General features: G+C 42.2%; 3 protein-coding genes across 6 annotated transcripts; 1 reads left to right on the plus strand and 2 right to left on the minus strand.

Moving 5' to 3' along the window:
- The first annotated feature begins 49,890 nt into the window (after positions 1 to 49,890).
- Positions 49,891 to 65,265, plus strand: ATP6AP2 (ATPase H+ transporting accessory protein 2). Its single transcript, XM_083500542.1, has 9 exons — positions 49,891 to 50,051; positions 55,059 to 55,189; positions 55,592 to 55,720; positions 55,931 to 56,026; positions 56,206 to 56,343; positions 57,348 to 57,401; positions 58,550 to 58,699; positions 59,656 to 59,772; positions 60,879 to 65,265. The coding sequence occupies exons 1-9, from the start codon at positions 50,006 to 50,008 to the stop codon at positions 61,071 to 61,073; spliced, it is 1,056 nt and encodes a 351-aa protein (XP_083356668.1). The 5' UTR covers positions 49,891 to 50,005; the 3' UTR covers positions 61,074 to 65,265.
- A 1,177-nt stretch (positions 65,266 to 66,442) lies between these two features.
- On the minus strand, positions 66,443 to 79,323 carry LOC310705750 (uncharacterized protein CXorf38). The gene is made up of 7 exons (XM_083500543.1): positions 79,025 to 79,323; positions 74,085 to 74,219; positions 72,159 to 72,281; positions 71,382 to 71,531; positions 69,955 to 70,122; positions 66,892 to 67,060; positions 66,443 to 66,630 (listed from the first exon to the last, which is right to left on the minus strand). The coding sequence occupies exons 1-7, from the start codon at positions 79,238 to 79,240 to the stop codon at positions 66,596 to 66,598; spliced, it is 996 nt and encodes a 331-aa protein (XP_083356669.1). The 5' UTR covers positions 79,241 to 79,323; the 3' UTR covers positions 66,443 to 66,595.
- A 2,191-nt stretch (positions 79,324 to 81,514) lies between these two features.
- MED14 (mediator complex subunit 14) lies at positions 81,515 to 121,689 on the minus strand. Of its 4 annotated transcripts, none has more exons than XM_083500539.1 (31): positions 121,127 to 121,689; positions 119,099 to 119,125; positions 115,006 to 115,111; positions 113,103 to 113,276; positions 112,117 to 112,246; positions 111,643 to 111,771; positions 111,197 to 111,304; positions 107,864 to 107,996; positions 106,745 to 106,895; positions 105,603 to 105,714; positions 104,528 to 104,653; positions 103,637 to 103,715; positions 101,346 to 101,505; positions 99,599 to 99,793; positions 97,942 to 98,076; positions 94,220 to 94,296; positions 93,426 to 93,589; positions 93,168 to 93,314; positions 92,965 to 93,056; positions 92,427 to 92,579; positions 91,774 to 92,043; positions 90,769 to 90,903; positions 89,929 to 90,037; positions 89,585 to 89,716; positions 88,634 to 88,816; positions 87,831 to 88,066; positions 86,454 to 86,633; positions 85,912 to 86,019; positions 85,685 to 85,810; positions 84,102 to 84,291; positions 81,515 to 81,869 (listed from the first exon to the last, which is right to left on the minus strand). In XM_083500539.1, exons 1-31 carry the CDS (start codon positions 121,303 to 121,305, stop codon positions 81,796 to 81,798), a joined length of 4,320 nt encoding a protein of 1,439 aa, XP_083356665.1. In that variant the 5' UTR covers positions 121,306 to 121,689; the 3' UTR covers positions 81,515 to 81,795. The 4 variants fall into 4 exon arrangements, with proteins under 4 accessions (XP_083356665.1, XP_083356664.1, XP_083356667.1 ...); XM_083500538.1 differs by having other exon boundaries at positions 90,766 to 90,903; positions 121,127 to 121,632; XM_083500541.1 differs by lacking the exon at positions 89,585 to 89,716 and having other exon boundaries at positions 121,127 to 121,632.
- Positions 121,690 to 121,896: the final 207 nt, after the last annotated feature.

A 121,896-nucleotide genomic window follows, 5' to 3' on the forward strand; every position in this document is an offset into this window, starting at 1 on the left:
GGGGAGCGCACCGTCCCTGGCAGCGCGACCCCGGTGGGGAGCCATCATGGCTGCCACCCCCAGGATGCGCGCCAGCCCCGCCCCCGCCTGCTCTCAACCCCCCCAGTGCCGGAGCATGAAGCTCCGCCACTGCTTCCACAGAGAGATTGCTGTGTTGTTGTTTTTCACTGCAAAAATCAACAGCTAGATCAAAACCTAAATACCATATATGCAAAAAAGAGGGGACCAGGAACAGCGCTCTCCAGGGTTTCAGTCAAGCAGTAACTCCCAATCCCACCTGGGGAGGCCACCATAGATGGAACCTGGAAGATTCTATGTGCAAAGCAGGCCACGGCCTTTCCCCTAAAAAGGAAGTAAGACTCTAGTCCTCGTGATTCCAAACAGTGCCAGTTGTTTTAGGTGACATTGGGGGTGTTCATACCTGTGTACAAGTTTCTTACACATTGTCAGGGGTTCAGGAGCAGAGACGCAGAGAAGGGAGGAGACAGAGAGCGAGGGGGAGGAATACGAAGGAAGGATGAGTGGGGATGACGACCCGAGATCACCGAGCCTGTCTAGCGAGTCCGAGGATTCCCAGAAGGGAGCGCCAGCAGCCAGAGCAAGGGGGCAGAGCAGGGGGACACCCCAGGAAGAAGGGTCCAGAGAGGGATCAGAAAGCAGCAGTTGGAGAGCGGGACCCACGTTCCCAGCCGGGAGCAGCGGGGAGAAAGGGGACCAGATATCGGGCTCCGGAGACTTTCAGAAGGAGGGAGGGCATGAGTCAGGAGTAGTCACGCCCACCTCGGGGAGCGAGGAAACGATCAAGAGGAAAGTGGAGAGTTGGGCGCGCGCGCCAAGTTCAAATGTAGCGGAAGCTGGCGCAGTCAGCAGCCCAGAGAGTGAACCGGGTCCCAAAGCCCGCCGCAAGGAGGCGGAAGGGTCAGGGGGGTCCGCGTCAGAAGAGAGTAGGAAGGGAGAGACCCAGGGGGGCAGGAGGACCCAGAGACGGAAGGAAAGGCGCAGGAGGTGGAGCAAGGCTAGGGTATTAAGCTGGTGCGCTAGAGGCGGAGACTCAGACGGGTCTTCGTCGTTCTGACCTAGAAGAAGTAGGGCTGCACGTTGCAGTTTGGAAATGGAACCTGTAATCCAATAAAGACTCTTTGAAACTGAACGCTGGCTGACTTGGTCCTATGTGAGCTGGGACTGGGTGGCAGCCCTGACACACATGTTCAGCTGCTCATGAGAAAGTTTATATATGTTTATTTTGGTGTAGCTGTTCTCTGTAGAAAGTGGTGTTTTGCTCCTGCTTTGATTTGCCCCTGCATTCTGTCCATGTGGCTTTGATCATCTGCAATCTTCTGCCATAAGCCGTCTTCAGATTTTATATTGAAAGTCAGAAAGAAAGGTGATTTCATGAGAAAGAGAAGTCAGGTTGTGCGGTGCATATGGGTGAAAATTAGGGCTGTCAACTGGCTCAATAATTTCAGTTGATTAATCATCTATCTGCCTTTTAAGCAACTGATCAATCAATTAAATTGTAATATATTTGCATATTATTAAATCCTCATTATAAGTACCTATTTTGAATTATTGACGGTACTGTAGATAATGAACAGCCTCATAAACAAAAGCTAACACTAATTGTTAGAAAGTTAATATTTTCTTTCCCAATCCCTATTACAAAGCACTTCAATGCAGCCTCAAAAAATAAAGAAGCGTGCCCCTAACATTCTTATTAAAATTTGCACCACCAGATAAAATGAAATAAACTGACAGCTACAATGCAGTCCTAAACATTGTAGTCCTACTCAGAAATAAGTCCTGTTCAGATCAAATAGATTTGCAGCCTAAAGCTTGTAGTCTTAATTAAGACTAGAGCTGATGGAGAAATTTGATTCAGTTTGCAATTAAAGCTGAACATTCCTAACAATATATGAATTGAAACAAAGCCATCCTTCAAAAATTACACTTTTCTGAATTTTGAATGCATATCTTAAGCCAAGTAATATGTAAAAAAAGGAGAGCATATACTAGGGTATAGCATGCATTAAAATGCACATATTAGTAAAAATAACATACAAAAATTCATTATATTAGGGAAAGTTGCATCAGAAATGTACAAAGTAGGATAAATTTGCACTAAAAGCCAATGTATTTTCATGATGACTTTTATTTTTAAAATTGCACACTGATGTGGAAATGTGGAGATCTGAAGATCGGGGAAATGAGAAATTGAGAGGAACTGAAAGTGAGAATGTAGATACTATGAGAGAGCAACATGCTTCTTGAGGAAAGTACCAATGGGGGAGACAATAAAAACTGGTCCACAGTACACATGTGACAGATTCATGAAAAGTGCTGCCATTTTTCAATACCAACATAATTTTGGGGGAGTAGAATTCAGAGATTGCTAGAACCATAGATCTTGGCCAGAGTGCTGGTTTTTGTTTTTTGAGAATTTGATGGCAACAAGCCAGAATAACTGTATTGTTAACATTTCAAAAACTAGTGGATTTCCTTAGATATTTAGTTTAGTTTAGTAATGAGAAGAGATAATGTTGCTATGTATTTCCATACTGTCCCAGGCCAATAATACCTGGCTTTATTTTTCCTTTTCATTAGTCGTCAACCAATGACTATAGAAGATAAAATGCCACACTTGTTTCTGTGGTTTAACCTTGGATCCCTTCGCATCCTTTCCTTCTCCCCTTTAAAGACAAAACATTCACTTATGCATAGTTCCCAAGGTTTCATTGGCAACTACATGCTATTCTTCAGTAGGTGCTAAAGCAGAATAATTTGAAAGGAGGGAGAGAGCAGGAAGTGTGAAGACTGTAGTTCTGGGATTATTCACACATGTTAAGGGGGTTGGGGCAGGGAGAGGCAGCTTCACCTTTTGGTGCAATGGAGTGCATTGCAAAGCCAAAGTGTGTGCCTGTTATAAGCCAGGGAGAATATCTGTTCCCATCAGGGATGCTTTAGCAGAATTCAGAGGAGGAGAAATCTATCAGAGGTAGGGAAATCCCCACTCGGGGAATGTTCAGGGAGGCAGGAGAGGATATATTGTTTATTAATATCCTTCCTAACTTGCGTTATCAAGTTCTATAACTTAGTAGAGTTTACATTCTCCTTTTAAACGGACAGTAGATAGCTGGTTGCAGGCTGGTTTAAGCCTCTCAATACAGTGGTACCTCGGGTCAAGAACTTAATTTGTTCTGGAGGTCTGTTCTTAACATGAAATTGATCTTAACCTGAAGCACCACTTTAGCTAATGGGGCCTCCCACTGCTGCTGCGCCACTGCTGCACGATTTCTGTTCTCATCCTGAAGCAAAGTTCTTAACCCGAGGTACTATTTCTGGGTTAGCGGAGTTTGTAACCTGAAGCCTCTGTAACCTGAGGTACCACTGTATTAGATTCCTGGTAAGTTCCCTTATATCCCTCTTAAAATATAAACACGTCACAATCTTGTGTAAAGTATATAAAATAAGTTTACTCACATCATCAGTTCACAGTTGGATCCCTGAAGGCAGACTTAGTTACAAAGTATATACATGTGGAACTATCCCATATGGAGATATTCCCAGTGTCTTCTGTTGGCTGAGAGCCAACAGAGCAGTTCTAGCTTAGAGCTGCTGCTCCAGAGACGAGGAAGTCAAAGAGAGAGAGTGTGCTGCGTGCCTTGTCCTTTTTGTTACCTGGACAGGTAAGGTCATGTCCGCCTCTAGTCACATGCAAAAGGAAGTATGCACCAGCCAGGAGGAAACAGAAAGTTTTCAACTGGCTGGACCAAACATTCCCCCACATGTCCACTCTAGGAAAACAAGGAATGTTGTACTTGACTGCTACTTACAGTATGTATCACATCCCACATCCACACCTATTGTCTGTTACTGCCTTAGAGTGCTTTGTGTTCTAGGGGAATGAAGAGGAAATCTCACTGTGCATGCTGTGCACAGTTTTCAGGAGATGGGGAGTCAGTGGCGTGTACTAGGATCTGGGAGACCAGGATTCCAGTCCCCGCTCAGCCACAGAGCTCAGTTGGGTGACCTTGGGCCAGTCTCTCACTCTCAGCCTAACCTACGTCACAGGGTTATTATGGTGAGGATAAAATGAGGGGGAGGTAAACTGTGCACGCCACCTTGAGCTCCTTAGAAGAAAGGTGGGGTATAAATGAATAGATCAGATCAGATCACACCACACAGGAAGCCATCCTCTCACATTTCTTACTGTTATTATACCCAATGGGAGGAAAACAAAATACATTACAAACCAACCAGAAAAGGATGGAGGAATGCAAGAGCTCCACTCTCACTTCTGCCCTACTGAAGAGCCTGGCGGTGTGTTGGGTAAAGTGGATGAATTGCCTTTGGTTCCTCCCTGCCTGCTTTAGGATTTTGTCCTAAACCTCCATTTCCCAAATGGGAAGAAAGGGCTGTGCACATTAGGAACAGTATGGCAAGCTCCACCATAAAAGACCCCCCGTGGATGGTCATTTTTGATCCAACAGCACTGGGTGAATTAGCACTGGAAGATTAATTCCTTCCTGTCATCTCCCCAGGGGTATTAAATGATATCTGGTACGATTTTTCTTGCCTACAACGCTGTAATCTGGAAATACATTGCTAACAGCTTCAGCTTATAAGAGGTCTAATGAGACCAAACGATTGTCCAGCGTCTGAGAATGGATTATCAGCCCAAGGTATGTTTTCTTAATGAAATGGTGATTTCTTGCAAAGCGATTCCTCTCTAATATGAAAAGCCCAGCAAAGCAGTTAGGAGCATGAAGACAATGTTGGCAAAACACACACACACACAGGGTGCTAAGTCTCATTTTCACTATAAGGTACGTTTATTTCTATGTTGGTTTCCCCCATCTCTCAACCACAAGGTCTCCCAAGGTGTCCTCCACTCTTTGGGGAGCCTTCTTGTTGAAAGTGGCGAATGGATGTTGAAATAAATGAAGACAAATAACAAATGGTTTTAAAAAAGACAAATCGCAATAAAAAATACAATTAGTAACAGTATATAATAGCCTCTCTCAGTGCTGACCCAATAAGTTTTGAGATTTAAGGGAAACACTACGAATGACTCCCCTCCCCCTTCAAGTAAAAATGTAACAATTTAATGCGATATAATAAGTGACAATTGCCTGCTCTGGAATGATGCTCAAAATCTGCCACAGGAGGCAGTCATATCATTCCACCTAATGATATGGCTGGTCCTGGTCCCCGACACTATTTGTGCAAATGTCTTTAAATGTTGTTAACGTAGAAGAGGAACCAAAAGGTACATTCCACCCTTGGTAGCTTTTATATTTGCATCCGAGACTGATTTAAGCAAACCAATTTTAAGTCTCACATATTGAAAACTGCCCTTATTTCTTTATTACATTTGCCCAAGTGCATTTCAGTGCCATTGTACAAATTTAGTGGAAGATGCGCTACCAACAACCCCATCATGCGAGCTCTTTATTATCCTTACCTGTCTAGCGCCTTAGATGAGGGTTGGCCCCTGTCAGGTATTTCTTAGACCTTGCTGATAGATACCTTCTATCAAAACACTTATATCAATAAACAGTGTGTTGCATCTCCACAGTAAATTATGCAGCATCCTGTTAGCATGCTTTTAAAATGAACAATTGTCCTCATCCATCCACACATGCCCTGGTCTGGTTCTGATGACGAGGCCTTTGGGCACAGCAGGACAAAGCAGCACCTCAGTCTCCAGGTCTGGGTCTGTGTCACTGTTCACATACTGTCAAACATTTCTCCAATGAAAATAGGGACGTCCCATTCCATAATGATAATTTTACTACAGTGGTACCTCGGGTTAAGTACTTAATTCGTTCCGGAGGTCCGTTCTTAAGCTGAAACTGTTCTTAACCTGAAGCACCACTTTAGCTAATGGGGCCTCCTGCTGCTGCCGCACCGCCAGAGCACGATTTCTGTTCTCATCCTGAAGCAAAGTTCTTAACCCTAGGTACTATTTCTGGGTTAGCGGAGTCTGTAACCTGAAGTGTATGTAACCTGAAGCGTATGTAACCCGAGGTATCAATGTACTTATACCTCACGCATCTTACTAGGTTGCCCTAGCCACTCTGGGCAGCTCTCAACATATATAAAAACATAATAAACATTAAACATTAAAAAAACCTTCCCTACACAGGATTACCTTCAGTCTGCTTCCAACATTGGATACCCTCCAACATTTCTCCAATGAAAACAGAGACAGCCTAAGGAAAAGTGGGACCTTCTGGGATCAAATCAGAAACTGGGACGGCTTATCTAAACCAGGGACATCCCTGAAAAATGGGGACACTTGGAGGGGCTGTGTTCATCTCCAGGTTCATGACAACGTACAGCATTTAGTACCATTAAAAACCAGATGGAAAAGATGAAGGGAAGCTGAGGGTGCTGATGGCTCTTCTGATAGTAAACAGAGACAGACGCTTTGCTTCAGAGTTCTACAAGGAGCATAGAATAGTGAGCCAAAGACATCCTGTGTTCACCAGCATACATGCAGAGAGCAACAGCGCCATATGCAGTTCTGGATGATAGTAGACAGTGTCAGACTTATACATAGTTCCATCAGGATTCTATCCCTACAAATGTGTTCCACTCCATACTGTTAAAGAAACAAATGGATCTTAGGTCCAATTTCTGGCATATTATGAAAAAAGCAGGAAGCAGGCAGAACCTTATCCCTAGAAATGCATTCCAAGGCTCAAGAGTTATATATTCCTTCACGATGACCAAGTTCTGGCACATGGAGACCATTTCCAGTGTAATTCTGTATACATGGTTTTCCTGTTTTTCATGATATGATTTGCGCTTCCAAATGAACATCCAGAAGTCATTTTTAAATGCTATCTCTGTGTCTTTTCCTGTGTTTTCATTTCACTGTCCAAATTATCATATTCCAGCAGAACAATGCCAACATCTTTGAATTCAAAGATGATACATATATAAGGAATCCTTAAAAACCCTTGGGGAAGGGCCATAGAAGTTAGAGCTTTGCATGCAAAATGTTCCAGGTTCAGTTGCTGATGTATGCAGGTAGGACTGGGATGGATCCCTGCTTGAAATCAGAGTAGAACCAATGAAATTAATGAACTCAAGTCAGTAATATTAATTGGCTTCAGTGGGTCTGCTCTGAGTAGGACCAGCATGGGCTACAGCCCCTGGAGAATTACTGCCAGTTAGTATGGACAAGGGGCAGCCAATGTGGTGTTCTCCACATGTTGTGTACTGTAATTCCCGTCAGTCCCAGACAGCATGACCAATGGTTAGGGATGATGATAGCAGAGGACCTGCAGTTCAGGGAATGCTGCAGTGCAAGCCTATTCAGAGTTGTCTGAGGCCCGGGATGGGAGTCTTGTTAGAATAAAGTTATAAACACAAACAAAAAAGCAGCTGCTCTCTGGCAGGACCCCCTTGCCAGCTTAGCCCTCTGAGGTCAGAGGCAAGGGTCCTCACCTCTGCATGGGCTTGTTCCTGTGTCTAATTTAGTGATTTTGGGTTTGCAGCCCAAACTGGAGAAACCAAGGATGTTGGCCAAGCTAACATATTGCTGATAACAGTGACATCCAATGGGCCTCTCTGTGAACAGCATCTTATATTTCTGCCACATCTTCTTCACGACTTGTTCTCTCAAAATCTTACATAGATGTTGGAGGGCAAAGCAGGGGTCACCTCCAACATTTCACTGCCTGATCTAAGTGCTCCTTGCTCCCACCTCACTGCCCGATCTCCAATCTTCAGTCCACAAAAGCTTACAGAATAACAAATGCCTCAGTTTTTAAGGGGCCACAAGAGTCTTGGTCATTATTTTTTGCTGCAATACAGATTAACAGTGCTCAGTGGCGTAGCGTGGGTTGTCAGCACCCGGGGCAAGGCAAGTAATTTGCGCCCCCTAACCCGTGGATTTGCACCCCCTAACCCTAACCCCCAGATGTTGCGCCGGGTGCGGCCAGCCCCCCCTGCACCCCCCACGCTACGCCACTGACAGTGCTACCCCTATGGAAGTTATTGTCAGATAAATAAACCTGCATTTCTATGAACACTCTGATTTTGGAGTCCCACTAAAAGCAAAGAGACTTACACTTGAGTGAACGTGTGTTGGTCTGCTCATACAAATCACTTCTTTGCATATTCTGTGATGGTCAAGTTGCAAGACTTCAAGAAAGCTAGCAAACTACCGGTAATAGTGGCACCCAGTGGCTGGAAGGGTTAACTTAAACAAACCACCTTTGTCTTCACACAGCTACTCTCCTTCCAAAATAATACTGTTATGAGTTTTGAGGGGGGAGGAATTAGGCTGCATGCAACAGCCTTCTAACCTCTGCATTCAGTAAGTGTTAAAATATAAGCCAGGTTTGCTTCCTGTGTCGAGGCGATCGCCTGGGTGATGGGCCATTAAGGGAAACAAAGGAAAGGGGCTCTGTGTGAGATGGCAAATGGGTGGGGACTCTCCCCAGCTCACGTTTAGTTCAGAGGATGAAGGCAGAGTTTGGAGCAAAGCAGCAGTGATGTGACCTAGAAACAAAGCAGCTAGCTGGAGAGTCAGAGCAATGTTTGACAGCAATGTTTGATTTCTTCTGGAATCCAAGGCTGTGGTTAATCTATGCTTCTGTATCAGATAGTCATGTTTAGTCTTTGGATTTATTGACATTATAATTTATGAGCGTATAAGCCTAAGTGTGCTTACAGATAACCTCAATTGTTATTCTTTATGGTAGGGATGGGGATTTGGGGGTCAAATGCAGCCTTCCATTCCTCTCTCTCTGGTCCTCTGGACTCTTCCCAGCACATGCCTTCCCCCCAGGCTGATGACATTTGTAGTTTACATGCATCAGCAAAAGATGAATCTAACACTGAATCACTGTGGAAGGAGCACACTTTACCCTGGATTACAATGAAACTCTAAATTTAGGAAAACAAGAAAGCTTCTTTTATTGCAGGGAACACATGCTTGATAAGAAAGGTCCTATCTCTAAATAACTAAGGAAGAGATGCAACAACCTTGCTCTTGCCTCTTGGATGGAGAGAGATGCAAAATAGACGTCTCCTTTCCCAAAGTGAGAAGGAAGGAGAAGGAAGTAGGAAATTCATTCAAGTATCATGGAAGAAATCCTGCAATTCCAGACCTCTGCGATCTGCAAGATACAGCCACTTTGTCTAGTTGCATATGAAACAGGATAGCAGCTCAGTAACTTCCTGGTAGCTCTCTGTCTTGCCCTACATTTGCAGTGATCAGGGAAAACTTTGTTAAGAAACTTAGAATGTGTGTTCATGCACCGCATAGGAATCAGAATGTGAAATTTTCTGTGCAGTTTCATGATGTTCATACAGGGGTGCCAAATTGAATAAAATACCGGGGTGGGGGGCAGTTTAGCCCCACCCCACATAATTGATCACATGACATGGTTCACCCCCCATTTGAATAGCAAAGCCCAACAACTTTGGGGGGTCTGGCCCCCTCAAATAATTTATTGGGGAGGGGCGAAGTGACCTTGACCCCTAGGAGTTCGCTCCTATGTGTCCATAACTGAAACTATTGCTGTCTTTGACATAAATAATATATCTGTGCTTTATTTTTATTTTTATTATTATGCTTATGTTGTTCATCAGATGAAAGGCCCATTCAGAGGTTCTCTGTAAATGTATAACAGTCCTTCGGTCCTGTGCATGTGGAGCCCACGCTTCCCTGAGCAGTGTGTGAGGCTAAGGCTGCTCTAGGATGGACTTTGAATTGCTCCCTCCTGGCTGAAGAAAATTTAGGAGCGATACATTAGCTGAGGAATGTTCACCTAATCTTTGCTCGCATTCTGCTTATTCTGTGGCAAGAAGGCATCTGCTTGGAATTAAAAGGTTTGGGGGAAATGATCTTCAAGCAAATTATTGAGTTTGCTTACATTCTACCCTAGAATTTATATTTTTGTAAATCCCCTCTTATCAACATTCCCAACTAAGGATATTGTTCAAATTTGATGGCTTAAGATGTGAGTTTTGGGAAAGATAGAAAAGAACTGAGAACGTAGTGAATGTTCAAAATGAAAAGCTTCAAATTCTGGAGTATCACCAAATTTCATATTGGTGCAAAATTGCATTTTAGGTCACACATAAAAGAGAGAACAAAGACAGATATTAAATAGCAGCATCCTGTAAATCTGAGGCTACAATGAGCTTTGGATCATCTGATCTGCCGTATCCAGCAATCCAGCCTTTGGGTAAGATTGACCAGTAGATGAGAGCCAGCCCTCTTCCCCGGCAGCTATAGCATTCTTCATTTTCACTCCAAGGCTGAATGCACTTCATTTTCACTCCAAGGCCGTGATTACTGAGCACAAAGGCCAGTGCCATTTTGTTTTTTCTCACAGGAACAAGGAATCAAAGCTGTGTTCTGTCTCTCTGAGGAGACATCCTGCTGTTGTTTTCCTCTGGGAGAAACAAAGCATCAAACCCTATGACAAGGAAGTGTCCAAAAAACAGTCCAGTCTTCCGAATTAGATTAAGTTTTTAAATTTGGCTGAAAGGGCTGTAGATCAGGGGTAGAAATGATGTTCTGCATGCAGAAAGTCCTAGGTTCAGTCCAGTGGCGTAGCGTGGGGGGTGCCGGCCGCACCAGGCGCAACATCTGGGGGTTAGGGTTAGGGGGCGCAAATTACTTGCCTTGCCCCGGGTGCTGACAACCCACGCTACGCCACTGGTTCAGTCCTCAGCATCTCTAAGTAGGACTGATAAAGAGCCACTGCCAGAATATTGAGAAAGGACTTGGTAGGCAGCTTTCTATGCTAGTTGCTGGGTTTCCACATAAGAAATTTGCTTGGATCCTAAAATAGGTTTATATTAAGGGAAGTTTACAGAAGGGAAGTTTCTTGTCTCTTTCCCCAAATGCAACTCCCTCTCTGGGTAGCTGTCCTCCAGAACAATGTGGGCTGGGGCACAAGGAGCTGTTAGGCGAAGGGAAAAAAGTTCCCAGTTTTGTGCAATTCTCCCCTCCCACAACCCTCTCCACACCTATATTTATACACTTTACAGTATATGCTTTATATTTACTATGACACCAGATGGCGCTGTGGAGTCTGGTTTCCCCCCAACTGAACTTCCCTGTATGAAGTTTACAATGTGTTTATCGCTTCTTTGATGTGTCTAGATCCAACACTAATCTCCGATTGTTCCTGAGGGTCTCTGGCCCTGAAGAAAGAGGCTTTTCTGTGGGTCCAGTTGGCTGCAGTCAAGAGGAAGGACAAGAAACTTTGCTTCTGTGAGGGTAAATTAACTGAACCAACTTGGGTCATGTGGGGTAGGGGGATAGCAAACAAACTGAAAATGCTACTTGAGTGATTTAGATGGAAAATCAGTCAGCTTACCTTGTGTGAAATTTAAATTCTAGTAATGATTTACACACCCACACACCCCAACTTTATACAAATGTGTATCTATGGACCTACGCATCTAACAACATCCCAGCATGGTAAACCTCCTTAACTCATCTAGGATCCAGGCATTGTGTTGAAGGGGACTCATAATATACAAAGCAAAAACAGCAGAAGTAAGTCTGCCAATTTCCGTGGCACTTACTCCAGCCAGAGTAAGTGTGTGCATAAGATTTCAGCCTTAAATCTTGAAGGGTCATGGTGACAATGTTTGACAATCTTTGATTTAATGTTTAAACAGTCTGTAATATTCCTTTTAATCTTCACAGTGGGAAACATCAAAGATTTCCCATGTTCTAACAAAAAATATAGTGTTTCGTTTCTGAAAGGAGAGCTGCTGCACCTCAAGGCAGCCTGAATCTTACACCCTCTGATATATGGAAGTCCTCTACGAGGATACTATGGACGCTACTCAGAGGAGCATTTCAGGCACTCTGCAGATGCTCACAGGAACTCTGTTCTTCACACAATGTAGAGGAAAGCTGCATTTCCTTCTGGGAAGCCACCTGGGAAAGAGTCAAAGTGGGCAGAACAACAAACGTAAAATTTACTTTTGCACAGTGGGCTCATTCCCTCACATGCTCACATATCCCTCTTTTATCCTCCACCCCAGCAGAGTTCAAGGACGGATTCAAGCCTGGCATAAACACTCAAGGGAAGAGTGAAACAGAACCAGTGAAGGGTGAGGCTGAGTGAGGGCTGTGGATAGGGAGGAGGTGTGGCCTGCAGAGAGAGTCCCAGTGGGCCTATGGAGAGGGTTGGAGGGCTGCATTCAGCTCCTGGGCTGAAGTTCCCCACTCCTGACAGCGTTTAGGTATCATGTTGAGAGTCCCATGGGCTGCAAGAAGATCAAACCTATCCATTCTGAAGGAAATCAGCCCTGGAAGGACAGATCGTGAAGCTGAGGCTCCAATACTTTGGCCACCTCATGAGAAGACTCCCTGAAAAAGACCCTGATGTTGGGAAAGATGGAGGGCACAAGGAGAAGGGGACGACAGAGGACGAGATGGTTGGACAGTGTTCTCGAAGCTACCAACATGACTCTGACCAAACTGTGGGAGGCAGTGGAAGACAGGAGTGCCTGGCGTGCTCTGGTCCATGGGGTCACGAAGAGTCAGACACGACTAAGCGACTAAACAACAAAATCATGTTGAAACAAGTTTTAAGACCAAGCCCCCTTGAGCCCCAGTTAAGGTCTGAATTACCTTGGCAGTAGACGGCAATACTCATTGCCTTTAGAAGATAGTATTTATGACATATAGAAGCAGGGGTGGGAAATATAAAAGGCATTCCGTGGAGCAAAAGGTATTTGCTGCTCCAAAGAGGACAGCACAGAGCTCGTGTCCTTGAAAGCTATTTTAAGCCTGGGCTAAGTTGTTACATCTCTGGTGGGACAAAGGGGACAAACAGCAAAAAAAAAAAATACAAATGAAGGAGAACGAAACCTGTTTAAGGATGGTGTTTCAAAGAGCATTTTAGCACCGACATAAAAGTGATTTATCTTTAGCCCAACAATAACGCTGGATGCAAATGTTACCTTTAAAAAGAAAAGAAAAAGAAAAAAGAGACTGTTGAGCAAGGAACATTCACACCATGACTGCTTCCAGTGCCAAACAGAGATTTTCGGGGGCGCTGGGTGCACTGATTCAGCACTCTGCCCCCAGCACACACCCCTGCTGATTCCTGCCAGTCCAAACAGTAGGAGGCAAACAAGGTAAGTGGGGATTTCAGAGGCCAAAAGGGCAACTATGGGACTGAACTACCAAACCAGTGGGTACTGGTAACTCCTGCAACCATTACATCCCAGCTTCTTTGTCATTTAGTATAGCAATGGAGCCTGGATAAGGCCCAAGAGATAAAAGCCAAACCTCGTTAGACTAGCCACCTTTTTGTATTTGTTAACAGTCCCACTTCTGTGTCCTTAACCATAGCTGGCAACACAGATATTTTAGCAGCCGAAGTTTTTCTGTTGCTTATCTCCTTGCCAGGAGAAGCTTTGGCTCCCAAATGTCAGTGTGTCAGGCTGCTGCTAAAGGCAGGGGAGCAAGGTCATTAAAAAGATGGCAACCTTCCCTGCCAGACCAGCCAAGCCGGGGGGTGTGTGTGCTCATCTTCACCCCACTTGCAGGGCTGCCTGACTCTTTGCCTGCTTACTCAGAAGCAAGTCTCACTGTGTTCATAGCGCTTACTCGCAGCAAAGTTTTAAAGGAAAAAATTGCAAGCACTAGCAAATCTCTGTCACCTTCCCCCACGTACCTCTGATATTACAGGGACCTTCTCCTTTAACAGAAACAACAAGAATGTTTAGAAGACTATAACTTCCTGGCTCCGACACAAATCTTTGGTTTCTGTCAGCTTCACTTGCTTGCGAGGTAGGATGGCAAGGTGCAAAGGAAGAAAGGGCTTTGGTATCTTCAAACGCTTTGCAGAAGTGGGCGTTTTGGCAGAGGAAGAAAGCTATGTGTCTGCTCACGTTCCTTTGTGTATAGATTTACCAAACGTGCAGGAGCCCTGTTTCCTTTTGTATCTAGTAATCCTGATGAGAAAAGAGGGGTGGATGCTTTATGGAGGCACAGGGCAACACTTTCTTATTTCGCCTCAGGTGATGAAATGGGATGGGCCACCGCTGGACCCCACCCACCTCTGGCATGCAGACCCTCAGAAGGCTGTTCCTGAGGGAATTCAGCTCTCAGGCTGGAAAAACGTTCACTTGCCCCTGCTCTAAAGTGTTAGCAGAGCATTTGTTTATTTATTTATTTATCCATCCATCCATCCATCCATCCATCCATCCAGGGAGTTTCCAAATAATGTGACAGGCAGTTACAGTAAGCCAGCAAGAGTTGAGCTGCTAAATCGTCCCAGAGCACTTTGGATTTTCAGTCCCATAGTTGCCCTTTTGGCCTCTGAAATCCACACTTACCTTGTTTGCTCCATAGTTAGCATTAGCCTGAGTGACAAAAGTAGCAGATCTTTGCGATCCTATCAAAACTAACATACAGAATAGACGGAAAACAGGCTTTAATCCCGTCTCTCTTGCCTTAAGCGTGATAACATGAAGTGTCTCGCTTTTGTAGGTGTTTTTGACAAGCATTTTTTGCTTTTAACATACCTTGAGGAATGTGATTTGAATGAATCCAAATTTAAGAGTGGCTGACCTAGTTTTATTGGCCCAGGGGATGGGGGATATTAGGTCAGGGGACAGAACTAAAATGCTCCTCTTAAGCTTTTCAAAAGTTTATGATGATATCATAACAAAGAATCATGTGCATCTTAAAAAGCTGAACAAGTTTTATTATGGCAGTCAGAAGCTTTCATGGACCTAGGCCCACTTCATCAGGTACCTGAATTTATTAAACGCTGTCTGCAACACACTTTTTCAAGAGCATGATCTCGATAATTAGTTCTTGGCCTTTCCAGCACTTAACAGAGAACAATGGAGGGAGAGATACTTTTAAGAATGACTCAGACTACACTCAGATACTTTATAAAGCTAAAGAGCAGGGGGCCGGGGCGGTGGGGAGGATTAGGGGCTCAAACACCCCACTTGGTCTGCTAGTTCTCCTCGCTGATGCCACAACCACACACAAAGAGAAGAGAGTGGGGAGGGGAGAGGGAGGGAGGGAGTGGAGAGAGATTATATGTGTGAGAGAGAAGCCTGCCTGTCTTCACTGTGTGACAGACTGTGTGTGTGTGTGTGTGTGTGTGTGTGTGTGTGTGCACGCACACTAAGTGTACATGATTGTGTCTTGCCCAGTCTCGCATATCTGGTCTCCTTTGCACCCTTGGCAAAGAGCTGCACTGGTACCTCCCCGTCTTGCCTAGTTGCCCAGAGCAGTGGGGAGGGGCCAGGGGAGCATGCAGGTGGGTGGGTGAGCTCCTAGCCATGTTGAGCAAGAACGGAGAGGTTATATTTTTGCTCCCACCCACTCTGGGCCTGTGCCCTTTGGCAGGGTCTGACCTACCCAACCCCCAGGTATGCCCTTGCCATTCTCACCCACTTTGGGTCCTTGCTCACTATTGGATTGCAGCTCTCAACAGCTTTCCACCCAATAAAGGTGATTTTCAGCTCCAAAATAGGTTTCTCACCTCTGCAGGAAAATAAGAAGGAGGGAGGGAACCAATATTTTGAGGTGAACATTGAACATTTGATTCAGCGACAGAGTTCCCTTCTCTCAGACACTAACAGACATAGTTTTACTTCTGCATAAAGTTTTACTAGGCATAAATACATATTTGTTTGTTTTCCATCTTTGGGGTCTGAAGCAGATTCCCACCTCTTCCACCAATTGAACTGGAACTCACCACTGTCATCAATTCAAGCGGATCCCACTTCTGTATACTGTATAACCACCATGGGTTATCTTATGGTTTTTGTGTGAGCTAAAACTTTTTGGGGTGTGTGAGGTAAAACCTTGATACTTGGAGACACAGGCAGAAGCTGAACATATAAGAAATATTTATTTCACAGAACAAAGTTGGTAAAACGAAAATATGTGTCAGGTGAATTTTATCAGTTAACTTATTTATAATTATACTAAATTTAGTGGATGTTACAGTGCTATCTTTCGGGTCACAATGCAAAGCCTGCTTTAGGGTGGCTGTGTGGGGTTGTTTGTTTTAGGGAGAATGTTCTTCCTTTTGCCCCTCTGTGAAAGGGGCAGTACTGTATTTCACTGGAAATCTACATACACACTGAGCAACTTAGATAAGACACATCTTATAAACCAGATAGTAAGTACCGTAAATAGTCTGGGGAGAGCTACAGCAGTATTTTTTCAGCCCAGGAGGGAAGTGGCAGTGACTTCAGTTCAGAGCAAGGTCACAGTGCATGCCATAAATTTCTCACACTTAGGGTTTTCTTCATGCCCTTCAGTTAACTTTTTTAAATGGGAGGTTTGGCAGCAGTCAGATAAACATTAATGAATCTTTCTCTGCATAGCCCTTCCATTGTGCATAGTTCATGTGTTAATCCAAGTACACATCTATTTTAGAAAGGCTTTAGGCAGCTGACCAGGCCTTCCTACAGTGACCCAGAGTGGGAGATCAGTTTAGGACAGAACAAATGAACAAGGTCACCACCTCTTTCTTGGCAGGGCTCTGGGGCTGCTGGGGCAGACAGAAGTTCACCCAAGGCGGTTTCTCCAGGCATGAGAGTATACCTACTGAGGAAAGCACCATGGATTGGTTTTCTGCTTGCCACACAGCTGTTGAAGGCACACAAGTCCTGCCTGAGTTGCTTATCAGTGTTAGCGAATATTTCATGGGTAGGGATGGCAGGTTGCAACCTGAAGATCCATGATGTGCCTTTAAATCTCCCCATGCAGTGAGAGCTGTGTCTTCCCCTATCCATTTCTCATCTAGTCCTGTTGCCTCCCTTCTTTGTCAGCTGTGCAGCACACCTGGATTCCTGCTTGTTACAGCAGGCAAGGGAGGAATCAGACAGAGAAATGGACTGAGAGGGGGAAATGGACAGGAGCAGAAGCTATAGCTGCCTTGTCTTCCACTTTAAAACTACAGCATGAACCTCCAGGTTGTTACTGTTGGGAAATAACTGCTGAATACCAATTAATCCTGAAGGCCCACTTGTGCAGGAAACTAAGAAAGAAAAAAATGGCTGACTGCCTGATTTCAAAAAAGCGTGGGGCTTGATTCACTCTCTAGTCAAAAGAGCCCCAGCAGTTTCGAACAGATATACATGCAGTGTTTGCAAAGCATGGGAAAGATAGGTCTTAAGTGCTTACAATGTGCTCCTCTGCCTCTATTTCTCTTGGAATGAATAGAGTACAACCTTAAGTAAGCTTAAATGCTTTACTTACAGAGGTTTCACTCATGCATCGTTCAATGCTACAGCAGACACAACACAGGCAAGGTATTCTTGGTTACAAAATGCAGTTTCAAACACGCAGTCTGAGTCTGCAGCCCCAGCTTCAGACATCTGCTCAGTTACATGGTTCGAAGAGGAGATATGGACATGTACACCCTCCCTCCCTGAAGGTGAGGGGCGTGACCTAGCCTTGCCTTCTCTAACAATTTACAGCTCTGTAGTCCCTAACAGCTTAACCCCTTCATTTACTAACTAGCATAGATATACGTTGTTTGGTTTGACTGAAAATCTCCGACAACAACCTACCAATCCTACCCAAAGAACTTAGATTCTTAAGGTGGGAGAGCTATGCAGACCTAGGGTAAGATCTGCAAATTATATAAATGGCTCAGAGATCCATCTGTGAATGAAATACTGCTAATAAATGATCTTTCCCTGCCCCCTCACGTACACACACACACACACACACACACACACACACCACACATAAACAGAGCATAGTGAAGGTAGATTTTTACAGGAGTGTCCAAAACTGCTGACCTAGCCTCACACTCCCAGAGTGCAGTAGTGAGGACCCTCTGCTGCTCCCAGGCCAGCTAACCTCACAGTTCTCTCTCTTGCCTTCCAATTCAGTCTGCAAAACCACAATTATTTCTCTGCTCCTCCCACTAGCTGAAGGATGTTATTTTCCAAAGGGTTAGGGAAAGTGATTTCTACTCATTAACTTGCCTTCAGAGACCATCAACTGATTGTCTTTGATTATTATTATTATTTTTAATAATCAGTTTGTCTCCAATTATTAGCGAGCAATCAGCCTAACAATGAATGATCACACGGCACCCCTAAGATCATATCTATCTATAAGCTAGTTCAAAACACGTTATTCCACTCTCCCAGCAAGTATGACCAAGAAACAGAACTCAGAATATAACAGGGCAGAGAGCAGCTGCCTTTCTTCTTCACTGCTGAAGTCACCAAGGGCAGGAAGCAGATTTCACTTCTTTGTCAGTTGTGTCCCTCAGTAAACCCTTTTATTTCCTTCAGTATAAAGCAATGATTGTCATTCAGCCCAATGTGGGGGAAAGTCAAGCAATCAACTTTGAGCACATTGTTGCAGCTGCAGCCAAACCTACTCTCTGACGCTGGCAGCGAGGGACCAGACCCTCATTGACAGCGATTCCACAGTGGGGTGTGGGTGGGTGTGTGTACACCCACCCGCACCAGTGTAATATAGAAACCCTCTTTCCACACACCCTATCCATCATGATGCTGGGCATTTTACAAATATATGATATAAGAGGCCATGGAGGTACATGCAGCTGCAATCCTATACAGCAGGGGAGAGGAAATGCCAACTCATGGGCCTAATTAGGTCCACCAGGTCTCCCCATTTGGTCCACCAAGTCATTTTGGCCAAGCCACAGTCACCTGTCTATCACCAGGTGCCATATATATGTATTATGTGCAGGCTTCTGAAACTGATCAGCACAGAATTAGCTGGTTGCCAGGGCTTCAAAGGGTTTTTGCAGGGACCCTCAGAGACAACCAGCTGATCGTTAAGACTTCAAAGGACCACGCCACCTGACATCATTGTGATGGCAGGTGATTGGCATGTGGGTAGCCCCAGATGGCTCTCAAATTTGGCTCATAGAGATAAGGGTCTGGCCTACAGCTGGATCCAGTTCCACACCCCTACCTTTTGAGTTGACCTGCGTGTTGGACTTCAGTTCCCACCAACCAACATGACAATAGGGTTAGGAAGATGGGAGCTGTCACCCAACAATATCTGGAGGGCCTCAGCTTCCCTGTCCTTGAGTTATAGTTAATCTAGCCGACAGCAATACTAAAGGATGGGGGAAGAAAGATCAATGGTGGCATATTTCTGCTGCTCTTGGTCCATTCACTTCAATGAAACAAAATCAGTAAAAGCCACAGCATTGGCCCTGAAAGCTGGCATGTTTCTTGGCACATGGCTTTCAGATGCTTATTGACATAAGAGGAGGAAGAAAACTCTTCCAAATTGATTGCAATTAATGCAATTAGTGCTTTACAGTTTTTCCTAGCCTTGTCTTTTTGCCTTAGAGACCTTCATTCACTGAAACATTTACGTGCATTCTTAATTACTTTTAGTAAGCCAGCTGCAAATAGTAGATGCTACTCTTTGCTACTCTTCACACTCTCCTGGTCCTGGGCTGGTGGTTCCCTATCCCTGCTCTACAGGAAAATAGAGTCATAGAATACCAATACCAATAGCTGGCCATAAGGGCATGATGTTGTATGAAGATTGCAGGATTATTATTATTTTTGTCTCATCCCAGTATTGCAGCTAATTCATCATGTGACTTTGGGCACAAGATGCCCTTGATTATCTTTTGAGGGACTAGGAGAATGACAGTTTTCTAAGGAGGTTCTTTCTCAGAATATCCACGCTATTTCCACCTGTTCTTAACATCTGAAAAGTCCTTCAGTAGTGTAAGCACCATTGTGACTTAGAAGGCTGTGATTGAATCTCTTGTGCCTCAGCACTTCAAAGCAAAGTAGGTAACTAGTTTCTTCAACAACTTAAGCCATCTTTTTTTAAAAAAAGAATCTTTTGTCGAGCGGCAAACAAAACAAAATACTGTAATGAGTTTGTGGGGTGCCTGGACTCCCCTTTGAAATTCCTGTGCCCCCCTTTTCTAATTTATGGGTTCTACACACTGGATTTAGCATGTTAAAATACAAGCCAGGAGCTAGCCTGGTGATGGCCCTCTAAAGATGAATCATTAGGTGACAAAGAGCGTTTTGCCAGAGGGCAAATGAGAGGGGCCCTTCCCTCAATTTAGAATTGGCTGGAAATTTATAATTTTATTAATTTAGTCAATTTAGAAATTTGTTAGAAAGACAAAAGCCCTTGAAGTAGAGTTTTAGAGCTGGAAGAAGAACAGTTGTTTTTAGTATTGCAATTTAGGGATTATGTGGGCTGGATGAAAAATAGCTGCTGTCAGAGGGCCATGACTGATTTTTGCTGGCGTCCAAGAGTGTGGCCATGGAAGAAGCATGAATCTCTTGGAGTGTAATGCTGTAAGCCCCTGCATTGTAGGCTCAGGTTGCATATGTGTGTAAAGAAACCATTGATCATAAAGACACCACAGTCTCTGCTGTGCTTCATTGTCCAAAAAGAGACAGAGACCCGGGATAAATGTCTGGAACCCCTGGAATCTCTCACTGCTTAGAAAGGACTGCCATACGTCTGGATTTTCCCGATGAATTTCCGAAAGGTGGTACCTTGGCCTGGATCCTGGCAAGTCAGTTGAAAAATCACATGTTTTTGGTGTTTTTGTAAAAACAACAATTCCAGTCATTTCCTTAAAAGTAAAGCTCAACAACTTTCGGGGTGCCCGGGTTTTTACTTTTTGAAATATGGCAATCCTAGCTTAGAGATTGGGATGGCGTGTATCAATATATAGGGCAATGATCTAGCAAGTCCCATTGATTTCATGCCATTTCAAATCATGGAAATTCCAAGTCCTAAACAAAGAATGGATTGTGAATGTAACGTAGAAAAGATGTGTTTCTTTTTTCAAAGACAACACATTCTAATGTTAAAAGTGTTTGCTTCTGAACAGTTTGTCGCATTCAGAAAAAAACCCCAATTGTTTTGGAACTTCGTCCTGAGAGAAGGCTGAATGAACACTTTCCAGTTCCACTTTTATTCACTTATCCATCAGCTGTCATGGTTGCTGCCTTCCTTCTCCAACTCCAGGAGACTAGAGACATCTAATGGAAAAGTTGGGCATTGCAAGCTGCATGTTTCCAATGAAGCACCAGTGTTCTGTATGAAACATTGGTTCCAATGTTGCGCCTTTTAGAGCTTTTTTTGTTGTTGCAAAAGACACTAAAAGCAGAGTTTGCGTTTCCTGCATCTCTAAAGTGAAAGCAAACCTATGCTGACTGCAATGTACACTGCATTTAAATATGGCATTCATCTGCTTTCTATTATTCGCTAACAATATTGTGCAGCCGCATAGCGTGGTTGCTAAGAGACTGAACTACAAATGAGGAACCCCCAGTTAAGATCTTGCCTTTGCCATGAGCAAACTAGGTGGCCTTAGGGAAGCCACGATTCTCTGCATCTCACCCTTCCCCCAGTAATATGGGAATAAAAGCACTGGCTTCTTTTTATAGGGTTGCTATAAAGATTACAGTAAGATAATATATTTGAAGTAGCTCCCTGAACACTCTAAAAGTGCTATAAAATGTATATTTATTATTACTATTATTTAGTAGTAGCAATACAGTATTTGCAAACAATGTATTCCAGATTCAGAAGTGTTTTTAGTGTCACTTATGAAAAGCGCCCCCTCAGGACCTCCAACCCCCCAGCATGTGAGTCAGGAATAATCTATGGCTGCGGCTGCATCTGAAATCATTGTTTTCCATTGAAAGCAACCTGTTTTGTAAATTGTGCTACAGACCACATATTAATTACCTAATTCAGGGCACATACCCCACATTTCACTCTTTTGCCCCTATACATGCAGATATAAGAAATTCAGGAGGAGAGTGAAAGCCAGCAGGAGATTCCTGTTCTCATACAAGGTCCCTCAGAGTACTCTCATTTTAAGTCTTAGGGTTACATTGGTGTCAAAGCTGCATTCTTGACAGTTGACAAGCAGCAATTAGAGTTACTCTCAAGCTGTATAAATGTCAACATAGAAATAAAACCATGTCTGCTACCTGAGAACGGGGGGCGGGGGATGAGGATATCAAAGAAAAATTATGGGTTGAATCCAACGCTGGTCCTATTCAGATAAGTCCTCTTGAAATGGACATGGCTAATTTAGTCTAACTTAGGTGGATACAACCCATTATTTTTTTTAAGGGACCCCTGGCCATTAGGTCCAGTCGTGACCGACTCTGGGGTTGCGGCGCTCATCTCGCTTTATTGGCCGAGGGAGCCGGCGTACAGCTTCCGGGTCATGTGGCCAGCATGACTAAGCTGCTTCTGGCGAACCAGAGCAGTGCACGGAAATGCCGTTTACCTTCCCACGGGAGTGGTACCTATTTATCTACTTGCACTTTGATGTGCTTTCGAACTGGCAGGAGCAGCGACCAAGCAACGGGAGCTCACCCCATCGCGGGGATTCGAACCGCCAACCTTCTGATCGGCAAGTCCTAGGCTCTGTGGTTTAACCCACAGCATCACCCGCTTCCTGGATACAACCCATAGTCATATACAAACACAAATATCTCATTTTCTATTTTCACAGTTCTGTAAACTTCATTACTGAAGTCAAGTAAGGAACACATCTGCACAGACTGGGCTGTAGCCAACTAAATCAGGCTCAGAGTAGGCCCATTGAAGCTAATGGACAATGACTTAGTTCAGGGGTCTGCAACCCGCGCTCCGGAGCCGCATGTGGCTCTTTTACACCTTTGCCACGGCTCCGGGGCGGATACTCGCGAGGGGAGGAGGCGCATTGTGCGCCCCGACACTCCCCACTGTGGCGGGCGCTGTACTGGCTGTGATGTCGCATGGGGGCGGTGCGTGCGTTAGGCACGCACCGTCCCGACGTCACCTTCCCGCTCGCCCGCTACATTGTAAGGGGCATGTACGCTGGTCACTGTTTTGAAGGGGAGTGAAGAACACACACACACAAAAAGGTAACTTGTTAATTTAACATTTATTTCTATGAGGAGGAGTAATTCTGAGGAGTCAAACAAAGAAATAATAAAAAAGTGACAAAAAAGTTATTTTTATAATGACGAGTTTTGCGGCTCCCAGGTTTTTTTCCCTTCGGAAACGGGTCCAAGTGGCTCTTTTTGTCTTAAAGGTTGCAGACCCCTGACTTAGTTGAAGACAACCCACTCTACTCATAGACAATGAGCTACTGAAGCCTGTGGCATGCAGCGAGAGAGAGGTTTCGTCTCCACAGGCCATATTGAGCGAGCTGGATCAAACTGCTACAAAAACCGGTGCTACCACTGTGTTTACTGTCCTGACAGAGCCCCTGAGGATTTGCTCACCCAATGAGCTGAGAATAATAGCAGTTTTCAAGCTGGTTCTCCAAATTCTAGTGCCTCCTCAAGCCGCACAATATGAAGAGACTGAGCATGGGTGACACATTCTGAGGACTGACTGAAGCCTCTATAGGATCTCTGTTCAGGAAAACCAGGGAGATGCGGTTGCAGCCCTGCTCCCTGTGTGAGCAGAACAGAGCGCAGAGCTGCCTCGCATAAGGGACCGGTGTGCTCTCTGTGTCACTGCCATGTCAAGCGCCCTGCCTCTAGGTGGGCCCACCCCCCTAAACCAGGTGCAGGGAGTCTTTTCCAGTACATGGGCAGCCTCCCAGAGGCCACATACCAGTGATAAGTGGAGGCTGAAACAAAGGATGGGGATCTTACCTTTGCATAGTAGTAGAGACAGTGTGGTGTAGTGGCTATAGTGCTGCACTAAAACCTTGAAGACCAGAGTTCAAATCCCTTCTTGGCCATGAAGCTCACTGGGTGACCTTTGGCCTGTCACTGCCTCTCAGCCTAACTAAATGAGGAGTGGTAGAACTATGTATGCCACCTTGCACTCCTTGGGGGAAAAGGCAGGATAGCGCACCTTCCAAGTGCCCTGGAAAAATGGGGGATCTGGCTGGCCATTTTGGTGCCGTGATCTCATGCTCTTGGGCTGGGCTCTTGCCTGAGAAAAGTGCTTTTGGGGGTGAGAGCAAGACATGGATCACATGACTAACCTGGGAGCGCATCCCAGAAGGCACACATCACGGTTTTGGGTTGGAAAAAGTTGGATTATATGGGATAGAAATGCAGTAACAAATGACTAAACAAACAAATTTCAGTCCATTGATTCTATTCCAGAACCCCCATACACACACCTCTCCAGCCTTCAACAAGGAAAGCAAGAGGCATTGTCACCGTTGCAAAAGCACTTGAGGAGGGTGCTGACCAGGGCCTGGGAGGGTTTTGGCCTGGGACAGAGGGTGTGCCCCAAGTAGGAGAAGGAGGCAACTATTGTGGAGACATTTTAGGATAAATAGAGAGGTTCAGAGGGCCACATTCAATCCCCAGGGCTGAGGATCAGGGTGGGGGCCAAGAGAAGGAAACTGCAGACTGTGCTTTCCTTCTCACTTTTGCTACTGTCTCCTTTCCTTCATCAAGCATAACTCCAGGTAGGAGGAGAAGGCAGCAGGGACCGGTGTGCACACAACAGAAGAAGCTGTCAGGATGCTGTCAGAAGCTCCTGGCTAGTTGCCCAGGAGAGTATAAAGACAAGGAAAAGTTTCTTACCATGCTTTTTTATTTCAGTCTTTACACAGAGAGGCTATAGAACCCAGCCTCTTGTATAATCGTGTTGTCCACCCGCTGTCTCTCCCACTTCCTCATTCTCATCATCTCCTCTACGGGTGCTGCTATGTGCCCTCTGTCTTTGAGCTCTTTGCTCTTCTACTTTTAAGGCTCGCCGGGTTCTGGGAGATGAAGGGTCTGGAATAATAACATGTCAGCTGGGTGTTGTTCTGGCTCTCCCATGATTTCCCAGCTTTCTGCCTCATCTGCCTCTGAACTGCTACCTCCCTCAAACCCCTGTTGTAAATCTATATTCTCTTCCTCTTCCTCCTCCCTGGAAGGATCAGGATGGGGAGGCGGTCTCCACCATTCCTCCTCTGCCAAGTCCCTGCCAGAAGCAGTGCCAAAGCACATGGGAAACAGGGAATTGAAGACCCTTTATAATACAGTGGTGCCTCACAAGACGAAATTAATTCGTTCCGCAAGTCTCTTCGTCTTGCGAGTTTTTCGTCTTGCGATGCACGGTTTCCCATAGGAATGCATTGAAAATCAATTAATGCGTTCCTAGGGAAACCGCCTTCAGACCAGGTCCGGGGACAGTCTGTCCCCGGACCTCTTCTGAAGGCTGGGGGGGGGGGACAAGGGCTTTTCTTCCCACCCCCAGCATTTTAAAAAACCCCGGGACAGCGGAGAACTTCTCCGCTGTCCGGGCGATCTTAAAATGCTGGCGGGCGGCATTTTAAAATCGCCCCGGGACAGCGGAGGACTTCTCCGCTGTCCGGGGCGATTTAAAAGCCCCTGGGAAGGCAGGCAGGGGGGACAAAGACTTTCGCCCCCCGCCCGCCTTCAGAAGGTGTTCCCGCCCCCCGCCCCGCTTCGGAGCAGCGTTCCGAAGCGGGGTGGCTGGGGCAGGTGTTCCCGCCCCCCCCGCCCCGCTTCGGAGCAGCTTTTGAAGCAAGGGTTTGCGGGGAGATCGCTTCTCCCCGCAAACCCTTGCTTCAAAAGAGGTCCGGGGGCAGCGCGAAGCGCTTCCCGCTGCCCCCGACCTCTTTTGAAGCAAGGGGCTGCGGGGAGATCGCTTCTCCCCGCAAACCCTTGCTTCAAAAGAGGTCCGGGGGCAGCGCGAAGCGCTTCCCGCTGCCCCCGGACCTCTTTTGAAGCAAGGGGCTGCGGGGAGATCGCTTCTCCCCGCAAACCCTTGCTTCAAAAGAGGTCCGGGGGCAGCGCGAAGCGCTTCCCGCTGTCCCCGGACCTCTTTTGAAGCAAGGGGCGGTGGGGAGAAGCGATCTCCCCGCAGCCCCTTGCTTCAAAAGAGGTCCGGGGGCAGCGGGGAAGAAGCGCTGCGCTTCCCGCTGTCCCCGGACCTGGGGCTGCGGGGAGAAGATCGCTTCTCCCCGCCGCCCCTTGCTTCAAAGGAGAAGACCCGCTGTCCCCGGGGCAAGCTTCGTTTTGCGAAGCAAGCCTATAGGGAAATTCGTCTTGCGAGGCAACTCGAAAACGAAAAAACCTTTCGTTTTGCGAGTTTTTCGTCTCGTGAGGCATTCGTCTTGCGGGGTACCACTGTATATGTGCCAAAAACCATATGTGAAGGAAGGCTGGTAATTTTATGAACTTCAAACAGGGAAGAATCATATGCTGATCATTAATAGAAGTACAGTTTGGTTCAGTTTGGTCCATTTTAGAGTGAAACCCCAAAATTTAAATGCATCTGCCCAATTCTATATACCTTCTGTATACTTAGGAGCAAGATCCATTGTTATGGGTTACTCCCATGTAAACATACATAGAGTTGTAGCCGATATAAATTGCCCTAGGTTGTGAGACGGTGGGATAGAAATAATTTTTAAAACCACAAGAATGGCATTAATGGGCTGATAACACCCATGCAACCTCTTGCTCTCCACTGAAGAATTCTGGAAATTTTGAAATAATCCAGATGCTCCCTCCTTACACACAAACATTGATTGTGTCCCACTTCTGTATCAGCAAAGAAAGGAATTGGTTTCCTCTTGACCCTACCATGAAGCAGAGTGAGGCAGCTGCCTCAGGCAGCAGATGCTGAGGGAGAGGGAGTAGACAGAGACCTGTGGGTGCCATGTGCCCTGGCTTGCACCCCCTAAGTCAGGCTGCTCCCCTCAGGTGCAGTGGAGGCCACTATCCTCTTGCTAGCATCAAAGTAAAATGGGCAGTTTAGCAGGCTTTCGGGAGAGGTGCTATCTCATCCTTCACCTTAAGCATAGAAATGCCTTGGGCCTGCCATGCTAATAGGTAATTTAATTAGAGAGGCCAGAGACAGCCACCACATAGGCCTAGTTGACTCAGGGGGAAATGAATCAATTTGCAGCTAGACAGAAATGCATCAGTCAAAGCAGAATACACCATATGAGTAATGAGCTCTTAAACACACGAATGGTGGGGGAAAACCCCTCACCACTAAGCAGAGCACCAAGGACTAGAGCCGCACGGAAGTTTTGTGAAGTTTGCCACCTTCCAACGCGCCTCAGGCTCTGGTACTTATGAGTCAAAGAGATTCCAGTGAAGGATTCTTCCCTAGGAGGTTGCCTTGGGCTGTGTGTAGATGACAGCTTTTCAGAGTCTTGGCAGTTGTACAGTAAGGTGGGCATTGCCAAAGGTGCTCATATTCATAGTTTGCATCCTACGATGGTCACTAGTCAAAACAGTTTGGCTGGTTTTCATAACCCACCAATGTGCATCTTGAAAAAGCTAGAATTCTATTATTCTCCCCCTCTCTGTTTTATCATCACAAGAACCCTGTGAAATAGGTTAATTTGAGGTCACCTAGTGAGGTTTCTGACTGAGGGGGGGTTTGAACTCTGCTCTCCTAGGTTCTAGTCCAACATTCTAACCAGTACACCAAACAGGATTTCAATACAATAGCCCTTTCCTCAGCAATTGGTATTCAGAGGCATGCTGTCTCTGATCCTGGAGGTAGCCTGCATCTGTCATGACTTGGGATAGTCAATGTTGGGATAGTCTTATCCTCCATCAGTTTGTCTAATCCCCTTTTAAAGTCATCTATGGAGCCAGCATTTGTCCACAAACATCTTCCAGGTCATGTGGCCAGCATGACTAAGCCACTTCTGGCGAACCAGAGCAGCGCACGGAAACACTGTTTACCTCCCCGCTGGAGCGGTACCTACTTATCTACTTGCACTTTGATGTGCTTTGGAACAGCTAGGTGGGCAGGAGCAGAGACGGAGCAACGGGAGCTCACCCTGTCACGGGGATTCGAACCGCCGACCTTCTGATCAGCAAGCGTGGTTTAGACCTATAGAGTGAGATGACTGTCGTCCGCGACTGTACCTAACGGTCAGGGGTACCTTTACCTTTACCTATGTTACTATAGGTGCCATGTCTAGGGGGCCCTGGGTGCCAGGGCACCTACAACGCGGGGCTCTGACGCGACTTCCAGTTTTTACTGGAAGTCGCATTGGAGCCTTGACGCAACCTCCCAGACAACATCGGAGGCCCTGCCAGGCCTCCAAACACAACTCCCAGTAGAAACCAGAAGTCATGTCGGAGGTCTCGCGAGGCCTTAGACGTGACCTCCGAGACCCTGTGTGGTCTCAGAAGCGACGTCCGAGGCCCTGCCTGGTCTCAGAACACAACTTCTGGTAGAAACTGGAAGTTGCGTCGGAGGTTTTGTGAGGCCTTGGACATAATTTCCAAGACCCCACGAGGCCTCAGAAGTGCCTCTGCTGCAATATGACATCATGACATCACATTGCATCACACCTGCTACTGGGCACCCATAACCTGGGGCCCAAGTCAGCACCCCTGTATGTTACAGACTGTGAGCACATCTTGTGGAAGCCAATTCCATACTTAAACTATGTGCTGTGTGATATACTTCCTTCCGTCTGTCCTGAATCTCCCACTGTTCATTGGGTTCTTATTATACTTGGTTGGCATCTGTCTGTCTCGGGAGGCAGTGGAAAAGTGTGCCTTTGTGGGTGAAGTTAAACCATTGGAGTCTTACAGTGACTGCTGTGGCTGCAGAGGCTGACTGGGAAGAGACATCTTTTATTGCAGCTGTGGAAGAGGAAGGTATCCGGTTTTGCTGCTACAGGTGCACCATGGTGTTCCTTCTCTCTGTGCTCCTCCCAGTGGTCATTCCTCCTCTGGTCCCTGCTGTGGATACATGACCTGACTGACTGACTCCACACAGCGGGGTTAATATTGCCAGCCTTCACATCACCTTTGCAGGTACCTTTGTAAAGCAGCGGGAGAAATGCCGCTCTCTAGCCACACTGTAGGTAATTATAAATGCTACCCTGTCCACCCCTTTCTTGAATATTTTTAAACACTAAAATGCCCCCAAAATATTGTAATCTTTCCCTAAAGGGGATTTTCTTTAGCTCCCCAAACATTTTGGCCACCCTTTTTCTGCACCTTCTCCCACTCTACAATACGCACCTGTATGTGTGACACTGACTATACCTGCATTTCTTCTCTGCAAAAATAAAGACAAAAGAATAACCAGAATGCTCTGCAATTATTCAGGACAGGCTGCAGGGTGAAAAAATCCACGTCCAAATTTATTGTTCCTGCTGCCAAGTACGGAAAGAACAACACCTGAGAATTAAATTTTAAATGCAGCTCAGGTTGGTCGAGGCTCAGCCATCCTGGAAGTCACATGTACTAAACTCCTGAGGCCCCCACAGGACCCTGTGTACAATTCAAGGGACAGTCAGATCTCTAATCTCAAAATTTATGTAACAGGGGTCTGATGCAGTGGGGGGAGTGATATCAACCATCATTTTAACATGAAGCCTGTTGATATTTATTTATTTATTTTCACCTTCATAATCTGTAACAGATTTATGTTTAATCCCAACACCAATCTGGTTTGTTCGCAACTCATTATGCCATGCAATGTAAATATAATTGCCATAATATTTTTATATACATGCACCAAAGGAGCATGCTTGATATCAGCAAAACATCCTATTCTGGTCAGTCAGAAACAACTGGTCAAGTAAGAAATAAAGCATCTCTTCTTGTGGAGGGTTATCTTTTGAAGAGCTGGCTGTCACTGTTTATCTTCTGCACCTGGGCTTGGAACAAAGATGTATCTCAGGAAGCAGCCGAGTTGTCAGCGTCTAGATTCCAGTGGAACAAAGGGCTAGATTCATTAACAAAGGAAATGTTTCTCCCCCATAATGCTCCCCAGAGCCCCGATTCACTTTGGCCCAACAAAAAGCGAATTGTAATTGGGTTTAGCAGCCCGCTGTGGACTCTAAACTAGATCAGCATTTTGTTAACTTGCGACGACAGCTCCTTGTATGAATCTGTCTTCCTAAGGATCAGAGGAAGAGGGGTGCCTGGAATGTTGGACAAGCGTGTTTGTTTACAACAGTTTCTGAGAAGAGAGTGAACATTTCAAGATAGTTGCTGTGGGTTTAGTCTGTAGCCAGTTGGCTTCTACTTAGGGCACCTTAGAGGCTAAAGGGTAGTGCAGGGAGTTGCCTGTTGGTTGACGGCCTGTTCTTTGGTTCCCACTGGGGTGAAGAATGGCTCGTTTTATATGGCAACCCTCTCAAAGAGCTCTGAACAGAGGTGTGCAAAGTAGCAGGTGCTGCTCATGGTATCTATTTCACCAGGAAGCAGCTGCCACAGGCACCAGAAAGAGAGAGTGTTGCCCTCTGAGGCATTACAGTGGTACCCTAGTTTAAGAACAGCTTAGTTTATAAACAACTTGGATTAAGAACGCTGCAAACCCGGAAGTAGGTGTTTTGGTTTGTGAACTTTGCCTTGGAAGCAGAACATGTTCCGCTTCCTGTTGAGTGTAAATTGAGTCCCCTGCTGCTATGGGAAAGCACGCCTTGGTTTAAAAACGCTTTGGTTTAAGAACAGGCTTCCAGAAAGGATTAAGTCTGTAAACCAAGGTACTACTGTACAGCTTTTCTGTTGGAGACCATGCCCTGCTGGTGTTTTTAAATTCTGCCTACCAACGATCCAGTCATATGATCAAATTTGGCATGCCGGACAATGTGGGTCAGATGGATCTGTGTAAGGCTTGTCGGATAGCAAAGCAACCCCAATATTCATTCTTTGCCATGTGCTCATTTGGCCATTGGTACAGGATTTCGTAGTGAGAATGCCAGTGGAAGATAGGCATTCAGGTCATATTGCGCCTCTTCTGTGATAGTTACATGGGCTTCCTGTTTTTCTCGAGGTCCATTCCAATTCAGAGTGCTGGCTTTGGACTTTAAATTTGGAGAGGTGGCTGCATCATCTGCCCTCAGACCATGCCTTGGAACACACAGGGATTATTGCCTTAAGAACAGAGAAAAACAGGAAGGTTCCAATGAACGTAAGTGCTTTTAACCACCACAGTTTGTACAAGCATTTGACAAATGGATTAAGTCTTTAAAGTCATAACATACTACCTAAAGACATGCCTCGATGACATGAATGTCTGAAGTAGCCAATTACATCCAGACATTTCTATGTAGTTGCGCCATAACAAGGTAACATTATTTCAGTGCACACTGATCATTTTTAGTTTTAAAAAGCTGTTTCTTGGTCTGTTAACTTGCGCTTTCCAAAGTAACGTAGCTTTCCACTGTAATTTCGTTAATGCAATGCAAAAATAGAAGGCACTTTTATTTTCATTTTTCAAGGAAAATTATTCCATGGCAATAGCCATGCATGAAATATTTCAGAGTGAGTTTTTTTTTTAATAAAAGGAATGATGTTATCAGTGAGCGAGTACAATACATATTGATTTACAATATGATTGTTCAAAGAAAATTGCTTTTATTAACTTTCGGTTTTATACTTTCTATTAACTTTGTATTTTTCCTACTTCTGTTTGATGGTTGTTTTATAGTTGGCTAATTTTAATGGTCATCATCTGAATGTTGTGGGGAAGGAGTTTTTTCAAATAATTGTTTAGGAATTAGTGCATGATCACTTTTAGTGTTTTCTTCTGTTTTAATATTTTATATAATTTTTATATTGCAATGCACTGTGGTTTTTCAGCTGTAAGTTGCCTTGGCATTCCTTTGGAATAAAGTGGTTAGCAAATGAAATTAATAATAAAAAATAATATTGTTGCAATTAATTCAATCATATTTAGAATTTCAGTCGTATATCATATATGAAATTTTACAAGCCAAAGCTCCCTTGCATATTAGAAAAGTTGGAAAACATATATTCACATTCTGGGCTAAGCCACTGAATTAAATATTTCCATTAAGCGTTTATACCACTTTAGACTGTTGAAAGGACTTCAACATTCTTAGCTCTTTTCTTCTTACCATGCCACCATGAGGAAGCTTAGGATGAAGACTTGACTGAGGACATCTAATGGACTCCATGGCTAAGCAAAAAAGTTAGCGGTAAATCTTATAGGTTCACCCAGTGCTTTTTTCCTAGAGGGACGCAGGGGTACACATACCCCTAAACATTTTGTGAATCTAAGTTTGACCTCATTGAGGGGCAGTATTTCAATATGAGTAGGAAAATGAAAGTACCCCTATGAAAGTACCCCTAAACATTTTCTTAAGGAAAAAAAAACCCACTGGGTTCACCACTGACAGAATTTATACAAAGTACCAAGAGAGAAAACTAAAAACACTTGAGAAGTGTGATTTCTTCTTTTCCCCAACTAATCATATTGTTTGTGTCCTTTTTATTGTTCCCCTTTCCACCACCAAATTGTTTCTCAATTTGCAGAAATTGAGAAATCTGCAGCAACAAGGAAACAGTGACACAAGTTGGGAGTGTGCATCAATGAAGCTATCACTAAATTCCCAACAACAACAATAGCAGTTGGAATTTGTCCTGTCTGAGCAAAGATGTCTTGAATCGCCCTTTATATAGCCTGTTTAGAATAGATTCATGAAGAGGCACATTGGCTTGTCAGAGAGCAAGGATGAGGACTCCGACTCCCAACCAGCAGTCAGGCATGATGGGGAGTTGCAGGCCAACAACATCTGAAGGGCTGTAGGATCTACACCCTGATCATAAACTCACAAGAGTGAAAAGGCAGCAAAGGATCTCAATGGTAAAATGAACCATATGAACAGCTCCTGTGCATTTTAAGTACAAGACAGAGACTAAGCAACTACAGACTTCAAGGAAGGAATGGCAACCATATTGGTCAGGGATGGCAAACTTCAGGTCTGGAGACCCATTGTGGCCCTTTATGCCTTTCTGTTAGGCCCTCAGGACTCTCCCCAGCTATGCACACACACCTCAGGCCACATCAGTCTTGCTGTGCATCCTCCTTGGGGTGTTTTTGTCTGACCTAAATGTATCCATGAACTCTGATAATGCTTTTTGGATACCTGAATGGGGCAGAGAGAGGCAGCGACAGAGCAAGCCAATTGGGGGCCTGGGGCGGCCCGTGTGCCCGGCGGGGGCGGGGCAAGCCGGGACAGGATGCTCCGCAGGATTTCCGAGGAGTCTGCCTGCCTCCTCCCACTCAACCACCCTACAGCTGAGGGGGAGGAGCAGGCTGACCGTTTGGGCAGCGGGGAGCCTGCGTGCATTTCAGCCACTGCATCTCTCCCAAGAGAGATGCGTGGCTCAGGCGCACTGCAGGCCCTGCTGTGAGTGCCACCTGGCATTTTGTCACCCCCCCTCAGTGGTGACACCCGGGGTGGCCTGCCCCCCTTCCTCCGCCCTGTAGAGAGGCATTTGTGAATGCTCAAAGCCTTTTGCTTTTATTGTAGAAAGCCACATCCAAGCTTAATTTGAGAGGGTTCACCCTCTAGAAGAAGGGAAACCCAGCCAGATGGGTCGGTAGAAATAAATTATTATTATTATTATTATTATTGAAGATATGAAGTTATTATAAAAAGACTGGCTTTGTGACTGTTTGGGGTGCACTTCCCTCAACCCTACAAAACTGCAGCCCCTCCCCAGATTTCTGGGATTAGCAACAAGTCTTGGTCAGAAAGAAAACTCCCTAGATCTGACCTGAGTTCCAGCATCTTTCTTATTTCCCATCCCATTTTAGGAATGGATACAGCTGCCAATTTTTGCTCTCCGAGTTTCTCATTTTTCTAATATTAAATTCAGCTCTCCACACTTCTGCAGCAATTTATTGGGGGGGGATTAAACCCTCATGAAAATGCATGAAAATTCTTTTATCGTTTTAGTGTGAATAATAAACACATTTTTGCATGCTATTTTGACCAATGTACACCTTTTTGCAAGCAATTTACCCTAATATAGTGCTTTTTGTATATTTTCATGAATACATTCATTCTGATGCACACGTTTACCTAATACATGCATTTTTGCAAGCCTTGTTTGGTTGGCATCCCAAGCACATCCCAACATTCAGATAGTTGTGAATTTCAAATGATGGTTGTGTTTCCATTCTCATCTTGTTTTGGAAAGCGAAAATTTGATACATCTGCCTTTAAATGAGAACTGAACCGAGTTTCTTCCCATCTTGAGTCTGTGCTATGCAAAGTTACAAACAACCTGACTTTCATATCTTGAAAATATGCCAGGGTGCAAATTTAAGCCACAGCACAGGCTGCAGGTAGGACAAGGTATTCTTTGGATTTAAAAGTCTCCTGCTAGCCCCTCAGAGTCCCACTGTGGCAGCCTGGCTGTCCTATTCCAGCACAGACCCTCCCAGTCATGTCAGGCTCACTGGCCCTCTCATGCTTTTCCTGGGCTTGGAATAAAAACAAAAGTAGAAGAAACTCCCTCCCCCTCTTCTTTAGACCCCAATTACTTTCTCAAGCTGCTGAAGAAAATTAAAGCAGTGGCTAGAAAGCAAGAAGAGAGTTTTATAGCGTGGAAAAGCCCTGAGCAGGGACTATTTCAGTGTTATTCCAAACAAAGTGTATGGGGGAGGAAGGGGGAGAGATTGACAATGAAAACAAACAAGGCAAGCATTACATATTTCCCTAGGCTTCGAAGCAGAGGAGAAGCCTACCAACCGGCTCCCACACACATGCAATTCCATAAAGCGCTCTTTCTTGTAGGATGGCCAGGAGGACTGGCTCCTGTTAATTGCGCGTCATCATTACACTGCAAGAGCTCACTGAGATGGGAAGTTTGATTATTGGTTTTTAATTCTGATGCAGTTTTTCATCCTGATGGCTCTTTTGCCTGACACTAAATTACCTTGCTGCAAATTAAATACAATAAAATTGCTAATAAGCCCATTGGAACATGCTGACAGTGTGATATCTGGTTGCTGGAGAACACTGTCCCCCTCCAGTGCTTCTTTACACTAAACCTGCATGATGTCCAAATCAATCCAGATGCCTATCCCATTCCTTAAAAAATAGAAAAGTCTTGCGCATGCGTGCACACACACACACACACAGCAACCAGATCATCCACCATTCATGCACAACCACTCCATACAGACTTTGTGTCCGTGACACAGAAAATCCATATTTACAAGCTTTTATACTGATTTTTGATCAGCTTGCTTTGTCACTGTTCCCCTAAAGAACCCTAAGAATTCTTGTTTGGAAAAGTTGCTGATGTGAGTGTTCTCTGTGAGAGTTTTCTTTACACTTCATCAAACTAATTGAAATGGAGAGGGAAACTACCCCACGCAGGCCAATGAGGCCTGAGCATGCTTAGTGAGTATTCAACACTGACCGACAAGGAGGGAGAATGGGCAAATGCATCCGTTTCTCCCAGCTTCTCATTTTTCCAATGATAAAATCAGTTCTCAGCATTGCTATATATATCTATTTATTTTTAAAGTGCTCGTGGAAATTCATCAGCATTTTTGTATGGATTTCTTCTATGGTACACATGTTTATATGCAATTTTGCCTAATACTGTATACACATTTTTGCACATTTCCCTATTATAATTCATTTTCTATAGTATCTATATTTCTATATTTTCTACATTTTGATATTATCTTCACTAATATATGCACACTTTACCATAGTGATTTTTTTTTGTACATATTACTTCACTGGCGAACTGCATTGCAAAATTTGGATAAGCGCAAATTTCAAAAGATGTTATGTTTTGGTTTGTATATTGTTTCAGAATAAATAATAGTAATAGTAATAATGCTGGTGAAAGAACAATATATACACTGCACTTGAGGGGAGCAGGCAGACTTAGGGGTGTCAGGGCAAGCCATATGGCACTCACAGATCTGTCCCCTCCCTGAACCTCAACATTTGTCACCTGAGGCTGCTGCCTCACTTTGTCTCATGATAGGGCCAGCCTTGATTCACATGTTTCAAGACTAGGCCCTAGCCTTGAAAGAAATTGTTTTTAATCTCCCATAGTTTTGTATCTCTTAGCCACAAATAAGAGCCGTTTTGTAAAATGACCTTCAGAAGATATCCCTATAATTGTTGCCTCCTCTGCTTTTTAGTCACACATATTGACTGTGGGCTAACAACACTTAGCAATTTCTTAGCTATTGAAAAAGATAATGAACTTGGAGTGTAAAAACGGGGCCTTCAGCTTAACTCAGGAAGCAGGGAGTCTCAGTGGTAACAGGGGGACTGCAGTATGTGCCTTTTTCCCTTCTGTCAAGACAAGCTAATTGGAAAACAATCATTTTTGTATTGGCAAAGAGTCCCTATCTGCAACAGCCAGAGATATAATCCTTTTATGTAACAGGTCAAATAATAATATATCTTCAAGGTGCTTTTAACTTCATTTGTAAAATTCCCCTTCACAAATGACATTTTAATTGCATTATTAGATGCAGGTCTTAGGAACTTAAATCCAAACCACATGCCGTTAATATTCCTAAAATAACTGAGAATAGGGGAATGGCAGTCCTAACAAATATTTTGTTGAGCATCTTTGCTGTGCAAATGGCAATATTTTCAATGTTAGTCTAAACAACAGGGTAAGAAAAACTACTCAGAGAAGCCACTGATACAGTTGTTTATACACTGTGGCCACAGTCCATTTTTTGGTTAAGAATACTTAGACTCACTGAAATTAGTGGAGTTAAAGTTGCAGCCCCAAGGACCCTTACTGGAAAGAAAAATTCACTGAACACAATAGGACTTACTTTGGAGGCACCGTGAAAAACTGTAAATATGAGTAACTCTGTGCTGGATTTGTGTGGCCTGTGTGTTTCGACTTTTTTGTAAGCTATTACTGGTGCTCAGATTTACCCAACTCTTGCATATCCAAATATACACAGGTGCCAGTGGGGAATTTCCCCCAAAGCAAATACCAGATTTAGAAGTCTAATTTCCCTCAGGACTCCAGCCAGTTGAATCCCCCCTCCACACCAGCTCTGATCCCATGAATTATCAGCCACCCGATGTTGATGCAATATACTTCTAAAAATCCAGTACCCCACAGTAGTTGGGCCCTGAGCCGCTCCCATTATACAGAATGATGCCGACAATAGGATGGTAATTTTTGCTTTATCCCAATTTTGCAGCTGATTTCATGTGAGCTTCTTGCACTTTGGATATGGCAGCAGTCCTTCTGAAGATATATTGCTAATCCGCTCTGTCCTGAACCTCATGAGCTGTGAACGACTTAAAAAGGAAAATTGTGGGATCATCTTGAGATCGCACTCAATTGCACTGGCTCATGTTGCTAACTGAAAACAGTTTACAAACTTGTGAAATTTCTTAATTTTTCTAAAACTGTTCTTGTGAGGAACTTTTGGCTAGCATAAAGTGTTAGCTGGTGGCTGACCTAAACTGCAGCAGTTCAGATGCAGTTTCTAACTCAAGTGATAGTTTGTTTCAGGCAGAGCTTTGTAATTATTACTTGAAAATGTTGTTTTCTGCTATTAATGGCTGTGTTTTGCCATATGCCCCACTATTTGCTGCCAGCCATTATTCATAGATAGAACCTGGAAATAAATCTTGTCAAGTACAGTGTAGCTGGCAGGACAAGCTGGGAGCACCAGAGGAAGCCAGTTTAACAGAAGGACTTGGCTTCAAGTCAGTCTCCGCTCTAGCCCTAAGATGTGCTGTTCCAGCGCAAAAAGTGCTTAGGATATGAGCATCCATGCTGTAATATGCAGAGGCTTTCCTTACATTGTTTTTACATTTCATATCTATAATCCAGAGACCTGGAAATGTTTTTAAAGTTGAAGGGGAACATAATGATTGTTGCCTACATATCACGTGCATTTTTACATCTTTATTTAATAAGCCACTAACAAAACTATAAGCCATTGTGTTCAATATTTTTAATAATATTTTTATTTCCTTTTCTGTTATATCTTGCCATCAATATGTACCCTGTTACATTCGTGCTTAAAACAAAAATAAAGGCGATAACCTATATATAAAACATGAGCATACACAGTGGTACCTTGGGTTAAGAACTTAATTTGTTCTGGAGGTTCGTTCTTAACCTGAAACTGTTCTTAACCTGAGGTACCACTTTAGCTAATGAGATCTCCCGCTGCCGCCGCCATGCGATTTCTGTTCTCATCCTGAAGCAAAGTTCTTAACCCGAGGTACTATTTCTGGGTTAGCGGAGTCTGTAACCCGAAGTGTCTGTAACCTGAAGTGTCTGTAACCCGAGGTACCACTGTAATAATAATGGTAACATATCTACATTCCTCCAAGTTGTTTAATTCCTATATGTCTTTACTTTTACTTCCCTTCTACTCTTTTCATGATTTCCTATCTCTTATCCTTTTTAACTGTGTTTTCTTATTCTTCTACATTATTCTCATTACCTTACATAGTCTCATGTTGTAACATATACTGCTAGGTGTTTGTTCAACCTGTTATGATAATTTTCTTGTTATAATACTTTTCCATATAATATCCAGTCCTCTTTCAGTCTCTTATCATCTTTATCTCTTAATCTATTTGTCATACTGGCTAGTTCTATAACTTTCAATATTGTCAACATGAGTTTAGCATAATCTTATGTACACTGAAATAACTAGTAATTCTTCATGATGATAATTGTAGAACATTTAGAGAGCATCACTTGGCTTTGACTTCATCAATGGTCTTTTCTTCTTTTTTTACAGATCAGCTATGGGGTGAGGTCACACAGCCCCGCCCCCAGCAACTAGGGCAAGCTACCTTGTTGCATCCCAACTTTTGGAGCCTATGGGTGCCTTCCCAGTCATTGATTTGCAGGAGGGATTCAAGCACACACCAGAACTTTGGGTTTGCACATTTAAAGTGGATTAAAGGGCTCTATAAGGCTAGCCAATAAATCCACTTTTATAACTGCTTTGTACTGCTTTTTTAAATGGTGTTTTATTGTATACATATTGTTGCACACCTTCCTGACATTTCATTATAGATAGGTAGGTAGGTAGATAGATAGATAGATAGATAGATAGATAGATAGATAGATAGATAGATAGACACACACACATTTATATACATTTCAGTATATAAGTATTTTTATAATTAAGGACCATATTTTTCTGTTTATAAGACGCCCCCATGTATAAGATGCCCCCTATTTTTTGAGCCCCAAATTAAGAAATAAATAATTGCAACATTCCATGTATAAGATGACCCCCAATTTTAAACTTTAAAAATTTGGGGGAAAGTATAGTCCTATACATGGAAAAATACAGTAATTCAAGAATCAGACTTTCTGGCATTTGGAAAGCAATGGAGGAATGCATTGCAATGTGTGGGACGACTGAATGACTAACGGCAAGGTATGTAAACACCCCACAAGCAAATCAGGAAAGAATGCAGCATGAAAGCTCCTTGCCATATACTTTCCCCACAAACAAATCCGAATGAATGCTCAATAAACAGGTGATCAGGATGGGCTTTCTGTCTGTAACTCAAATGCAAAACCTGCCTAGCATGTACGCCTGATTCTTAAATGAATCTGCTCGCTTTGTGTTTTGGAAGTGAAGGTTTCTAGCCAAAAAAATCTATATTTTCAGGCTCAAACTGTTAGTGAACACACATTTGCTGTGGAAAATGGCAGTTGCACATCTGGTTTCCCCTTAACACTTCATTAGGAAAGCATGATGTGAGGTCACTACATTCTGCATTTCCTGCTCTCCCCTCTGCTCCAGTGGTAGCCAGAGCAGGAAAATGTGTGACAGGAGCCTTGCTTTGCCCCCCCCCCAAAAAAAAATCCTACATGAGGCAGATTGCAGGGCCTCAAACCAGCCGTTCCACCATCTGCACCACAGCCATGCTCACATATCCACACTTGTTATCTCTGCATGTGGCTGTCATGTGAAAGGGCTCTACATGTGTACTGACGTATGCACATCTGGCTCCCCTACGCAAGGGATATCTTGATGTGCAGACTGCAGAGGCCCTCCACATGCCAACCAAACATGTAGGTGATGGGAGGGAGTCTGCTGCTACTAGGGTCAATGGTGGGGCTGGCCTATGTGGCCCCACACCCCTCACACAGCCTTTCAACAGGTGTGTGGGGCTGTGAGAACTCCCCTCTTGTGATGCTTCCCTAACTAGACGTTGAAGAGGGAGGAAAGGAAACCAAGTGCATGCTGGTCTTTTTATGCGGCAAACACGTTTGCCATACATTTAGAGCACATGGCTTTCCTCCAATGAAACCTGGGAGCTGTAGTTTGTTGAGGGAGTTGGTAATGGCGGTTCAATGACAGTTTCCACTAGAATTCTTTGGGCGAAGCCAGATACTTTAAATGTGCTTAATATATGATATGGATGTGAACTTAGCATCTTACTGTATCTTTTGTGTTATGTAAGTGCAGCCCCTTCCCTGTTTGTTTTTCAGGGCTTTGTGTCCAGATGGCCTGTTGTGAAAGAAAGAAGCAGGAGAAGGGAAAACGGGAGGGAAAGGGAAAAGGAGGCAGAAACTGTAGGAAACAAAAGGTGAAGAAGAAGAAGAATAAAGATTGTTTCCATCCTTCTTCTATGAGCAAGATACAAAATACCATTAATTTCCAGGAAATGTGATCCTGTGAGCTGTGTGTTTAGACCAGATATTCCAAGGTTCACATCTCTAATCAGAATAGAACTAAAAATCATATAATAAACCAGAGAGGGAAAGTGAGAAACTGAGAAAAACCCAAAATTGACATCCTCTAATTCTCAGTGGCTTTGGATGTCTCTTTCAGTCTTGGTTGGTTGCCAGTCATCTGCCTACCTCACAGGGATGTTCTTTTTGTTTTTGGTTTTTGTTAATCCATACATTTCAAGCAGGACCTGTGCTTCAGAATAAAAGGTGACTCAGAGTTTGATTTGCATCCAGAATGAAAATTTGTTTGCCCAGAATCAGCCCAGTGAAATTTCAAGCAGCTGAGATATTAAATGCACCAAAACAGAATACATAATGGAAATGCTGGCAGGTTTTTAATTATTGCTGTATGTGTTGGGCAGTAATATAATTTCAGAGGGAGAGTGATGCAATCTTTGCCGATGAAATGCCCTTTCTTGTCCTCCCATCTCTCTCACACACACTCTCCCTTTTTTAAAAAAAGCATTTTTATTTAAGCAGCAACTAAAAGAGAGCTCATACTCTCTGAGTCCCTATTCCAAATACTATGATTTAAAACCCAGGATTCTATGCGCATTGTGGATTTATTTAATACAATTCTTGTTTAAGCCTATTGATGTTTCCCATTAACTGCAATATGAGCTGGAGTGCATTCCATTTATATTTATATTTTAACATTGGGGGACATTGTTGATTCTGCAGTCACCAGATCTTGCCCATGTAACTGGGAAAAGGAATCCTCATTAGGAAGAGCAAGGCTGAAGCAATGCTGCAGGCTTCCCTACAGCGCCACTTTTGATAGAGCCAGCTGCTGTCCCAGCAGAGGATCCTTCTAAGCAGGACACAGATGCTCCCATTTTACATGGCCAGATGCTCTGGAGACAGATACCAGGCGCAATATTTCCATCCAAAATGAAACAGTGCAAAGTTCCAAAAGCTAAATGTAAACTCCTGGTTATCAGTGGCATGACTGATAGATATATATATATATATATATATATATATATATATATATATATATATATATATATAGATATATATCACCCTAGTCTTTATTTAGCAAGTGTGATAATAAGGAAGATAATTGTTCAGAGTAATTTCTGCCAGTCCTTTGTTTTTGTTCAGGAGTAGCTCAGCAACGGAAGTTAAACTGGACCTGCAAAATGGCCGATTGCACCATCTCTGGGGCACAGAAAACAAGGAGCTTGTCAAAGGCACATATTTAATTGGACTCATGGCTGGCAGACTGACATGTCAGCACTTGCTCCAGGCGGATATTCTTTTGCAGGAAATGTGCTACCTATGTTTGCCATTATACTGCTACACGCCACCCCAGTCTCTGAGCGGTGCGCAATTGCAGGGGTTCCAGGCACTTACCCAGGGTCCATGTTTCCTTCTGAAAATGAGCCACAATGGAGACTGTGGTGTCTTTATGATATATGGCTTATTTATAGATCTATACAACCTGAGCCTATGGTGGAGGAGTTCACAGCATAATCACCCCCAAGAGGGTCCTGCTTCTCTCATCATGCAGCCTTGGATCCAAACAGACATTGAGCATCATGCTCTGCCTCTATCCCTCTGGTTCTCATCACAGCAACCCTAACTCTAAACTAAGCTTCTGGCTCTCATTGCTTCCAACACCCTTCTCTAAATTCTGGCTTCGTCCACTGAGGGAGCCACCCCTATCACTTTTTTAAAACAGCAGCAGCAGCAGCAGCATATAAGTCAAAATAAGCCCTCTTGGCAAGGTTTGTGTCAGTCTACATTAGGTATATAAGAGATGGTTGAGGAGAAAGAGACCAGAATTAGCAAATGAGTAGCAGTGGCATGATAGAAGAAAGGTAAAAAGTGGAAGCAAGATGAAGTTAGGGTGGTTCAGGAAAGAAGCAACTCTTGTTGTTGTTGTTGTTTAGTCATGTCCGACTCTTCGTGACCCCATGGACCAGAGCACGCCAGGCACTCCTGCCTTGCACTGCCTCCCGCAGTTTGGTCAAACCCATGTTGGTAGCTTCAAGAACACTGTCCAACCATCTCGTCCTCTGTCGTCCCCTTCTCCTTGTGCCCTCCATCTTTCCCAACATAAGGGTCTTTTCCATGGAGTCGTCTCTTCTCATGAGGTGGCCAAAGTATTGGAGCCTCAGCTTCAGGATCTGTCCTTCCAGTGAGCAAGCAACTCTTAGTCAAGGATAAAGACTACATATTGCTTCATCCCCATATCACATTGCCTCCAGAGCACCAGCTGGTGAAGCTTGCTGTGATAGTCTCCTCATTGTGTGCACTGTTTCCATGCTAGCAACATCCACCTCAAGGACCACAAAGGTGTGAGGAAATGGAAAGGTTCCATGAGATCAGAAGCATCCACATGGCAAGCCATGTTGGCTGTTAGCAAAGGAGAGTCACAGCAGGAAAGTGGACATGTGACGGAGATATGCATATAAGAGGACAAGGATGAGCCATTGCTCTGCCGTATCACAATATCTAGCTATGTAGCCCTCTATAATTTTAAAGGGTGTGCTTCTTTACACCAGGAAACTTCACATGCCTGGGTAGGTTCCCTGCACAATTGAGAACATTGATTATCTCTATTTTGTGTCTTTAAATGCCTAAACGGGGCTCTATTGATCAGGCAACGTGCACCAATTCCTTAGAAAGTAAAGAAGGCACATGCAATAATAATAATAATAATAAAGACCAGACACAGATGTATTTGTTGTCATGTTGAAATAATAATATACAAGCAGAAAACATAGAAACTGCTGCTAAAGTTTCCAAAGAATGAAGGAACCAGATATAGAAGCGAACAGCTACTCTGATATCACACGTCTTACTTCTGTAGCTGCCTAAGTGTGCAAAAGAAGCATTCAGCTAGCCTGGTAAAGAAAAAGTGATTGATATACATGGTATATGTGGTATAACATTGTGCCACCATAAGGTGATGTGGAGTCCCATTTTTCTCTATCTGTTTTCCCTGTTTAAATGTACAACGCTTTAAACTGCAGCACTTATTTGGTGCGTCTCTAGATCCAGTCTCCAAGGAAGCCAAAGGATGTGAAAGGTTAAAAGTGTCATCGACAGGTGTGGGAAGATAAGGGAATTGCTAATGGCCAAAGTCACTGGTTGAAATCCAACTTGGAGAGACGATGACAGGCAGGGTTGCACTGAATGCCATGTCTCAGAGCTTGACAGCATTGATAGCAGCAGAACTGCGGTATATCCCAGCACATCATCATTGCAAGATACACTGGCCAGGAATCGGCTCAACCAACTTAGTTCAGCTCTAAGTAAAGGCCAAGTGTGTGGGAGAATCTCCTTAAAATTTCTGATGACATTTATTTTTTGTAAAATATCAATATTTAATGTCATGCTGATTAGCTTCACTCTAGTTGCTAAGCAATGCAATATACTTGGAGGTGATTAAAAAGGAACAAGTTCATATAGCTTTTGTGTAAACATTGCCACATTGTTGGATGGGGAAGCCTTAAATGAGTCCTCTCGGTGGTGCACAGATTACAGAGAGGACTATGCAAAACTTGGCTGCCAGCTTCAAGGGCTTTAGCATCTAGTACCGTATAGAACTGGGAAAATCTATTTCAGTGCCATATTATCAGAGATCCAATTCTGAAACCGTCAAACATTGCATTAGGGGGAAAATGTACAAGATTCTGTGGTGTGCATTAAGAGAGGGGAAGGAAGTTTCAGAGAGAGAAGTGTAAAAAAAAAAATCATATTAATGTGGCTGTAGAAAAGCAAATCATATCACTGTAACATGGCATCCTCCACAGCCCGCTTTAAAATAACTCATTTCCTGTGCTCTATTTTTGCCCAAGATGGAAATAATGATGCTGCCCCTTTTCTATATTCAGCATTTCTGTTCTCATGCAGGAAATCAATAATGACAAGGCTGAAACGGAATGCAAAATAGCTATGGCAAAAACACCATTGACTTCTCCAAATCCTGCGCCTTCAAAGTTAATAGGAGTTTAGTCTTTGACACCAAACAGAACTGAATTTGACCCTTAATGTATGCAGTGCCAGGGTCTAAACACTCCATTAGTGGCAAAGTTAAAACATAAGGTTAGAAAAAGCTAAATGGAGAAAAGCAAAGCTAAGTGTCAGAGGCCAGAATAGGAACCCAAATGCTTCATTAACTGGGCATCACATTTAACACTCGTAATTGAACAATGTAGGTTCCTATACTACGCTCACTTACACAGGAGTAAGGATGTAAGGATACAGCTATTTCTATCCCATCCTGTGTTTGTCACAACCAACATTATGTCCATTCTGCTACAGTTCAGCTTCGGTCAAAACCTACATTATTAATTTTGCTTCCCGTTATAGCTAAAACTAGTACCATTAATTACACAATTTCAGCATAAAGGAAATGTCAAAAACAAAGCAGAAAACACCTTGAGTCAGCACATAGCGATTTTCAGTTCCATTTCTGACATTCCTACCTGTAAACTCCATTGGACAAAACGAAGCTTACTTCAGAGCAGGCATGTATAGGACTGTGCCAATGTTGGTTCTGGCGTTTGTTCTCCCTCTTCTTACCAGAGTCTTTGTAAATGCACATTTTCCTGTCACCTCACACTCCCAACCCCTTAGAAACCTGCCACTTCTCTTGTCTTTGTCCAGTCCTCAGAGCTGTGGGGAAGAACAGTTCTTTTGCATTGCCAATGCCTGGTTAGGCTGGTTTGCATGAGCCTCCTTGTCTGACATAGTTCTGTGGCTTGCATTTTCCCTTCCTATCCTAAATATTAACTAATTTCTGACATTCGTTAATTTATTGGGTTTAGGGGGGCGACTCTCAAACTTAAAACGCTTTGTTAAGGGTTGATCACACTTTCCTTCTGCAGCCTTTTATCCTTCCTGAAGAAGCAGCCACCCCACTATATTTTTACAATTATCAAGCTACAGAAGAAGGATTGCAGATAACACTTTCTCACAGCAGTAAAGGGAGAGTTTGTCACATTCAGCATATCCACTTAAGTTGTTTGTATGCATCCTTAGAAAGAGAAGCAGAATAGGTATGGAGATACGCTCACTTCTGTAGGAAGGACTCAGAAATGGTTATCAGACGGAATAGTATTTCGACTGCCTGCCGGGCTTTTCAAGGCCTGACAAAAACAACCTTTTTCCAAAAGTCTTTCTGGTCTACTGAGCCTCACAGAATGGGAAGAGATTCAATTTGTGGTATATTTGAAGAGAGGGAAAATTAGTGTATCATTCATGGGAAACCTCTGGCCAGCAGCCCTATGAGACCCAATGGTGGTTCTAATTTGGGCAGCTAGGCTGCTCTCCCAACCCCACACTCACCTGGCACACACCTGATGCCGCAGGATATCAGGTGTGGGACAGGTAAAAATGCAGCTGCAAAGGAACAATTAGGAACCTTCAAGTGCACTGCTGCTTTTTCCATGGCAAGCAGGACTTTTAAATTTGGCTACAAATGCAAGTCCTACTAGGAATGATACCACTCAGGAGCCATTACAGTAACAGTTCTGCTATGTGTAAGGCAGAAGTGCTTGAGCATGTTTTAATGACAGTTCTCTCATGGAAAATAAAATGGAATCCCAGGAAGCAGTCAGTACTTTCCCCCAAATCACAGTTCACTTGCACAAGGAATGCAGCTAACAGCAAGATAACTGCTGTAAACCAATTAGAAAATGAATGATAATAGATTCTTTCCTCAGCTGAGAAACAGCACTCAAAAACAGCATTAAAAGATGTGCATGCACAGGTACAGAAGTCACTGTGTACAAGCCCAGAACAGGTAAAGGTAGTTGAGAGTGGGAGAGGAGGTCGTAATTAAAGATAAGGGTTGGGAAACATAGCATAGCAATGTTGCACCAAAGGTTGCCTACTGATAGCAGAATACCTATGAAAATGTAAGACTAAAAAAAGAGAGTGTATGGATGTTTGTGTGTCCATAATGTACTCAGAAAAATTGGATCTGAACGATCCATTTGCGACATGAAGTCCCTGCCTGGAAACACCCAATGAAAGTTATTCCTGCCTGGTGTGTCCTCTAAGCCTTCCATGGCAATCATTTCATTTAGTGGTTTGCTAAGCTATATCATTAGGTATTAATGATGCAAACATTATTCCTTAATGTTTTGATGCTGCCCAGCACATTATTGCTCTGGGCCTGTGCATTTTAAAGCTTTGTGCTAATGTTAGAAAACTATAAAAACATGCTTTATTGCATTTCTTATTGTAATATCCTCCCTTTTTCAGAACATAAGCTCTTTAGAGCTAAGTCTTATATTGCTTTTGCTTTAGTTGACTGAAAATTTACTTTTACCCTGAACAGAGCTGTAGTTCTTCTCTATTATTTTTCTTTTTAATCAGAACATGTATATACCACCTTCCCACGAGAAATCCACAAGGCATCTAATAATCAATAAAACCCAGTGGCAAATATTGAAAACCCCAATATAACCAAAAGAGAGTAAAAATCAGCAGGAGCAGGTAAGTACAAGCCCTACTACAGCTATCATATAGTTCCAAAGCCCAGGGACTCGATAGTGTCTTGCCAAGCCAGCTAAAAGACAAGAGGAACCAAGTTGTGTTGGTGCCACAGCTGAGAAGACCCTGCATGATCTCCCCAATCAAGACCAGCAGGACATGGGTGGCTTCCAGAAGCAAGCATGATGAAGAGGAAGCAAGTATGTGAGGAGAGCCTCCAAGGAAGATCTTAATGTGTGGGTAGGATGGTGGCAGAAAGTGAGGAGGAATTAAAGAACCTTTTAATGAAGGTGAAAGAGGAGAGCGCAAAATATGGTCTGAAGCTCAACATATAAAAAAACTAAGATCATGGTCACTGGTCCCATCACCTCCTGGCACCTAGAAGGGGAAGAAATAGAGGCAGTGAGAGATTTTACTTTCTTGGGCTCCATGATCACTGCAGATGGTGACAGCAGTCATGAAATTAAAGGACGCCTGCTTCTTGGGAGAAAAGCAATGACAAACCTAGACAGCATCTTAAAAAGCAGAAACATCACCTTGCCGACAAAGGTCCGTATAGTTAAAGCTATGGTTTTCCCAGTAGTGATGTATGGAAGTGAGAGCTGGACCATAAAGAAGGCTGATTGCCGAAGAATTGATGCTTTTGAATTATGGTGCTGGAGGAGATTCTTGAGAGTCCCATGGACTGGAAGAAGATCAAACCTACGCATTCTGAAGGAAATCATCCCTGAGTGCTCACTGGAAGGACAGATCCTGAAGCTGAGGCTCAAATACTTTGGCCACATCATGAGAAGAGAAGACTCCCTGGAAAAGACCCTGGTGTTGGGAAAGATTGAGGGCACTAGGAGAAGGGGACAACAGAGGACGAGATGGTTGGACAGTGTTTTCGAAGCTACCAACATGAGTTTGACCAAACTGCGGGAGGCAGTGGAAGACAGGAGTGCCTGGCGTGCTCTGGTCCATGGGGTCACGAAGAGTCAGACACGACTAAAAGACTAAACAACATAAGGAAGAAGAATAGGTCCTCAAGGATCTGGGAAACAGGCTTGTTTATGGCAAGTCACTACAAACAGTTTGCAACAGACCTGGGAACCAATGGGAAACAAACATTGCTGCTGTAAAATTGATGTAGCATGGCCCAATCCAACTGGCCAACATCAGCCTATAATCCGGCAACTATGTTCTGTACATAGACATTTCTGAACAGTTTTGGAAAAGCAGCTTCACAGATACAGCAGTGCAATTGCCCAGTCTTGATGTGACTAATGCATGAATCACTGTTTTCTGGTTGTTCTGTAAAATAAAATAAAATAAATGGAGAAGTGATATCAGTTAACTGTTGTGTGACTTGCATGAGAGGGTGGAGGCCAGCTGCAAGGTCTGTGAAACGCTTGCCAGCTAGTTCCTGCAGTCTTTGTTGAAGACATAAACAACAGCAAGTCCAGCACAGAGAATGTACTCTGTATGCTTGAAGAGGATGTCACTGTGGGGTTTCTCTGATCACATAATTTGTGTTATTTAGCGCCAACCTCAGCAGGAGTTCATGCAAAGTGCCTCACTGAAGAAGCTGAACACATATTAAAGATTTATGTTGAAAGATGAAGTGGTACATAAATGAAATAAATAAAAAATTCATGTCAACAGAACACACTCACATCTTTTTCATTTCTAAAAGTACTTATATACCACCCTTTCACAAAGTATCAGGGGAGTGTACAGGAATATAAAAACATAATGAACAATAAAAGCGGTGGAAATCCTTTTGAACAATGTGAGTCTCCAGAGTTTTAAACTCAAGGGTACTGAACAGTAAAATTAAGAATCCATCTATTTGCTTTGGAAGTTATGCTACTTTTCAGAAAGCAGACTTGGACACCAGACGGCATGGTAGTATTCCCCCTCATGCAGAAACTGCAGACAAACCAAGGAGAAGATATCTGGGGGGAAACAGGTCATTAGTAAGGCTGACAACCTTCTGCTCTGGAGCAGTCTGTCAAAAGTATCCGTAACTTGGGCACAGAAGCCTCCAAACGAAGGGCTGGCCTTTCTTAGGGTTAATTGCGAAACAAATCAAATGCGCAGGAGCTTCCGCAGTTGCTTGACAGCGCATGGGTGGTTGTCAGGCTGCTACATTAGGAGCATATATCCCACTAATGCATCGCAAAATAAAAAAATTCCTTCCAGTAATGCATCGCAGATTATGATGTGCCACAGAAGTACTACGAAAACCATTTATTTTTGTTTTCCATGTTCATCTATAAAGAAACTAATTGATTCCTATTAACGTTCAATTCCTCCACCAGCGTGGATAACAAAACAAAGCTTCTGAATCCTGCCCTGTGGACAGAATTCAAAGAGTCGTGCAACCAGATCAAGAGAGTGGGCGCGTGTTGCAAAAGAGGGGATTTGGAAAAGAAGTGAGGTCTAGGCACCACCTGCTGAAGCGCAGGGGAGTCAAACAACCCACTATGCAATTATGGCAAATTGAGCAAAACACCCCGCCCTTTTCCAGCTCTATAGATATATAATTGGATCAGAACTCCGTGGATCCTTCTATTGGTCAGTGGGTTTGTCAATCTGACCGAAAGACATCCGTTCCGCAAGAAAAGCCTCAGTCATCAGTGTCACGGGATGGGACGAATCCTTCGGATCCTAAGTGGTTAACTTTCCTGTCGCTACATTGGGTTGGCCCCGCCTCCTGCCATTGGCATTCTTACCCTCGTGCGCATGTCCATCGTTTCGCGGACACACTAGTTGGTTTCTCCCACCTCCCGCCCCGTTAAGTTGCACCTCCTCTATAGCTTCACGGAGCGGCTGAAGATCCTCTGAATGGCTAATATGGCTGTCGCTCAAGCTGAAGCTTCTAATGAATCTACTGAAGTAGATTTGACGGCAGTGGGTGGTGGGTGGGAGAGTTTTTTTCTCATGTTCTTATTGGGCGTATGTCCTTGCCACTCAGAATGTGGCTTCGCCTTCTTCCCTTATGAGCCTCGCCGCGAGCGCTTTCTGAGCGGTCGGAGACCTTGTCAATTAGAGTTGGAGGCGGGGCATAGTCGGGTCGCAAGACCGGCTGGTTCATACTTCCTCTTCTGCTTTTCTCTGTAACGCGGCGGAGGGAGCAGCAGTGATGGGGGTCCAGATGGCTCTTTGGCTGGTGTCAGCCCTTGTGGCAGGTGAGGCTCCGGGCGGCTCTGCATGGGGGGAGGGGAGGGGGGGAGAGAAAGGGGGTCCCTGGGGCGGGGTCCCATGCAGCCCGGATCTGAAACATGGTCTCTGCGACAGAGATAAGGGCACCTGCGTGTTGGGGGTCGTCGTGGCAGGATAGACTGTCAGAGGGAGAATGAGGGCTGGGTCGTGTTCGTGGAACTGTAGTGGCCGTGGGTTTTTACTATTTCTATTATTATTATTTTATTATTATCATCAAACGCTTATAAAATGCTCGACATTTCTTGCTGTTAAAGATAAAGACAGTCCCTGCTCAGTGTCTCAGTCTCGTTGACATTGTACAAAAAGTGGAGGTGGGAAATGAGGAGGAAAGAGGAAAGCAAGCATTTTTTTTGGAGCAGCATCCTTACTGGCTAGTGGGAGGCCCACAAGGCCTCCCTTTATTTTTTTATTGATTACTGTACATTTATATCCCACCATTCCTCCACCATTTTTTATTGATTACATTTGTATCCCACCATTCCTCCAAGGAGCTCAAGTTGGTGTGCATGATTTCCCTCCCCACACTTTTGTCCTCAGAACAACCCTGTGAGGTAGTTTAGGCTGAGAGGCAACGACTGGCCCAAGGTCACCTAGTGAGCTTTCATGGCTGAGGGGGGATTTGAACCCTGGCCTCCCAGGTCCAGCACTCTTATCATTCAGAAGGGGTATTTTTCTTACGGACCTTTGCTTTTTATGTTTTGTGCCTATTACCTGTGCAATCAAAATCTTACTCCCTATAGCTTATCCAGTATACAAGACCCTCCAAGTGTCCATATTTTCAAAAAGCCACCCCGGTTTCTGTTTCTTCATATATTTCTCCACTCAATTCCTCCACCCAAACTGGCAGTTTGTCTGCTGATTCTCATTTTTTAAATGCCTGGAGATCATTATGCTCATCTGTTTTGTATATAGTTTGGTCTCTGTATAAAAAAGGAAAGGGGACAGAATGAAACCCTTAGCAGCTCCCTTTATACATCATCATCATAATAATAATAGATATTTTGTTTATACCCTGCTCATCTTGGCTGGGTTGCCCCAGCCACTCTGAGCGGCTTCCAACACATATAAAAACATCAAACATTAATAGTAATCTGATCCAATATAAAAAGTTGCAGTAACTTTAAAATTGACAACTCATTTCAAACAAAGCAAGTAACATTCAGCAGTCCATCAGAATCTAGTAAACAGTCAAATTAAACATCAGCAAATAATAATTAAACAGTTTACACTTATCAACCACAATAATTACCAATCTATAACCAATAAAAAATAACAGCAAATCACAATGCATAAAATGCCACAAAACATACCAAACTATGTAAAAGGGTCAAACTGAGAAACACTTGTTTTTACTGCAGTTAGTCTTTGTAGTTCTGCTTGTGTTTAATGTGGGGCATTTTAGTATGTGTATATTCAGAGGCATTTAAGCTGTTAGTTCCAGTCTTGGCTAGCTTGAGGAAGTCCAGTTTCTTTGTCTAGTTTGAGACATGGCTGACATCTTGTGACCTGATACTCAATTGTTTGTCTTGTTGGGACAAGCCAAGGATCTTTGGTCAGTTTATTCCTGTACTTTCAGCATCAGCCTGGCTATTTCTTCCACAACTTCCAGCTGCTGTTGGTTTTGTCGGAATTCAATGTCACTTTAGACTAGCCTTCTTGTCTGAGGAAGGAATTTCAAGACTAAAAAGCATGTGAGGGAAGTCTTCCTGCTCCATGGTCAGCTGATAATATGTTGCTAGCCAGTAGCTGTTTTAAGTACTTGCTGCTTGAACTAAAATTGATCCTAATGATGTAGTAGAAAGCAGGGCCATTTACCTGTTTTCTCCTAGTAAATAGCTTAGATGGTTTGTCTCAAGTTCAGTGGCTGGGAAATATGAATTAATTATTCTCCATTGACTATTCGGGTGCAATTATCTTGTAATGGGAGGTGCTGATATGAGTGTACTGTAGCAAGTCCATGTTTCTGGATTCTGCCCATATAAGATTTTGGCAAAGTATTAAGAGCCATCCAAAATTTTGACACTTGTTGTCATAAGAAAATATCTTAGGCTGCTGTCCTAAGTCCCCGCCCCACACTGGTGCTTTACGGAGCAGTGGGGCTACTGCTGCATTCACAGGCCTGTCATGCACAGCAGCCAGGGCAGAAAGTAGGGGACAAGCAGACTACTATGCCACTTTGGAGGTGGCACAGCCATCAGGCCTGGATTGGGCCCAGTGCTGTCACGTAATGGCAGTGGGTCCAGCTTTGGGTACAAGGAATTGATAGGAGCTGAGTTCAACATCTGAAGGACCACAGGTTTCCCATCCCTGGGCTACCACCTTCTCTATCCTCAATCCTTCTTCACAAAAAAATACAAATTGAGCAAAACCTTACATATAGGGTTGAGTGTAATGCTTTAAAGCAGAGGTTTTTTGAGTCCTTTGCTCCCTTGACCAACTACATTCTTTCTGCGACACCCCTGTGGGACTCAGGAGCCCAGTTATGTCACCCCTTGCCTGCAGAGCTGGCAGCCCCTCACCCTTTTTCCAACACTCCCTTGTGGAGTGTTCCCTCAGACTCCTCTCCCGTCTCTTTGGGAGTCCTCTGGGCAGCCGCATCTGCCGCCCCTGGTCTCTGAGCTGCCCCACCCCAAAGAGAGGTGCCTCCTCACACTGCCCCACAGGGGCCTGGGAAGCACCCCCTGGCCAGTCCCAGAGGCACCATTCGCCTGGGGAGCTTGTAGCCAGGGCTGCTTCAACAAACAGCTGTGCAAGCCTTTGGGAGGCAGAGACGCAAGAGGGCATCAGAGGAAGGGAGGGAAGAAAAGTGAGATAGAGGCCAGTGTTGCCTGCGGCCCCCCTGGCTATCATTCAAGGCACCTCAGAGTGCCACAGCACACTGGTTAAAAACCATTGCTTTGAAGGAACAACTCACAAAATTTATGCTAATTAGCTTCATTTATTTGGAATATATATATAGGAGTATAATTATTTCACATACATGGCAAAGTGATAATATTGTCTAAATGTCTGAAAACTCCAGGATTTATATTCCCTATTGACAGGCCATGGCTGGAATGAAATAGTTGCAGCTCTCAAATGTGTAGGTTCTAATTTTCACTGTAAATCAACTGTTGTGTATGTTAATCCTGTGTGCAAGATTGGAACAAGAGAGTTAAAAGTACTTCTTAAATAAAAGTGCTTGTAATGATTTTCAAGTAAAAGCACATGAGCAGTGTTAGAAACTGAGATATGAAAGCTAGGAGCTAAATGGCACCTTAAACCTAGGTTTTGGGCACAACAACAGAATGACTAGGCCCATTTCTGAATCTCACATGTTATCTGCGAATGATTATATTTTCTCTGATTTATACACGCAAGAATTTTTTTTAAAAAACCTAGTATTGAACTCCTCCTTTGCCCTATATTTAAATGACCTGATGGGTAGATAATGTTTACAGATACAATGCTGTTGTTGGAAGCTAGTGTTATGAAATGACACATGTTTACTGTCAATACTGCTTGTATTTTTGTTAAAAGTTGAATGTGGTTTAGACCTAACTCCAAGGTTGATGTGGTCAGAAGAAAGGAAGAAACATATTGTAGCTGAAGTGTTATATCTGTTGGAGGCTTTTGTGTGGTCTCAGTTTTTCTGCTTCCTTTTGTGGAACCTCATTCTGCCTCTGGGACATGTAGGATTAGGATAAGCAACTGGAAGCTTTCAGCCAAATCTTGCTTTCTGAGAGGTGCAACTTAACCCTGTAGTTGGCTAACGTAGAAGCTAACACAATGCAGACAAACACAGAAAGCTGTCTTACACTTGATCCATCCAGCCCAGTATTGTCTACCCCAGGTGGCAGAAGCACTCTGGATCTTTTGCAGACCCAGTACCTGAGATCTTTTTCACTGGAGGTGCCAGGGGATTGGACAAGAAAACATCTGCATTCAAAGATGAGCTCTACCATTGAGCTATCCACCCTCTCCTAAAGTGGCATTTGCAGCAATAGATTTTGAGTAGGAATTGAGCTGCTAACCCATTGCCCCCTCACTTCTCAGGGTAACTCTCCAGAAAATGAAACAGCTGAGTAGGGATGTAGAGATCCTATGATGGAAAGTGGGGACAGCATTTCCTTTGACTCAAACTGAGTATGCGTATCAGTTGCATTCAGTGATTGTACCAAGGCTTCCCTGCAGCCCCTATTGGCTACCGCATATAGGGGTACCCTTATTCCTTACCTTTGTAAGAAATAGCCTGGGGAACAAGACTTCTGTTTATGATAATTAGGTACATAGCCACGCCTGCATATTTAGTATGTTTCCGTGCACTCTGGTTTCTGCCAATGTGTTCCGTTGTGCCAGAAGCGGTTTAGTCATGCTGGCCACATGACCCGGAAAGCTGTCTGTGGACAAACGCCGGCTCCTTCGGCCTAAAAGTGAGATGAGCGCTGCAACCCCATGCCTTTGACTGGACTTCTCTGTCCAGTGGTCCTTTACCTTTACAGTTTACCATATTTAGTGCACCATATTGGCTGTTTCCTACTATCACAATCTTGTCTTCAGGAGTGTCCAATAGTTTAGTAGAGAAATAAACTGAAAAACATTAGCTGCCATTCAAAAAGGATTTACTGTAATCAAAGGCTCTGTGTTGTGGGAATTGGAATGACACGGTAGAATGAAGTTCATGTGAAGGATCCCACTTTCAGTGCTCCTCTCAAACACAAAAAGCATTTCCTGTGCGATATAAAATAAGCACGGCTGGGCAAGGACATGGGCTGGCATGTTTTCCCTGTGAATGTTCTTTCTATTTGCAAACAGTTTTATTTTACCGGGGGGGGGGGGAGCATTCAACAGTAGTAGCTGACACCTGTAGTCTAAAGTGGTGTGGCCCATTCTCCCGCCTCATTCTGCTTGTGTGCTCGGGCAAAGGCTTTCCGAAAAAGCTGAGATGCTGTTTAAGGATGTGTTTTTTTACCAGCCCTACCTTCCTTTTCCAGGTATTTCTGCCAATGAGTTCAGTGTATTAAGGTATCCTGAATCCATTGTTTTCCGTGAAGGAAGTTGGCCAATACCCGGCGAGCGAATTCCAGATGTGGCAGCGCTTTCCATGGGCTTCTCTATTGAGGAAGTATGCAACTCACTATGTCTGTGTTCAGTCACATTGTTCATTGCTTTTGTAAATAGTTGAAATAGACCTAGCCTGTGCAGTCCCTCTAGGAATCATGGGCAAGAGCATAATCTAGCTTTCTGTAGGCTTTGCTTTATATTGGGAGTATATAGCAAAACCAGGCAGTGGTGGCTAGTTACCCATTATTTCAATAATACACATGTGGCTTTTCATATATAAATATCCCAAGTAGTATAAACCCTTCATGCCTTAATGACTGCCTCCTTCCCTACACCCCATATTGATTGGCAATAACTTTTCATGTGACCCTAACTCAGTGTTTCTTGTTTTGTTGTTGCTGCTGTTGTATTTTTAAAAAGCTAAAACATTCCTTTTTAAGAAAATATATCCAAATTATTACAGGATCTCTCTTGGCCGGGGCTAGCAGTTGGAGATCTCTTCCGGCGTCCTCGAGCTACAGTTCTAGTCACAGTGACAGGGATAGACAAACTAACGTTGCCTAAAAACGGCATATCTTACCCAGTTGAGAATGTAAGTACTGTCATGTGTAGATTCAAATGCTTATTCTGGTAGACCTAGAGACCTGACTATATTTGGAGGGGAGAGGGTCCTTGTTAACAGACCCCTGCTTTTCCAGTGTCTTGCTCTGTGTACATTTCTGCTGGGGCTATTTACCCTTCTTGCAATTTTCCATATGCTGCAGCCAGACGTTGCTTACTAGTCCTTTCTGTATTGCCCTAGGCGGTTCCTTTTAGCTTGGATGGTGTTGCAAATGCAATTCACACCTTATTTTCTGAAGAAACCCCTGTCGTGGTACAGCTAGCTCCTAGTGAAGAGGTAAGTGCCTGTCTCTTTCTGAAAGCCCATGAAATTATTTAATAATGCCATACTCATGCTTCCAAGGATAACCTTGTGTAAAAACTTTTCATTTTGGGAAAACAGTTGTGTTCCAGAAACGTCCTTTTCTCAGGTGAATGTTGTTTTATCCTCATAATGCACGGTGGTCGTTCTTTCAGAGAGTGTACATGGTGGGAAAGGCCAACTCTGTATTTGAGGATCTTTCTGTCACACTGCGGCAGCTTCGGAACAGATTGTTCCAGGAAAATTCCATCCTAGCTTCCCTTCCGCTCAACTCACTGAGCAGAAACAATGAGGTAAGGCATGGCTAGACATTTGACACAACTTTTTCCATTTTATATTATGCCTCTCTTTCAAATTTAAGGAACACAACCTAGTTTTCCAGGGGGGTGCAGAGGGATGGTGGTGGTGCATATGTTTCAGTTGCTTAATACAACTTTAAGCACATATATGTACAGTCGTACCTTGGAAGTTGAACGGAATCCATTCTGGAAGTCCATTTGACTTCCAAAACGTTCAGAAACCAAAGCTCCTCCAGCCAATCGGAAGCAGCACCGGACGTTCGGCTTCCAAAAATTGTTCGAAAACTGGAACACTCACTTCCGGGTTTCAATCGTTTGGGAGTCGATTTCTCTGGGAGCCAAAGTGTTTGAGATCCAAGGGTATGACTGTACTCTGTCTAGCTGCATGATGACCAATGGATAGCTAATTCCTCTGCTTACCCACCAATGCATAGGGATGTATCTAATTACATCCTTTCAGTGTCAGAAGGCTCATTGATCCAGCAGAGGCTTCCAAGACAGAAGGTGGATGAAGACCTTTGGAGGTCTTTAAGCAGAGGCTTGACAACCATATGTCAGGAGTGCTCTGATGGTGTTTCCTGCTTGGCAGGGGGTTGGACTCGATGGCCCTTGTGGTCTCTTCCAACTCTATGATTCTATGATCCCCTTCCATTGACATCAGTCTGCATCGCCTCCCACAGTTCTGAAGCTCCCAAGCCCTTTAGATTAGATTTGGGGTGGGTTACAAAGTACTAATGCACAAGTCTGCAGTCCTGTCTGTGTGATCCGCACTGATTTTTGAGCCTTGTCTGAGCATGGCTGAGGTTAATTTGTCACGCTTGTACATTTAGTGCCTAAATAAATATAATAAACAGTAGTAATCAGTAAGCAGAAATATGCAAGTGATCCTGACTTCTGCCATCTCTGCTAATAGTGTAACTTCTGAATTAGAACTCTTCAGCATAGATGCAACATATTCAGATTCTGTTCAAAGAAACTTAAGATTATTGTTTCCTCAGGTTGACCTGCTCTTCCTGTCAGAATTGCAAGTTTTGCATGATATCACAAGCTTGGTAAGCAACTAAACAAATACTTAATTCTGCTATGGGGTTGGCAGCTGTTGATCTGTTATCAGAAGTTAGGCAAATAATCTTCCGTTTTGCCCCAGCCACAGTGGGAGCTGCCACCATATAGCTTTTCCTATTGTGTACTCTTCAGCTGGCTGAAGAATTCTTAAACCGAGAAGAAATGTATGCAGTTGCAGAGGAAGCAGTCCTTCTTGGTCAGGGTTCCTTGTCTGTGGGGATACACTATTGCTAGCACATAGATCTGGTCCTTAAAAGATTGCACTAGCTGCCCATTTCCTACTGGTAAAGTTCAAGGGTTCTTGCATTAACTTACAAGGCGTATGACAACTTGGGGCCAGGGTAATTTCTGTTTTTGCCCATGCACAGAGGTCTTTAGAGGAGTCACTGTTAGTATTCCTCGCATGGTTTGAACACAGGTCTTGCATCCACTCGGAGCAATGCATTAGTAATGTTGGCCCAATGCTGTGGAACTCCTGCCTTAGCTGAGGCAGGCCCCTTCCCTGTTCAGCTGGGAAGGGTGTTCCCAGCTGATGCACCCCTTGCCTTTAGAAGCCTTGCAAGTTGATGCAGGAGACAGGCTGTGAGCAACATCACGGGAAGAGTGTTTCTAGGACCAAATTACAACTGTTAAACTCTCTTGTTATTTTTGCTGCTGCCATGAGGTGTACTTTTGCTATTGTAATTAGTTATATTTATAGTCCTGAAATGTTGTTTTCTGTATGTTACATATGATATTGTGTTTTTTATTTTCTTACTATGAAATTGTTTAAGCACTGTTTGATTTTGAAATGCATTCCTGTTTTCTGTTGTAAGCTGCTTTGAGCATCCCTTATGTGTGTGCAAAAGTGACATGCCAGTCAAATAATGCAGTGCCTCGTGAAGATCTTCATATTTCAGCAGGCATTTTAAGCATGTTTTCTGATTTTATAGTTAGCGTAACTAACTTTTTATGTATTGCATCTTTTTAGATTTACAGTACATGCTTGGAAAGTATGGTATTAAGTGATATATGTATAAATTGTGAAGATAAAGTAGGATGGCATAAACATGCAGCCATTTAAATTGGAAAATACCCACTTTTCACTGGCGTTCTTTTTTTTTTTATATGTCCCCGCCCTCCACTTCTTCAAAAGCTATCCAGGCACAAACATCTGGCCAAAGATCATTCACCAGATCTGTATTCTCTAGAGCTCTCTGGGTTGGAAGAAATTGGCAAACGTTATGGGGAAGATTCACAACAATTCAAGGATGCCTCTCAGATTCTTGCAGACTCATTACAAAAGGTAACATGAGCAGAAACCCTATTTTATATATTTAATGCCAAATATGTTAGCATAAGCCCAAAGAACACCTGCTTTTATCTTCAAACTAGCAAAGTGCTAAAACGTTATGCAGTACATCACTGCTGACCCTTATTTGATTTTTTTTTTTAAATGAAAGTGTCTTGGATGAATGGACAGTTGATGGCCAGATCAAAATCTGTAGTCCTGGTCGGTCTTATGCATTTGGAATTGACTAGAGGAGAAATAAGTGGTACTGGGAAATTAGGTTAACTGTTGACAGAGCAATCTGTTCAAGAGATTCCTTGCAAATTAGCAAAGGTAGGCATCAGGTGTTACATCAGGTTATTATAAGCTTTTCATTCCTCTTCTGAGTAGCTGGCACACACCATAACATAGAAATACCAAGAGCCATTCCAGAAATCTGGCAAGAAATAATGCTAAAACATTGCACTAGAGAGTACCTTGAAAATGGAACCAGGACTGTTATCCCGAGAAACCCTTTAGGAATGCTCCTATTGGAAGCATATTCAGCCTATCAGAAAAATACCACTGAAATGTTCCAAAATCAGATATTCAAGTGATGCCAGAAGCTTTTATGTACCCACATGCAAAAGTTACTATCCAGTCCTCCAGTTGGTGAATTGAAAAGAAATCCATTGCCCTGGGTATAGCATCTTGATAGGCAGTGCCTGAATATTTCCAGTAATAATTATTGGATACTTGCCAGTAAATAGTTTCAGGATAGCAACTTTGGCCTGCCTTGTAGTTTAATATAATTAATGATAAATTTCTGGTAGTAGACCATTCTACTTTAAGTCACTATGTTAAATCTAGAAGCAACCTAAGAGGTGTCTACACTTCTTACTATTCAGTGGCTATTAAAATGGTACCCCTCCTGTCTCATGAGCTGTGCATCTAACTCTGATGGTGACTTCTGTCTTAAAACATGTTTTCAGTTTGCAGACGAGATGTACAACCTCTATGGTGGGAATGCAGTGGTTGAGGTAGTGACCGTGAAGACATTTGACACGCCCTTTGTGAGGAAGTCCCGATCCATTCTGCAGTCTCCACAGGTTGTACAAATGCTTAATATATTACTAAGAGAATGCAATAGCTCAATCCTGAATAGTTTCCTGGGAATCTCATAAATTTCACTGGAGCTCCTAAGCTAATCACTTAGAATGCAGCATATCCGTTATAAGCTGCCTGCACTATGCCTTGTTCTCTGTTATCTCTACTGTACAGTACATAATTCTGAGAACAAAATTGTAGTCATTTTAAAGACATTTGAGAATGTCTCGGCCTTAAGCTAATATAAAGACTGAGCAACTTGCCCAAGAGACTACCGTATCACTTTTATAGCATAACGCTGCACAACTGTGGACATGGTAGGTTTTATACTATTGTAAATGGACATGACTTGCTTGCTTTTCTGAAGTGGCCTTCAGAATGTGAAAAACATGAGCTGGCTGTCTACACCTATACCTGTGTTTGTCAAACTTGGGTCTCCAGCTGTTGTTGGACTGCAACTCCCATCATCCCTAGCTAGCAGGACCAGTAGTCGGGGATGATGGGAGTTGCTGTCCAACAACAGCTGGAGACCCAAGTTTGAGAAACAGTGATCTAAACTTTGAAAGAGAAAAATTAGGAGAAATACTTTGGGGCCAGGTTTGACTCTGAAATGTTGCCATTGTATTTCCAAATTACTGACATGCCTTCTATTTTAAAGACAGCCACAAGCCTGAGAATACTAGTGAACCATGTACTGTATAAACTTCCAGAGCTGTTATGTTGTCCATTGTTAAGTGGAAGAGGCAAGTGTCCCTGGTTCACTGGCAAGGACTCTCAGAAGCCTCCTACAGACTTCTTCAAACTGCAGTTAAAAAGCAGCTTATCTGGCTTGTTTCTTCCTTTTGTGATACCTCGGTACAAATGTGAAGTCCCTGTCTCCCAGTAGTGAGAAAAATGGAAGCTGGTAATATTTATGGGCATCTGGTGGTGAAAACACAGGTGCTCGATCGGTTATTTGCAAGTGACTCCATACAATAGAAACTGCTTTGTCTTTCAACGATTTATCCAAAATATTCCCTGTGTTTCTTTCAGGCAGGTGTAATCAGTATGGTGTTGGATTACCACTCCTCTCTCATTTTTTAACAAAACTTTTTGTCTCTTTTCATAGCCCAAAGATGAAAATCCATATAATTTAGGATATGAATACAACTTTAACTATGCTGTGGTCTTCAACATAGTCTTCTGGATGATGATAGTCCTTACCATAGCTGTGATAGTCATTTCCTACAACCTCTGGAATATGGATCCAGGCTACGACAGCATCATTTATAGGATGACGAACCAGAAGATTAGGATGGATTAAGGTTTAGAGTCAGGTTTTAAAGGTGTAAGGCTTTTCCAGGGCTTTGGCCCGGTTCAGTATGGACTCTCTTGGTTTTCTTCAGCAGTGCAATGTGGAGTATCCCCTTGTGTTTTCCTTTAAGATATATTTAAAAGGCTAGCAGTGGGCATAGTCAGCTTGCAGGGCTGAAGCTGTACACTGCTGTTAAATCATGAGCAATTGCCTATTGACACTATGTGAAAATGATTCCATTTTGTGGCTGTGCAATATGCATTGAGTTCTAAATATGCTCCTCTGTACTGTTGTGACTAAATGTGTGAAATGACTGCACTGAACATATGCTAGTAAGTTGCTTTGTTTAAATTCTTTGCACTGGTGATTTAGGATGTTACCTTGAGACTCTGTTGTAGATTATGAATTAAATTTGTTGTGAATGTAAATACTTTAAATTGCCGTCTTTAGAGATCTAGCCCTGTTCACAGTGGAACTTCTATTCTGCAGCTCCTGCTTTGTGTGTACAACTTGTAAGCCACCCTACAAATTTTGTTCAGATTGAACATTTGTTTAAAGATGTACAGGAGTTTGAACAAGGAAGAAAATACATGTGACTATAACACAAAACATTAGAATTTGCAGGGTCTTGTAATTAAATGTCATGGATTGTGTCAGAGGTTGAAGAGTTGGTATAGTGCAACTGCAATGACTGCAAATATGTAAATACAGCCTATTCATATTGGAAACTACTAGATGAATACAAAAACTCCACACTGTCACCCTTCTTCCTACCCCCCCCCCAAAAAAGCGTTCACATTGGCCTGGTGCTTTTTATCCCTCTTAACCTCCTGAGTTAACCACCAGTGCAAGACAGAGTGGAGAGGTGTGATTTTTCTGGCCACCCTTGCTGGGGGCCAACCTACTGGCTGTAAATCAGTGGGGAGGGGGGGGGGGTCCAGGATCTTCTGGGTTGGTCCTCCTATCAGGGAGAGCAGCTTTAAATTGATTTATTACAGTCACAGACCAGAAATGCAGACATATACAGCAATAGAGAACATGTAAATATAAATTTAAACTCTATAAGCTAGAACACGATAAATAATAGATATAAAATAATTGAAATATGTAGGTTAAAACCTTAACCGCCAATTTAAAATACGTGTGTTAAGACATTGGCCATTAAATTCATTCAGAGCTTGTCTCCTTGATTTTATAGCAGCAGCACAGAATTTAGCCACTTTCCTCTATTAGATATTTGAAGTGGTCATCAGATCTGCTTGGGATTCGCTGCATGATTGGAGTGATAAATATACAACATATGTCCCTATAATAATGACTGTATTGTAGAACATGAGTAACAGCTTCAACTTCCTTCAAACCACATGGGCATATTCTCTCTGAATATGTTTTACCTTCAAATCAGCTTGCAGTAATGCAGATGGTAGGACATTGAGCCTGGCAAGGGTAAACGATCATCTAAATTTGGGTTTTTCTAGCTTGGATAAATACCTTGCTGGAGTAAACCCCCTCCCATTACCTTTAATTTCTGGATACCTGGCCATTTCATGCACATGACATTTCAAATCAGCATCCAAGATTCATTGCTTAATTGTGGATTTGGTTTTCTCATATCCACAGGGCATAGCTGTCAACATTTCCCTTTTTTTAAGGGAAATTCCCATATTCCGAATAGGATTCCTCGCAAGAAAAGGGAAAAGTTGACAGCTATGCCACAAGGTATCAGAGCCTGAGGTGCGAACCCTTGGCTTCTCAGTTTCTCTTGCAGTGAGGATTTCCATTTTGTTTGGCATGTATCTATTAAAGTTAAGCGTGGCAGACCTACCAGGAAGAAAATCAGTTTTAACCAATAATGGATCTTCAAAATGAATATCTGGGACCTAACTGGAATTTGCCCGATCCAGGTGAACTGCTACGTTGGGTACACAGGATGAAATCCCCAGCAAAGAGCAATAAAATTTAGTTTGTAAAATTTCAAAAGGAGTAGTGTTTTTATAATTGCACACCTGGGAACCATATATCAGTTGTGAAACAAATACCTGGGTGGCAGCAGAAAGGGGAGAGCAAAGCAAAAGCCGAGCAGAAAGGTGGTCAAAGTTGTCATAGCTGCTGCATTGCTCTTATGCTGCTGCTGGTGGTGGCGGCAGCGCTTTTTTTCTTAAAAGGGTGCCAACAGAGTACACCATTCATTAGCACAAATAAGAAAAACATATAGTTAATATAAATAAGAATGTAACATATTTTTTAAAGCGACAAAAAACTCTCATGCACAAAAACAGCAGATACACAAGATCTAGGTGGTCTCTCTCGAGAGCATGTTTTGCCACCTGGGTGTGGTGGAGAGTTCTGCACTATAGGACAGTTGTGTTTGAAGTAGCATGGCTTGCTGTTGAAGATTTCTTCCAACTGAGGACTTCTCACAACCTCAAATACTACACTAGTGTCACGTAGTGTATATTATGGGTGTATAGCTGTTTGTATTAGTAGATTTCTTCTCCATGCTTCAACCAACTTGCTGAGCAAGCTTTTGCTCAAGCTGTGTTCTCTTCTTCCATCTGCTCCCAAGCCCGCAGTGACTTTCAAAGGTGACCTTTACACTTCTGACTCTTTTTCCCCAACTGCGGTTTCCCTCCCTCCTCCAGTTTTGTTTCCTTTGTTGTTCAGCCTCTCCTTCCTTCCTTCCTTTGCTTCACCTTTTCCAGCTGCAGAGCTCTACAAATGACCTTCTTTTTTTTGGTGACTGGCTTCAAGTCCTTCCAACTTCTTAACTTTGTCCTCTACCAGTTTTTTCTCAAGCACCTTGCCAGCTGGGCACTGAGAAGATACAGCCCTTTTCCTTTTGCGATGAGAAGTCATCTTCTGAGTGCTGTTGATCTTGCTTATAAATGCTTTTTCATTGCCCGGCTTTATCCTTTCCCCCAATGATTCTTCTGCAGTTGTGTTCTTGGCACCAACTAGGTTCACTATAAGAGCTGCTGTTGAAAATATTGATGGCTTCTTCAAGAATTTCAGCCACACAAAGTCTGTGTTGGTCACATCTTGCAACAGGTTTCTTCATGGCAGCTTCTTCCAGTCTCTGTCAGGTCAGAGTCTTCAACTTGCACACTGTAATGTGTTAAGTGGCCTGTGTCTTCCAGCCCAATTGAGGTTAAACATGATAGGTTTGTGTTCCCAGATTACATTAACTAGCTGCTTGAATTCCATTTTTAGAGGTGAAATTAGATGTATAATTCCAAAAACGATATATGAAGAATACTTTACTTCCAGTTTTAGTGCAATCTTTCAATCTCTAGCAGTAGACATAAATGTTTTCTGCTTTAGAGTACTTATTCTTTATATACAAAGATTCTGTATGAAACTTTTACTTTCTAACTGAAGTGTCCTCCAGTCTAAAAAACCTGCTATAGTGGTTACCAGGTACATAAGCTACTTGATATAAGTTAAAAGTTTGATCAGTCCTGTTGCAGATCAGCAGATCTATTACTAGATAAAGCATCTGTTTTTCAATCCTAAAACTAACAAATCCGTCCTAAAATGAAATCTGAAATTAAAACTGCCTAGTAATGTAAAATGAAAACTGCACAGAGTTAGACATATCTAAATCCGTTAGCATGCTTGTGCCCTTTATCAACTGTTAACTGATTCAAGTTTTTGTCCGATTCTGGAGCCTGTATTTATTAACTGGGCTCCAGTAATTCATAGTGTGGGACAACATAAGGCTTTTGACTCACAATCGGAGTAATTTATCTACTGGAACAAATTGGACAAGTTCATCACTATCAAACTATTCCATTCTTTTTTTACTGGCATTGAGTAGACCACTGGATTTTGTGGTTTATAGCTGTGATAGATGCAAGAAGCCTTTTGAAAACGCAGGTGATTTTACCGAGACAGCTGAGAGAAGGCCATTTTTTGTACCTAGTCCTGCCTGAGATATTAAATAGGACATGATCCTAACAAATAATGCCATGTTATACAGTTGTATCAGAGTGGCAGTTCATTGTTATGTATGTTGAAGTGACCAAACCTTGGATTTGGATGGATTTTTGAGAATCTATCATCAGCCTTCTAAACCGCATCCCTCTAACAGATAATGAAACCGGTACTGAAGCACATTCTCTCCCCTAAAAGGATCATGTGTGCGTTAGAGGACAATGTTTCCCCCCCTACTTTATATGGAATAAATGTTTGTGCTTGTCAAGATTTGTGTTATTCTAATGGCTTATTACTTAAGCACCTGCTTTTTCTTCATATTACCGTTCTTCTGACTTTATATGCAGGCAGTTTCAGAGAGGGTACTCACTCCTCCTCTCCTGTTTAACATACTAACTCATGCAAGTCCTATATCAGCCATTCAAATGTAATTAAATTTCAAGATCCTATGCTAGCCCCTTTACACTTGAGAGAAGCCAGCAGTTACACCAGAGGCATTCAGCTTATCTGAATGCTTTTCTGAAATAACCCACGGTGGTTTTCATGTTCCTGCAAAGCTACTGATCCCCTGTCCAGGAATTTGGTTAATACAAGTCCAAGACTCAAAATTCACTGTATTTTTCGCTCCATAAGACACACCTGACCATAAGACGTGCCTAGTTTTTAGAGGGGGAATGCAAGGGAAAAATATTCTTTAAAGAGAGCGCTGAGGAGAGCCTCCCACCTGCATTCGCTCCATAAGACGCACACACATTTCCCCTTACTTTTTAGGAGGGAAAAAGTGTGTCTTATAGAGCAAAAAATACAGTAAATTCTTTCAAGTTTACCAGGTTCGGTTGCTGTGAAAAGGGCCTCTTTGCTGGATTTTTTCCTATCTTACAAGTAATTTCTTTCACGTTGAGAGTATTTGACAAACATTGTCAGACTTGCTGCAACTACTCCCTAAGTTGGAGCTCCGTGTATTAATCCCCCCCCCCCTACTTCACACTTAGGAAAGAGCACATTAAGACACATTGATCATTGTTGCTGGACTGTAATAACTTATTTAATGAAAACAAAGAATCCTCACATGATTTTGCTCATGGTGAACTTGGAAGTATTTAAATTTTGAGTCTTGGACTTGCATTAATGTAGAAATTAACAGAGAAACATCATGGAGATGGAAAAGAACTGTCATGTGGATGCAGCCACTATTTAGTTCCATGAGATAAAGGCTGTGTTAAACAAAAGAGTTAGGAGGGGTCATGTCCTAATGGGGCTACGCAAATTAAGATTGCATTTGGTGCAATGTAAAATAGAGAGATTACAAAATTGATAGTTGTCAAGAGGAAGTAGCATGGTCAAAACATTTGCACAGGGGTGAAACAAATCAAACTGTCCTGGGTAGACAGCAAAATACTAAACCTCTGAAAGCAAACCATAATACAGTTCAAAGGAAACTGGAATTTTTAAGGAAATGACTGTTGACCCTTCAGGTTTATTCTCCAAATTCCAATATAACTTGAAAAAAGGATCGTTCTTTAAATGAGCATTCCTGTGGAATTATGCAAGTTTCCCATTTGGTAATGCATGACATCTTCACAGTAGAGTCACATTCTTCATATCGTACGCTTCCTTTTTTCTAAATGACAATCTAAAAAGTAAAAAAAAAGCACAAACAACATTACACATATTGCATACTTAAGAATAGCACCTGCCCTTATTTACCAAAGGTCTGCCTTGTGGCAATCCAAATAAAAGCTATCTCAAAGCTGCATATTATTATTTCTGTAAGGTGGTATTCCTTCCTAAGGTGGTATTCTTTCCTAACACCTTACAATGTGTCAGCAAGTTTTGCTATGCAACTTCGTTAGAGCGATAAAACACAAATTTCATTTTAAACATATACACTTGCCTTCATCTGTCTCTTCATCGTTCACTTCCTGGGTTTCTTTCATGGATTGTTTTTGGCCGTACAATTTTTGCACAAGGTCTTCTAGGTTCTGCATTTCAGCCTGCAAACTTCTTTGAAGATCATGGTTGCCATTTAAGAAATCCTTTACAATTTGTATTCTGTTTAAATCCTAAGAGGGGGAGAAATACCTTGTGAGTAAAAAATGTGAAATGAGAACAGGGTGCTGGACCAGATGGGCCTTTGCCAGGATCTTATTTTGTTCTTATTACCACCTCACCAAAAGCATCTCAGGCAAGTAAGTGTTTGATACTGCCTAGAGAGTTTCATAGCAGAAGATGGATCTGAATTTCAGCTTATCACTGCCAACCCAATGCACACAAATTGCTACACCAACCGTGTTCTCTGGTTTGTCTGTTGCTTCTCTCTCTTTCCAATGCTTCTTGCAAGACCTGCAATTCCTAATTTAAAAAGGTTTCTATAAAGCAGTAGACAAATGTTTCCATTTGGGTTTTTTTCCTTCTAAAAAAAGCCTTTATACTATTTTACCTGCAGAACTTGCCACTTCATCTGAAGCTAGAAGTGTATAATCTTTAAAGCTGAAACCAGGAAGCTAATATGAAAAAAAAGCCACGAGTTACCTGACAGCAGAGCAATGAATGAAGTGAGCGATGTTAGGCATATCAGTGAAGAACAGGAAAATGCAGCATCGGACAAAAATTAATTGTGCCACAATTGTGGGCAGCAAGCCCTTTGCTGACTGTACTAAAGTGGCAGGTAAAGGGCAGGACAAGAAACCCATTCAGCTCTAAGACTACATTCCATCCTATATTCATCACTATCAACCAACACAATACAAAGAAGGGAAAAAAGAACATGGCGATGTCTCTCGCAATACTAGAAGAGTTCATTAGTTCAGACACTGAGTGGTCTCCAGTTCTCACCGTTAAAAAAATATATAACCAGTGAATACATGAATAACTTACTTGATTCCATTTATTTAATTACTATGCAAATGGATTTAAGCAGTTCACAAACTAAGAGGGGGATGGAATTTCCTTATATTCAGCATTTAATTCCCTAAACATTCTGTTGCATTTATTAATTATGTTTCCACAGACACACGCACACAAAATTCCCAAGGCAATACATGACAGAAACACTTCAAATACATATATTTTGAAGTGGGCTTCAAAAGCTTTTCAGTAGCTGCCTCCCAAGCATGTTGCAGGTTTAGCTATATGCTGCTGCCTGCTCTTTTTTCTGGCAACAGGCTCCTCTGCCTTTACCTCAGGGGGAGGGGGCAAGGTAACTCTGAAGTAACCAACTGATAGTTGTTGAGGGAGCATGAGGCCACTTCAACCAGCAAGATCACGGGGAGCAGGTTGTTCTCTCATGAATGGCAAGATCATGCGCCTTCAGTAACTCTCTGTTGGCATTTGGAGGGAGTTACGTAATGTCAACTCTGTGATCAGTGCAAGATTCAAAGCCTTCACAGACTCAAAGTACTTGTGACCTTTACCACAAGGCCTCAAAACCGAGTTGATGGGCACATACGTGCTATAAGTATAATTTACATTCATTGAACACAAAATAAAGAGACGCCAAATGTCAACTTTCAGGTCCCTACGTTCTTGCACAAGCTGAAATTGTTTGCATTGCAAACAAATAAGTAATTCCTTTTTTCACTGAAATACTAGGGGAGGATGGTTTTTAACAGATACGTGTTTCTCCATCATTGATCACCTACAACTAAGCAGACACAAGGAACTATAAAATGGAAGCTCCGCCTGCTCTCCTCAATCTGTCCCTTTGAGTTTGCTAAGTTTTCCCAGTCTTCCATAATCTGCATATGGAGGAGTTACATCCAGGAGTAGAGGAAAAGCTGCTGTTCTACACCTGGATGACTCACCTCACTGTAAGTAGCTATAACAGGATGGACAGACTTGATCTAAAAGCTGCTGCTTATTTTCTTCAAGAAAAAATCTGCCTCTTTCATTTCTCCTCCACCTTTCTTTTTGATTCTTAATAAACTTCATAAAATTTGACTGTTGACGTCTTGGGTACATTTCTGCCAGAGTCAAAAGGACTTCTCCTCTCAGGTGTTTGGACCATTTTTGTGACAAGCTACATCAGGGGTCTGAGAGAGAAAAAGCAGGCTACCTGGGGCTCAGTCAAGGAAGAGCCTTGTAGGCTGGGTGCTCTTTCTGTCTACCCTCCAAAATACCTGCCCTGGACCCCTCAGAAATCACTCCTGCCTGGGGGGCAGAGGGTACAGTGACAGCTTCCTTGGGAGCCTCTGTGCACAACTGGGCTACTGAGTGGAAGGACTCATCCCATTTCCGTTACAGGTGGCGCAATGGGTCAGTGCATCTGGTTATCAACCAAAAGGTTGGTGGTTCAAGCCCACCCAGGGACAGCTGTGAGCAGGAGCCCTGCATTGCAGGGAGTAGGACTAGAGAACCCTCAGGTCCCTTCCAGTACTATGATTCTATTTCTGTCCCAGAGGTAACGTAGATCTAAGGTGGCTGAGCAGGTAGCTTCTTTCTCGGAGCAGAGACACATCTGCTAAAACTGAAGGAAAGAAGCTTCACAGAAAAAAAGAGATCACTGTTCTAAATTTCAACACTGAGTAGTAATTTCTGTAGGACCTTTCCTCCATCAAAGCACTCAAGCCAGCTTACATGGGGATCCCTCGTGGCATCCCATCTAGGCACTGACTTGACCCAAAGCCACTTAGTGTGAGGCAAGATGTCTATATTTGTGTGTTATCAGTCCATGCCCTAGGAGTAGGTTTTAAGCACCCTGGCAAATGTATTCCAGTTGAATTTTAAAGCGAAGCAGTGTTTTCTCTTAGGGTACAAATACAATGGAGGTGCTGGGAGCTCAACTGCATGGAACAAGCTTTCCTTCAGCAAGCAATAATCTATTCATCTGAAAAGGTTTATTTCAATAAATTCTGAGGAACCCTCTAAATGGACCCCTCTTATTACACAGATGGACCTATTAGCATCAAACTCTTAAGCATGAGTGCAAGCCTGCTTTTATGTTTTCAAATTAGGTTACCTCTTCTGACATCATTCCTTGTTCTTCCATGAGAAGACTGATTTCATGAAGTCTCTCTTTTATCAGTTCTGCTTCTATTTCACTGATCTGGCTTCGATTCATTTCACCCTCCAATCCATCAAGCTGATCTCCCCCTGGTACATGCACAGCCCAATCAGATGACAGAAGCTATTGGGTTTTAGTAAAAACAAAATGAACATGAAAAGCTATGGGTTTATTGACAAAATAATGACACTTAAGGGCTTCAATGACCCAAAAAGCACAGGATGAAGTTTGAGAAATACAGATGGAACTAGTTACACATTACTTTGGATCCAGTCAATGTTGTTTGTGATATTAGAGATGAGCAACACTATTCGACAATACTGAGGTATGCCAAGTACAGTGGCACCTCGGTTTTTGAACATCTCTGTTGACGAACATTTCGGTTTTCGAACATCATAAACCTGGAAGTAAATTCTTTGGTTTTTGAATATGCTTCCACTGAGTGCAAGATCCTGAGGCCTAGCTGTCGGCTGTTGAGTTTTAGGCTTTCTAACATTTCAGAACTCGAATGGTCTTTCGGAACGGATTACGTTCGAAAACCGAGGTACCACTGTAGTTTGTGAAACTTACTGGCATTCTGTGGATTTAAAAACATTATACTTTTACTACAAAAGAACACATTTAAACAATTCCCAGTGGAATCATATGCATGACTACTCAGAAGTAAGCTTCAATGGGACTTATTTCCATAGGCAGTATGGCATAGTAATGAACTACTTTAAAATAATTTTAAAAATGGTGGTCTGGCTATTCCTCTGCAGCAATGTCCATGCCATTTACTAATTCTATTTTTAAATAATCTCTTTTTACTTAAATTCTTTTCTAAAACAAATGAACTGTTTTGAAACTATGGAAAGTTTCAGAAGCAGATTATGTGATACAGCATAAAAGTCTGCTGAACAAATATTTTTTTTTATTTCAGTAGTGGGCCTAAAATAGATTTTGTATCCTGGCTTTTGTGTTCTCCCACATAGGTACATTATTTAACCAGTTATTATTATTTTTTAAATGCCACATAGCATAATGCCTGTTGCCTCCATGCAAGGCTATCTGCCTTGCAGAAGTTTTACCTTTCCATCTATATAACATGCAGATAAAATGCTGTACTATTGTTTTGTTTTGTTTCCCCCCAAAAAATAAACTTTTGATATGGTAATCTCAAGAGTAAAACTAAATTGTATCAATGTGCCCAAAAACCTTGAATCAACAAATTATGAAACAGTCTCAGATATCCTTGATCAAGCACAAAAGCTTTGATTTAGAGTGCAAACCATCTGGATACAGACTGTTGCTTTTCTATATTCAATACTGTGCCTAGCTAAATAAAAATAAAAATGGTGAATAGCAGCCAGCCTACAAGTTGAAAGAATGGCAACTATTACCTTTTCTATCCTTGTACGAGCCATCTGGGCCTCTGGAATGTGTTGGAATTCAGTTAGCAAGTTCTGAACATGATTCCCAAATTCTTTCAGCCAAGAAGAAGAGACTTTCATATCTGAAGAATGCATTAGTTCATTGCGGCACTTAATCACCTAGAGATAAAAACATGAAGCAAAACCAGTAGACTGAAAACTCAGTGAAGGGCAATGGTAAGCAAAAACCAACCCTCAAGTTACAGCCCTGCATTAGGGGTTGCTGACTGAGTGATCTGTTTTCACATCAGAGCCACATATTGTTGTTTCTAGAATGGAAATGCCCCATGTGGCGAACACCTTGCCAATGTTTTGTTCCTTGACTGTCTCCTCCTCAGAGGCTGCTACATGATAACCAGCCTTAAGCACTTTATTATATTGCATTTTATACTTGTAGGAATGCACAATTTAAGCTCCATCTGCACTATACATTTAAAGCAGTCTCATAACACTTTAAACAGTTATGGCTTCCCTGAAATCATCTTAGGAACTGTAGTTCGTTAAGGGGGCTGAGAGCTGTTAGGAGGCCCCTACTCCCCTCACACAGCTACAGTTTCCAGATTTCTTGGGAACAGGGATTTATTGTTATACAACTCTGGGAACTGTAGCTCTGTGAGGCGGATAGAGGTCTCTGTAGACAAGACAGGGTGCTTGCCCAAATGGAAGAGGCAGTCACTGATTGCAACCTGGTGAGGGTGTTTGTGGAACCCTGCTAAGAAAAGATGTCAATATCAGTAGTTGGATTACCTCTCTGACTTTCTTCTGATCGATGTTACTGAAGTGATCACAGAAGTTGAAAAGGTTTAAGAGTGCAGACGCATCACATTTGTCTGGACCACAAATGTCTGCTTTCCCACGAGGCATGTAAGCCTACACAGCGAAGGAGAACAAATGCAGTTAATGTCTGATTCAGAAGCTATTAGTAACACACTATTTCTAACTGATAGTTATATCAGAACTCGTGTTTATTTAATTGTAGCTTTGTCAAACACTAAAACAGTGGTTTAATTAGCATCTTGTAGCTGTCCTTTTTCTCTTTACAATCCCACTGCATACTCTCGCTGGAGTCCTGCATAGTCATTCCGTACTGTTCCACACCATACAGGAGGACACAATTTAGAACTTTTCTGATCAGCTACTGTTGGTCAGCCTTAGGCTGCCACTCCCTCTTGAATCCAAAACAAGTTCCACTTTCCATAAGGAAGCACCAAACTTGTAGATGAGACTTTTAGGGTGAGATGTATTGCCTTGCAAAGCTCATCAACATGCTTTTCATCACATGTTGATTGTACTGATTTCTATTTCACAGCATGTCTACATCTTGGAAGCCACAACGAGGCACAGTTTCCCAGAGCACACATCTACACTGTGGGAAGCCACAGTGAAACAGATACATATATGATCACCACACATCAGTTTTAATGGGCTTTCTGTCTTTCCTTGGGAGAGTGGGAGGAAATGGAGGCACTATTTTCTCTAACAGGGCCCAGCAACTCTAATATGGACACAAAATTCAACAGATTTGTTTGCCAACCACAGTCCACAGCTTCATGTGTTGAATATCTGCCTGCTGTGCAGTTGTCACAATCACATAACTTCTGTTGAGAAAGAGAGATGCAACTTCTATATGGTAAAATGCTACTATGAGTTTGTTTGCTCTTACTAACTGAATACAAACTTACAAATGCTACTTTGGCGAATTCTCAGACTGTTCAAATCCAGAAATAAAGAAGGAATAGAAACCTGAATAAACTCATAGAAGACAAAAGGGGGCAGTAACAAAAGAGGGTAGCAATTGGTTGCCTGGAATTCAGAGCAGCATGAGCTTCTTCTTGCTCCTGAAGCAGTTTCAAAACTAGCTGTATTATACACAGGGCCTTGCAGATATTGCCAGACAACTCCCATCACCCCTGACCACTCGCCACACTGACTGCAACCTATGGGAACTTGTAGTCCAACAATACCTGAAGTGCCACAGCTTCTCTATCCCCGATTTATATCCTGCCCTGATGCATGCTGCAAAAGCTGGAGCAGAACATCCATTTTACATACAGGGGCGTAGGAAGGGGGGGCGCCCCAGGTTCCATCATGGAGGGGGGTGACAAATTATCAAGGAACAATTACTGCCCTACTAGGGCGGTTCATAAAAAACTTTTTTTTGAAAATGCCTGCTCCAAAGGTCTTATCTTACTACACTAAGGATTATATAGCTATATATGAAATTTCATGCATATCAGTTAATATCTTGACCCTCCTCCACAAAAACAGCTGTTTACTTGGCCGTTTTCCTATGTCGTGAAGGCTGAAATTTCAATTCAGTGGAGCACTTACTGTTCCCAACCCTAACCCTGCGGAAAGCCATCTAATTAGACTTTAATTTGATTCTGACATGTTTTTAGGAGGTAATTTAATTATTGTTTGATTTTATACCAATGTTATATATCTGATGTTAGCCGCCCTGAGCCTGACTTCAGCCAGGGAGGGCAGGATATAAATAAAAGTTTGTTATTATTTATTATTATTCCTTTGTAAGAAAATATGAAATAACGTAAAACCATTTTTGCAGGCAAAAAAAATAAAAAATCAATGGGGGGGTGACAAGAAATTTTCTGCACCAGGTACCACCTGACCTTCCTACACCTCTGTTTACATAACAGAACTTCCAGGCATTACCTTTGCCAACTCCCATGCATTAGATGGCCAGAGCCAAGGCCTGCAGTTTCCCCAGTGGACTTCCCCATTCTTGTGCGTGTGATGATTCAAAATCTCTTTTTTCCATTCTTTACACAAGGAGCACGCAGGCTGAAACTACAAAGCAAAAGGAACATCAATACAAGTACTGAGTACTGTAATTTAAATCATTGGTTTCAATTTTTTTATCCAAGGGGGTGGGACTCCATTTGGATTGTCCGAGAAATCAAATAATGTCCCCAAAGTCAACAAATTACAATTCAGTAAATAAAAAGGGATTAAAAGGAGTTAGGGATGGGACTGCTTACTGTTGGCAGGAAAGAGGCAGAGATGTTGAGGTTATACGGGTTTACATAGTTGTAGTGTCTCTCTAGTGGGCTTCCAGTTCCTAAGACCCTTTGAGAGATTCCTGCATGTGCACGCTAAGAAAAGCTGGAAATACTCTGGAATTAATGGGGGGAGGGAGAGAAATGCAAATATAAAGTTAAATACTCCCTTTTGTTGCGGTGCTTTGAAACGATTGTGAGCCTTATCCTTTCAAAATGCAAAAGAAGCTGCACAAAAAATGCCGCCAACACAGCAGAATTCAGAGCACTCTTTGCAAGCAGGACTCCTGTGTTTTTAAATGCCACATGTCAAGCACAAACTTAACATGTGGAGATGGGTTGGGTAGAATGGCGTCACCGGCTATACTTCTTAAAAGGAAATCAGAGCATAACTTAAGATTCCATTCTGTTGCAAAGATGTCCTCTCTATCAAAACAAGTAGAAAGCAAGTTATTTTAATAAGGTGGAATCTAAGTACAGTGGTACCTCAGGTTACATACGCTTCAGGTTACATGCGCTTCAGGTTACAGACCCCGCTAACCCATAAATAGTACCTCGGGTTAAGAACTTTGCTTCAGGATGAGAACAGAAATCGTGCTCCGGCGGCGCGGCGGCGGCAGGAGGCCCCATTAGCTAAAGTGGTGCTTCAGGTTAAGAACAGTTTCAGGTTAAGAATGGACCTCCGGAACAAATTAAGTACTTAACCCGAGGTACCACTGTATACTATTATTTGCCATGTTATGAACTGTCTTGTAAGGGGAAATACCCTGAAAGTAAGCTTAAATTTATTAAATAAATAAAATTAAAATACATCGGGCTAAAAATATTGGGGGAGGTGTGTGTGCTGGCTTCTGTGTCTTTAAAGGCTGGGGCATGCAGAAATTTAACAGGTACAGCTTCCCTTTGATCATGGAGATAAAGCATCACGGAAAGTTGCACCTATTGAATTTCTGACAAGATATGAGATGAAGCCCAGCATTATAATGCCAAAGTACCCGTAGAGTGTCAGAACTGAAAACATGTACCACAGTGTTCTTAAGGTTTCCTTTTAAATGTCTGGCCAAAAACATGTATCTTTCCACCACCCCCTTCTTTCTTCTAACTATTATCTCTTTTCTGTCTCTCTGGCAAATCACATACTCTGAATGCAGAGTGAAAGGTTCCTTGAAATTCTGCTGGTTACATAGAATTGCAGCTGAGAAGAGAAAGGGGCAGCTCTTACTCACAAACACTTAAGAACACCCCCATGTTCATCCACAGAACATATTGCAATTTGGGGAAAGTAGGGAGATAAATTATTGTTTCAGAGCACAGCAACAAAATGGAGCCATTAACCCTGTCCGTTTGTTTGTTTTTAAAAAATCAATCTATTCCTACTGCTCTTTCCTTGCACATGGAGAGTACTGTTTGTAATCAGAGCGATGTGTGGAATGTTTGATATTTCATGTGTCCTTGAGGCTGTGTGGGAAGAGAGGTGGCAGAAGCAAGCTTCCCAGCTTCCCAGATCATCACACCTTCTCACTGAATCCCTCATTTTCAAAACCCAAATCGACCTGTGCGCAATTCCACTTCTTCCCAAGCCACAAGGAAGCAATTCCGTGAATTTTACTCATGATTGAGACATGATGAGAACCTGGGATCGTCAGCCTTGTTGTCAATAAATGTTTTGTTCAGTATAGTCCTGTACTGCAGAGTCAGGCCTAAGTATCACAAGTCGTTCCAAAAAGTACCACAAGAGTGGTCAATGAATCACTTTATATCCCGTAACTTTTTTCCTGTGAGGGAAGATATCTGAAGTATCACAGAAGTTGGGCTGCACTCTCTACTGCTGTTATTGTGGCCAGGGCTGTAGCTAGGGTGGGGTGAGATGGGTCCCTGCCAGGGGCGCAGGAAATGGGGGGGGAGCACAAAATTGGCTTAAAATATGTCCATAAATATAAATATTGATTATTGCCTCATAAGAAATGGTTTTAAATAGAGGATGAATTGAATGGGTGGATGGGGTTGGATGAGAGGCAGAAAGAAAAGCTAATTTGTCCGTGGCTAGGGGGCGCAATCTGGACGGTTCTGCCAGGGGCGCAAAATCACCTAGCTATGGCTCTGATTGTGGCTGAGTCATGCCTGCAAGCAGCTCCATGGGTGGGTACATGAAGCCCACATACACAGAGACTGCTCCATGAGGCAAGGCGTTTGCATAAAGTGGCTGTTCCCATGTAGTTCCAGCAATTTCAACCCATGCCAGAAAATTCCCCAAAATTCAAAAAAGGGAAACCTTCGCCAGCATGGAGATTCTGTGACGGTAAAAGTTGTGCAGATTGAATTCTTCCAGTCATGTTAGTCATGCAGCAAAGCAAAAAGCCACAAACTTCCATCTATCCAGAGCATTTCTGATGCTTTTTTTATAATTCAAATACGAATGGTGCCATTTTGGCATCACTGACTAATTTTACACAAATTGTCAAACAAACTGCCATGATGATGCACAGCATAAGATTATATAGTCCAGTTTCGGAACTTCAGTTATTTAACTGTGAAGTGCTGCCTACCCATTTTTTAAATATAATTTTTGTGCTATAACATTTTGTGAAATAATAATTTGAGTGGTGAAATCCTGGCATCCTTGAGCAATTTGAAATCATTGAGATGGCTGCCCAATTAGTTTGGCAGCTTTGCAAAAGAACTGGAAAATACCGCCCACCAAGTATATTTTGAGATCTGGACGACTTGTGTGTCTCTTAGTGGAAGACCCGCCTCCAAAATTCTCTTCGCACTCAAGTTTCAAAGATATAGGAAAACAAGCACTCCACACACGTCATTTACAGGGTAAGAGCAGTGAAAATATGTAGGAATCAACATAAAAAAATAAATAAAACAGGCAGGATTAGAGACTCCCTTTTGTTGCAGTGCTTTGAAATAATCATTTTCTGGTGACAAGCATAATCATTTCCCGAAATATTTCAAAGCAGCGAGTCACGCTGTCTTCAACTACATCTTTATAAAGCGTCAGTTGGGCTTCATTCTTGGCAGGACTCCATACCTTTGGCTTCTATGCAATTTTCTTTGCAACCTTCATAATGGTACCTGGTCATTATCTTAATCTGGTGCTAAGTAAAGCACACCAGCAGCAGTTTTTCAAAACATGAAATTAACTATCCATAGATGTTAAAGTAAGAAGTTCTGATTCAAATAATTCTGTGCAAGTACTCTGAGAGGGCAGGGTCTCTTCATTACGATGTTTTGAAAATCCTGGCCTGTTTCCATTAGTGAAACTGTTTCTCTAGGAGCCTTGATTGCAGAACAAAGTTCACTGCTATGTATGCGATCAGTGCAATACGTATGTTGTATCAGCTGCTGCACACTGACTTCTCTAATCATTCTCACTTATCTTGCCTGAACACATCATCATTGTAAGCCTTCAAAACCTCTGCTGTCTGTGATACAGCAGTTCCCCTATCAGCTATGATGTTTAGGATTGCGACTGAAGGTGCACATTTTGCCCCATAATATATGGCACGCCAAAAGCTAAAACCTGGATGTCTAGTTGGATGTGGAATTTAGTTTGATGTACCATTCCAAAGCTTGGCTGCCATCATGCTACTAATGGCATCAAATACACATTTTAAACCCCAAATGAGAAAATCCAATGAGAGATTACGTAATCTGGAACAGAAAAGAAACCCTCTGCCCACCTCCCCTCTGCTGCAAAGCAAAAGTGAAACTAGCAACATGAAACAACTGTGCATTTTTCTTAACGATTGTAGGTGCATCATAGTGGCACTCTAAAAATAAAATTGCTCAGCATCCTTCATGTTTGTGACTAGCATCCCTAATGTTTAAAAAAAAATCTAAGAATTAATGGCATTTCTTGGGATTTCTTCCTTCACATCAAAACTAATCTGGCAACCATCTTGAACATTTCAAATTTCTCAAGGATACCAGGTGCCATCACTGCAGCTATTGCTTCACTATAATAGAAGAAAATATTTCAGTATTTCACAATGAAATAACGGAAGTTCTGCAACCACATTAAAATAAAGAAGCGAGAGAACTGGCCGTATTGCGCTGCCCCTGAGCTTATATATAAACAAATGAAATTATAGTACATTAAAAGGATAGTAAAACGCGCAGTATGCTGTACAGTACTGTATTATAAAGCAGGCAATCTCTCGCTTTGCAGAAGGGGGCACTGTTCGAAAGAAACAGTTTTGCAGAAAGCGCTTTGGATCCGAGACAAGCCGGAGTTCTTTGTTCTGGCCGAAACTTGCCACGAGCGCGGCGCGTATCTTTCCGCGCGATAAAAGAGGGATGCGCAACCCCTTCCCCTGTTTTCCTGTTCAAAATCGTTCCCTCCTCTTTGATTGAGTAAAAGTAGTTTTTCCCCCCGGCCCCCACCCTACCCTCCAGATCTCAAGCTGCAAAAACCCTCGGGGGACATTGAAGGTAACCTCTGGGGCGCGCCACGTGCACTTCGGAAAGGGTCGGGTGAACGGCGCGCGAGTGTTTGTTTCTCGGGCGCGCTTTTGGCGGGAGAGGGGCGACCAGGCAAAGCGAGGCAGGAGCCTCCTCCGACCTCCGCTTCCCAGGGCGAAGCCTCACCTGCTTGCCTCGAGGGGTGCAGCGCCCGCTGCAGCGGAGGCCCGAGGGGCTGAGGCGCGCGGAGGAGCGCGCGACGAGCTGGCGGTGAAAGGCCTGCACTTGCTCCCCGGCAAAGCGCTGCAGGGCGGCCCGCAAGAGCAGCAGGCTGTGCCCGGCCTTCACCCAGTTCTTGTACTCGGCGCAGTTGAGTCGAGAGGCCAGTTCCGCCAGCGCCATGGCATGCCCGACTCTGCCGCCTTGCGCGCCAGCCTCCAGGGGGCCGGGCTAGAGGCAGCGGAGCCGGCCGGCCTCTGTCGTTCGTTGCCTCAGGGGAGCGCAGGCAGGAGCTCATCCCGAGGTCATCCTGTCAGCCATAGGTTCACACTTGCAGACCCTTTCCTAAGCAACCGTGCAAAAGGTAGGTATCGATTTCCTTGAAACCACACTTTGACTGTTTACAACGAGGAAAAATCTTGACCCCTCCCTACCCAAGGGCACTCATATTTTTCTCAACAGTGTTAGCTTCATAAATAAAATAGTGTACACTTAAGTTAAATTCCAGATGGTAGCCTTTTTAGTCCTTTGCAATGAATATATATATGGTCACCTTAAAGGCTAGCAAATTTATTATGTCATAAGATTTTGTGGAGTACAGTCCACGCCACCAGTTGCGTGAAATTTGAGAAATGTAAAAGGCAAGGTCAGTGGGAAATGAAATTCAGAAAAGTAAACAGTGGTATTACTTACTTTTTTTAGTGGTAATTCGACCTAAAACAGTTATTGATTCCTCAGAAAAGTCCATCACACCCTCTCTCTCTCTCTCTCTCTCCCCCTCTATATATATACAGTGGTGCCCCGCAAGACGAATGCCTCGCTAGACGAAAGGGTTTTCCGTTTTTTGAGTCGCTTCACAAGACGAATTTCCCTATGGGCTTGCTTCGCAAGACGAAACGTCTTGCGAGTTCTTGCGAGTTTGTTTCCTTTTTCTTAAAGCCGCTAAGCCGTTAATAGCCACTAAGCCGCTAATAGCCGTGCTTCGCAAGACGAAAAAACCACAAGACGAAGAGACTCGCGGAACAGATTAATTTCGTCTTGCGAGGCACCACTGTATTTCAATATATGATCTATATTCTCAGGATACGTTCTTAGGTATTTGTCAGACCATTTGCCACCAGTATTCAGTTACATACCAGAAACCAACTTCCTGAGGAAGCTTCTATTGGCAATTGGAAAAAAAGACAAACCCAAAAGGGCAGCAAGGTAAAAGTTGATAAAGTATTCCTGGTTTGGATAAATGTAATGGAAGAACTATAACCCATGAGTTACCCACAAAATTGACTGGCCAACCGCATAAATCGAAGTACTAATTAACTCATGGAATTCACTGTCACAAGATGTGGTGATGGACATTATCTTAAAGAAATCAGAGCTAACCTGTATTTTGCCTATTAATAACTATAATGTAACCTCCAAATGCAGTTATTACTGATATTAAACAAGGTTCGATTTTCTTTAGCTTCCATAAACACGCTTTATAAAAGTTGTGATGTTTCCTTCAATGTTCTAGTGTTTTGTGTCCTCGATTATCAATGTTCTACTGATATGGAAGCTGCTAAATTGCCCCCACTTACTAGCTGCACCACATGGGAATCTTTTAACATGCATTAACTTACCACTTGGGATTGTCATGTGGAATTGCCATGCCAGCACCAGATGTCTCTGTGGCTGCTGGTGGTGAACAGGGGAAGACTATGTAATGTTGCCATTCCATGTGGCAAGCTACTCTACAAGGTACAACTGCCAAGTGGGAGATTTTCCCCAGAGGCTGTTTCAAGCGGCTTCCATGCAGCACTTTCAATGTGAAGAATAGTCAGAATTCAGAGAACAACCTTAGCTACTGCTTTAGTTGAGTACACTTATTTGGTCTTTCCCGTTTTCCCTCTCCATATGCATGAAAGTAAGTCCCTACATTAAAAACTGCTTCTGCTACATCCCCGAGTTTCAAAGTCAATTGCTGTGCAGCACAGAATGCCGCCCTCGCTCTCAAAAGGCCTACTGAACTTGTTTCAGGGTGCTTCAGGAACTTCTGCTTGCTCAATCCAACTTTAAGAGATATTAAACTACTGTACTTGAGAAGGAACTGTCAATTTCCTACTTCTAAACTTGGTGCACTGAGTATGTTGAACTTTTAAGGCAGTGACGAACTACCCAAAAACAGCCCCATAAGCAAGCAATCTGGCATTATTTTTTCACATATAAAAATGAAACATTTTTAAAGCAAACACACAAACATTTTTTTAAATCTAGTTTATTAAATATTGCTTTTGGGGGGACATGTTTACAACAAGCCCGGATTTAAATGTAAGGATTCAAAGCAGTCATATTAAAATACAGTTTCAATATAAAGTTTGTCACAGTTTTACAGTATTCAAAAAATGACAGACCTGCCTTTAAAAAAAGACTATTACACCAAGACATAAGAAAAAACATTTAAATAAACAAATTTTGGCATTTTCATAATCTTTGTAGTATAAAACAGAATATTAACTCTATTTACTGGCAAGCGGATACATAAATCTATTACTTTGAAATGTCTCCGTAAAACATCATACAGAGTGCTGTACAAAAAGTCTGATGAAAGTGCATCCCTGAAAGTGGGCCAATCCATTGTATTAGCTCTTTTTAAAATGTGACACGTGAAAATGTCTCTTCCATTTTATATAAGTGAAGGCTTATTTCAGAGAAATGTTTTTGCCTCTTCATCTCATTTTTACCCTTTGCTTAAAAATAGCCTATGGACGCCCACCAGGGGGCAGTGTAAGGTTAGCCATTAAATCACGAACAGCTGCAAAGATTGTACATTCACCTAGAACAAGGGAAAGAAACACAAGTTAGCTGGAGAAAAAACAAGCTGGGTTATGGCAAGTGATAAACTTAATCAAATGCATTTCAATTTTTGTCACAAGGCACGCCACAACTCAAACTTTTGTAAATAGGTAATTACAACCAGGTGCAACCGTAATCAAATAACTTCAACGTTAAGCAAGTTTGCTTTATTCTAACCTATTGGAAATAGTGTAGCCAGCTTGGGTGGAAAGTACAAATCAACATGTTGATAAGGTGCAGTTTGCCCACTCAACCACAACTGGACCGTTAGGAGTCTCCAAATGCAGCAAAGGCACGCCCTCCATGCAGCAAAAAACCCAAGAGTGGTGCAGAATGTTGGTCTTGGGTCAAGGAGACCTGGATTCAAAACCCTGCCTCATATGGCATTGGGTGAGTGCCTATTTCTCAGCCCAGCAGAGTTCATACAACACCCCCCAACATGTGCTACCCTCAGCTCCTTGGAGGAAAGGAGGGATGCAAAGCTGACTGATAACCAAACTTCCTTGTCAATAAAGACTTGGAGACAAAGATAATTGTCCAGTTCAAAAGTAACAGCTCAGCCAGTATCTCCTGATAGGCAAATACAATCACAGCAAGCTAAGCTATACTGCTGGTGTTGGAGCTGGTTTGTTGGTGCTGCTGTGGACACTTCTAAGGATTAGGAATCTTGATGAGGATTTGATTTTACAGGAATGCTCTAATAGACAATAGGTTACTTACATGTGCATTGTGCTTCCACTTACAATTTCAGAATGACAAAGCAGTGAAAAGTAGCCATGAAGTCTTCTCTAAACTTCAGTTTAGATGGCATACGTTATTATTTTTATGCCATTATATTTTAGAGTAATGGAACAAAACTGCAAATGCCAATTCCAGTAACTCCCCCCTCCCTTTCAATAAAGCCCCATGGCCCTGTGTAGTAAAGCCTGATGACAAAATGCCTCACTGGCAAAGATGACGCTTGTTTAGTTATGTATAGAAGCTATACCTGCATTTCCCTCCCACAATAGTCAGTGCCAAGGTAGCTGAAAGTTGCTCTTTGGAGCATGCATGAATTATGGGTGGCATGCACGATATTCCAACTGCTAGTGACACGCAGCATGGATGTTGAATAACTCACCTTGAACCTTACTGCCCAGGTAGAAACACAAGGCTAACCCCTCCCAACATCGCAGTTACCTCAGTGACGATCAGGGGTTCAGGATGGAGTGTTGCCAAAAGTAAAGGCAAGCATTTGAAGAGGCAGACACACATACCACATCAATCCTATAAGCTGCTTCAGTGTAGTCAAATGGTATGCGTATCCACACAGTGCAGTCTCAGAATCAGTGTTCATGTCTATGCTATAACACTACACTAAGAATATGCTGGCACTTTTTTTAAAAAACAACCCTAAACTAATATAATGCTTTTTTATTGTTAAACCAAGAACCAGTAAGCAACAAAGATATCCTTTGAGGGGAGAAAATCTTCCATTGAAGAAGTTAGTGTCTTGGGTAAAAATATCATACCCAAGAATAAAACTGTTAAAAAAATCACTTTTCAAAAGTTTCTAACACTTTTATTAAAGGAAAAGTGAAACTGAATACAAAAGTTTCTCACAGAAACAAAGCAGGCAGCATAAATAAGAGAGAAGATACAGTCAAGGCAAGATGTTAGTCATGAGATACAGAAAGTATAAGCCAGAGCTGTAAGGTGATACTTTATGGAATAATTTATAAGTAGTTCCATCTTCCTGGACCCCAGGCTTTCCTCAGAGGAGTACAATTGAGAACAAGACAGGTAGTAAAACCTTGTAACAGTAAAATTACAAGAAATGGGAAGACATTCCTACAGTGCAAGATGACTTAACAAGCACTAGTTTTCACAGAAATATATACACAGTGCTCACATGACAAAAGTTAAAATCGTGTCGCTGTGACTACAGTAGTATGAGCCAAGTCATTAAGTGCATTACACTTCCTTGGTCAGTGTCATAAAGTCCATGTTGTGTCAATAATACAACCCTTCTGGCACCACAGAGAGGTATATATTCAACAATTTATCACTAACATGCAGTAATCCGAAGCCAGGTCTTATGAGGTCAGTTTTCAGGAAACCAAAAAAAAGGCAAAGCAACACTGGTGGTAAAGTGAAATTTAAAAACTTTAAAAGGTTGGACTCTGTCCATTCAAGCATGCAGAAGTTTTGACCTACTGGACATGTACAGTACCTGGTCGTGGTGAATTCAGTTCTGCAAACCTCTTTAGAATATTGCTAACCATCAAGGGAGCAGCAACTGAAGAGTTCTGCTGTCTGGGGATGTCTGCCTGTTGTGTCGTACCTGAAGCCATATCATAAATGATGGGGACTATTATGCTCATGGCTTCCTGTGAAACTGTAGTCTTCTGTGTTAGCTGAAGCTGTGAACACAATAGAATATGCAAAAAGTAATCACAGCAATCTTGCAATATACCTTTGATGTAGATATGGCAACATCACATGAGTTAAGGCATGGTTTTTATTACTGTGCCAGTTTGAATGCATTCCTTAGCTCAAGAGGAAAAATGAAAGCCAATATACGACCGACGCAAATTAGTTATCCAAACTTAAATCAGAACCGTTTCAAACTGACAGCTAAACCAAAGTGCACCAAAAGTCCTAGTGCAGCTTGAAATGCCCTAATTTCCCTACTGGGCATTCAGGAGTAATATATGAACACAATTTTTTACAATCCAAATTGCTTTGTAGTACAAAAGGGAAACTGGGAGATTTGGAAATGAGCACGATGTACTGTCCAATTCTTCTTTAAAGAATTTTGGAATGGTGATATTCCAAAAAGTAAGATTATCTTCACCATCCATCCTATTTCAATGTCAGCTGGATTTTTTAAATCCTAAGTGTTCACTTTAAACACACTGGCAATTACATAAACTGCTTATCAAAATGGGTCTACATAACCATTTCCACACATGCATACTTTCAAAGCTACATATTATAGAAAAAGTAGGTGCCTTTTACATGGCATATGTGAAAAGAAATGCTAGCATAAATCAAATATAGTGCCCTATTTGTAAAGAAATTGACTATGGGACTAATTGCAAAGAGTCATGTGTTAGTCACGGCCACTTATAGCAGAAGCAGCAACTTCCGCATTTAAGTTAGTCATCCTTAACCCCAATTGAAGCAATGGAACATGTTGAAATGTTATATTGGTTTCATATATTGTTATTGGCATCCATCTGTCTTGAGAGATAATGGAGTGCACCTCCGGGGGTGAAGTCAAACCACTGTGTTAGTAGTACCCTGGGGCACAAGCCTGGGCAGTGTGTGTGTGTGTAGGTCCTGGGCTGCCCAGACGACAAAATCCCTCCTCTTGGCATACTGATGTGGTCCAAAGAGAAGCAGAGCAATATGTCTGGAACCAGCTTGGCTGCAGGAGTTGCCAGAAGGAAGGCATACAAGATGTCATCCAACCGTCCTATGGACTCCACTCCGGATTTGTGTAGGGCTTACTCCTTAGCCTGTCCTTCTGAGGATATCCCACAAGGCAGCAGAGGTTTAGGAATAGAGTTTTCCTTCATGGGCTACATTCCTAGGTTGATGAGCCCCATCTGCCCCTCACTTTATGTATAACCAGAACAATTCAGTTACTAGACTTCAAAGGGATGAGAATAGGACAATATATTCTGTATTTAAGTATCTCATTTGCTACTTACACAATGGCTGACGGAAGTCATATTTAGACTACTCCTTACAACTAGACACTGTCAAAGGCTGCACCAAACATGGAACTGACTTAGTTGCTCTACTTACAAAGAACAACATTTTGGATTTCAGCACAACGGCCGGTGTTCCTGGAGGAGCAATTGGTGGAGCACTTGGAGGAATTGTCAAACAAAACTGTACATTCCATTTCAGCTGGCTGGCCTGATCGGGAAACTGTTTCAATAAAACATGCCACAGAAAAAGACAGATGAACAATCCAGTCTGGGTTATGAGAAATAATACAGAATGTTGCAAAGATGTTAAAACCAACTTACCAGCTCTAGTTTCATAATGTGTACACAGTCCCGGAGAATGTGTGGAGGTGCCCCTAACAGCTTTGTAAAGGCTATTAGAGTATTGGATTTGAAGGGTGGTCCTGCAACCTACAGTGAATGCAATGTGTTATTAGAATTTCTTTGGGCAGCTCAATGATTCTTCAATCCTGCTCTTAATCCATATCACAAATTCTACTAAAATCAAAATAACAGCACAAGGATGCAAAATTCCCATTATGGCAATCTCACAAATTGGAATTCTCTACAATTAATGCTGGAAAGTTAGGTGAAAACCATAAGAATATGAAGTGGCCCAGTTCATGCATCAGAACAGGAACATAAAAAGGAGAAAAATCACATGGAACATCAATGTCAGCCTGGCAGCTTTTAGGGAGGTGCTGAACTGGCATGAGTATGTTCTGCATAAGCTCACTGGACCTGTATCACATATGTTTGATGTATTATTAACTTATTTTATGAATGTGCTTTTCAAACATCTTATCAAACATCAAATTTTGAATAAAGTAAGATGGGGTACATACTCTGGTTTCAAAGAATTTCTCCAAAACCTGCAACTCTTCTTGTTTCCACTGCCCTGCAGTTTCAGGTGCTACTTTTAGCTGCAAGGTCTGGTTAGTTTTAGGGTTGAGGGCAACTCTACATTTCAGGGCATCTGTCTTGAACATTATTACACCTGGTTCATTGGAGTTCATAAGCTGTAGCTGTTTAAAAGCCAAGACAGTTGATTAGAATGCAAGAAATAAGCTGCTGCCCACACCTCATTATACTCTAAGCAGCAGGAGCAAAACTTTCACAAACCCAAGTTCTAAGCATTTTAATGTTGGCTGCATGTAGCTTGTCAGGTACATCTCCACCTGCCTTCCCCAATCTTGGGTTCCTAGTTGTTGCCGTACTACAACTCCCATTATTCCTGACCATTACCATGCGGGCTTGGCAAAATGAGAGCATCTATAAACAAGATGCTCTCTATTGACTCAGCAGGGTACATTGTCTTATGAACCCCCCCACCTTATCTGCTAAGAGGAAAGTGCTGCTTTTGCTTTTTAAAAAACAACAACAACCAGTCCTTATATTGTTATTATTCAACTCTTCCCTCTGACTTTCCCCTTCAAGCCCTGAGATTTGTCAATACAAATTCCTGTTTCACTAATCCTAGCAAATAGTGGATGGTCAATACAAATTCCTGTTTCACTAATCCTAGCAAATACTGGATGGTCCAACGCAAATAATAGAGTTTACAGCTTAGCCAAAGTTTGGACCATGTTTTTCCAAATAGAAGTGCTAAATAAGCAGTTTTCCACTTGCATTGCTAGGAATCCAGGAGCTACCTTCTGAGGAAACTGGTAATGGCGGAAAAGCTGTCTGAAAGCCCACTTGAGCACCATTCCGAATGATTCAAGGATGCAGTCTTAGTTTGCGGGGGGGGGGGGCGGAACTAGCCCCACCACCACTTACACAAACTGAGTGTGCACCCTAGAATTTTCTGCTCAGGACTCCACAGTCAACATGTAAGAGTTCTTTGGCAGACTTGTAGAAAGTATTCCCTATGGGCAGAAAAAATAAAAACCACTGTCCTCTACTTCAGCGATGCAGTATACCAACTCAATGTGGTTAAAACATCACAAATCACGTCCCATTTCACGCCTCTTAAAATGCAGAATGGTTAACACTTATTAGGCTGTATCCAACGAAGTCATAGTAGAGCTACTAAAAGTAATGGCCGTGACTCGTGCAAGTTCATTAATTTCAATGGGCAGAACCCAACATAGCAGTTCCATTAGCACAAGGCCTTGTGGCTGCACAACAGAAATTTACTTCCTTCTCTTATGGCACAGAAGCTAGAAGTCTAAATTTAAAGTGATTGTGTAAGGAACTAAACATTTTGATTCCTTGCATACCGGCTCCTGCTGGATAATCCTTTGGAGATGTCTTCTCATGATAACCGATCCAAGGAAACGTTCAAGTGGAGAGCAGAGATAGCTTCCGGCCAGCCCCGGCATAAGCCCAGGGGTGGGAGAGGGCAGAAGAAGAATGTTCAAGGCACTGTGAGTGAGAATTGTGGGTATGGATGCAGCCCAAGAGCGATGAGGTAGTTTACGAGGTGGCGGCATATTTGTTGGCATTACTTGGGAACCTAGTAGAAATAAGAAAAAGCACACCTCACTCTTCCTGTCTAGGGATGCATGGCTATTTACATACATTTAAAGTGCTAGGCAGTTCCCAGTAAGTCTTGGCATAATGACACCTTCCCAAACTCAGCGCCCCAACAATTCCAAAGACTAAGAAACAGTTAATGGCTGTGTCCAATTCCCTCTATTTCCCTCATGCAAACAGAGAGGGTTAACTACTCAGACCACTATTCCAGAGTTATGATGATTGCACAGTCACCTTAGCTTCAAAACACAATAATGTTTGATTAATGTACTTTATTTTGTATTAACAAATAACTCAGTCATAGAATCACAGAACTGTACAGTTGGAAGGAACCATAAGGGTAATCTAGTCCACCCCCCTGCAATGCAGAATTTTTTTGCTCAAACCTACAACCCTGAGATTAAGTGTCTCATGCTCTACCAATTAAGCTATCCCTGCCTGTCTGCCTTTGTCTAACTGGGTTGCCATAACCATGTCAACAGCATTTTGTAGTGAAATACTAAGTTTGAACATCCCCTTTATTTGCTTTGCAACAAGTATTACTTACTTGTTCCCGCTCTTGGGGAATGGGAAGCATCTGGTACTGGAGAATGTAAAGAAGGGTTCGCTGGTGACATTCCAGGCATGCGTGCTCCTGGAGAGGGACCAGAGACCTGGGGCGAGCCTGGCCAATTCCCTGGACGCTGGCTTGGAGACATCATTGTGTACGGTGAAGTAGGATCTATAGGACCTACGGAAATTGCAAGAAAATTGTAGGCAGCTTTCTCTGGGTGTACTATCTGTACACCGGGATCCTTAGCCTTCCTAGACCCTGCCTATCTAAAGCCTAACACATAAAGCATGCCTTGATTACATACATTGTTTAAGTGGTGAATCTTAAAAAATGAATGCTTTATTGCTCAGTCTATTCATTGATAGGGGGCTTGCTTGCTCTGCTTACCACAGAAGGCTGCAGGACAATGTCTGTTGACTCAAGAGATTTTAGAAACCATTTGCTCCAATTTTTCCTCCCTGCTATGTTGGGGCTGATAAAGTTGGTGATTTGTCAGCAGCAGTGGCTCCTGATTAAGTAGGAGCAACAGTTCAGGTGTGTGAAGAAACAGTTGCTGTCATTTCAGAGCCTGCATCCCAACAGGGAATGGAGCAGTGCGCGTTCCCAGAGTCAGGAAAAGGGGTTGTTTGTTTTACGGTATCTGAAGTGTCAGTTTTCTATCAGTATCTAGCTGTACAAGGAGAAGAAGAAGAGTTTGGATTTGATATCCTGCCTTTCACTCCCCTGCAGGAGTCTCAAAGCGGCTAACATTCTCCTTTCTCTTCCTCCCCCACAACAAACACTCTGTGAGGTGAGTGGGGCTGAGAGACTTCAAAGAAGTGTGACTGTCCCAAGGTCACCCAGCAGCTGCATGTGGAGGAGCGGTGACGCGAACCCGGTTCCCCAGATTACGAGACTACCGCTCTTAACCACTACACCACACTGGCTCTCAAGTCATGGGCTTACCATGTGGGCTAGCATAGTTCGTATTTTGTCCCATTGTGATTCCAAGAGATGAAGGCGAAGGAGTTGGACCAAACGATGCTGGTGACGGTGCTCTTAATGCGCCGCTTGGAGAGTTTGCAGGATGCAGCGTTCCTAAATGGAACATTCAGAACTACGTTACGTACTGCCCAACTATTCCTCTCCAAGTTTAAAGAGAACTCTCTTTTTAGTAAATTGTCAAGGTTATTTGAAGGTACAGTCATTTATAAAAACACAGGACGCATCACAATTCATTTATGAAATACCTTAGGAACACTAAATGCCATGAACTGCTACTGGCAATGCATAAAAGGCAGCCGTCTTACCTGGGGACTGCGTGTGCATCATGGAAGGTGATGGGGTGACTGTACTGTGATAAGATGTAGGGGGTGATGTCAATGGGTAAGCCCCTGGTGCTCCTGTCTGTTTTGAAGACTGTTGAAAAAAGGCCTTGATTAGATATAGTAAAATATAGATCCCAACAATTCTACATGCTTAAATATCTAATGCTTAGAAGTTTTGTCCTCAGGCATTGGACTTCATTAAAGCTGAATTTCTAGAGTAGCATTTCACTTCTTTACACTACCTTTCCACAAACTACCAACATAAGCCATTGATTCCAAGAGCCGTTTTTCCTTTGTATTATATCTCCAAGTCTATTATGTGGTCTGTACTTTACTGCTTCTAGCCAGCAGCTTACGCAATGGACATCAACATCCACTCTAACTTACACATGTTGATGTGTTAGGCACGTATCTTACACAAATTCAGGCTGTTACTCCATCCAGTTCAGTACCTGTCTACACTGACTGACAGTGGTTCGCTGGGGTTTCTGACAGAATACGTAGAACCTCTGGCATTCCATGAATATGCTCTAGCAACGTCTAAGGCCTGGGGAGAGGTCAGTTGCCATCCTCATTCTGCCCTCCCCCCCCCCCCCCGGCCTTCATAAATCACCACTACATTTTAAAATATGTTATTATGTATTAGTTTTCACTTACTGTTGGCCAGGAAGAGCTATAAATATTGCTACGCAAGTACAATAAGGAGGATATGACCTCACTTGCTGTTGTTATCTCTTTGGACATACACATTTGTCAAAAATGATCACCATAATCATAGGGGCTTAGCCTTATACTGGGAGCCTTATACTGCACACATACAACCTGCGGCTGCGGCTGAAGCTGTGATATCAATGAATCCATCATGTCCCCTCCAATAGGAGATGGTGGATTATCATCTTCATTGACAGATCGTCTTCGTGCATCCTGATTGCTGTCAACAAACATGTTCAGGAATGTCTGTGGATATACAGTATTCAGATTTATGAGTCAACATGTCTTCCTATTGTATCTACCAGACATCTAGATCAATCTTAACAGCAATATTCAAGGATTTTATCACTATTTCAGCTAGTCAGTGTCTGTAGCTGAATTCTGTTCCATGAAAGGGATCATAAATCACAAATAATTGTATTATTTATACCCTGTCCATCTGGCTGGGTTTCCCCAGCCATTCTGGGCAGCTTACAGCACATATAAAACATAGCAAAACATCAAACATTAAAAACTTCCCGATTCAGGGCTGCCTTCAGATGTCTTCTAAAAGTACTCCTTTTAAAGATTTTTCCATACCATTAAAAAATGGCATCCAGGACAGAAGCAAGCTGAAAGTTACTTCGATAAGATCAGCTGCACTACACTTGAAAAAACACAACTCATAGAAGACTCAAGTTTTTTAAAACGCCATAAAATGATGGATATGACATATTAAGTCACAGAATGGTCCATTCAGCCCAGCAGTGAGCACTCTGAATGGCAGCAGCTCTCCAAGATTTCAGGCAGGAGTCTATTCCATCTTGCTACCTGAATTTGGCTTTCAGTAGCCAAAAAGTATTGAGTAGCAGTAGTGAAAACACCCAAAAGTGATCTGAAGGATGTTACTGTCCAAATCCCACACCCAACACTGTCATTATATCCTAAAAAAATGTAGGGAAGGCTATTTAATCCCCTTAGCAATGGACAACCTAGAGTCCTAAAAATAAAATTTATTTGGAGGAGCTGCAGTTGCCAGCCCCTTACAAAGGGCATTTCCTCTTAAGCAAAACTTTCTGAAATATTAATGGGAACCCAGCCTTATTTAATTACACTGTAAAATAAAGATAAAAAGACCTTTAGTCCTGGTGCAGGGTAAAAGCCTTCCACAATTTTACTGTTGTCAAAAAGGCTGTATGCTCCATCGCGAATTGCCACCACCCCACGGCTTTGACAGTAAATGTCAATGCAGTACATGTTCCGAAAGGCCAGCCTGATGTGTGTGGGTGACTGAGGCAGAATTGAAAAACATTGGTAGGCAGTGTTGGTGCGTTGCGTCAGTCCCAGCATTGGCACAGTTGGGAGCTTATTGATAGCATTTAATGGAGCCTGAGTATCATACAAAACCTGCAAGTAAAAACAAAACTTGTTTAGTGTCACAATAGCCAACTAAATATACTTAGCCTTTAGAAACAATCAGCATAAATGCAGCTTTAAAGTTGTTTTTACCAGGGGTAAGAACCTGCTGGCTTATTTATTGTGTATTAAATGTTCATATCAACCTTTCCCACTCTCTCTCTCTTTTAATCAAAAGCAAACTCTTAACAGCAGGTTAAATATGTAATGAATGAGCTTATTCTCCCCTGCAGCCCTACACACAAGTTATTATTGGCCTCTTGTGCTAAATGATACTCCTGAGAACTGGGAACAGAATTTGTCCTTTGGTGCATTTTGCATTTTGAATCAAATGTTTCTCTTCCAAGGGCAGGTTGAGGAGAAGGGTTAGTTACCTGTAAAAGTTGGACTACGTTTGGTGATTTATTGAACATCTCTTGGAGCTGATGCAGGATTGTATTATGACAGTTACTGCAACCTGAGTTTGGTCCAACTGTTCCTAATGATATGTGGAATTTCTGGTGTGCAGAGTTCCACTGAATGCTGATCTATAAAAAACAAGTAAGAGCTTTAATGGAAAATAATCCAGCAACATCTAAGCAAGCAACTGTTTCACAACTCAGCAGGAGGGTGTGCATGTAATCACTAAACTATGGTTTAGCACAGCTAGGAAGAGTAACAGACCCAAATTCACTTTCATTTTCACTTATTCCTATCTTGTTCTTCCCCGTGAACCAGAAATCGTACTTTAAGAGTAAACTAGTTTGTTAAAACAAGCCAGCTTCATTATCCATGGTCAGAAGTTGGCTTATTTAGAAAATGATTAGCATTTATTTTAAACAACAATTCCTAGTTGGTACATAAAGACAAGCTAGAAATCAGGCAAAGTGAAACTAAATCCTGGTTTATCCCTTCTCCAAAAAAATTACTTACTGAACTTCCTTTAGTAGTTCCATAACAAAGAATTAGCTTCCGATAATTGTAGATTCGGACCTCCGAGAAAACTTTTAGATGGCTGGGTATTTCTTCATAAGGTGAAAGAAAGTGGAAGGGGAAAGATACAAAAATAGATATATGAATTGTTTCGGTAGACCTCATAGAGCAACATAAGAACAAAGAAGAATGTATTTATGTACCTGGTAAGGATCTGAAATATTCCAACACACATTCATATAAGCGAGCAATGCTATTCCAGTCATTGAGGAACATCTCAACTACTTTTCGTCCACCAACTGGTTCAGATAATTGGCTTTCATATGTCAGGTAAACATGACGGGTAGGTCCTACAAAGTGAAAGAAATGGCCCAATAGAGTCAAATCACATTGGGACACAGAAAACATAAGCAGAAAGTAGGGAGGTGCAAGACAGAACAAGTGTAAGTTGGAACACTAACCTTGCTCCCTGGAGGAAGTGCTATTACTAAGTGGGCAATTTGCAAACACCAGTTCAGCAACCCATGTGCGGTTATTTCTACCTTGCAGTCGAAAAGTGCAATCGAGAAGGGAACGGTCTAGAGCCTTCTGGGTTTCTTCACTTGTACCCTTACATGGAGGAATTCTGTTGAAAAGGATAAAGGTAAGACCATGTACTTATTTTAGTCTCACAGCTAAACAATTCAACGTAAGCTGCTCAATGTTTTCTGGAGGACATAATTTGTACAATAAAATGTGTCCCTGCAAGGAAACTCTGAAGTTACTAGAAAAGTGTAAAATAGTAACAGCATACTGAGGTATCATCTTTCAGCAATTTATGCAATTTTAATCAATCAAAAAAAAAAAGGAGAAAAAAGAAAATTCACATAATTCATAGCAACGAGGAAGTAGTGAAATTTTGTTGTTTGGTTTTGATACTTCTCCAGGATGCTGCTACATAAAATAAAGCTAAGAAAAATTAAGGATAAGTAAGGGGCGGCAGGAAGTAAAATTATTGTGCCAAAATTAGTGTCAAGCTGCTGTTCACTTTTCTGCACTATGTATGCATTAAAAAAGTGTCTGAAGATGGGTGGGTGGTTTTTTTTACTCTACAGCTATTGTTGTAAAACTTTCCGTTTTATAAATGAATAAATGTATAATATAATACAAGATGAGTTTTAATTCTACAACATGTTGTATATTAAATACTTTCCTCCCCTTCCATCACTCATGGAATATTGTACACATTAATGAAAGTGTGGCATAATCTCTTTACTTTAATAAACGAATAGCATGACTGAAGCCATCTCCTTCAACCTGGACTCCTTGATGTGGGATCTCCATATTGGATAGCTGAAACAAAACAAATCACATTTTTTATATTTTCATAGCAAGAGAAAAGTCCAGGCTAAAGAGCATCTCCCCTGCCACCACAACTGGCCCATTCAGCCAAGTGAAACTTACAACATTTTCAGTCCTAATACAGGGTATTAAATGGCTTACCTGATCCTTAGCATCTACAGTATGAGCTATATATCACACAGGTAGTGATTCAGATGGTACCAGAGGCAATGGCAGGCTGAGAAGCCCTTTACAAGGGCTTAAGAGAATGGAGAACCAGAGAATCTCAGAACAAGAGATAGAGGCTGCCATTCAGAATATGCAACTGGGCAAATCTCCGGGACCAGATGGACTGACTTCCAGATACTACAAATCGCTGAAGGAATGGCTGACTCAACCACTAAGAGAAGTTTGTAATGAGATCCTTGAGGGAAAAAGGGCACCTGAATCGTGGAAAGAGGCATATATTTCACTCATACCAAAGTTAGAGACTGAAAAGACCCAACTCAAGAACTACCGCCCAATATCACTCCTTAATGTGGATTACAAAATTTTTGCAGACATTTTGGCAAAAAGACTTAAAAGAGTCTTGATGGAGAAGATTCATAAAGACCAAGCAGGTTTTCTCCCTAAAAGACACCTGGCAGACAATGTAAGGAATGTAATAGACATTCTGGAAAAGCTAGAGGTGAATATAAACACTAAAGCAGTATTGATTTTTGTGGACGCGGAGAAAGCCTTTGACAATATTTCTTGGAGCTTTATGAGGAAGAATCTTCATGGGATGGGGGTAGGCCAGGGTTTTGAGAATGGTATGGCTGCAATATATTCTGAACAAAAAGCTAAACTGATTGTAAACAATGTTGTGACCGAGGAACTTAAGATAGAAAAAGGAACACGACAGGGGTGCCCGATTTCCCCATTACTTTTTATTTCAGTTCTGGAGGTGTTGCTGAACATGATAAGAAATGACCAGCAGGTCAAAGGTGTGCAGGTCGGAGCTAAACATTATAAGTTAAGAGCGTTTGCAGATGACCTAGTATTGACTTTGCAAGAGCCAAACACTAGTACGAAAAAGGTTTTAGAAATAATACAACAGTTTGGCCAGGTAGCTGGATTTAAGTTGAACAAGCAAAAAACTAAAGTTTTAGGGAAAAACTTAACAGATATGGAAAAGGAGAAATTTCAAGAGGAAACAGGTTTGACTGTGGTAAAGAAGGTGAAATACCTAGGGGTTTACTTAACATCTAAGAATGTGAATTTGTATAAGGACAACTATGAAAAATGTTGGTCAGAAATTAAAAAAGATCTAGAAATATGGTCAAATTTGAAATTGTCAATGCTAGGCCGAATTGCAGTAATTAAAATGAATGTATTGCCTAGAATGTTATTTTTGTTTCAGACCTTGCAGATTCTTGACAAGATGGAATGTTTTAAGAGGTGGCACAAAGACATTTCGAAATTTGTCTGGCAGGGCAAAAAGCCCCGAAATAAATTTAAGATATTGACAGATGCTAAAGAAAGAGGGGGTTTTGCCCTGCCGGACCTAAAATTGTACTATGAGGCAGCAGCTTTTTGCTGGCTGAAAGAATGGATGCTCCTCGAGAACACGGACATCTTGGATCTGGAAGGTTTTAATAATGCTTTTGGTTGGCATGCATATCTTTGGTATGATAAAGTTAACAGTGCCTTTAAAAATCATATTGTTAGAAAAGCATTGTTTAATGTTTGGATAAGATATAAAGATCTATTGGAAAACAAAACCCCTAGATGGGTGTCACCAGTGGAGGCCAAAGCAGTGAAGAAACTCAATATGGAGGTCGGATGGCCGAAGTATTGGGAAATTTTAGAACAGGATGGAGATAAGTTCAAACTACAAAGTCAGGAGAAATTGAAGCATAAAGTAGAAAATTGGTTCCAATATCGTCAAATAATGGAATTTTTTAAACAGGACAGGAAAATCGGTTTCCAGGTGGAAAAATCAAAATTAGAAACCGAACTGTTAGAACCCAATACCAAGAATTTATCTAGAATGTACAACTTGCTGTTGAAATGGAACACACAGGATGAAACAGTTAAATCGGCTATGATTAAGTGGGCACAGGATGTTGGACATAACATTATGTCAGCTGACTGGGAATGGTTATGGAACACCGGTATTAAATTTACGGCATGTAATGCCTTAAAGGAAAACATCATGAAAATGGTATACAGGTGGTACATGACCCCAGTCAAGCTGGCAAAAATCTATCATTTGCCCGATAATAAATGTTGGAAGTGTAAAGAGACTGAAGGTACCTTTTATCACCTTTGGTGGACATGCCCAAAGATTAAGGCCTTCTGGGAAATGATCTACAATGAAATGAAAAAGGTACTTAAATGTACCTTTCCTAAAAAACCAGAGGCCTTTCTCTTGGGCATTGTCGGCCAATTGGTGACAAAGAAAGATAGAATTTTTTTTATGTATGCCACAACAGCAGCAAGAATACTCATCGCAAAGTATTGGAAGACACAAGATTTACCCACTGTGGAAGAATGGCAGATGAAAGTGATGGACTATATGACACTGGCCGAGATGACAGGCAGAATCCGTGACCAACGAAAAGAGACGGTGGAAGAAGAATGGAAAAAATTTAAAAGCTATCTTAAGGACTACTATAAACTTAATGAATGCTAAAATGTTGTGGTTTCCAGAAGCAAAAGGGTACAGGGATACAAGGCTAGACTATAAAAGAGGACTAAGATGATAGAGATTGGAAAGTAACAATTGGGAGTTGCTAGTTGAATTATGGACATTGGGATGCAGAGAGGGGGGGTATGGGGAAGTCCAAGAAAAGAGGTTTATGAAAATACGTGTGAAATTATACGTGTATGTTTGTCATTTTTAGTGTTTGTTTGTTTTTCTTAAAAATGTTGTAAAATCAATAAAAATTTTATATAAAAAAAAAAAAAGAGAATGGAGAAAGTTGAACTTCCTTGTACCTGGCAAGGTATCAGTATCTCCCACCTCACTGCAGATAATTGCTGAGAACGCTGCTTCAATCTACTTTCCAAACCCTTCACCCATTAGATTATTAGAAACTGCACTCCCAACAATGGCTACACCTCCTCCTTTCCAGTTTAATACAGTGTTGGGGAACCCATGGCTCTGCAGTCTTAGCCAGCATGGTCAATAGTAACAATGGAAGTTGTAAACCAGCACCATCTGAACAGCCACAGGTTCCTCACCACTGACATAATACATCCAACTTCTTCTACGTAACAGTTTCCCCAAATTATCACACAAATAATTTATTTGCAAGTCCCAAGGTTCGCCACGCAAGTCATCCCTAAAACCGATTAAACCCAACACACCAATGGATATTTATGGTAGTTAGCAAAATGTTTTACCAAGCTGAGCACAATGCTTTCTGGTCTATGACTAAATTATTCACATTCTGGCAAACCCTGAGCTTTGTGCCTAAGCCAGCAGTTAGCATAGCTGAACAGGAAAGTCAAAGCAAGAGTCTCTTTCATCCCCAATGGCTTTACAGTCTAATTGTTCCTCCCTACTATTGAAGCTGAGGTCTAGGCTCTTTCCCATACAAAGAAAAGTCCCTGTTTAAAAAGACTTGTCAACACGACCGTCTCTTGCACAACGGAAATTATGTTACTTACCTCCATACGAAGTCCTATAAATGGCATATTTGTATCGCACATTGCTACAATGTGAGCTAGAACTTTATTGAAGGCACACATTTCTCCAGACCGCTTTGGTTTCTTGGGTTCAGTAGGACACGGATCACCAGACAACTAGAGAATAGCAGGAAACCTCTTTTAGCCAGGTGCAGTTAAAAGCTGGGTTCAAAGTTCTAATTATAGGCATACGGGTCACAGCACTGAATTTGTCTTTTTCATGTAAAGCAACAGCAGGCATGCCTCTGACAATGTGGGGCAGCTGCAAAGGAACTATCTGGAGCCTTCCATTGCGCTTGGCAAGAGAGGCTTGTTGTTCGGTGTCTTTTAAATTTCTGGCTCCAAATGCAAGCCTCAATAGGATGGGTTCCACTCAGGAATTCTCAAGTGGAACCCATCCCTGCCAAACGCAGATTGCCAATGGCTGAAAACTCTGCTTTCTTTGTCAAACGGTCAGATTTCAAATCACGTGGGCAAATAAAGCAGAAAGAGAAATGCTTCCTTTGCCCGCACAGTTTGAAACTCTGCAGGCAAAGGAACATTTGTACAGCTTGAATTTGAGAAGGTGTGAAAATACTTCACACAACACCATGGCCATGTCAGCTGGTCAGCCCTGCCCTCTATCATAGGGGCCCACAACTACTTTTCCGCAGACAGGGCTTACTGAGACATATACATGCTTCTATAAACATATTTTCACTTCAAAACTATAATTTTATTCCCATGAAATCTTGCACAGTTTAAAAGCTAAAGAATTAATTGATTCATATTTTCTGAATCAGTTCTACAGCCCTAAAAGTTACTACTCAAGAAAACACACATACTAGTAAATGACGGTGCATCTATCCTCATGATTTAATGTTTCCATGTTAGGTAAGGAAACTTAATACTCAGTTTCCTAGGTGGCTGTGCCATACGACAGCATGCTCCTATAATGTACTTTTAGAAATTGCCTGTAAAGATTTAAGCAAGCATCACTTACATAAACACTGTGAAAATTTCTTTAAAACTATATGCAAGTTACTGAACCATAGAGGACTAGGTCATTAAATACTTACGGTAATTTGAATACCATTATTTAAAAATGGAGAATGATGGCTAGAATGGCAGAATACTGGAATGCTCCTCAAACCCAATTTCTTCCATTTCTGCCTTGTAACCAAAGAAATCTAGTTGCACTGGCTTATTCTTGACCATGATTCACTCAGCCAGAAGCCAAGATGTACCTCAATAATTATCTGCTTACCTTCAACTAGGATAATTTGAGTGTTCATGCTAGTGTTGTGCAGGGGGTAGATTGCATATGTGGCACATGACATATCTGGTGTGGTGGTGATGTTTTTTAATTGAGAGGTTTGCTGAAAATTGCAATACATTGTATTTTGGCATTCCACTTCCAAGACTTTTTACGCAGGAAACAAACAAAATAAACAACAACTGGTCATGTAGCACGTTAAAGATTAACAATTTTATAATGGCATGAAGCTTATGCCATAATAAAGCTGGCTATTTATTTTGCCTTAATAAAATTGTTAGCCTTTAACGTGTCACTAGACTCTCTGCTGTTTTTTGCTGTTAACAGACTGGTACTTCTCTGGAAATGCCAATTTAAAAAAACTGCCTGCTCTCAAAGCCATACCTTGCGCTTTGTGCCACCTTTTGCTTGCTTCCCACTTTTTGTGTCCAAAACCAGCTCTTCAATATTTGGTTTAAATTGCTGCAGCAGAACTGCAGTGGCAGGGCTGTCATCTCCTTCAGCATAGCTCACAGAAAGAAAGTAGTATTTGTATTCCAGTTGTGTGGGGTTGTTGGGAACGTCAAACATCTCTACTACCTAAATTGTTAAAAAAATTACATTGGGCGCTTGAGAATTTTCACAGATTTAAGAACTCTGCCATTGCAGAAAGCACTAAACAAGTTTGCAACAAGAAATCCTGAACTCACATAACGAGCACACAGTTCACATGTTTAAACATTCTAGCTAACACAATTTGGGTATATGCATGAACACGGCCAAGATCAAACTACAGTTTATAGAAAGGTTTGTAAACGACTCAACAATGACTTTTAGAAAAAATTCCAATCAAATGGAGGTGGGGTGGGGAATTGAAACAGACCTTATTGTAAATGAATGACTTGGGTAAATTATACGCAACTAGGTCTGCATCTCAAACAGGAGTTAAGAATTGCATTTCCTGAACTACCCACCACAAATACTTCATAATGAAGTGCTTTTGAAATGGAGGTACATTTCAAAAGCTAATTGTGATATGAGGGGAGCTGAGAGATTTGCTGCTCATAAATAAATACAAACAGAAAAAAGCTACTTGGAATACACAAGCACTCGTATGACCAAAAAAAGCCCTCTATGTATTGCCACCAATTACAACTTTTTAAATTTGCCTAGCTTCCCACCTCTTTGGTCCACGCCTGATCCAGCCCCAAAGCAGCCTACTCACTAGTCACTCTACCAAATTTTAATCAATACATGCCTGTAGTTTTACTCAACATTTTTGTTAGATGTAAGAAATAGATTCCACACTTTCACCTTTTCTATTTCGCATGAAGCATTTTTATAAAATATAGTTTCATTTTAAAATTTGTGTACTTCCTTACTACATTGCTGGACTCAGCAATATGTGCAATAATTTTGTCAAAACCAGTGTCCCCCAATTAGAATATAGAAGTTTGCCATTGCCTGTGTTAAACTGAATTGGATTGTATCCAATAATTGTGCAAGTGCTTAGCCACCAATCTCTCTTCTCATCCTCTCTGCAGCCTCCAATTATACTCTCTGGAGGATCGAGTGGCCTCTCAACATGATTCCCCCCCCCCAACTTTTTCCCCTAGTCAGAAATAAACTGCACCCAATGATTGTGCAACTAGAAAGCAGTCTGCGTAGCCTTTATTTCTCTTCCCCAAACCCAAGGGCTGTGTTATGGGCGGCTGCAGTGAGCAGAGAATCGCCTTAAACGGAGTGCAGGAAGCTTGCTCCAGCAGGAGGTCCACTGGGCAAGATCCTTTTGCCCGATTTCCATCAATCTCCCACTTCAACGCCACATGACAACCTCCACTATTCAGGCTCCCTGGAGGGTTTCCTCCAGAGGGTACATGGGGAGGAGGGGAAGAGAAAGAGCAGTTACACAAGTTGCTTTCCACTCACGCAGCCACTGGGTACAGAATGCTTCTAGGAAATAAAAAGCAAAAATTGCAGCCACTGGGGCAAAGTGGCAGGAGTGGTGATGAAACACTCCCAACTGCTAGTTTGCAATGTTCTGGCAATTCAAAGTGGTAAAAATCAAAGCAGTAGCCATAGCTTAGCCTACTACATTTTGCTTCCTTCGTTCTAAGGGTCCAGTTCATAAGAAGATTCCACATTCACTTACAATGTAGTACTGTGGAAGTCGGGTGAGCTTGATGAAGAGTTTGTGATTGGAGAGATTTCCCACAGGGTGCATAGCATAATTAGCTAGCTGTAGTGTTTCGCTGCTGACTGTAGGCAAATGTTTTATTGATTGTTTGCAACGCTGCTGTCCAAGCCAAAACCTTAATTGAAAAAAAAGAACATACAAAAACATTGGCACTTTTGCATTAGATAGAGTGTAGCATTGCTAATTTGCCTTCTAGACTGCTTTTGACCTCTTTGCAATCATGCAGAACAGAACAGAACAGAACTTGCATTAAAAAAAAGTTGTTCTCACAGAGCTACTATACAAATTCTGGGGTTTTGGGGTGCACATCTAAAATACTTTACATGTGTACTTCAAAAGGAAGATGTGAAGATGGCAGACATGTTTATATACCTTATACACACACACTTGACATTTGAATAAGATCAGTTGCAGCTGCCTGGCAACTGTACATATGGTAGTAAACCCATGTTTACTGACTCATAACTATAGGAATGGAGGCTTTTACATGTGTATTCACAACACAAACCCAACATTAGCAAGTCTTATGAGATTTTGCTTGTATATAGGACTGTCACATTTGGGGACTTGCAAGTTACACAAATACAATTCTTATTTGGTATAATTTATATGGTGCCTAATATATAGTAGGGATAAGTTAGTGCCTACCAAAAGTAGCTTGCAATCTGCTTTTGTTTTTGCTTTTAAATGTCCACTTGCTTCTCTCCTTGGTATAAAATATCACATAGTAATTGAGTTATTTATCAACTGTGGGCACCAGTCGGTAATAAAATTATTAACTAATATGTTCACAAACAAACCTAAAGATTTTAAACAAGGGATTCTAGCATGAACACTTTTCTTTTGCTCTGTTGCATCTGTAAATAAAGTTACTGGAAGTAAATAAGGACATTTTTAGAGAGCCTTCCACTTTCAAAGCCACATTGCTGCAATATTTTAAATTTTAACAGCTTTGCTAAAATGGCAACTAGGTTCATAAGTCTGTAAGAACCTTACTGGACCAGATCTAAAGTTTTATCTAACACAGCTTCCTGTTTCCCAACCAATGGCTAACCAGATGCCTCTGTGAAGGCCACAAGCAGAACTTGAGAACTGCTGTTCTCTCCTGCTGCTGTTCCCCAGTGACCGATATTCAGAGGCATCCCTGGAGGAAGTATATACCCATCATGACTAATAACCATTGACAGCCTTAACCTCTACGAATTTGCCTATTTCTCTTTCAAAGCCCAAGTTGGTGGCTTATTGCCACATTCTGTGGTAGCAAATACAAATTAGTCTTTTGCTTTAGTGTGTGCATCACTTCACAGTAAATCATATTTGACCTTTTTTTACCCATTTGCCCCCCCTTTGGTGATGTTAATGTTATCTTGACCATCCCACCCAACACTTACGAACAAGTTAAAAAGCCACAGAACCTTGGACTGGCCCATATCTTACACCCCTCTACCACAAGAATTGTCCATTTATTCTTACTCGCTGCTTCCTGTTAAAAGGACCAGTCCTCTTATCTCGTGACTAAATTCTCTCAGGAGCCTCTTGTGAGGGACTTTGTTTATTTAGATTTTCAAAAAGCTTTTGACAATGTCTACTAGATCACCCCTTCACCACACATTTGTTGGCACTCTTGAAAAATTCTAAAGAGCTTAGTGATACACAGCTTACAAAGTGATTTTATTTGCCCCCTTGACCAAACTTTTTAATGGGAAGTTTTTAATGACTGATATTTTAATGTATTTTTAATCTTTTGTTGGAAGCTGCCCAGAGTGGCGGGGAAACCCAACCAGATGGGCGGGGTATAAATAAATTATTTATTATTATTATTATTATTATTATTATTATTATTATTATTGGCTACTAACTAGCTACTAATCAGTCTGCCTTCTTGCTACTCAGAGCAAGAAGGCAGACTGATTTGAGGGGAAGGGAGATAAAGTCGCAGTAAAGGCAAGTGAAGTCAGTGGAGTCGAGGGGACTATAATTAGAGTATAAACACATTGAATGGTTTACCAGTTTCTTGTAAGATCAGCAAGTTTGCAACAATGTCTTTTGCAATTAACAATAAAAAGAAGGAAAACTGGCATAGAGTTTGAAGGACAACAACCTTCTACATAAATATCTTACCCTGAGTAAGGGAAGGGGAAGAAGTTTAGCTTTCAAAAATAGTTTCTGGAAGTGAGTGTTATTTTCACAGTTCTGGAGGCAAAGAATAGGCATAGCACCAACAGGAATAGTTACATATTACTCACTTGAGCTGCTGGAGCCACGTAATGATGCGTTTCATGTCATCATTGACCGATTTTTCTATGTCATCCAGCGTTTGCTGGTCTGCAGGGAAACAGGATTAGTTACTATTCAAATGTGGCATTTTGTGCATTTATCCAGAAAAATGAAATCCAGAGTTGTAAGTAAAAGCACACTCATAGGTTTATGGTGCTTTAAAAATCAAACCACCCTCTGCAAGAAGTGCCATAAAAGGTAGTTCAACATGCAATTTCAGCACACACACACACACAGGCCCCATTCAGGCAGTTGTGTCTCACCTTACTAAGCCAAGATACAAATAACTTTTTTGTTAATGCACATAGTCCCTTTGCAGACCTCTATAAGCCAGGACATTCCTAGTGAACCACAGTTTCCCGTTTTGTCCTAACCAGGAAACCATGATTAAAAGCTTCAGAGCAAGCCAGGATCTTGTCCCAAAGCTTGTAACCAAGTTTTGTTTTGCACCTGAAGCAGTAAACTACAGTTAATTAGGGACTTTGTGGCTTATCAAACTGTGCGATGAAGGAAGGAGCAAAAGGCTTATGCATTTCTCAGCTCATTGAAATCAGGTCACTTGTAAAATACATTCTACAAATTCACCATGCTCTTTTCAGCTTCAGTTAAGCTGCTAGCCATAACTACTTCCTTTGTTGGGCAGCTTTACACACCACACTGCACTGTGCTTTAAGTAAGCTGCATGTTAATTCACTGAATACAATGCTAATCTATATTCACCTCTACTCCTGCATCCTTACCAACCAGCCAGCCAACCAGAAGATTCAATTTTCATTTTTTGCATCCAGGCCAAAAATAGAGAGTTGAATTCTACTAAGGAAGGTATTAGAAGGAAGCGCCTGAAAGTTTTATTTACATACCAATCCCATAAAGCATGAGTTGAAACATTCCAGAATGAAGGTCTACAAAAATGTGTAGACATTCAGATCGACCACATGGCTCCAGAATAGGGATGACAAGTGTGGGGAGAGCCGTTTCTATAAAAGCTAAAATTAAAGAATCAAGAATTCATAAATCAAGGTACAAAGTTTTACTTGATTAAGCAATACGGAGACTTCACAGTAATAAAACAGAACTTAAAAAGCCTTCACAGCCCCACCATAAATTAAGTACTTTTGAATCAAAGCTATTTTATTCAATTAAGATTATGTTGTGCACAAAAAATGACCATTTGTTTAAAGGAATGCTATTCTTCCTAACTTTGCCCTTTTCCTTGGCAGCTTGTTTGTATATATAATATCCTTGTTCACTAACTTGAATGTACACTAATTAATAAATTTCAAAGATATCAATCTGTATACTAAAGCCAGCTGCATTTTTCCATATAAGGCACCATACACCCACTCCCACCAACCCCAAAATCATAATTCTGCAGCTTTGATTTTGAGATTTCAGGACCTGGGTGAGGGATGGGAAGGAGAGAGACTTTCTCACCCCCTCTTAACTATACCCACCCAAGCCCCCTGAAAAGCCTTTCATGAAGGTCAGGAACCCTTCTGAACAGACAATGAGACAGGAAGAGTTTTTCAATATCAGGCACAGGCCAGTTGTGTTTAAGAAGCTAAAATGCAAGTCAAATGAAATGCGACAATTTCCAAACCCCATCTTCACTGATCATTTAAGTAGAGCTTAAAAAGCGCCAAAATCAATTCCAAAGGAAAGCACTAGTTATACATATCATTACATTTGCCTCACAGAAATAAGAAAATGTTTGCCATTCATTTCTTCCTCAAGTTTTGTCACTCTCCTTGGGGATGCTCAAGGAAATGAAAGACCAAAGGAAGCATTCAGTTCAAAGTGCATTAAATGACTTTGGTTAGGTTAGGCAGAGGAATTTCTGGTTTTAAAGAAAGTTAAAGAAAGGGCACATACAAATGTAGAACAACATCCCCTCCCCCTCCCCCAAATCAATGTAGTTCAGATACCATCACATACAATTGTCATTGACATTATAATTCTTAAGAATGGCTTTCAGTTCCTGGAGTTTCTGATGAGCTCTTGCATGGACACTATCTATCAGAAGCTTCTCTACTGATAGGTGGTCTATCTATATAAAAAAAGAAAGAAAAAGCAGTTATTCTGTATTTTATATGTACTCTAAAAAGGTTCGCAGTTAAAAACTATGTGTTTTGAGCTGCTCAGGCAAACTTCCCATACTGGCCTTGTTTCACAAAAATCAGCATGTTGGATTTAAGAAGAACTTTAAAAAGAGTTAGACTTTAGAAAGTTCTTCTTAAATCCAGCATGTTGATTTCCATACAACAAGACCACAGGAAGGAAGTATCTCTGCAGCCTGGTTAGTGAAGCGACAATGCCTTTCCATCACAGACAACTAGAGTCCTTTTCTGAATCTCCAAACAGGAAATGAACTTTGCGATTCGGAGCCCTAGCCTGCCATCCCCCAGTTTCCAACACAATGAAGATCAAAGTAATAAGGCTCTTCGAAACTGATCAGCTATTTATAATTTACTTAACTACCCACAGGCTTACCAAACTACTGTAATCTTTACTGCAATCAGGTTTTGAAAAAAATGGGCTGAGATGGGGAAAGTGCAAAGTTGATTCATGTGCAGTCCAGCCAAGTGGCAATTTGCATGCAAACCCCTCCTCCTGCTCCTCTCTGTGATCCCCTCAGAGAACCCACAGTCTTCGCTGCTCACAGCAATGGCCCAAAGTTCATCTAACTTGCGGTTGGTGGGTTTATTTTTTATTTTTTTATGAAGAAAGGTACTCTGGCCTTTGTCTCAAGTTAGCCTTCCTGTATTCAGACAATTGATTTGTAACATATGCCTCCCACCCAACATACCTTTTGGGTTTCAGTCACTTAGGAGGTGGTGGCAAGATTGTAAAAGGAAGGTTTAAGCACTGTTTGGACTCTACAGGATGGACCCAAGTCAGAAATAGCGCTGGGGGCCAGTTTTTTACAGGTGGATGGCCCACCCACCTGTCAATCACATATCATTATGACATCAAATGACTGGACTATAACCCAAACACAATACATTGCTTAAGAGAGATTAACTTTAAAAACAATGATCGATTAAAATTATATGCCAACTTCACCTGGCAATATTTACCTTCATAGCCCTTTCAATTAGTTTGGAATCACAGGCTGGAAGGGGAGGTTCATGGGAAATTTGCAAAGGTTTCGATACATCATTCTCATCTATCTTAATGGTGACCTTATGAAGAGATGCAGTCCCTGTTTTTCTCCCAACCACCTGTTGGCTTAATATAGAAATGTTGTGTTAGCTGATAAAGAAGCCAAAAGACTCCCTCTGTAGAATACTGAAACACATGAAAAATATTTACAGTTTCATACTATGAAACAATACCATAGAATTGTGTTGTGCCAAGAAGTTTAGCGTCCTATTCCTGTATCAAGTCTCTAAAGAACCATTATCAAACTCCTCTCACAGATACACAACCATACAATTTGCCGTTTCAAATTCTTGAGAACTTTGTTTTTCACGTGGGATCCAATATAAAGCCTAACTTAAGATGCCATCTCAATCTGGACAATCATCATTGTCTACTTCTTTCTTCTGGTGCACCTGAAAATGTTCTTTGGGGAGGCTAGGCTGATGCCAACTTTGACTTCTAGCACAAGCCCAGCACCTTATTATTTTCTCATGCCTCTTAACTTTTGTTGAGACTACATTAATGCTATGTTTTATCTGTGTTTCATCCTTGTGCAATTTTTAAAAATTTAATTTGGAATACATCCTGGGAATATTTACTGGTTTGACTATGTGTTTCAGATGGATAGTGCTTGAAATACTGCGATGGCTTTCTCTATAAAGCAAAACTTGACTAAGTGAGCATGCAAAAAACAGCCTAAACACCTTGTTTTAAGGTACCACTAAATATAAACAAGACGTTAATTTTAACTGCAAATATTTTGGCTGTAACATACGTTATGATAAGTAATAACATTATTGGACCAATAGCCTTACCAAAGGCCAGAAATTATCATCATAAATGTCTATATTCCAAAAACCAATTATGCATTATTTGTCTGACACTAATATAACCCCTCTAAACCCAAAAGATCAGCAATTCCTATGCTTCAGTGAAAGGCAATTAGTATAATATGGCATCTAAATATGCTAGTACTGTACAGAAGTTTCCAAGCTTTACTTGAGATTTAATATTTCAATCGAACATTTACAGATCTCATGATTTTTTTCACTTACTTCCAAACAGAAAGAGAGAGGCATTTGCCTGCATGGTATCTCTCCACTTGCACAAGATCACCCCAGCGCTCTCGAACCAGCATTAAAGTCTGTGAATGCAAAACTTCCAACTGCAGTGACAAGCAGAAGGAGTCTAAAGAATTCAGGTTAAGAAAATGCAGTAAAATATTGGAGCAACTTTTGATAGTTCTCAACTTACACTAAACCAAAGACTTGCTGGCCTTTGTACACACACATATACATGGTAAGTCAACACTGGTCTTGATAAGCAGATTTTAAAGCAATTCTTGACAGTCACACCAGGGAATGGTTTCTTGTATGGAATTTCTCTCCCTCCAAGCCACCCCCCCCCTATATATAATCTAACAGGATCTACTGTAGAATATCCCAGGGTTTGGGTCTGTAGGCCACCAGCATGCTAAAGCTAAGCAGCTCTGGTTACTGCCTGGATAGTGATTACTTGGGAACTATATGTTACTGCCTGGATAGTGATTACTTGGGAACTATATGTATATCTTGGGTTCAATGACAAAATGCTGTCATTCTGTAATATGTATGTTCCATCCACACCAAGCAACTTGCATATTAAGATGAGATGCTATTCTTAGAATAAATGTGTTCAATCTAGGCTTTCTTTTCCAAATTACTTACTTATTTTACCTCCCAAACATATCTAAAAAGTATTAACACATTATTCATGTAACAGTTATATGTATGCTTTTCCAACTGTGTTTGGCACATGTGGTTTCTATAAGTTGACGTTTTCTCCCTAGCCTAGCCTTTTATGTTGCTAATAAGCACGGGTGGCGCTGTGGGTTAAACCACAGAGCCTAAGGCTTGCTGATCAGAAGGTCTGCGGTTCAAATCCCCGCAATGGGGTGAGATAATAATAATAATAATAATAAATTTTATTTATATCCCGCCCTCCCCAGCCGAAGCCGGGCTCAGGGCGGCTAACAACACTAAAATAGTGCAACATTATAAAAAAAAATCAAAGAATTAATTAAAATCAAAATTGATGGCAACCATAAACTAAAGTATTGTAAAGATTGCCAAAGGAGGGAGTCAGACTGCGCCCTGACCAAAGGCCTGGCGGAACAGCTCTGTCTTGCAGGCCCTGCGGAAAGATGTCAAGTCCTGGAGGGCCCTTGTCTCTTGTGACAGAGCGTTCCACCAGGTTGGAGCCGCAGCCGAAAAAGCCCTGGCTCTAGTTGAGGCCAGCCTAACCTCTCTGGGGCCTGGGACCTTCAAGATGTTTTTATTTGAAGACCGTAAGTTCCTCTGTGGGGCATACCAGGAGAGGCGGTCCCGTAGATACGAGGGTCCTAGGCCGTATAGGGCTTTGAAGGTTAAAACCAGCACCTTAAACCTGATCCTGTACTCCACCGGGAGCCAGTGCAGCTGGTATAGCACCGGATGAATGTGATCCCGCAGCGAAGACCCCGTAAGGAGTCTCGCTGCGGCATTCTGCACCCACTGGAGTTTCTGGGTCAGTCTCAGGGGCAGCCCCACGTAGAGCGAGTTACAATAATCCAGTCTGGAGGTGACCGTCGCGTGGATCACAGTGGCTAGGTCAGGGCGAGAGAGGTAAGGAGCCAACTGCTTAGCTTGGCGGAGATGAAAAAATGCCGCCTTTGTTATAGCTGCAATCTGCGCCTCCATGGAGAGGGAGGTATCGAAGATTAAACCCAAACTCTTAACGGACGGTGCTGGCACTAATTGCACCCCCGCAAGAGATGGGAGTTGCCCCCTCAATCCCATATCGTCCCGTCCCAGCCAGAGGATCCCGTTGCTCAGTCCCTGCTCCTGCCAACCTAGCAGTTAGAAGGAACGTCAAAGTGCCAGTAGAGAAATAGGTACTGCTCCAGCAGGAAGGTAAATGGCGTTCCCGTGCACTGCTCTGGTTTCGCCAGAAGCAGCTTAGTCATGCTGCCCACATGATCCAGAAGCTGTCTGCGGACAAATGCTGGCTCCCTCAGCCTATAGAGCGAGATGAACGTGCAACCCCAGAATCGTCTGCAACTGGACCTAACGGTCAGGGGTACCTTTATCTTTAAGCATACAGCGATCATTACACCATACTGAGGACACCCAATGCCAACCTCCCTATGCCAGCTCAATGGCTACTCAGGTTACCAGGAACACCAAGTAATAATCTCTTGTATTTAGTACAGAATACAACCAAAATCTCAGAGTTCAAAGGAGAAAGGATAGTGCTCACTCTTCCCTCCCACCCTACTTTCCCTGTTCCCCAGGACTAAGGAAAGAAACGGACTAATGTTTGCTTCCCTTTCCCACTATCAAGTCAAAAGGCACCACCAATGTTCTCAACATTGGCAGATAGGAGGATTCTAGCACCCAGGTGAAGAAAAAGCGTTTTGACTGGGTTTAGATCCAAAAAACACAGAATCTGCTATGTGGAAAAGGACACCAAGCAGCAAAACCAGGCAGCACAAATTGGTATGATTCCAAAGGCACTTCAAACAATCCATCCCAATGAAGGGGAAGAAATCATATTCCTAAATAAAAACTGCTTAGGAGGAAAAATCATGCAAAGTCATCTTTATCAAGGAAAGGGTTTTTAAAAATCCCTTACTAAAGAATACTTTGAAATGAAATAGGAATCCTACCAACATGTGCAGCTGTCATTGTGTTTTGTAGCTCATTTGTGGCCCTGCTCTAACTGAAGGTGTTCCAGATTCTTCTGTGTGAGGAAAAAGACGGAGAAAGAGACTAACCAGAAGTAGCAGATCAGGGCCTAAGGAGCAGCTGCAACTTCATAATGTTAGCAATTTCACTCCTCTGATGCTGCAGATGAGATTGTTGTAAATTACATGCCTGTCTGGGAAGAGTCTGGGAAAGGAAGACAAGTCTTATCTCTTCCGCTGCGGGTACTATTACACTGTACTTTCGCTTTCATTTTTTTTCCTGTTTTGTTCTCTCGGAGCTGGAGAGAACAGACGCCATTATGCTTTTGTCTGTACATAGTGTGTAAATAAATAGTAGATTAGCTCTACTATGTCTCACGCTTCTTGCTGTGTTGTGCCAGAAGCTTAGTGTGCATATATCATTATGATGTATGTTGCTAGAAGCGCACTGGAAGAGAAGGGAGATGCCTTTTCGAGAGCTGCGCATAACGGAGGATGTTCAGAGTTCCGGGGGTTTGCAGGCACCCCCAGGGTGTTTTTCCAACACATAAGTATATCTACAATCTACTGAGTCAACTACCCAAACAATCCTTACCATCTACCTCCCTATATACCTCCCCTGCATTTCACATCTCAGATTGGGAGCTAGTTCTATGGGTTCACAAAAAGTCATTGAAAAGGATACGTAGGCAGTTGTACATGTCCTGCAGAGGTTTCTCATCCGCAAAGAGCCGGGACTGGACCAACTGATGGATGAAGCTGATCTGCATACTGTGAACTAAAGCTCGACCATCTTCCATTAAAAGAAAAGAAAATGAATCTTTTGTGTTTTTTATGAATCTTTAAGATGATGTAACACTACTTAAAAGGTTTATTAAAAGCCTCAAACAATAGTGGAAAGTATAAAGTATTAATGCTTGGAAAGTGGCCTCTGATGCAGTGTTCCCTTTGAGAACACGCAGCTGGGGATACAGAGTAACATGCTGAAGAGCGGACACCATCAGCATTTAAAATGGCATGGTCGAAAACAGCTCAATTTACTTTAATAGAAGAGGTTAATGGAGTGCACCAGTTTAGGTGAGTGCCCCAAGTCATAAGCATTAGATCTATCATAATGTCTATGGGCATTACCTCCAGTCTCTTTGTCTTCAACCAGAATTTCCAGTTTGAGAAGACGCCATGGGACATCAGGATCATCTCCCATCACTGTCAAAGTAGCCTCAAATTCACCCTCAACACGAAACTTCACACGGCCATTAGCTAGAAACAGAAACCATACATAGTACAAAACAAAGCATAAGCAAAATAAAACTCCAGTTTTTTCGTTTAAAAAAAAATATGACGGGGGGGAAATGGAAAAGATTCCTTTTCCTCTAGCAATAATGACTCCTCTTTCTGGTAGTTTTGAGTTTCAGACATTCCTTTTAAGTTACTCTCAATAAATCTTTATTACACCTTTTAATTAGCTGAGAGTAATCCATCTGTCATGGATGCTTTAGCCGAGATTCCTGCATTGCAGGGGGTTGGACTAGATGACCCTTGGGTCCCTTCCAACTCTATGATTCTATGAACTAAAGGAGTGAAGGGATCAGTGCAATGGCTTACCAACTGTAAGATTTGCCAGCTGTGGAGGAAGATCTGTTGTCACCAGTCGGTGGCGAAGAATCTGGTTTAACTGATGGAGCGTTGTTTGTTTCTCAACTTTTGTTATTGGATCAGGAGGAATTATTTTGTCCTGTAAAGTTACAAATGTGCATTTTTACATACTAATTTAAGTTATCCCGAATTCATGCAACCATTTTGTAAACATGAAAAAACTGCAAGGACAAACCTCACCATCCATGTTATAGATCCACAACGGCCTAGGCTCATGCAAAGGACTTACCACGGTTTCATGGATTTTTTTTTCTTTTCTTTTAAAAGTTGAGTCTCACAAAATATCATCTGCTTTTATAATTGAAGGTACAAATGTTGTGGCCTTCATAGTGCAACACACAAGATAGTTTGGCCTTTGTTGTTGTTAAAATAAACAATAGTGGAAATGTGTTGAGCCACTGACAAAAGGACTAGATAGAGGGGAAAGAAGGCTCTCATAATGGGTGTAGGGTTCTCATAATGGGTAAGTTAACACAGCAAATCAAAACCCAGAAAAGGAAACATGAAATAAACCACATCATGGAAAACTGGTGGCCCTTGCTTACTTACTTGGAACCAAGCCCTGTTTACAGGGATAAGCCAAACAAATAAATAATGTCTTAAATATATCTATTATCTGTACCAAAGAAACCTGGTAATTTTAGCCTTCAAACAGTGAGCAGTGGGGCAAGAGCCATATTTTTTAATCATGACTCTAAAAAGTTCAAAATAAAAAGTTGTTTTTTTTAAATACACCAGCGATTAAAATAATCTTATTTGGTGATGATTCAGCCAACTAAGGTGTCTGAGGCCAATCAGAAGTATTTGGCATCAGTTATCTCAAACATAAGCCTTTTATCCAATGCAACAAGGCTGTGAGGAAAAAGCTCCCACTGAAAGCAAACTGGGACAGAGGTCTAAGTCTTTTGTTGTTTTTACATTATACAGCAATTTACCCGTATACATGTTGGCAGCCGTGGATATGAACCAGTTGTCAGTACATCAATAGCATATGGAATAGCAAAGCTGGGCAGACGAGCATGGACCAAAGCATCTCTGGCTAGTGATGCTAAACGATCAGCAGTGTCCACGAACAGAATAGCTTGTTGATCAAGAAAGCTTGATATCATCTGTAATACATATATATATTAATATAAATTCACTTAAAATTATTTACCCACATCTAAACTCCTCCATAAAAGCCAACTATATACCTCCTGTTCAAAATGTCAAAGTCTTTGGTGGAATAAACATTGCAGCTGATCTGTGAAATAAATTGTGATGTGAACTGCCCTGTGATCTTCAGATGAAGGGCAGTAAACAAATATAATAAATAAATAATAAAAGGTAAACTTTTCAAAAATATATTATCATACTATAGACCCTTTCAAAGACCTAAAGCTGCCAGGAGGACAAGAGCATGCCTTTAAGAGGCAATTTGGAAATTATAGCTCTGGAAGTACCCTAAAAGAAAACCAAGGGAAGAGAAGACCAAAAAGCAAAAAAGAACACATACCCAATAGATCAGCATGTGCGCGGTGCTCTTGTTATATGGCCTAAAGAACACCCTTATACATATACAGTGGTACCTGTGGATACACACACCTCTGGTGAGTATCCTTCAGGATGTGAACGTGCCAAACCCGGAAGTATTTTTTAGGGTTTCGCCACGCGCACACGCAAAAGCGCTCTACGCACCACGCGCAGAAGTGCTCTACCACACTGCATGTATGCGCAGAAGCAGCACCTCCAGTTGCAAATTCCTCAGGATCCGACCGGAGCTCCGGAACGCATCCTGTGCGCAACCGGAGGTGCCACTGTAGACTGATTTATCCAAGAAATACATACAGCAGTGTCATACAGTGGGAAAGATAACAAGCCCACTGTTCAAGACAGTCAGAATGACAGGAAATGTAACACTGAGAACACCATGACCTGTGTCCAAAGGAAACAGACTAACTACTGGCAAAATTCAGTTTACCTACATGAAGTGCTTTCTGATTACTAAGAGCCAGTGACAGCTCAGCTGGGCAAGGTGTTGGGAGAAGAAGTGGGGACAGAGTATGAAAGCAGGCAGAAGCCTAGAGAGAAGCTGAGGTCAGGAAGAAAAGTCTGACCAGGCCAATATCTTTGCACAATATATAAACTGCTAACCTAAAACTAGAAAAGCCTAAGAAATCATGGCAGAGCTCCGAACGTCACTTAGGAGCATGTATTCACGTTAAATGACTTATTTCTCTTTATTGTTACAGTAACACATTAAAGGTATATAAAATTAAGCAAGGATCTCGGACAGGAACAATTTCTGCAAATATGATGCCACTAGTATTACATGCACCATACTGAAACATTTCCCAATAATGGGGGCATGTCAACATTTAATATAAATCTCCATCATGATACAGAATTTTGTTTAGCTGTCATTTGTTAATCTACATTAGTTTGTAACTAACTGCAGAACTACATTCTGAAAACAGAAGATTTTGCTATACCAAAGATCAGGAATAAAACCATGAACAGGCTATTTTTCAGATGTTTCTAGTCCACCCAGCTGTAGGCAAGTTTTCCAAGAGACAATCATTCACTGCATCTTAAAAAAAATGAAATCATAACTTTTTTACTAAAAATATTTTTAAAATTTATGACCACTATATTTGAACATGTGGAATGTCAGTAACTATTCTCTCAATGCTTTATTTATGGTTCCTCCTATGCTTTTATGATTTTATTGTCTAAATTATGCCAATAAAGGCTGAATGAATGAATGAATGACCCATTTTCTCAGCTGGGTGAAATACAGAAGCCATCCCTTGCCTCTGTAAATTTCAGCTGAGAGCAAATGAATAGTATCAAACTTACCGCACATTTTTCCACCTTTCCAGCGTTATTTGCCCACTTTACCAAGGCTAACAATCGGACAAACAGTTGCCGTGTGCGACTTGCAAACTGCACTATTTCTATTTTTCTGTAAAGAAGCAAATTGCATTAGAAAATCTGTAGTTCAATTATTTTGAAAAAAGCAGCACATGAAAGGGGGAATCAGATATGCCAATAATTATTCCAGATGCAGAATGAGATACTAGACTAGTATTGCAATCGGATACATTAGATAGCTCTTTTTGGCCAAAAGTCTGCATTCACTCTTGGTGAACCCCCCAGGGGCTGCCTGCACACTCTTATACATACTCTCACATGCACAGAACCCCCTCTTACTTTATTCTAGTATCCCCTTTCTTGTTTTGTTTGGTTGCCAAAATTGGTGAGGTCTTGGGGGACAGAAAAACTGCTTCAGGAAGTATGCCAAGCATCCAAACAGGAGATTTGCTATCCCTGAGATACCACAATGCAAATATTCAATATCTAGGGCAAAGAAATATAGTTGTAGTAGGACAGCTGGAACAGTCGTGGGGACAGGAAATTATATGGTTGAGTTATTACCATTTCCAATTTTTTAATTGATTAATTTGATTTATTGTACTTCTATGCTGGTGCTCTACGATTTTCTTCCTTTCCTTTCCTTTCCTTTCCTTTCCTTTCCTTTCCTTTCCTTTTTGGGGGGTGAGGGGCTTTACTTCCCCCTGCTCCCACCTCACAATGCAGCACACTGCACCTCATTATGCCAATGCTGGTATAGCTAGGGCTCCATTTTATTTATGGGGGGAGGGGGGTTCAGGGGAACAAGGGCATTTATGATTCTACCGCCCCCAACATGCCCTGTTTCCCTTGCTCACTGCTGGTAGTACAGATAGACTCATGGAGCTCCCTGCAGCTGTACTGGGGGCCTCCAGCAGTGTTAAGTGTTATTCTGCTGATAGGCCTCCTTCTCTGACAGAGAAGCACGTACGACGCTTCCAAATGTCCCTCAACCAAATTTTAGCCTGCTTTAGAACTGCACCCTAAACTGTCTTAAATACTGTCTTTTTTCGCCCTATAGGACGCACTTTTCCCCCTCCAAAAATGAAGGGGAAATGTGTGTGCGTCCTATGGGGCGAATGCAGGCTTTCGCTGAAGCCTGGAGAGCGAGAGGGGTCGGTGCGCACTGACCCCTCTCGCTCTCCAGGCTTCAGGAAGCTGTCCGCAAGCCGTGGGAGAGCTGCGCAACTTCGCACAGCTCTCCCACGGCTTGCGGATAGCAGCCTGTTCTGGGGACTGGGGAAGCTCAGGCTTCCCCCGGCCCCAGCCCTGCGCCTGGGGGGATATAATTTTTTTTTCTTTATTTCCCCCCCAAAAAATAGGTGCGCCCTATGGACCAGTGCGCCCTATGGGGCGAAAAATATGGTACATGTACAGCTGCAGTTAGTGTGAGGCCGTGATAGAAAGATTTCTATGCCCCATAGTAACAAAATGCTAATGCTCTCTTTACTGATAAACAGGAGCAGTTAGGTGATCTGTTCCTGTATGTAGGCATAAAAATGCAGGAAGCTCCAAAATGTTTTTAACTTGACCGTCTCATGTATACATGCTCAACTTCGTTGAAGGAACTCTCATAGATTATCCAACTAATTCCAAAGCAATTATCTGTTTTGCATGCGATCCAACTGGGTATTACACGCCCAGTAATAAAGCCATCATATGGGGCTAGTTATTGGCACTAGCCCCATAGTTAGTTGCATACAGATGCTACATATTACTAGTATATATTTTTTAGTTTTAGCCCACTTATTGTTCAATATAAATGCACAACATGACAGTGTAAGTTTTAAATATTAATAGTTTGCTTTCTAAGTTTTATGTCTTGTATGTGGAAAACATGACATCTAAAGTGCTGGCTTTCTGCTGGCTTTGATTTGTAGAGTTTCAGGAAAGGTCATTATTTAGTATGCAAAAAAAAGAAGAAGTAGGTTTTGGCTGCAAGCAGTATGTCAAACTCATGATTGAACTTGTGAACCTAAGAGCCCTGTTGAGACCAACAGCCTATCAGATTCAGTCTGCCATTCACAGCGACAAACCAGAGGCCTATGGGAAGCCCACAATCAGGATTACTATATAGCCATAATGACTAACAGTTATTGGTGGCCTGATCCTCCAAGAGAAACGCTTGCTTTGTCTGCCCCTCTGGACAGTTTCCTATGCAACAACCACTATTCTTGCTCCTTCTCATGCATGGGGCTTACAGCAAGGCTCTTGAACCAGCTTCTCAGGAGGTCTCACAGACCACTTCAATACTGGTATCTTAGTAGAAAATAAATTATTTCTACCCTCCTCTCTATTGTCTTTTAAGTAGTTTAATTGTGTGTAGTTGCCTTCCATTTTGTTGACACTGCTTTTGTAATGTTTGATCTATCTAATTTTATTGATTATAGATTGCCAAGCTTTAAAAACAACAACAACAACTGGAGGCCAATTAACTAATTTTCTCAAATAAAATAGTACATGCAGGAGATTTATGGACTCACTTGCTAGTCAGTTTTACCAGAGCACTGCTGCAAGCATTCATTTTCAATGAAGGACAGCACGCTAGTTAATTAAAACATTCCCTAAAGCAGCCGCACTAAAAAAAGCAGGAAAAACTCTTCAGAGCTGAGTTACAGTCATTGACAAGTATCAGCACTGACAGCCTGGAGATTCTGAAGGGACAACTTTGTGTCCTGCCCCAATTTAACCCTTTACACCTTCAGGCAAATGCCAAAACACTGCTACAGGGTTTAACTGTGTGATAAATATCTATGCATTACAAAGCTCACAGTTTTAGAAGAAATCTTCAAAGAATACAAGTGAACATGGGCACAGAGAGCTGCATGACCCAATGCTGACCTAAACTTAACTATGGTTAACATGTCAGACATACAAGAGATTATGGTTTAGTCTGGCAAAGTTAGTTCTGCCCTCAGCTGATGTGTATAGTGGGACACCAGTAATACCTATTTCTTATCTTATAAGGAAGGCTCGAGAGGTGGATTAATTTTCCTAACCATACTCTGTGCAGATATATCCCTGAAATGCAGTTAATACCAATCATGGTTTGCAACCCCACGGTTTCACAGCATTATTCTGAAGCAGGATCTTCATGAGGCCATAATTCCACCCATATTCAAACAAGTCTGTCTCCTATCAATTGCTAACTCTATTTGAAGTGGATAAAACCTATGGGTTCTCTATTTGAAAACCTGACTCCCAATTTGCTACCAAGCAAATGGCTCTATTATTGTATGGATCTTCCAGATATTCAATGATAAGGAAAAATGTCCACGCCACAAGCTGGGATAGCTCAGTCGGTAGAGCATGAGATTCTTAATTTCAGGGTCATGGGTTTGAGCCCCACACTGGGCAAAGGTTGGACAGGGGGTTGGACAAGATTACCCTCGTGGTCCCTTTCAACTCTACAATTCCAGTAAAAATTAATGGATGCCCATTGCAAATACATTATTGGGCAAGCTTGGCAGTTTCAAAGTTTTTACCTTTGTTTACTAAATAAAAGTAACAAAAAATAATGATGCTGCTAAATTAGATAACTTTCTATGGCATCAGAAAACTTTACAGTGCAAATTACCCTAATGTTACATGGGATTATTATTTTTTAACCCACATTACACAAATGTTAATCCTTTATTGGCATAGACTTTTCCTCTGCAGTAGTGTGAAGTCTCATACGACATTTCATAATCCAGTAATCCTGATCTAGAGGAAAGCACAAACCATAGTTTTCTGATTTGAATGCAGTGGCAAATTTGGATCTGTACTACAGGGGAAATTCATCCAGTTGAAGTGCTGGGCAGGGGTGGAAAATAAAACCACAAGACTCATTCTTATAGCATCAAATCATGGTTGCCATTACATGTAAGCCATCCCAAAATGTTTTGAATTTCAAACTAGGCACTTAATAAAACTGAAACACTATATTATTCTTTTTTAACTCAGGTAAAGTAAAAGAAAGGAAATATTTGGCCCAGTGATTCAATACCTAATTTTCATTAAAATTCAGTACAAATCCTCCTCAACTGTCATTACTCACCTTTCCATATCTGTTTTTCTTGGTAATCTGTTGGGAAGGGGAGTTGGAGTGGTGAAAAAAAGATCAAATTATTATGTTTTGACAAATACTACAAAAAAATTAAACAGGAAGCATGAGTTAATTTCAGCTCTCTGACAATAGTTCTTGTACAATTCTCAAGTTTTTAAACAATCTTGTAACTCATTCACATTTTACATTTTGGGGTGTACATTTAAATCTTAGGCAGATACCTACAGTATGTGACTGCAAACTTCTTCACACAGATAATAAACAAATGTCTACCATGTGTCCAAATAACTGAAAACAGATGATGATTTCCCCAAAAGTTTTTCCAACACCAGTGCAAATACAAGTGACTGACATCATAAAGAGTGAACTTGCAGTCATTCAATTTCAGATCTCCATGTCCTGTGTCTTTACTATTACTAACAGCACTGTATTATTGTGATGCTTAAACAAGCTGAGTTACAACACTGACTATTTTTTAATTCTGGGAGCATTTATCCACACCAACTTAAGGTAAATAAAAGGGTCTGTTATATTTCCACAAAAGCATTAACAGAAAAAAAGATAACAATATCCCACTTAAAGTAGATTGAAATATATTTTTGTAGAGGGCCCTATATTGCTAGTGCTATGAATCACAAACGAGTTAAGGTGGAGTAAACATATTTTGAACCCATTTAGCCCCATTTAAAGTAATGCAGCTTAACTAAAATGCAAATAAGTTTGAAAAGATTTGCAGATATGACTACAGGTCTAATTTATATGTGGATGCATATGTTAAAAAAATGAATTGGTTTATCCTGATTTTCACAGCCAACAACCTAATTCAGCATATTCCTGAAAGAGACTAAATAAGTAGTTGATGCGAATATATTAAAGCTATTAACTTCAATAAGGCTATTTATCTATTATTTTAAAATCTCATCCAACCAACCTTCTTTCTATTCATTACCTGGGCAGTTACTTACAAGAAATACTCCAGAGATGACACAGAGGGTCTGCTGCTTTGCCCATCATTTACAATATTTGAGATTCCAGCATTGCAGGGGGTTGGGCTAGAAGACCCTCAGGGTCCCTTCCAACTCTACAATTCTATGGTTCTATAAATAGCTTGTTGCAAAGACGTAGCCGCAATGGGAATTGATTTTAAAAGGCCACAATAAAGCAACCACAGAAGTTCCGGCTATGTGACAGGAGATTGTAATGAGGTCTCAATAGAAACTTTGTGAAAAGTATAAATACAATTTCTTTTTAAAAACCTGTTTATTACAAAGACAGCAAAGGCCTTGCTGCAATCTAGACACATAGGATGCTTCCAATGGTACCTGTCCCTCAATAGTCTACACACAAACAGCTTGCACTGGACCAAAATGGTCTGTACTGTCCAGATGACTTGCAGTGAAAGGAGGCTACCCTTCAAACTAAAATATAGCATCCAACTGGGACCACAGCACCCTTGTCACCTAGTGTGCATGCACACGAAAGTTCATACCAATAACAAACTTAGTTGGTCTCTAAGGTGCTACTGGAAGGAAATTTTTTATTCAGTATTTCCAATCAAGCAAACACAAGTTTTAGTTTAAGACTTAGCCCTTATCTTCTTGATGTTCTTATTAGGTTTGCCAGCAAACATAAACTCAACCAGGAATCAATTCCAGCTCTTTAACAAATGCACTTGTATGTATGACACTCAAGTTGTTGAACGATTGTTTAACTCTATTCACCCTTTACATTTTGGGGGTGTACATATGACTCTTAGGCATGTCACCTAAGAGTCACAGCGTGCGAAGAGAGTCTGAAGATTCTAACTGAACCAGAAGATCAGGCTTCCCCAAACCACCACCCTCCTTCTCCATCACGTAGAACAAGCCACAAAGGAGGAGGACCCCTTGGGCGAATGGGTAAGAGGCGTTCCATAAGCCAAGGTCGCCTAACACGGGTCCGTCGGAGAGTGAACCGTCTCGCGGGGGGGAGGCAAGGGGGCAAGGCAGGCAGGTGGGTAAGGGGCTCCCGGGCACTCACAGGTCGGCCAGAACGGTGAGCTCCGCGTAAGTGCGATGCAGCAGGAAATCGATGAGGGTGCTGAGTCGGAAGCCGGCGCTGGCCGCCGCCGCCGTTCCCGGAGGCTGCGGAGCTGGGGCCGAGGTGGGCCCTCCTCCCGCCGGGACCAGCTGGTGGCTTTCCAGTTGCACCGGCGCCATCGTTGCAGGAACCGAAACAAGCCGGCCGGCCGGCCGATGAGAGCGGGTCTTCGGCGTCCTTTCCCCGCCCGGCTCGGCTCTCCCTCGCGGGCAACCAGAAGCAGCCGCGATCACAACGCGCCTCTTCGGCCGCCGAGCGCCGCCGCTGCTGGGGCTGCCGCCACCATTGCTGGGGGCGGACACCGCACCGGAAGCAATCCGAGGACAGCGACGGACCGGAAAGAAACGTCTTCCGGTAGCCTGCACTGGATCATAGACTTCCCCCCGTCTCTGCAAGAAGTCTTTTTAGTCACCCATTATTAGACTGACAAAAGGTTCCAAGTTTCCGGGTTCACTCTGAGCTCGATTTTAGCCTCCCAGGGAGGAAGTCAGAAAGAACCGCTCACAGGAAGCGCTGGCGGAAGCCCAAGTTTTAATGTTGCTGCGTTTGAGCAGCGGTTTGTCCATTAAGAAGCCAACGGTAGTAGCATTCATTTCAGTGAAAAGCGGCGTAGAAATGCATTTCATCTTTCTAACATAGCATGACTACGAAGGCCAAGTGGGAGGTGCCTGCCGTGCCCGAAAGTTGCTTAGCAATAGCCCTGTAAGCGC

This window comes from Podarcis liolepis, assembly GCF_965112155.1.
Source record: "Podarcis liolepis genome assembly, chromosome: 4".
NCBI lineage: Eukaryota > Metazoa > Chordata > Lepidosauria > Squamata > Lacertidae > Podarcis > Podarcis liolepis.

Coding starts and splice junctions, on each gene's coding strand:
- LOC310705750 (XM_083500543.1), bottom strand. CDS start 79,240: ATGGCGCTGGCGGAACTGGCCTCTCGACTCAACTGCGCCGAGTACAAG. Junction 70,123..71,381: donor CTCGTACAAGGATAGAAAAG/GTAATAGTTGCC, acceptor AAAACCCAATAG/CTTCTGTCATCTGATTGGGC. Junction 66,631..66,891: donor CGATGAAGAGACAGATGAAG/GCAAGTGTATAT, acceptor TTTACTTTTTAG/ATTGTCATTTAGAAAAAAGG.
- ATP6AP2 (XM_083500542.1), top strand. CDS start 50,006: ATGGGGGTCCAGATGGCTCTTTGGCTGGTGTCAGCCCTTGTGGCAG. Junction 50,052..55,058: donor GGTGTCAGCCCTTGTGGCAG/GTGAGGCTCCGG, acceptor TTCCTTTTCCAG/GTATTTCTGCCAATGAGTTC. Junction 55,721..55,930: donor TATCTTACCCAGTTGAGAAT/GTAAGTACTGTC, acceptor GTATTGCCCTAG/GCGGTTCCTTTTAGCTTGGA.
- MED14 (XM_083500538.1), bottom strand. CDS start 121,305: ATGGCGCCGGTGCAACTGGAAAGCCACCAGCTGGTCCCGGCGGGAGGA. Junction 111,772..112,116: donor GCTGGCAAATCTTACAGTTG/GTAAGCCATTGC, acceptor TTCTGTTTCTAG/CTAATGGCCGTGTGAAGTTT. Junction 94,297..97,941: donor TTATAGGACTTCGTATGGAG/GTAAGTAACATA, acceptor GTTTTGTTTCAG/CTATCCAATATGGAGATCCC.